Source organism: Diadema antillarum, unplaced genomic scaffold, assembly GCF_040938485.1.
Source record: "Diadema antillarum isolate AM-2024a unplaced genomic scaffold, OU_Dant_1.0 seq00000861_RagTag, whole genome shotgun sequence".
Classification (NCBI taxonomy): Eukaryota; Metazoa; Echinodermata; class Echinoidea; order Diadematoida; family Diadematidae; genus Diadema; species Diadema antillarum.
Genome location: NW_027271731.1, coordinates 218,450 through 328,377, shown reverse-complemented (window position 1 = coordinate 328,377; position 109,928 = coordinate 218,450). Strand labels below are relative to the sequence as shown.

General features: G+C 39.3%; 3 protein-coding genes and 1 pseudogene across 3 annotated transcripts; 2 read left to right on the top strand and 2 right to left on the bottom strand.

Annotated features, from left to right (window-relative positions):
- Window positions 1–4,152: 4,152 nt before the first annotated feature.
- LOC139740552 (threonine synthase-like 2) lies at window positions 4,153–34,109 on the top strand. The gene is made up of 8 exons (XM_071651140.1): window positions 4,153–4,445; window positions 18,735–18,929; window positions 24,604–24,750; window positions 25,230–25,448; window positions 26,642–26,787; window positions 31,956–32,081; window positions 33,205–33,335; window positions 33,836–34,109. The coding sequence occupies exons 1-8, from the start codon at window positions 4,217–4,219 to the stop codon at window positions 34,107–34,109; spliced, it is 1,467 nt and encodes a 488-aa protein (XP_071507241.1). The 5' UTR covers window positions 4,153–4,216.
- A 4,805-nt stretch (window positions 34,110–38,914) lies between these two features.
- LOC139740551 (uncharacterized) lies at window positions 38,915–49,688 on the bottom strand (annotated as a pseudogene).
- Window positions 49,689–53,807: 4,119 nt separating this feature from the next.
- Window positions 53,808–60,963, bottom strand: LOC139740550 (uncharacterized). Its single transcript, XM_071651139.1, has 7 exons — window positions 60,892–60,963; window positions 57,735–57,795; window positions 56,719–56,772; window positions 55,868–55,989; window positions 54,969–55,061; window positions 54,432–54,503; window positions 53,808–53,897 (listed from the first exon to the last, which is right to left on the bottom strand). Exons 1-7 carry the CDS (start codon window positions 60,961–60,963, stop codon window positions 53,808–53,810), a joined length of 564 nt encoding a protein of 187 aa, XP_071507240.1.
- Window positions 60,964–80,813: 19,850 nt separating this feature from the next.
- LOC139740576 (uncharacterized) lies at window positions 80,814–88,728 on the top strand. Its single transcript, XM_071651163.1, has 5 exons — window positions 80,814–81,528; window positions 85,076–85,272; window positions 86,755–86,838; window positions 87,549–87,625; window positions 88,513–88,728. Exons 1-5 carry the CDS (start codon window positions 80,814–80,816, stop codon window positions 88,559–88,561), a joined length of 1,122 nt encoding a protein of 373 aa, XP_071507264.1. The 3' UTR covers window positions 88,562–88,728.
- Window positions 88,729–109,928: the final 21,200 nt, after the last annotated feature.

Below are 109,928 nucleotides of genomic sequence, written 5' to 3'. Positions count from 1 at the left end.
GTGGAGTTTTATTCACAAAAATTTTATAGACCCATTTTAAAAGCACTTTCACTAAAACTTGTGCCCTTATACAATATACAGTATTACAGCAGTTTGTCTTTTTGCATCATGTTCAGATTACAGGATGTGATTCAATGCCACATGATAAAAAGAGCTTGAATAGTTTTCAATGAGAACATTGAAAGTGAAGGTATTTTTACCATTGTAAAGCTGCCCCCACCCTAAGTTTCCAATGTTCTCAGGTAAGAGTCTGCAAGAATGCATGGAAGGTGAACTTGCAATACTCAAATGAGCGCGAGACCCCAGGTCTCTTGTTTAATTTGCATCAGTATATATTTTGATGTACTGAGGTTGGCAGCCATCTTGTGAGGGGAAGCAGAAATTGTATGACTAGCTTCAGCTCAACTGCCAAAAAGGGCTAGCAGAAATTATGAATAAGTGATGTGTCATCACATTAGCCTGATAAGCGACAGACATCAGAACTAAGAAGTATGAAATTTAAGGTGACTTAGTGTCAAAAGGAGGAATATAGTATGTATTTGTTCAAAGGTGATAAGTTTGACATTTTATATACCGCATTCACAAAGTCAGAGAATGCCTGAACTTTAAACTCCTCATCTATTTTGTCTTCGATGTATAAAGATTGCCAAAAAAATTGTGTGTTATTGGTGTCACTGCAGTTCACAAATTTGTAATACAGGGGAAACTCGGTATAACGAACACTGCTATAACGAGATATCGGTTATAACAAGGAAATTTTCTCGGTCCCAAATTTCCTTCCACACAAGTGTATGTAAAATGCTACTCTTATAGCGAGATCGGCTATAACGAAATAACTGCTATAACGAGATAAATTTTGTGACTTCCAAACAAAGAAAAACATAGTAAATCAAACCTGCTATAGCGAGGTAAAGCAAAATGCCTTCGGTAAAGCTTTACTTCGCCTGTGCTATCATCTTCCGAGATTGTAAAGCTTGATGCGCCAAAAACTGTCTTGTACACACACAATCATTTTCTTCAGTGCACCAACTAGCACTGCATGTTGTACGTGTGAAGTGTGTGTGTGCACGCACACTGATACATGCAGAAAATGTGGTGGGACGGCCATATTATGTATACATGACATCATCATGACGTTTAGCAGGTGTGAGGCAATCTGATGCTGTGATTGGCCTTCTACTTAGGGAATTCCCCGTCTTCGCACACACGCAGTCATAATGTACATACAGAATGTGTCACATACACACACAGCATTGTGCAGACCATATTCAAGCTTTCCACACAGCACACACCCATACAATATAACCACATACCAATCCACAGACGATCTTGATACAATCGCAAGCTATATAAATTTACAAATTCAAACATCTACAATTAATAAGAAATACATTCTTGATATTGGATTTCCTTGGCGAAAAGCATCTTCTTACCCATAAAGGTGAGTAATTCCCTCACACGCAATATCAAGTTATCAGTATTGATTGAAATATGATGGGTAGTCCCACATGTGCAAATTAATGTCTTTATTTTATGCCTTCTTTTATGCCTACTGATATAACGAGATATCGGCTATAACGAGGAAAATGACTCGGTCCCGACCATCTCGTTATATCGAGTTTCCACTGTATTAATGATATGTCAAAAAAGAGTACATTTAATCAAGTGCAATGACTCCAGTACTATATGATGAATCCAAAAGGATTTTGCTTAAAATAAGGAATGCTTCCTATACTGCCATGGCATGGGCTAGAACCCAAGGACTAATATATTGCTCCCTAAAGTGTACGAGGCAATAGTCCTACTACATGAGATTCACTGTTGAGTTTTATGTCTAATTTTTTTTCACATGTTAGTAATATTACATACATTCCCCATCAGGGTAAGGTCTGTTCATGTAACTGTGACAAAATCAGTTGCAACATGAATCAAGTAATGAGTATTATTTGTTTTTTCAAGGTGATACTGCTGCCACTATTTTCCAAACCCACGTGTAGGTTTAGAATCAATTATGCATGAGCTGTCATCTTGTTCAGAATTCTTACAGTTCCCCTACTCATCAATATGGTATATTTGTGTGTGTATGTGTGTGTGTGTGTGTGTGTGTGCATGTGTGTTTAATGTGTAATAGAATATGGATAAACTTATTCAATGAATGTAATGTCTTTATTTGAAATCTGATACCTTATCTGAGTTCTTTAGCAGAATTGATCCAATGTGAGATGTTTGGAAGAATGCATTGCCTTGCCATATCAACATGAATAAAACCTTCTAATTATCAAATTATCATACATGATGCAACTTCTCTGGGTGTGTATTTCAAAACTTTGAAGTATATATGCACATTTTCTAAGTGCCTTCAAACACTGCCTAGTAGGAAGCACTTTGCCTTAAATCCCTATACACATATAACATGGATGTCGCCCAAAGAATGGCCAGTGCAGATATTTCTGGCTTTGCTGTGGAGAAATTATTCACACAGCACAGTATACTTGTGCCGGTCCCAGCAGTGTTTTCGTCTTTACCTCCATGTTATAAGATTCCAACACCAACACAATTTCCAGGAGAATAACTTTTGGCTAAAGAAACTTTGACTTGAAAAGCATGTTTAAAAAGCATGTGTGGAGGTGTTGCAGCCGAGTGGATCGATAAGAGCGCCCATCTGAACATTCCCACATCCAAATCAGGGAGATTCCACACAGCAATCAGGGAGATAATTGTCTGTGTGTTAGATGCATTTCAATGGGCGAAAATGACTCCCAAATCAGGGAGATTTTAATATTCTCTTATTCAGATATGAACAGATTTTGACATTTTCAGGAAGACTCCTGCAGTATCAGGTAGATTTGATATGAATGACATGAGCGTGGTTTGGGTTCATGGGTTCAAGCCCTGTGAAGCCCTACACGTTTGCCCTTCAGCAAGACACTTTCTCCACATAATTGCTGCTCTCCACCCAGGAGTATAAATGGGTAGCCAATAGGATGTGCGTGTCCACAAGATGGCGACTAGCTGGAATGTTCCCAGGGAGTGGAGAGTGGTTGGAAATAATCTAGGCCTATCCAGTGACCAGTATCCAATGGCCTTAAGCACTCTACAGAGTGGATTTGGCGCAAAATAAGTCATATATATCATTATTATTATTATCTATGATCATTATTATACATACGTAAGATCATTGAATTGTGTTAACAAAAAGAAGTAAGTGTTTAACGTGAAGAACCATGTGATGGAAGACAAAACACACTCACACAAAACCATATGAAACTGATGCCAACTTGATTTCTTCTTGAGCTACATACACAAACAAGAATATCAACTAAATGGGGATTAGATCATCGGTTTCTTTGGGTTTTTTTTTAGTGTGGGAAAAAACGAGGATAAAAAGCAAAAAAAAAAAGTTCATATCTATATGATTCGAATATTGATGGTGTTGTTTCCGTTTACATGTATTTTCCTCTCTCTCTCTCTCTCTCTCTCTCTCTCTCTTATTTCCATTACACATCGGATTCCTCTACTTTGTCAAAGGAACTGTCTCCGTGTTCCTGTCAGTTCTAACTGATGATAGGCCCTACTGGTTGGAAGCTCTCATTTGCCAAACTTGTTCTTAGCTTATTCAGAAGAATTTAGTCACTTGTACAGCAAAAGCAACATGATGATGGGGACAAGTGGTCTTCCTGTAAAGTTACATTATACAGTGGAAACTCAGTATAATGACCATCAGAAAATAAAAAGGAATTGCCTTAAAAATGCGATGAAACCTTTTTTCATACATCATTCCACTAACCAATGCCATTTTTATGACAAAAATGTGTTTCATTCTGTAAAAACCTGACACAAATAAAGTTGGGTCGAGTTGTCCAATTGCAATTGACCCTGGACAACTCGACCTGGTCGAGCTGTCCAGGGGTAGGGACGAGACGCGTCGGGTTATCCCGCGGTCGAGTTGTCCAACCCCCTCCATACCCATTTCCAAAGAGATTATTCGCAGCCGCGCACTACACTAGTCCGTAGTGTAGTGCACGTGTACACTCACTTCAGCTATGCATGCAAAACACAGACGTAGCGTCTGCTGTAACAGAGTAGCATAGCGGATACAAATTAAGAACAGGGGTTGAACACCCTCGTGAAAGCTCAGATAAAAAGTCACTGTATGCCGATCGATTCAGAAGCGATTTTTAAGTCTGGCTGGTAGTACATCGTAGACCCAGCCACCATGAAATACGTAGGGACAAGAACTGATAAGTTCGGTAAATTCTCTTTCGAAGAGGCGATATTTATGCCGGGCTATCTGCCGGACGGTGGCTTGCTCATCCCCGAAGAAGTCCCGCAAGTCTCGCGGAGCACGCTGCTAGAATGGTTCAAGCTTTCGTATCCCGAATTGTGCAAAAGGATCTTCCCTTTGTTTGTGGGCGAGGATGAGATACCATTGGCAGACTTGGAGGGTAATGGAACATTATCTATATCTATACTGTTATTGTCTGCTTTTTCTCATGTTGTTGATAGGACAGATAGAATGGAGTTGATCCCCATTTTCGTTGGGTTTCAACGATATGATGGTGATGATGATGATGATGATGCCGATGATGATGATGATGATGATATTAATACAGTGGTGGATCCAGGAGTTAGAGGGGGGTGCACCGGGCACGTGCCCCCTCTTTATTTTTTGTTATTAAAACAAAAGAAATAAAAAGGAAAAAGTGAAATGAAACCTGGAAGTAGCACCAGAATTATTTCTTGTGCCCGCCCCTTCACAGAATTCCTGGATCCCGCCCCTGTTTTGTCAAGTGTGCTGCATTAATGACAACAATGTGAATTACAGACATACAGTCAGACATGATGCTGTGTACTTATAAATGCATGTATGATTAATGGTTAATTTATTGTCAGTACTGTGCTCCTCAATACGTAGCATGTATCTAGAGTCTATATATGCAAATTCCTAGCTATGCCTATAAATAGTTTTGAAACAGTATGGTTTCCACATCTATACTGTACATCTAGCAATGTTTGCTCCACTGTAGACACCTCTGACCTAGGTGAATTGATTATAAGTGTGCATGTTATTCTGATGTTGTTTCCACATGTCAACAAATCTTGTAGAAAATACAGGTAGGCCCTATACCCTGTCCATGGCCATGCACATCAATTTGTTGATACTGTATTCAAGTTATTTGTAAATGCAGTTCAAGTGAGTGAATGTTGTATATTGTTAGTTTGTTTCCCAATGTCATAAAGTAAAATCTAACGTCCAAATTAAGGATGTGTTTGCAGGGTTCTTGTTAATTTTTTGACAGCAGGTAATTAGTCATTCACAGGCGGTTACCAAATTGGCCGGGGGTCCAGCTGAAGCTGAAAGGAAAAGAGCATTCTGGAGGGCCATTAGTGGCTTAAAATGACACCAGAATTACACACTCTACAGACTGTGAGAAATACAAAAATACACAAGTTTAAAAGGAGAACTGAAGGCAAAAAATTCTACAATCTCCAATGACCATGTCATGATGTGCATGCTATATCCTTCCTACTGCTTTAGAATTCTAACTAGTCTATACAGTACTTTCATAATATGAACATATAGGGATATTTTCAAACTGTGCAAAATGGAACATAAATCTGAATACTGTAATATATAACTACACAATCCAGACTTATATTCAGAATATATACTGGAAAAAAAAATTAACATGAAATTGACATTTGTTTTTGTCCGCGCAGCCAGGGCTCGACACTAAGTCGGGCCACCAAAAAAAAAAAAAAATCGGATGTTTGTCTATACTTTTGGGAATGAATAGCGGTCAGTCGACTCCGTAAGATGCTAAAATAAATGTCAGATGTTGCTTTTAATTTTGGAAATGAATAATTGTAATAATCGACTCCGTAAGATACTAAAATAAATGTTGGATGTTTGCTTATACTTTTGGAAATGAATAACGGTAAGATTCAGCTACGTAGGGTGGTAAAATTAATGTCAGATATTTTATTTTGCGTTCGGAAATGAAGAAGGATAACATTCGGCTCCGGAAGATGCTGAAATGAATGTCGAATGTTTGCTTTGACGTTCGGAAATGAATTATAATAATTATATTCAACTCCGTACGATGATGAAATAAATGTCGGATGTTTGCTTTTACTTTCGAAAGTAAATAGAAATAACATTCGGCTCCGGAAGATGCTAAAATAAATGTCAGATGATTGCTTTTACGTTCGGAAGTGAATAGCAGTCATATTCTACTCCATACAATGCTAGAATAACTGTAGGATGTTTGCTTTTAGATTTCGAAATGAATAACAGTAACATTTTACTGCGTTCGATGGTAAAATTAGTGTTTGATGTTTGCTTAGTATTCAACTCCGTACGATGATAAGATAAATGCCGGATGTTTGCTTTTACGTTCGAAAGTATAGCTATGGTGGATGCTAAAATACATGTCGAATGATTCCTTGACGTTCGGAAATGAATAACAATATTAAATATTCAACTCCGTACGATGATAAAATAAATGTCTAATATTTGCTTTTATGTTCGAAAGTAAATAGCAATAACATTCAGCTCTGGAAGATGCTAAATTTAATATCGAATGTTTGCTTTGGCGTTCTGAAATGAATAACAATAGTATACAACTCCGCACGATGATGAAATAAATGTCTAATATTTGCTTTTATGTTCGAAAGTAAATAGCAATAACATTCAGCTCTGGAAGATGCTAAATTTAATGTTGAATGTTTGCTTTGGCGTTCGGAAATGAATAACAATAGTATACAACTCCGTACACAATGATAAAACGAGATATGAAACTCGTCACGCTGACGAGTTAGGTGATACGCTTGGGGTCATCAGGTGTCGGTCATCTGTGATCGACAAAGAAAAGAATGTGATATAGGCACCTTGAAGTTATATTGAGCGTGCATGCAAAACCGTTTCTCTAACCACTCGGCCACGGGACATCCCCGGAAATGGTAAGGCAAAAAAGAAATGTATGGATATTACAGGGGAAAAAGTCAATGCCCACTCAACAATCGTGGCCGCGTGAACATGTATTGCATTGCTAGACGGAAATGCGGCCTTGTAACAACTGATGTCGCTATGCCATTTCTGGCAACTTGGGAAAAATACGCGCCGTAGACATAAAGCCTATAATCGGCTGGTTTTGATACCTTGTCTTTAATCACAATTTTCAGTGTGATGACGTCATCAAAGTACAAAACAATGACATGGTCTTGAAAGACAAATGTTCAAAGTACAACACCTCCGTCGTCGTCATTACATACTATGATCGGTTAGACAAAGTGAGCCTGCAAAATTTTGCAGCAGTCGAAGCAATGTGGTTTCCAACACAAAAAAGAGGGATATGGTGTGTGTCTGTGTGTGTGTATAGGTGCGTTTATATACGAACGTGATTTCTACATGGACGAATATGTAATACAAAATTGAAGAAAAAAAGTAAAATAGCTAAGTATTTTGTTTCGTGATCTTGTGGGGTTCGAACCCGCAACCTCACGTCTCTGAGACGTCGCCTTTAACCACTCGGCCATACGTCTCGGCGAGAAATTATGAGGAACGTAAACTTATGTATGTGAAAGCTGAATGGGGAATCGTTTTGTCCACATTCCATTCTCATTTTCAGTTTTAAACTGCAAATTGTCAATCTGATGATGAGATTTCAAAAAATAAAATGCATGATTACTGAAGCTTATTGTCTCAGCTACATCATACTTAAGTTTCAGAGGAAATGAAGCAGAATCAGCTGAGATAAAGGTGCTTAAACGTTGTCAAGTCAATGCATGGTTTTAAAAAAGATCCCCTCCCATAGACATAACACGTAAACTTGTCCGATTTTGCGTCTTTACCTTTAATCACAATTTAAAGTATGATGACGTCATTAAATTTCAAAACCATGACATGGACCTGAAAGGCAAATGTTCAAAGTACAACATATCTGAATTTGGGATAATATTGAGCTTAAACAACAGAGATACGAGCAAATGAATGTCAGAAACAGTACCTCAAAAAAATTAATTCCACTTTTTTGATTTCAGATGATGATATGATGACGTCATAATGTAATTATGGAAATATTAATACTTGAAACGTTATTTCCAATTCATATGTTTTTGTAATATGCAATAAAAACATAGGGTAACCAGACGTTTTAAAGAGCTATGGCGAAATAAACAAAGACATGTTTTTCGCTATATTTGCACAAAGACGCGCACACGAAATTTCAACTTTGACGCCAACGCATTCCTTTGTTATAGGTCAAAATTGATCGGAAATCAATGGATATTGTTACTTAATGTATCAGGAATCCAAATCTGTCAAAAAATGTGCATTTTCAGTTTGCTTACGCGCACTACGCGCGAAAATGTGCGGACGGACGCGAACGCGCGAAACGCTTAAAATTGTCTGAAACTTCGAGATTTCCCATTGGTAAGTTGTTTTGAGCCTTTTAAAAGTTTGACGCGCGCGTACGCGCGCGTAATAATGTCTTAGGTAATTAGCATTAAAATGTATGATAGAGCGTGACCTGAACTTAATGTCCGCCGAAAATGATACAGACATGACCTTTAGATATGAAGTTATGATCGATCATGTAACATGGTCCGAAAATCACAAAATGGCGCCTAGATGACGTCATAGATATGTTACTGTCATGAAAACCTTATTGTGGCTAGATTTTGTCATGAGACATGTTCCCTGAAAATGTCATGTTATTCCGTAATGTCATTCTTGAGATATTGATGACACAAAATTGTCCAGAAAGAAAGAAGAATAAAAAGAAACGAGATATGAAACTCGTCACGCTGACGAGTTAGGTGATACGCTTGGGGTCATCAGGTGTCGGTCATCTGTGATCGACAAAGAAAAGAATGTGATATAGGCACCTTGAAGTTATATTGAGCGTGCATGCAAAACCGTTTCTCTAACCACTCGGCCACGGGACATCCCCGGAAATGGTAAGGGAAAAAAGAAATGTATAGATATTACAGGGGGAAAAGTCAATGCCCACTCAACAATCGTGGCCGCGTGAACATGTATTGCATTGCTAGACGGAAATGCGGCCTTGTAACGACTGATGTCGCTATGCCATTTCTGGCAACTTGGGAAAAATACGCGCCGTAGACATAAAGCCTATAATCGGCTGGTTTTGATACCTTGCCTTTAATCACAATTTTCAATGTGATGACGTCATCAAAGTACAAAACATTGACATGGTCTTGAAAGACAATTGTTCAAAGTACAACACCTCAGTCGTCGTCATTACATACTATGATCGGTTTGACAAAGTCAGCCTGCAAAATTTTGCAGCAGTCGAAGCAATGTGGTCTCCAACACAAAAAAGAGGGATATGGTGTGTGTCTGTGTGTCTGTGTGTGTGTATAGGTGCGTTTATATACGAACGTGATTTCTACATGGACGAATATGTAATACAAAATTGAAAAAAAAAGTAAAATAGCTAAGTATTTTGTTTCGTGATCTTGTGGGGTTCGAACCCGCAACTTCACGTCTCTGAGACGTCGCCTTTAACCACTCGGCCATACGTCTCGGCGAGAAAATATGAGGAACGTAAACTTATGTATGTGAAAGCTGAATCGGGAATCGTTTTGTCCACATTCCATTCTCATTTTCAGTTTTAAACTGCAAAATTGTCAACCTGATGATGAGATTTCAAAAAATAAAATGCATGATTACTGAAGCTTATTGTCTCAGCTACAACATACTTAAGTTTCAGAGGAAATGAAGCAAAATCAGCTGAGATAAATGTGCTTAAACGTTGTCAAGTCAATGCATGGTTTAAAAAAAATCACCTCCCATAGACATTACACGTAAACTTGTCCGATTTTGCATCTTTACCTTTAATCACAATTTAAGGTATGATGACGTCATCAAATTTCAAAACCATGACTTGGACTTGAAAGGCAATTGTTCAAAGTACAACATATCTGAATTTGGGATAATATTGAGCTTAAACAACAGAGATACGAGCAAATGAATGTCAGAAACAGTACCTCAAAAAAATTAATTCCACTTTTTTGATTTCAGATGATGATATGATGACGTCATAATGTAATTATGGAAATATTAATACTTGAAACGTTATTTCCAATTCATATGTTTTTGTAATATGCAATAAAAACATAGGGTAACCAGACGTTTTAAAGAGCTATGGCGAAATAAACAAAGACATGTTTTTCGCTATATTTGCACAAAGACGCGCACACGAAATTTCAACTTTGACGCCAACGCATTCCTTTGTTATAGGTCAAAATTGATCGGAAATCAATGGATATTGTTACTTAATGTATCAGGAATCCAAATCTGTCAAAAAATGTGCATTTTCAGTTTGCTTACGCGCACTACGCGCGAAAATGTGCGGACGGACGCGAACGCGCGAAACGCTTAAAATTGTCTGAAACTTCGAGATTTCCCATTGGTAAGTTGTTTTGAGCCTTTTAAAAGTTTGACGCGCGCGTACGCGCGCGTAATAATGTCTTAGGTAATTAGCATTAAAATGTATGATAGAGCGTGACCTGAACTTAATGTCCGCCGAAAATGATACAGAAATGACCTTTAGATATGAAGTTATGATCGATCATGTAACATGGTCCGAAAATCACAAAATGGCGCCTAGATGACGTCATAGATATGTTACTGTCATGAAAACCTTATTGTGGCTAGATTTTGTCATGAGACATGTTCCCTGAAAATGTCATGTTATTCCGTAATGTCATTCTTGAGATATTGATGACACAAAATTGTCCAGAAAGAAAGAAGAATAAAAAGAAACGAGATATGAAACTCGTCACGCTGACGAGTTAGGTGATACGCTTGGGGTCATCAGGTGTCGGTCATCTGTGATCGACAAAGAAAAGAATGTGATATAGGCACCTTGAAGTTATATTGAGCGTGCATGCAAAACCGTTTCTCTAACCACTCGGCCACGGGACATCCCCGGAAATGGTAAGGCAAAAAAGAAATGTATAGATATTACAGGGGAAAAAGTCAATGCCCACTCAACAATCGTGGCCGCGTGAACATGTATTGCATTGCTAGACGGAAATGCGGCCTTGTAACGACTGATGTCGCTATGCCATTTCTGGCAACTTGGGAAAAATACGCGCCGTAGACATAAAGCCTATAATCGGCTGGTTTTGATACCTTGCCTTTAATCACAATTTTCAGTGTGATGACGTCATCAAAGTACAGAACAATGACATGGTCTTGAAAGACAATTGTTCAAAGTACAACACCTCCGTCGTCATTACATACTATGATCGGTTTGACAAAGTCAGCCTGCAAAATTTTGCAGCAGTCGAAGCAATGTGGTCTCCAACACAAAAAAGAGGGATATGGTGTGTGTCTGTGTGTCTGTGTGTGTGTATAGGTGCGTTTATATACGAACGTGATTTCTACATGGACGAATATGTAATACAAAATTGAAGAAAAAAAGTAAAATAGCTAAGTATTTTGTTTCGTGATCTTGTGGGGTTCGAACCCGCAACCTCACGTCTCTGAGACGTCGCCTTTAACCACTCGGCCATACGTCTCGGCGAGAAAATATGAGGAACGTAAACTTATGTATGTGAAAGCTGAATCGGGAATCGTTTTGTCCACATTCCATTCTCATTTTCAGTTTTAAACTGCAAAATTGTCAACCTGATGATGAGATTTCAAAAAATAAAATGCATGATTACTGAAGCTTATTGTCTCAGCTACAACATACTTAAGTTTCAGAGGAAATGGAGCAAAATCAGCTGAGATAAAGGTGCTTAAACGTTGTCAAGTCAATGCATGGTTTTAAAAAAAATCACCTCCCATAGACATAACACGTAAACTTGTCCGATTTTGCATCTTTACCTTTAATCACAATTTAAGGTATGATGACGTCATCAAATTTCAAAACCATGACTTGGACTTAAAAGGCAAATGTTCAAAGTACAACATATCTGAATTTGGGATAATATTGAGCTTAAACAACAGAGATACGAGCAAATGAATGTCAGAAACAGTACCTCAAAAAATTAATTCCACTTTTTTGATTTCAGATGATGATATGATGACGTCATAATGTATTTAGGGAAATATTGATACTTGAAACGTTATTTTCAATTCATATGCTTTTGTAATATGCAATAAAAACATAGGGTCACCTGACGTTTTAAAGAGCTATGGCGAAATAAACAAAGACATGTTTTTCGCTATATTTCCACATAGACGCGCACACGAAATTTCAACTTTGACGCCAACGCATTCCTTTGTTATAGGTCAAAATTGATCGGAAATCAATGGATATTGTTACTTAATGTATCAGGAATCCAAATCTGTCAAAAAATGTGCATTTTCATGTTGCTTACGCGCACTGCGCGCGGAAATGCGCGGACGGACGCGAACGCGCGGAACGCTTAAAATTGTCTGAAACTTCGAGATTTCCCATTGGGAAGTCGTTTTAAGCATTTAAAAACTTTGACGCGCGCTAATGCGCGCGTAATGATGTCCTAGGTAATTAGCATTAAAAAGTAAGATAGAGTGTGACCTGAACTTTATGTCCAACGAAAATGATACAGAAATGACCTTTAGTTATGAAGTTATGATCGATCATGTAACATGGTCCGAAAATCACAAAATGGCGCCTAGATGACGTCATAGATATGTAACTGTCATGAAAACCTTATTGTGGCTAGATATTGTCATGAGACATGTTGACTGAAAATGTCATGTTATTCCGTCATGTCAATGTTGAGATATTCACGACACAAAATGTGCCAGAAAGAAAGAAGAATAAAAAGAAAGAAAGGAAGATTTTGACAAACACAATAGGTGATACGCTAAAAGCGTATCACCTAATAAAGAGAGATTTTGACAATCACAATAGGTGATACGCTGATAGCGTATCACCTAATAAATGCCGGATGTTTGCCTTTACGTTCGAAAGTAAATAGCAATAACGTTCAGCTACGGAAGATGCAAAAATAATGTCGAATGATCCCTTGACGTTCGGAAATGGATAACAATAAGGCCAAGTAAAAAAAGAAACCAGTTTCTCGTCCTCGCGCGCATCGATTTTGGCCGCCGCATCGATTTTTTTACTATTTACTATTTTCAAAATGGCGCTGAAAATACCAAGAAATTCATAATTCTCGTCCCAGCCCGCTCCCCGCCCGCATCGATTTTCAGTTGCCGCATCGACTTTTTTGATATTTACTATTTTTTCGGCCGCCGAAAAAAAATCGACAATTCACCTATCAATCGTGATGTCTCATTTCTAAGGTACGCCTTGCGTCCTCTACTTAGCTGTAGTACAGCTGGCGCTGTAGCTTCTGCAGTGCGTATGTAATAACGCATGCATTTCACACTGCGAGCTCGGCAAGAAGGAATGACCCACAAAGCAGTCGAACTGTAGTTGGATGCTATGGGCCTGGGCGCGGGCGGGCCTGGGCTGTGAAGTACAGCGCACTCGGTACGTCGTGAACGCGATAGCGGCAACATTTTTGCGAACAATCGCTGATATTCCACGCATATTTCGCGTCGCATTGTTCGTATTTTTCCCCGTTTCTCATATTTTAAGCGGATGAATTGTACTGTACAAATGCTTGTGAGGATTGTATCGAGTTTGTATACATTTTCATGTCATTGTGACCTATGTGCATGTGTATGCAGTGTCGGAAGGTACGGTGCCAGCGCAGTGGCCGTGCCGCACCGTATACTGTATTGGCAAAGTGTGCGTGTCTACGTCTGTAGCTGTCAAGTTTTTCCAGGGTCCCCATCCCCTGGTCTGTCAGCTGTCTGCACATTCGAATGTGTAGAGGCCCGTACACTCTGTTCTGTAACGTTGCATCTGACGGCGATGTATTGTTCTATTTTTAAGAGAAAATGAATGCGCTTTTCCAGCAAATGTAGAATTATTAAATGGGTGTATCTACAAAATAAATAACTTTTCCACGGATTCTGGCTTGTCTCGTATTTCTGCGGGATACTTTTCTTTACGACGTATATTCACGGACACGGCCGTGAGTCGTAACATTTGTAGTGTGGTATACAGGGCAGGGGAAGCTCGGTATAACGAACACTGCTATAACGAGATATCGGTTATTCCGAGGAAATTTTCCCGGTCCCAAATTTCCTTCCACACAAGTCCATATAAAATGCTACTCTTATAGCGAGATCGGCTATAACGAAATAACTGCTATAACGAGAAAAATTTTGTGATTTCCAAACAAAGAAAAACATAGCCAATCAAACCTGATATAGCGAGGTAAAGCAAAATGTCTTCGGGTAAAGCTTACTAGTAACTTCGCCTGTGCTATCACGGTCCGAGATTGTAAAGCTCGATGCGCCAAAAACTGTCTTGTACACACACATTTTCTTCAGTTCACTCTACAGCTAGCACCGCATGTTGTACCTTGTACGTGTATGTGTGTGTGTGTGCGCGCGCACTGATACATGCAGAAAATGTGGTGGGACGGCCGTATACATGGCATCATCATGACGTTTAGCAAGTGTGAGGCAATCTGATGCTGTGATTGGTTTTCTACGTAGGGAATTCCCCATCTACACACACACACACACACATGCAGTCATAATGTACATACAGAATGTGTCACACACACACATACAGAATGTGTCACACACACACACACACAGCATTGTGCAGACCATATTCAAGCTTTCCACACACAACACCCATACCATAACCACATACCAATCCACAGACGATCTTCACACAATCGCAAGCTATGTAGATTTACAAATTCAAACATCTGTTCTACAATTAATAAGAAAAACATTCTTGATATCGGATTTCATTGGCGAAAAAACATCTTCTTACCCATAAAGGTGAGTAATTACCTCACACACATTACCAAGTTATCAGTATTGATTGAAAGATGATGGGTAGTCCCACGTGTGCAAATTAATGTCTTTATGTTATGCCTTCTTTTATGCCTACTGGTATAACGAGATATCGGCTATAATAACGAGGAAAACGACTCGGTCCCGACCATCTCGTTATATCGAGTTTCCACTGTACAATCATCATCCAAATGATGAGTGATTATCAAATGTCTTTTTAGAACATGAAGAAACATCTTTAAATGTTTAATGCTATAATGCCATAAATCAGTATCATTTTGACATCCATCTGCAATTGTACAAGCCAGTTTCCAGTTGAATGTGCTACAATTGTACTGTGAAGAAATGCATATACATACCAGCTGTGTGGACACAAAAAGTCACAAACACCAATAATAAATAAAGCAGTGTTTTGAATATCATGCAATTTATTTCAGTCGTACGTTTGTTGAAAGACATGTTTTATACCTGTTTCAATTAATAGCACAATACATCAGAATTGCAAGTACACTGATATCAGAAATGCCATTACAACACTAAATACCAGTATTAAGATGGTCATTTTCCCTTGACATCTGTAGTGGAAAGAAAAAGCAAATGTATTTCTGCATGCATGAAGTTTCATTTCAAGTATGGTACATCTATTTGTTTGAAAATGCACAGAGTGCAGGCAAGACATACACTTGGGACCTGGTCTCTCATTCCACAGCTACCAGAGTGATATTTCATTTCATAGATTGGATATAGAAAATAGTAAAACCCTCTCTCGTTACCTTTCTCAGAATTACCGGACGAGAAACACATATTACTTTCATTTTGACAATCCTCGAAAAAATAGTAAGATATCAAATAGTAAGGACCTCCCTCATCGCCTTGCTCAAAAAACCCGGACGAGAAACTACTTTCTTTTTTTTACTTGGCCTAATATTCAACTCCGTAAGATGATAAAATAAATGTCCGATGTTTGCTTTTATGTTCGAAAGTAAATAGCAATACCATTCAGCTCCGAAAGATGCTAAGATTAATGTCGAATGCTTGTTTTGGCGTTCGGAAATAAATAGCAACAGTAACTCACAACTCCGTACGATGATAAAATTAATGCCGGATGTTTGCTTTTACGTTCGAAAGTAAATAGCAATAACATTTAGCTCCGGAAGATGCTAAAATAAAATTAATGTCGAATGGTCCCTTTGGCGTTCGGAAATGAATAACAATAATATTCAACTCCGTACGATGATTAAATAAATGTCGGATGTTTGCTTTTTCTTTCGAAAGTAAAAAGCAATAACGTTCGGCTCCGGAGGATGCTAAAATAAATGTCGGGTATTTGCTTTTACATTTTGAAATGAATAACAGTAACATTCAGCTGCGTTTGATGGTAAAGTAAGTGCCTGATGTCTGCCTTGACGTTCAAAAATGAAAAACAGTAAATTCGGCTCCGTATAGATGCTTAATTGTCAGATGATTCATTTCACTTTCGGAAGTGGACAGCAGTAATTTTCGGCTCCGTATATACGATAATGAAATAAATGTCGGATGTTTGCTTTTGAATTTGGAAATGAATAACGGTAATATTCTGCTCCGTACGATGCTAAAATAAATAACAGATTGATGCTTTTACATTTGGAAATGATTAACGGTATCAATCGGCTCAGTTAGATACTAAAATAAATAGCGGATGTTTGCTTTCACATTCGGAAATGAATAAGGAAAACATAGAGCTCCGCAAGATGCTAAAATGAATATCACGCACGCGTATCTCGCGAAAAACAAAATCGAATGATTTTATCAATAAATTAGTAGGAACATCGGAAGGTATTTCTGTGTCCTCCTATCGCGTGGTTTAGGAGAAAACATGAACTACTCTGCAAAACGGGAACGAGACATGGATAGCGTTAATTTGGTTATCGATGTTCCGTTTGTCGCGTGTTTGAAAGCGGCAAGTCAAGAAATGGAACCTCGCGAAAAGGAAATGGAATGACTATGATTATGTTATGTGGTAAAGAAGAAAATTGGGAGGAACAGTACTCGGTTATTCTTCACAGATATGGAAAAGCGGTAAAGAAGGATAACGGCGGGACTGAAACATGTTTGTTTCTGAGTCTTCCCGCTTCAGATAGTATAACGCTCGTTGCATGCCAGCTCGTATTCTCATGGTCGGACATCCGGGTATTTTGCGTGTCACGGGGTCATGGATAGCAGTGGAGTGAAAACAAACAGTCGCGTGAGCCTGGAGTGGTAACGCTGTACGTGTTTTCTGCCGGGGCGCCCCGCGAGCATAGCGCTAGCGCAAGCTGTACTACTGTAGCTGTGCGGGCGGCAGGATTAGGCCCTAGGCCTACCCTAAATTAGGCCCTACCCTAACCTACTACAGTACTAACGTTAGGCCTATAGACCTACCTGAAGTTTCTATGAGGGTACTAAGTATGCGTAGATATCGGGGTAGGGCCTACTCAAAGAGGTTCTACCGCACATCTGGCCATTTTGTCGGGTCGTTGATCCAGAGTCCTGCCGCGATTTCATACGGGCACAGGTCCAGTCCGACTGCCTTCAACTTGGCAAAATACCGGGACTGATCGATCGACAGGATCCAGATTATTAGAATATTGCTGGTAAGACATGATGCGTGTATCTCATGAATGATGGCACAAATGACAAAATGAATAATGAAAAACAGTCCCCATGTCTGCGTAGAGTTGCACACATAAATTATACGCGTCGCGTCGCACATGCACAGCATGCAGTACGCGCATTATGCAGGCTTAGCGCATGCAAGCTGTTTGTTTTCACTCCAGTCAACCGGAAGTGACGTGTAGCCGACCGCAAGAATACGAGTACGTACCAAGTACGTACCGACTCACGTACATCGAGCGGGCACAGTAGTGTCAGTGTGCACTGCGCGCGCGTGCAGTTTCGAATGGAAACTATTTTTTCTTTATTTTTGTTATTTTAATATATTTTTTTCTTGTTTTTTTTTTTTATTTTTCAATGAGGCGACAGGCGGTAACGATCGGCGTTACAGCCGGTAAAAATAACCGGTTACCGGCTATTAGTTAGAGGGGTGCTGGCATGCAAAAAAAAAAAAAATAAGTCAGGAGCAAACTTGGGACATTTTTCTGTAACAATATAATTTCAACAACAACAAAAACAACTACAACAGCGACAACAACATGGCAGCAATAACAACAAAACAAAAACCTCTGCTATGGCCAAAGGCCGTGTTAAAGGGCTCTTCCCAGTAGAATGAGCACACTGTCTTGGAACAATGACAAGAAGAGCCAGTATGGTGTTCTGCTGAGTTCTCCAGTCCGATGGACAGGAGCATGACACATAAACTTGACACATACTGTAAAAGTGGAAATTTTCGTGGTATTGAAATTTTCGTGGTATTGAAATTTTCGCGCATTTCGTGCAACCAAAGACAAGGGTGAAAAAAACAGCACGCCCCCCCCCCCCTTAAAGGCATAATTTACCATTTGCAAGAAACAAAAACCCAGCAATCATGCTTTAAAATAGTTCTAGGATATGAGTTATAGGGAAAGAAACAACCACTGTGAAAATTTGAATCTGTATAATCGATGTTAGGTATTGTTGAATACATAAAATGTGAACAATAGTTGTAATAACAATGTTTCCTGACTAAACCGTCAACAGTCATGGTTTAATGAGAAAAATACTGAAAAAAAAACTCCTTATATTTTAGACTTGATTGCAAAAATTTTTTACGGTATATACATGTAGGATGTTTTGTGATACAACAGACCTATACATATGCATCAAATGGGATATCTTGAACATTTTTTAAATCACTGCTCGCAAAGGTACACGAGACCTTTAATGAGGCCCCTGATATTATCAGCCACCGTACATTTTATTACAGATATAGTGGATCGAGCCATGGCCAAGCTGAAGATCCCGGAGGTCCTCCGCGTGGCGAAACTCTCCAACAATCTCAACATCATGGAGCTCTTCCACACCAAAACGCTCTCCTTCAAAGACCTGTCCATGGTGTCACTGGCCCAGTTCATGCAGTACTTCTTGGCAAAGAGAAAGAAGAATATCATCCTCATTGTTGGTGAATATTAATGTTCACATTTTGAGTTACTTTGTCATACTTATTTTAGTTGTTATTGTAAACATTCAGTACCTGGTACACTGATTATCATTGTCATTATGTTCAATGATTTGACTATTGATTAATTGGATACCGGTACTGTATTATTATTATCATTATTATTATTATCATTATTATTATTATTATTATTATTATTATTATTATTATTATTGTATTATTGTTGTCATTGTTGTTGTTGTTGTTGTTGTTGTTGTTATCATTATTATTATCATCATCATCATCATCATCATCATATATTTGACCAGGTAAAGACCATATACATATCCTTATTATGATAGTCAAACAATAGGACATACAGTGAAAACGAAATGCACATGGCAGTAGTAAAAATACTGTATAATATGAACAAAAACATGTAGGACCTATAAATTATGTGCTAGTATTGGCTGCCAGGGTAGTCCACATCCTGGACTGCTCGTAGCGTGCCCGCGTACGGGTGAGCCGAAATTTGTATATTTCCGCGTCATCATCACGTTTTGTTCTTATCCTTTTTTTTTTTGATAGATTTTGACAAGCAAGCGCAGGGAGCGAGCAGACAATATTTGTATTTCAGCTTACAAAACATGGAATTCTTGTCATTTTTGCTTATTTAATCTTACAATTCTAATCAAGATATAGTGACGGCCGTATAGATAACGATTTACACCAACAAACTGAGGATTTGAAAAAAATACTCTAAATTAGTACGCGCGAGTGAGCCGAAATTTGTATATTTCCGCGTCATCATTACGTTTTGTTCTTATCTTTTTTATTTGTTTTTTGCACCCCCCCCCCCCCCCGTATGTTCGAAACCGTTGGCGAACTCTTTTGATCCAATCGGCGGTCGCTTCAGAACGAAAGAAATTGCAGCCGTTGCTCCGTGTAACATTTTGCCTTCTAACAGTGGCATGTGTGAACACAATATACATTGTCATTTTGTCCGCTTCATCATCGCGTTTTGTTCTTATCTTCTTTTTTTATATGAATTTTGGCGAGCGAGCGCAGATAGCGAGCCGAAAATTGTATTTCAGCTTACAAAACATGGAATTCTTGTGTGAACACAATAAACATTGTCATTTTGTCCACGTCATCATCATGTTTTATTTTTATCTTGTTTGATTTGGTTTTGTGCCCCCCCCCCCCCCCCCCCCCCCCCGGTCCGGGCGAGTTTTTTTTTTTCTTTTTTTTTTCTTTTTTTTTTCTTCTTCTTTTTCTTTTTTTTCCCGTTTTTTGTCCCCGCCGAACGAGTTCGAGCAGGGGACTATGAAACGGGCTCCGTACGTGTGTGTGTCCGTCCGTCCGTCCGTCCGTCCGTCCGTCCGTCCGTGTGTCTGTGTGTGCGTCCGTGTGTGATCAAATTTTTTCAATTTGCTACTTCTCTGTCATTTATGAGCCAATTTTGATTCTGTTTGCTTTATATGATAGCACTACATGGGAGCTTTGAAACTTCTACACAGAATTTCAGTCGTGACCTTTGACCTTGACCTTTGACCTATATTGTACATTTTGCTACAAAATGCTACTCCTTTGCCATTTCTAACCCGATTTCGATTCCGTTTGCTTTATATGATGGCACTAGGTGAGGGCTTCAAAACTTCTACACAGAATTTTGACCTTTGACTTCTTTGACCTTTGACCTTGATTTTTGACCTATATTGTACATTTTGCTACAAAATGCTACTCCTTCGCCATTTCTAACCCGATTTCGATTCCGTTTGCTTTATGTGATGGCACTAGGTGAGGGCTTCAAAACTTCTACACAGAATTTTGACCTTTGCCTTCTTTGACCTTTGACCTTGATTTTTGACCTATATTGTACATTTTGCTACAAAATGCTACTCCTTCGCCATTTCTAACCCGATTTTGATTCCGTTTGCTTTATGTGATGGCACTAGGTGAGGGCTTCAAAACTTCTACACAGAATTTTGACCTTTGCCTTCTTTGACCTTTGACCTTGATTTTTTACCTGTATTGTACATTGGCTACAAAATGCTACTCCTTCGCCATTTCTAACCCGATTTCGATTCCGTTTGCTTTATGTGATGGCACTAGGTGAGGGCTTCAAAACTTTACACAGAATTTTGACCTTTGCCTTCTTTGAACTTTGACCTTGATTTTTGACCTGTATTGTACATTGGCTATAAAATGCTACTCCTTCGCCATTTCTAACCTGATTTTGATTCCGTTTGCTTTATGTGATGGCACTAGGTGAGGGCTTCAAAACTTTTACACAGAATTTTGACCTTTGACCTTGATTTTTTACCTATATTGCACATTTTGCTACAAAATGCTACTTCCGGCGGGGACATATATTACGCACCGCGTAATTTCTACTTTTCCTTGTTTCGTTTTTGGCACCCCCAAGGAGTGGCGCCCGGGGCACGTGCCACCCTTGCCGCCCCCCCCCCCCCCCCCCCCCCCGAGATACGCCACTGGGTGTAGCAATGCACCTCAGTCCAGCAGAAAAGGCCATTGTAACACAATAGGCATGAGGGGACGAGGTAGTCTCTATTCATTGACAGTTGAAAAATGTATAAAATAAAGATAATTCACAAAAGGAGGTATCAACCCGTTCCTCTGAGAGCCTCCAATGCCCCCAACAAGATTTTTTTCTTCGTTTTTTTTTTGCCTGTCGACAGACTCTTTTGTTATACACAATATGAGGCTCCTTAATGGGGTCAATGAACTTTTTAATCTACTGAGTTCAGCCTTGATTGCTATAGATACATCTTCCTACAAGTTTTATAGCCAAATAAGCGTGAACTTCATCAGAAAAAAAAAAAGTAAATGGTACTGAGATACAGCAGTCTCATACAGAAAGAGAGATGCTCATTGGAGAAACTCTAATCTTTCTGTCAAAGCCATATTATCTTGGCAGTATAACACAAATAGATATGAATTCAGGCCATGAATGCAGGTAGTACGCTTGTCTTTATTTTGGGAACCTGGTATACCAGGTTCCCATAAGGAACGGATTAAGAGGCGTTGTGTGAAAATAAAATATGAGACAAAATTAGTACTATATGCCTCTTATGGAAGATGGGAGGTAGAAATGTTGGTGTTTTTTTTTTCTTGATAATTTTTTTTACACACTCCTATGGGAGCTGCTTTTTCATTCCTACTTATGAGCCAATTAAATCATCCCTATTTTTTAGTAAGAGAGGTTGGGAGTTCTTCATGAGGTCAAATGGTACCAAGTCTTCTCCTCTAGAACTTCTATCTGCTGGTTCGGACTGTGTTAGGACGGGTACCTGGAGATTCAGTACCTGGTACCTGCCCTGTAGAATCATTTCACCGATCACTTTTATTGTCCCCGCCGAACGAGTTCGAGCAGGGGACTATGACGGGCTCCGTACGTGTGTGTGTCCGGGTGTCCGTGTGTGTGTCCGTCTGTCCGTGTGTGTGTGCGTCCGTGTGTGATCAAAATGTTCAATTTGCTACTTCTCTGAGCCAATTTTGATTCTGTTTGCTTTATATGATAGCATTACATGGGAGCTTTGAAACTTCTACACAGAATTTCAGTTGTGACCTTTGACCTTGACCTTTGACCAATATTGTACATTTTGCTTCAAAATGCTACTCCGTCGCCATTTCTAACCCGATTTCGATTCCATTTGCTTTATGTGATGGCACTAGGTGAGGGCTTCAAAGCTTCTACACAGAATTTTGACCTTGCGATTTGACTTCTTTGACCTTTGATCTTGATTTTTGACCAATATTGTACATTGGCTACAAAATGCTACTCCTTCGCCATTTCTAACCCGATTTCGATTCCGTTTGCTTTATGTGATGGCACTAGGTGAGGGCTTCAAAACTTCTACACAGAATTTTGACCTTTGACTTCTTTGACCTTTGACCTTGATTTTTGACCTGTATTGTACATTTTGCTACAAAATGCTACTCCTTTGCCATTTCTAACCCGATTTCGATTCCGTTTGCTTTATGTGATGGCACTAGGTGAGGGCTTCAAAACTTCTACACAGAATTTCGACCTTTGACTTCTTTGACCTTTGTCCTTGATTTTTGACCTATATTGTACATTGGCTACAAAATGCTACTCCTTCGCCATTTCTAACCCGATTTCGATTCCATTTGCTTTATGTGATGACACTAGGTGAGGGCTTCAAAACTTGTACACAGAATTTTGACCTTTGACTTCTTTGACCTTTGACCTTGATTTTTGACCTGTATTGTACATTTTGCTACAAAATGCTACTCCCTTGCCATTTCTAACCCGATTTCGATTCCGTTTGCTTTATGTGATGGCACTATAGGTGAGGGCTTCAAAACTTCTACACAGAATTTTGACCTTTGACTTCTTTGACCGTTGACCTTGATTTTTGACCTATATTGTACATTGGCTACACTGCTAATGCTACTCCGCCATTTCTTACCCGATTTCGATTCCGTTTGCTTTATGTGATGGCACTAGGTGAGGGCTTCAAAGCTTCTACACAGAATTTTGACCTTGCGATTTGACTTCTTTGACCTTTGACCTTGATATTTTACCTATATTCTACATTTTGCTACAAAATGCTACTTCCGCGGGGACATATATTACGCACCGCGTAATTTCTACTTTTCCTGGTCTTATTTCCTTTTCTTTCGCCACATCACTCTAGTTTGGTCCCAGTAGCTCCCGCCCCCCCCCCCCACTTCACTAATTCTGCTGCTATTCTTTCACACCTTTTTATACCCATCATCACTGTTTTGTTCCTGATAGTGTTTGATGTTGCCTCCCCATCCAGCTTTATCCTTTGCAGGTTGCCCACCCTTGAGCTTAGGGATCATCACTGGTCGAACAAAACTATTCCTTTGTGTTTGCTCACTTCCAGATAGTGCATGTCATGTTGTTACTGTCTATATTTCAGTTTTTATGTTTGTCAGGTTGCCCTTGCCAAAGACTCTGCTAGGATAGGAAGCTCAGGCTCCATTTCACTCATTTTTTCTCCACTGCTTTGCTTTTATTGGATAAGCATTTTTCAGCGCACCATTTTATTTTTCTTCATAGAATTGTATGTAAAGAATGAGCAGAGAGAGAGGAATCACTACCACTGAATTCTTCATGTTGACTTGAAATCACAAATTATCTTGTAGTTGCATAATACACTTGTTAATCTAAATGAAGAACATGTTGAATACTGCTACCAGGTTGAGTAATACACACACACACACACACATACACTTACACCATACACTCTCTGAAACAATTTGAAGACAGTGATTAATTTTGTTTTCAGAGGTCCAATAAACCAGCTTCAAGATTATAAAGCAACAATGTCTGATAATCTCTCATATACTATTGATGTTCCTGAATGTAATTCTCAAACTAGATGATCAAAATATCATTCTGCAACCACGGAGCTACTACCTAGCTCTATGCTGCAACAATGCAATCAAATGATCCTTTACGTGATGCCATGTACTCTGTCTTTGTTGAAATCATTACATTTTGGGAGTGTCTCATACTTTATAAGTCTCAATTAGAATGCCCTTTTACAATACTTTATTTTGGTTTTGTTGACTATATATTTCAATATTTTTTGTGTGTTGTGTTAGATGTGGAAGTATGTCTGGTCCTGTGACTGAGACTAAATGAGAATATTCCTGTAACATTTTGTCTCTATTTTTGCAGGAACATCGGGTGATACTGGTAGTGCAGCCATAGAAGCTGTGAGAGGTCTCGACCACATAGACCTGGTCCTTCTTGTTCCCGAGTGTGCGAGGCTCCAGAAGCTCTCCATGTTCACCGCCATTGACAAGAACATCCATGTTTTCTCAGGTGAAGAGCAAAGACGAGTGGACGTCATCATCACAGCCATTTTTTCTTGCGTCATTTTATGTAAAATAATGAATGATTATTAGTAAATAATTTGAATGACTATTATCTAAAAGGGATTGGGCTCTTTCTTGCAGCCATTTGTAAGCTCCTTATTTTTTATCAAATTTCAACTAGAAATACGTTTTGTAGCACAGTGATGAAATTACTAGCTTATAGAAACGATACTGATAGACTTGGCCTAATGGAAATAATACATTTCTAGATATTTTTCGAAAAGTTTGTGGAATGCCTGCAGCACCTTTATTATATTTTGCTCTATAATTTAATGAAATTGTAGACTTGCTGAGCTGTACATTATTATGACTGTGAGTCTTGTGTTATAACATGCTTTCCTGGCAAGATGGCCACATTACTGGGATATCTCTAATCTACAAAGCAAGTGCTCATGCAAAAATCTGTCAACTCTAATCAAACTTTAGTTGATGGGACATGCGACGACAACGACGTGGTTATCAAGCTCGTGTGCACTGATGTTTCCTTCAGGGACCGACATAACCTGGGAACGCTGAACTCCATCAACTGGGGTCGGGTCATGGGTCATATCAGCCACTTCTTCTTTGGGTATTTCAATGTTTGCACATCATGTGACAGAGAGGTCGAAGTTGTGATTCCGACAGGAGGTGGGGGAAACATGACAGGTAAGTGGAAATTTACGGAATTCATTGTAAGAGATCTTAGAGTGTTCAAGGTTGTCATTCTGTTGGCAGTAGCTACTGTATATATAAGCTGTGATTTTCACGAGGGTTTAATTTTCGCGTATTTTGTGAATCACTGTTGGATCGCGCATTTAAAGGGGGTGTACAGTCTGGTCGAGGTGAAGATTTAGCTTTAACGTTTTGTGAGATATTCAGAAACCACTCTATGAGATGTCAAAGAGCGTGCAGTTCTAAGGAGTATCAAAAGTTTATTCAATGAAAATCGGTTTTGAAATGGCTGAGATATCCAAAAACAAGGTGAAACAAAGAGATACTAATAAAGTTGGGGCATGTCGCCTTTTATTACTAGCACTTTTTTGGATATCTCAGCCATTTGAAAACCAATTTTCATCAAATGAATGTTGAATCCTTCTTAAAATTACATGCTCTTTCATATTTCATAAGAGGCTTTTCATTATCTCACTTAGGAATGTTCAAAACATGAATCCCTACCTCAACCAGTACTGTACAGTCCCTTTAACAACATGCAAAAATATTGTTGTGAGCTAGGCTACTAGTAAATGTATGTAGAGCCTCACTGTCAATTGGCGAAAACAAAATCTCGCGGAAATGTCCTGTGACCTGCTCATTCGTGAAAATATCTGTACACGAAAAAAACAGCTTATACAGTATACTGTGTATCTTATGTATGAGAGGTACAAATAGGTTTTATGAAACCTATTTATTTCCTCTCATTAGCAGTTACATAACTGTAATCTCTCATGTCCAAGAGAATTGTGTAACTTGATATTTTGCTTGCTAGTGAGCTTGTCAATTTTTACCCTGCTCTTTTATGTTTGTACATGTATTTTTCTTGAAGTGCCATGAGCACTGAAAGGTGTACCTGTACCTGTGTTTGCTGTATAGGTAGCCACTATTATTATGATATTGTGCAAGGCACTTTATCCCCACTGAATAAAATAATGAGCTTGAAATGAACTTGATATACTATCCAGGATATCACAAAATATGCATTTTCTGTTAACAGATAATGTGCAATCGGTGAACCATTTAGCTTTGTCTGTGCACGAATATAACTTGTGCTATTGTTCAAGTTCTGATGCTTGGCATTTCATGGACCAAATCTAAGTGCTCACAACCTGTATGTCTCATTTGCATGTACTTTAATCCTTTAGCTGCTAGCATTGCTAAGCATATGGGTCTGCCTCTGAAGATTGTGTGTGCCGTCAACAGCAATGACATCGTGCACAGAACGCTGAACAACAATGACTACTCCATGGGCAAGGTCGTCCAGACTCTCTCACCTGCCATTGACATCCAGGTAAAGTTCATTAACCCACCCACAGCCACCTCTCAATTTTGCCATTGACATTACAAGTATATGCAAAGAACTTGCCAGTAAAAATGACAGGGTGAAAGTTGTCCTTGTACTTCCACATTGATGCCATCATGTTTCATTCCTGTCCGTCTATCCAGCTTTTTATGCCTCCGCCACGAAGTGGTGCCGGAGGCATTATGTTTTCGGGTTGTCCGTCCGTTCGTACGTACGTCCGTCCGCTTTCGTTTACGCGATAACTTGAGTAATATTTACTGGAATTTTACCAAACTTGATCCAAGTATGAAGTATGATGGGGCAATTACTTTATTAGATTTTGGTTGAATTCGGTTAAAGGTCAAAGGTCAAGGTCAAATCATGACATTGTATTCGTTTACGCGATAACTCAAGACTGGATGGAGCAAATTCCACCAAACTTTGTTGGAGGATGATGTATGATAGGATGATTACTTGATTAGTTTTTCAGTGAAATTGGACAGAGGTCAAAGGTCAAAGATCAAGGTCAAATCCTAAAATTTATCTGTTTACGTGATAACTCAAAACTGGATGAAGCAGCTTTCACCAAACTTGGTCCAAGGATGATGTATGATGGGACAATTAGTTGAGTAGATTTTAGTGACATTGGCAAGAGGTCAAAGGTCAAAAGGTCAAGGTCAAGGTCAAATGCTACAAATGTTGCAATTTCCCCCGTATCTATGCAATGCCCAAAGGTATTTTCTTGACTAAACTTGGTGTGGACATGTACTACTGCGTAAAGATTCTCCAGAGAGAGTTTCATGTCATAAGGTCAAAGGTCAAAAGGTCAAAGTAGTTAGGTGAAAATGTTGCAATATCACTTTTCTCGCAAATGGTTCAATGTATCTTCGTGAAACTTGGTACATACGCATGTACTGTCTGGCAGGGATTATCTAGGGAATTTAGGGGTCGTGGGTCAATAGTCAGGGGTCAAAGGTCAAGGTCAACTCCTCAAAATTTTACTATTTCCCTCATAGTATATGCAATGCTTGCATTATTAGTTTCAAAACTTAATACATGCATTACCTAATGGAGATTCTCCGGGAAATTTCGAGCCAGAAGGTCAAAGGTCAAAGATTAAGGGTCAAAGGCAAGGTTTCAATATCCCCCCCCCCAAAAAAAAAAAAAAAAAAAAATCTATTTTGTACCATCATCACACTCTTTCCTCATACCTTGGAAATTACTCAATGCATAAACTTCCCCAAAATTCCCCAAATATGTGTACCTGCACTCTTAGAAAATTATAGCAAACCCAGTTCAAGACATTTCTGACAAACCTGTCATTTCAATATTTTGCCAGTTTTGTGAAACTGTCATGGATTACACATTGTGAAGACATTGTACTATATGCCTATTGGGAGAATCATGCATTATGGCGGAGGCATCAGTCGCCATAGCGACATTTCTAGTTTTTTTTTGTTTTTTTTTTATCAATGTGAAATTTCAGTTGGAGTCATGCCCTTTTTCATCAGAGTTGTGCTATGCTAAATGGATGAAGTATGACAGGGCAAATTAGTGGTTGAAAAAAAGAAAGGAGAAACAAGTCAACAATCGTTAGCATCAAAGTTCAAGGTCAAATGTGAAATTTGCATTTTTGTGGGGCAGTTACATGTATATTTATACACATACATGAGTCCATCAGCCTAATACACTATGTTCTGGAAATAGCCTACCCATTGTCCATTATGTCTAGGATTATGTAATCTACCTATTAGTGCGTATGGTTCTGTGTAATATCTAGGATAATTACCCCTTTAAAAAGAGTTTCTTATCAACAACTCGTCCGTAATTGCAACTACACAACATAAATTGCCATTGACGATCAAAGTCCACTGTCCATTTCCATTCAGTGTATAGACTGGACTAGATTACAACTTGTTATGTAATGACACACATTAATGTCAGTGTGCCACTTCAATACACATCAGAGATAACTCAATAGACAGCAGCCGAATTCCATGCTGAATTCTGAAATCCCCATAGACTTTAGTACACAGGCTACCGGGTTCTTGTATGGAATGGGTTGATATGATTACTGTAAAAGCTGAAAATTTTGCCAGCATGATACTTCACAAGGAGCCAAGATTCGCAAAAGTAAAATGCACGCGAAAGTTTTTGTCTACACAATGCATTGAATGCCAGTTTGATCATACACCATAGGCCTACAAGACTGTACTACTACACATGCTAGTAGGGTGCAATCACTTTTTTAAGACGTTTGTTTAGTAGAGCACATTCGGTTCTGTTGTGTGTTTTTTATTCAGCAGTGTGTGTTCAACAAATAGCTGTATTAGTATATGTAGTACAGATAGTATACTGAAATACTCTTAAATTTTTTCATGGTCTGCAATTCGCACGAGTTTCATACCATGAATGTTTCTGGGGGGCAATTCATGAAGCGTTTTGGTTGGATATTTTTCTGACAAACTGTTACAAGCTACTGAAATCATTGCATCTGATTCTATGGCTGAGAGCAAATTTGTCTGACAACTTTGTCGGACAAAATGCTTCATGAAATGCCCCCCCCCCCCCCCCCCCCCCCGTTTTACAGTATTCTAGCAGTCTAGCAGGTTAGAATACCAAAAGACAGTACATGTATTAAAGATGATATTATTCATGAACTACGGTACCCAAGCTCCCATCAAATAAATAAAGGGTGTACGTGCAATGGCTTGAATGAGGCTTTTATTTTGACTCTCCTCTCCACCCGTTGGAACTTTGTTTATGAATGCAGAACACTACACATCAATCACATGATGCATTAGAAAGATTCCATGTGATTCGTTTCACCAGGGAGGTTCCTCCCTGGTTTCACTGCTTGTCCCAGATTTCTGTGTGCAGTAGCCATTCAATAGTGAATCATATGTCTGTACATGTTGGCTCCGTTAGTGACACAATGCAGCTAGATATGGGAGATGATTCCCTTGACAGAATCGTATCTGAAATATGAGCTTTGAAATATTATTCCAGAGCAGTCATTAATTATCTTTGTTTACTCAAATCTCCCTATTTTTGGAGTTTTTGCTTTTTTCACATTTCCTGTTGTATTTAAGAGTGCAGCTAGATTCTCACAGGATTTTTTTTTTCCCGTGACTTAAATGCAACATGATGGAAATTAAAAAGATATTTTCTGACAGAAACAGTTGAGCAGTTTAAGTTCAGGGATTCATTCATACATACATACATTCATTCATTCATTCTTCATTCATTCATTCATTCATTCATTCATTAGGGATTCATTCATACATACATTCATTCATTCATTCATTCATTCGTTCATTCATCTCTATTGATCTATGATTGGACATAGAGATTTTTTTTCCATTGACACCTGTACAGCAATCATGACAATACAAACTTTCAGGTAGTTGTTTTCAATTGTGTATTTATTATGCCTCCGCCACGAAGTGGTGCCGGAGGCATTATGTTTTCGGGTTGTCCGTCCGTCTGTACGTACGTCCGTACGTACGTCTGTACGTCCGTCCACTTTCGTTTACGCGATAACTTGAGTATTAGTGACTTGAATTCTACCAAACTTGGTCCAAGTATAAAGTATGATGGGGCAATTAGTTGATTAGATTTTGGATGAAATCCGCCGAAGGTCAAAGGTCAAGGTCAAATCATGAAATTGTATCCGTTTACGCGATAACTCAAGACTGGATCAAGCAAATTTCACCAAACTTTGTCGGAGATGATGTATGATGGGACAATTACTTGATTAGTTTTTTAGTGAAATCGGACTGAGGTCAAAGGTCAAAGATCAAGGTCAAATCCTGAAATTTATCTGTTTACGTGATAACTCAAAACTGGATGAAGCAGCTTTCACCAAACTTGGTCCAAGGATGATGTATGATGGGTTAATTAGTTGAGTAGATTTTAGTGACATTGGCAAGAGGTCAAATGTCAAAAGGTTAAGGTCAAATGCTTAAAATGTTGCTATTTCCCCAATATCTATGCAGTGCCCTGAGGTATTTTCTTGAAACTTGGTGTAGCCATGTACTACTGCGTAAAGATTCTCCAGAGAGTTTCATGTCTTAAGGTCAAAGGTCAAAAGGTCAAAGGTTAGGTGAAAATATTGTAATATCACTTTTCTCACAAATGATTCAATGTATCTTCATGGAACTTGGTACATAGACGCATGTACTGACTGGCAGAGATTATCTAGGGAATTTAGGGGTCATAGGTCAATAGTCATGGGGTCAAAGGTCAAGGTCAACTCCTCAATATTTTACTATTTCCCTCATACACTAGTATATGAAATGCTTGCATTATTAGTTTTCAAACTTAATATATACATGCATTACTTAATGGAGATTCTCCTGGAAATTTCCAGCCAGAATGTCAAAGGTCAAAGGTTAGGGTCAAAGGCCAGGTTTCAATGCCCCCCCCCCCAAAAAAAAAAAAAAAAAAACTATTTTGTACTGTAATTACACTCTTTCTTCATACCTTGGAAATTACTCAATGCATAAACTTATAAAAGGGTCCGTCAGAATTCAAGTGGAAATTCTCAATTCCCCAAATATGTGTACCTGCACTCTTCGACAATTATAGCAAACCCAGTTCAAGGAAAGTGAACATTCAAGTCATTTCTGACAAACCTGTCATATCAATATTTTGCCAGTTATGTCAAACTGTCATGGATCACACATTGTGAAGACATTGTACTATACGCCTTTTGGGAGAATCATGCATTATGGCGGAGGCATCAGTTGCCATAGCGACATTTCTAGTTTGCTTTTTGCATTAACAAGTACGTGACTTCTGTCCACCTCATATTGTTTGTGCTGAATTTCAACCCATTTCTGATCTCAACTGTGTGTGAGATCACTGAATTGTCACCTGTAGAGAGTGTGGTGTAAGAATAAAGCTATATCTAAAAAGAGCTGAACTTCTTCCATTCCACTGAATCTAGTGTATTTCCCAAATTTCAGTGTTCAAGATTAAAGTTTGAATCTATGTATGGCAGCAAGCAAACATTACAGAGAAATTTACTCGTGAGAATTTATCAGATGTTAAACCCTATGAGATTTATTTTCAGTATTATTACAGTCCAATCCTGCCATCAAATAAAAATATATTTGTTTTGCCCACATCGTGTTGCAATAGCTGTGCCAACATTTTCATTTTGCACTTTGCAGCTACCGTACAACTGGGAGAGAGTATTGTGGCTCTATTCAGGCGGAGATGTGAACCACGTAAATGATGTCATGAAGAGGTTTGAAGATGAAGGACACTCATCTATAGACACCAAGCTCTGGAAAAAGGTAGGCATGGTCTTTGCGGGGCAATGCATAATTGGCTTCTCTTTTCTTAACTTTTAACCTACATGAAACAAAACATTCCCATTTAGAAACAAAAACACAATAATATTATCAATGGTTTCATAACAGATTTGATATGATGATATATTTGACAGGATTTAGTATGAGAACAACAAAGGCTGTTCTCAGTCAACTGATCTAAATCTTTCTGAAATGTAAGGGTTGAAACATCCCCATTTAGAAATGAAAACACAATTATCAATTGTTTCATGATAGATTTGATACGATGATATTTTTGGCTTCATTTATTATGAGTTCACCTAACACTTCTGTAAGTCAACTGGTCTAAATCTTTCTAAAATGTAGAGGTTTCTCAATTGCCCTGGACCCTACCTTGATAAATGAATTACAGTCAGCTCTCCTAGAGGGTCAGTGCTAGCTTGTTAGGTATGATGGCTTTAGCATTTAAGGTGATTCTGTATTCAGTGTGCGACATAAATATTGTGCCCAGTTCACAATAAAAGTCCTTTTGAGTGGTAGTTGTGAAGGAAATAGGAATGCTAAACAGTTCATTCATTTCTGAATAAAAGTATGTATATCTGTTGCGTATTTGAGAATAAATTGTTTGTAAGGATCAGCGTTTCAGAAGTATATGGCTGTTGCTATTGTGAAACCATGCTGGTGCATAAATATTACAGGATTTGGATCACAAAGGTTTCCTTGCAGACTAGGTGTTGGAATAAAAAAAAAAGTACGGTGGGGTGTTTTTGAAATGTATATCTCTGATGAATGCAAGAGAATATTAAGTAGAGGGATGAAGGTAGAGGTTTGAATTTTCTTCAGTTTGTCTCCCTCTAACAAATGAAATTTGTAAGATTGCAACTGCTGATCTGTAATTTAACAAACCTGTCGGAAAAAAATATCTATATCTCTAATGTTGTAATGAGCTGATGCTGTGGATCATGGACATCAATTCACCCATTGTGAGCTTTGAGTGCCAATTTGCACCGAAAACCACATAGCATTGTACACACTCTCCAAAGTCCCCGGCCCAGAGAGAGTTAAGCAGAAGAGGCTGCACGACATAATTTACACACTTTCTCTGTATGTGATTTCCTCTCCTAAGATAAGAGAGACGATGAGTTCGTATGCTGTGGACGACTCCGTGGTCCTGTCCACCATGCAGCGATGCTGGAAAGAGGACGCCTACTCACTCTGTCCACACTCGGCTGTCGCTGTTTCTTACTACTTCAACAGGTACAAATTTCAATACTATAGTTTTCAAAGTTCATTCATATATGATTGCTAGAAGCATTAGAAATATAATGTTTAGACTCGTTTTGCAGTTTCATTTTCGTAGAGTATTTGTATCAATGTAATTCTTATACAAGTGACTTAAATCGAAGACATCCCTTTCTAGTGTGTCTCTTTATGTACATTACAAGAAAATGCAACTTATGCACTTCTTTGCTTTCACCCTGTTAACTCATTAACTTAATTCAATTAACTGCTCAATGAAATGAAGACAAATAATGCTGTCTTTGTGAAAGATTGAAGAGGATGGAAACAAAAATCACGACACAAGAAAGCACATATACACTGTACTTTACACTGTCATTTGCTAATCTTTGTAGTAGTGCACTTGTATTGTAGAATCAATCTGTACTGGTGCTGGGAACTTTGAAATATTAAAGTATTTTCCTCTTTGATGCAAATGTATATGCTATTTTTTCTCTTCTCTTTTTCTGAAACACTAGACTTTCCAACCCCAGAGCAGACCTTCCACCCATCTCGCTTTGTGTGGCAACGGCCTCTCCTGCGAAGTTTCCCGAAGCAATGGGGGCGGCACACCTAGCGACAGTGCCATCAGAGGAGGTAGACCGGTGGCTTTCGCTCCCAACCAGAGTCTCCAGGATGGACAAGGGTGAGGACTTGCACAAGGTCCTCAGAGATCGAGTCATCGCCATAACAACCGCAAGGGAGGCGGGCAACCGTGGCGACCTGTATGAGGGAGGTGTTATCCCTTTATGATTCCAGATTACTTATGGTGTTCACATTTTGTCTTAACCTGTCTTGATGCCTAGATGACATGATTGAAGACTCAAGTCAGCAAATTATACATCTGTTCTTCAATGAGAAATTAAGTAAAAAATTATGTTAGCCACATCAGTAAAATATTTTTATGTGGATGAAGTTTTCTAGAAATTCCATATGACTTTCATAGAGAAGATGTGATCATTCTTTATCACGGGAATATCTAAAGTTGTTATGTAGTGTGAAGAGTTTATTATGATAAATGCCTTGTGGAGTTTTATTCACAAAAATTTTATAGACCCATTTTAAAAGCACTTTCACTAAAACTTGTACTCTTATACAATATACAATATTATAGCAATGTGTCTTTTTGCATCATGTTCAGATTACAGGATGTGATTCAATGCCACATGATAAAAAGAGCTTGAATAGTTTTCAATAAGAACATTGAAAGTGAAGGTATTTTTACCATTGTAATGGAATATGCAAATGGACACCATGCCCCCCCCCCCCCCCAGCTCTCAAAGCTGCACCCGCCCTAAGTTTCCAATGTTCTCAGGTAAGAGACTGCAGGAATGCATGGAAGGTGAACTTGCAATACTCAAGTGAGCGCGAGACCCCAGGTCTCTTGTTTAATTTGCTTCAGTATATATTTTGATGTACTGAGGTTGGCAGCCATCTTGTGAGGGGAAGCAGAAATTGTATGACCAGCTTCAGCTCAACTGCAGAGACTCCAACCCAAAGCACCTTCTGATCTGGAGCTTCTGCCGCCTGAAACCCCTAGCAAACGGGAGATTCCAAGTTGATGTGGGCGAAGCGCCAAATTCCCAGGGTTCTAGATGCTCTCTGGTGCTATCTAAGGCTTATTTTTTCAACATACGGTAGCAATAAGTAAGAAATCCTTTCCAACGGGAGACACAGAGCCAGGGCGGGAGAACGGGAGATTTTGCAAAAATGGGTTTTCGGCGGGAGATCTCCCGTCGAAAACGGGAGAGTTGGAGTCTCTGCAACTGCTAGAAAGGGCTAGCAGAAATTATGAATAAGTGATGTGTCATCACATTAGCCTGATAGGCCACAGACATCAGAACTAAGAAATGTGAAATTAAGGTGACTTGGTGACGAAAGGAGGAATTCAGTACATGTATTTGTTAAAAGATTATATGTTCTACATTTTATATACCTCATTTAGGAATTTTACAGTCAGAGAATATCTTAACTTTATACTCATTTATTTGGAACCGTCTGATTATTGTTTTGAATGCCTCATCTCCCACAGTTTTAACTTCTTAAGTTTATTATATAATACCATATTATGTATAAAACTGTGTATGATCTCCTTTATAGTTGCTGGTCTCTCATATCAACTGTGAAGGAGGGCCAATTATACATCACTGGAAAGCTTACAATGATAATGACATCAAAGAGTCAGTGTTCTGAAACTTAATCAGACTTTTGCTGCAGCCTTTCCACTTGGACTATCATGAACTACCTCAGACAATTTGTCTTCAGTGTGTAAGGATTGCCAAAAAACAAAAACAAAAAACAAATTGTGTGTTAATGGTGTCACTGCAGTTCACAAATTTGTATATTTATGATATGTCAGAATAAAGTACATTTGATTAAGTGCAATGACTCCAGTACTATATGATGAATCCAAAGGATTTTACTTAAAATAATGAATGCTTCTTATACTGCCATGGCATGGGCTGGAACCCAAGAACCAATATATTGCTCCCTAAAGTGTACTAGGCAATATACCTTCTACATGAGATTCACAGTTGAATTTTATGTCTATTTTTTTTTTACATGTTAGTAATATTACATACATTCCTCATCAGGGTAAGGTCTGTTCATGTAACTTCAACGAAATCGGTTGTAACATGAATGAAGTGTTGAGCATTATGTGTTTCTCAAGGTGATACTGCTGCCACAACTGTATTTTCAAAATTCACATGAAGAGATCAGTTATGCACGAGTTGTCACCTTGTTCAGAATTCTTGCAGTTCCCCCATTTATCAGTATGGTGTATGTATGTGTGTGTGTGTGTGTGTATGTGTGTGTGCGTGCATGCATGTGTGTGTAATATATGTAATAGCATAGGGATAAACGTATTCAGTGAATGTCATATGTTCATTCTAAATCTGGTACCTTATCAGAGTTCTTCAGCAGAATTGATTCAGTGGGAGTAGTAGAGCAGATAAGCCGACTAATTGTGCAAAATTTGACTAAAGCATGAAACTTTCTCATTTATAGTACATGTCATACGATTCATTTTAAGATCGGGAGGTAAGTCTCATTTGACCTCTGATGACCTCCAGAGGTCAATGAACTTTTAATATCAGAATATTGATGTTTGGCATCTTTGGATAGTGATAAACACAGTTTGATGTACTAAACGAGATTATTCTGTTACAATGGATTGTCTTCATATTCCACAAAGCATTGGTAACTATCAACAGGTCCTACCTTTGACCTCTGAGGACCAGGAAAGGTCAATGACCTCAAAATGTCAAAATATTGATATTTGTTGTCATGGGTAACAATAAACTGCTGAATAATGTACCGGTACTAACATTCATTTGTGCTAAAATTGAATTGGTTTTATATTCCACAGAGCATTTGGAATTATCAAGTTTTCACCTTTGACCTCTGAGTATCACTAAAGGTCAGTGACCTCAAAATACAACAATATTCATTTTGATATATAGGGCCTGTGATCATGATGTTATGGGTAACAATTAACTTGCAAAATGTACTCAGCATTCATTTGTGCCACAGTTGAACTTGCTACATATCTCACCGAGCATCTGCAAAGATTAAAAAGTTCTAACCTTTGACCTCTGGAGGCCATGAGAGGTCAGTGACCTCAAAATTTGGAAATCGATATTTGATAGAAAGTTGATGGTTGACCACACAATTACATACTACAATAAAAGTGTCTAAGTAGTAATTCCATGAAACACCGTGTACTGTCCTCATGTATCCAACTTTGGCATCTGAGGGCAATGCAAGGGCAATGACCTTAAAAATTTAATATGCAAATAATAATGTTTGGCTTACTGGATTAATGTTCAATGGTAGGCCTAAGTGCAGCTGTTCTTGGCTTAATTTATGTTATTACCCTTAATTTATGTTATTATTGATGCGTCTGCAAATCTCACGTACCGAGTTGCAATTCATAGTATATGCAGATGTCAAGCTCATGTGAGAGGCCAGTAACTCCAGAAATGAAATCTAATGCTATAAGTAGCATCAAGGTTACAATCAGGTTATTGCGTTATCCAGAAGAGCTTATATGAAATTGTGCCTTAAGATGATTTGTGCAATTGTCCAATTTTCATTGATCAAGGTCTTTACACTTACACATGCCCACGGAGATGTTCATGACCTCAGGCAAATGTGGAGTATTAGCAGACACACACACAAAGGTATCGTCCATATTGATGGTTAAATGTCTAGGTGTCTGCTTGCATCTAACAGTCCCCTGAACATGCACATAATTCAGTGCACTTGAGTGCAGCCTTGGTACACTTGCAGCGGCCTGTACATCCCTTCTTGCAGTTGCAGTGGATCAGTTTGTGGCAAGATTTTGATGCCTCTGGCAGAGTTGTCCAAAGAGGCTGCCATCCAGAGGTGTGCCTTGTCCAGCCCCATTCAGATGGGCTTGGTAGGTCAGGATTCAGGATCAGAGTCTGGTTCCAGCAGTTTGCTTGCAGACATGCGCGTTTGATGTGCTGCCGAAGTGCAGCCTGCGTTGGTGGAATGTTATTTAGAGCCCTCAACTTCTGTGCGAAGAGATGCTTCCTGGCATCGTTTACTTCCAATAGATTGCTGGTGCGGTCATAAATCAGCGCAACAAAGCGCTCAAGCAGTGACATGGACTCTCCACTGACATCACATGGCATACATAAGAGTTCCTCAAAAGCATCTGTCACCTCTGGGAAAACTTTCCATGTCTCCCATGCAGTCTTCCCTCTGCCAACAAAAGAAGACACCGTGTCACACCCGGTGAGAGCATGGAATATGGGGAGAGTAGCACATTGTCTTGGACTCATGGAGGCAACCAGTTCATGTACGGGTATGTAACTAAAGCTGGATCCAGCACCCAAAGCTACCCATAGTTCGTCAGGAGTAATGTTGTTGAAAGAACTTACTGCTAGCACCACAACATCGGTGTCCACAGTGCGTATTGTCAGTTTCTTGAGTCCCTTATGTACGGCATCTGCCACATGTACAAGCATGCGTGTGTCTGCCTCCTCGTGTGAACATGGGGCGAGGCTGGTCAAATCGGAATCAGTAGGGGAGCAGAAAACCCCACTTCCACATGTAGCGTACATCTTCTTGCCATCAGCCACTGGAAGACCAACTGCCTCTCGTGCGAGTAAGCTGAAGAGTTCAGTTTTGTTCTCGTCTACACGAAGGAAACCCCTCCAGTTCTTTGGCATGGCAGTAGAGGGAAGCACTCTCCTTCTAGTGCCCCTTCCCCTCTTTTCTCTCGTTGTACTTTTCAGGCTGTTGGGAATATACACATCCCAAACGATGTCCAGCCTTTTCACCTTCATCAGTTGACTGGAAATGTATGCTCCAAAGACGGTGCTCGCATAGTCTTTAAAGGTCTTTGCTGAGCATTTGCACAACAGCTGCACCATCAACAACTGTAGCATCAACCGTAGGTGCACACTTGGTCTCAGCGAGGTCCGATGTTAAGCAATGCAGTAAATCTGCTTTTGCCCCAAGGTGCATTTTTTTCTCCCGTTGATAACGAAGGTGGGGCTGCCTGGTTCTCGTGGCGGAAGAACTGGTCAAGGTCCCCATCCCTGGACTGACATGAGATGTATAACCTTGATAAAGAGATTGCAATCACTCTTCACTGCTGCGAGCTGCATCTGCTGCTTTGATTGTGTCCTGACATGTGGCCGACTGAAGAGTGGCAACTTGTTCTTCTTTAGCGTGTCTGTCACTGGTGTCGTGCAAAGTTCAAGCCTTTCTTCAACAAACTTTGTATACTGCTCATGACCAAGAGATTCGATCTCTTTCACAGTTTCTGAAACTGCAGATTCCATAATGTCTCTCGTGTCAAGAACCAACAGATCTTGAGTGTCCTCTAAGAATGGGTTCCCCATATCTTGAAACACTGCTGTAAGTGCTCTGATATCCTTCATGAAAGCCGCCTGCACTCCAGGTTTCTGGTCATGGTGAAAATTCTCAGTGTCGTGAGCACTCTCATCTCCTCTTATTGTCGTCTGCTCTTCAAATTCTGCGGTGATCCTTGCTACTTCAGGACCTGCCACCATCCAGCGTCTGAGTGTCCCAGGGTTTCCTGTTAGTCCAATAGCACCACCACATCCTTTGATCACAGCATTTGTTCTGTTTGTGACATTGGTCAATTGCCATGGCAGAAAACTTGTTGGTGGTCTTGTGTACCACAAACTTCCCAGCCTTGAATTCTGCCAGGACATCTGGGTGCTTGTCTACGAGGTTCATCATATCACGGATGTGCACAGAAAGCCACCTGGAATACTTCGTGTGATCTAAGGCAAACATCCAGGGCATAATCTGCGTCAGGGATTGCATATAGAGCTCAAAGTTCCCTTCACGAAGTGATCGGATGTACACCAGAAAGAGAATCTCCAATGACAGGGTCTTAAAGGGTGTGTACAGTTCTGGTCGAGGTGAGGATGTAGCTTTTAACCTTTTGCGAGATATTCAGAAACCACTCTATGAGCTGTCAAAGAGCATGCCGTTCTAAGGGGTATCAAAAGTTTATTCGATGAAAAGCGGTTTTGAAATGGCCGAGATATTATTATTATTATTATTATTATTATTACTATTATTTATAGTGCGCTTTTCCCACAAGGCCCAAAGCGCTTACAATCAATTCAAAACATGTACGACAGTATGTATAATTGGATAAATGTTATATATACAGCTACGAACTAGTTGCTACTGAAAAGATGTGTTTTCAAGGCTTTTTTGAACACACTGACTGATGGAGACTGTCTAACGGTAAGTGGTAAATTGTTCCAGTGCTTTGAAGCAGACACAGTAAATGTCCTATCACCGGCTAAGGTGCGAGTAACAGAGTATGTGAGACGAAGCGGATCACTAGATGACCTCAAATTTCTAGTAGGTGTATATAAAGTCAAACAGGCGTCTAAATATTTCGGAGCTTGATCGTTAAGGATTTTATAAACAAACAAAACTAATTTGAAAATTATCCGTTGCTTCAAAGGAAGCCAGTGCAACGACTTCAGAAGTGGCTGAGATGGGTAGTCCCTAGAAACCTGAAACACTAATCGGGCTGCCCAATTTTGAAGTCGCTGCACACGATCCAGTTGAGTTGAAGGAATGGAAGAGAGAAGCCCGTTACAATAATCTATACGGGATAGAACTAAAGAACGCACTGCGTTATGACATGCAGATTGATCAATAAATCTCCTAATCCTAGCAATATTTCTTAAATAAAACGTAACAGTACTACAAATTTGAGAAATATGTTGAGACATTGACATTCGACAATCAAAAATAACACCAAGATTTCTTATTGTTTCTGAGGGGCTAATTAGTGTGCAACCAACATTGAGCTGAATGTTTGAAAGACCGCGCAGATTGTGGGCTGAAGCTGCTACAAAAAACTCAGTCTTCGAATCATTCAGTTTCAACTTATTTGCTACCATCCATTTCTTAATATCTAAAATACACATTTCAAGTTTAGTGATGGCATTAAAAGAAGCTCCTGGAGTCTTCGGGTCATAAGAAATATATAACTGTATATCATCAGCATAAAAATGATAATTAACATCATAATGTTGGGCTATCTCGCCAACTGGAAGAGTATAAATTGAGTATCCTATGGGTCCTACTATTGATCCCTGGGGAAGTCCAAACTCTAACACAGTGGGGTTTGACAAATTACCGGCAATGTCAACCCGAGAAGACCATCCCAAAAGGTATGACTGAAACCAGGACAAAACTGTTGACCTAACACCTGTTCGTTTATATAAACGGGAAAGAAAAATTTGATGATCAATCGTGTCAAATGCGGCTGACAGATCTAAAAGAACAGCAAAAACAACCTTGTTTGAATCAATGGCAAACATAATATCATTTTTCACTTTTACTAAAGCTGACTCAGTACTGTGCAGAGACCTGTAAGCAGATTGAAAAGAATCAAAAAGATTGTTAGACTCAATGTGATGAACTAACTGTTTACAAACTGCTTTCTCAATAAGTTTACCTAGAAATGTTAAATTTGACACTGGTCTATAATTCTTAAATTCGTTTTGGTCCAGGCTGGGTTTCTTCAAAAGTGGTTTTACTATTGCCGAGTGTGCTCCTTTGGGAAAAACACCTGTGGAAAGAGATTGATTGACTATGTTTGTAAGCAATGGTAATACATGATTGAGGTTCTCTTTCAGGAGCCATGTTGGAATGGGATCAAGTTGACAAGATTTAGTAGCAGATGACATAATGATTCTGGATAAATCTGATTGTGTAAGCAACTGAAAATTATCAAAAAGAGGAATATTTACGTTTACAGTATCACAAAATTGGTTTACAGTGATTCTGTTGCACGCATCTACTTCATCTCTAATTTTTCTTATCTTTCCGACAAAAAACAAAGAAAATTGATTCGCTAATATGGATGCAGAATCATACAAGGGGAGATAACTTGCTTTCTTATTCAAAAGTGAGTGGATAATGCGATATACCTCCTTGACAGTGCATGAACTCAACTTGTCTTTCAAAAATTTCTCTTTAGAGACATTAATAACCCGACATACATCTTTATTTGCTGCAATGAACAGTTTACGATCTGAATCAAGTCTTGTTTTCCGCCATTTTCGTTCTGCTTTACGACGAAGTTGGCGAGCTACAAGTGTGGACTCATTAAACCAAGGCATACGTGATTTCAAAGGGCGAGATTTTGTCTCAGATGGAGCATAGGTATCGAGTACCTTAGTAACTCCAGAAACATACCAATCAAACAAGCTATCTAATCCTGCGGGTTGAGACGACACTAATTCCTGCAAAGCATTAGCAAATTGAACTTTATCAATTTTGCGATAATTGCGTAATGAAGAAGTAATAGAAATTAACTCTGATTTCTGTTTAGCCAGTGAGAAACGGATCATATGATGATCAGAGATACATGTTTCAAATATATTACAATCTGATATTACTAAATCATCTCGGGTAAAAACTAAATCTAAGGTGTGACCCAGATTATGAGTTGGACCTTGGACGTGTTGGATAAGCCCAGCAGATGCTGTACTATTATTCATATGAAGCACATCGCTTTTAGACATGTCTTCCCAATGGATATTAAAGTCTCCTAATAACACCAATTTCCCCGGATACAAGGATATCTCACTTACAAATTCATCAAATTCGTTCAGAAACTTAGAAGATGTGAGTCTATTTACTGAAGAGGGTGGTGGTCTATACACAATGAAAAAATTGACCGAACATGACAAATCAGTAATGTGTGCCCACTCAAAAGTGGAAAAAGACAGAACAGAATTTTTCATCATCAACTTAAGAGTAGACTTGTACAATACACCAATTCCACCCCCACGTGTACTTGTATTTCGTGGTGAATTTATAAAAGAATACCCTCTAGGAGTCAACTCCCCAATTATCACATCATCCTGGGGGTTAAGCCACGTTTCTGTGATAAACATGATATCGAAGTCATGTTCGTGAACATATTCAGCAATGCATATTGTTTTGTTTCTAACAGAATGTACATTCCATAAACAGACATTACAATTGGACTCTACAAAAGAGTTACTTAAATTTGGCACGACTTTAAGATTGTCGACGTTCATCCCTCTCAGTTTCTTGTAGGTCAGTTTCCTACATGATGAGGTGATCACTGGTATATGTGACAATGAAGGGGCACTTAGTATTGTGCCCACTCGTGTCCGTGTCTTAACATTCTTCCGACGTCCCCATCTCTTCCCTCGAAGATGTGTCTGAACACCTAGCTCTTTGATTCTTCTCCATACATTCTCATTGAGCATGCCCCTGTTCTTGCCTGTTCTATGAAGAAAATTGGGCAAATCATTAGTCACTGTCTCCAGACTCAAATGTCTCCATGCAGGGTTGCACAGCAGTAGAATCTCCCTGTTGTATACAATGCGTTCCCAAGTACCAAGTCTATTGTAGGATGTAGAATGTATCGGAGTGCGACAGCTCAAGTGAGAATACTCAGCTGTTGGTCCTGGGTTAGGGGCGACATCTCCGGCTTTCAGTAAATTGAGCTGAAATGTTGCAGAGGAATTCCTGTAGTATGGCAGCCGGTATTTAAAGTATTTACAATGAAGAAAGGGCTCTCTATTCCCTGAATACCCTTGTACACGTACATGATAGTTTGTGGTTGAGACTTGACAAACAGATACAATGTGAATGATGAGCCAAAGTCTCAATAGATCCATTATACTACCAGAGTAACAATGACTTAGAGTATGGCGGGCACTCTGTTAGAGTTGAGCGAACATGAATAAGGCGCAGATGAAAGTGAAGTGCATAGTCACTGTGTACACAAAATGGTTTACAAATTCAGTGTAGCTCGAATCAGAACTTGTAAGAAAATAATGCATAAAATATCTCACCAAATACAGCAAAATACAGTTCCAGATTTGGCCACCTGTATCCATGTACGTTACAAAATAGGATGATACAATCGAAAATCCAATATTTCACAGAAATACAGTGAAAATAACACAAAATGTCAGAGCACAAAATAAGAGCATGTCAACCACGCAGGGCGACTTACAAAAGAGATATCCAAAAACAAGGTGAAACAAAGAGATCCTAATAAAGTTGGGGCATGTCGCCTTTTATTATTAGCACTTTTTTTGATATCTCAGCCATTTAAAAGCCAATTTTTATCAAATAAACGTTGAATCCTTCTTAAAATTACATGCTCTTTCATATTTCATAAGAGGCTTTTCATTATTTCATTTAGTAATGTTCAAAACATGAATCCCTACCTCAACCAGTACTGTACAGTCCCTTTAAGCCAGTAGTCAAAATGCACACTGGCCTTTGCCCGCCTTCTGCACCACTCCTCAAAGACCTCTTCATCTGGCTGAGTGTTGTTGGCACTGTCTTGTGTGCAGTCTTTGCTGTACGCCTGCTGGAGTAGTGTGTGGAGAGTCGCAGCTGTGACTTGGTGTGCATGGCGGGTCTTGGTAACATGACTGGCTCGGACAAAGGAATCTGCTGTCCCAGAGCTGGCAATGTTGGCTTGTACCAGGGCATTCGTCCAACCACTATCTTCAAGCCTGTCACCAAGCAGCTGCAAAAAGAAATGACCAAAAAAAAAATGACACAGTTATGATGAATGATGTTAAAATTGCATTGTAAGTGCCCTTCCTGACACAATGTAATGTAAAACTACGCATGCTATTTCACTTTCATTGATGAAAATTGTGGTATAACTACTGCATGAGTACCAGAATATCTTAATATGTACTCAGCTGCTACTTTATGTCACGGAACATACCTTCAACACACCCATCTCGATATGAAGACCGCCAAACATGATCACAAAGTGATCCTCCCCATGTGTGGCTGGCCAGGTCCACTGAATTTCCTTGGCAAGGGCGAAGAGTGGCTGATCTGAAGCAAGAACAGGAACTTGTCCAGGGTTCAGGTGCTGAATTGCTGCTTTGACAATGGTCATTGAATGCTTTATCATTGCCACAGAATGAGCGCTGTCTACAAACAGAGGCAAAAGTGCATTGATTGCAGCAGGTGGGATCAATGCTTTTTGGAAAGAAGCATGGTAGGCAGACCATGATACCCATTCATCTATGGATTGCTTCTCTAGAGCTGTCTCCACAGTCCTCGGCCATCTATACCAGGGTACTCTTCTTGCACTGCAGCGTCAACAGCCATGAGGTCAGGAGGTTTTGCAGGACCTTGAATCGGAGGTGCAGTGAAGTGGTGTGTCTTCATGGCAGCAGGTGGTACACTTGTGTACTCTAACGGCAGAGGAGTTATAGACTTGGCAGAAGGTACGTCTTGCCCGATCACCACTACACCACGGTCGAGGCCATCATTTGTGTTCGATGGATGCTGCATAAGGGATATACTTGTACCATGGAAAGAATCCTTGGCTGTTGCAGAGGTAGGGTTATGGTCAATATTATCAACAGTCCCAGTAGTGAAGAGTCGCTTTCGCAGCTTGGGTGGGCATACAACTTCTTCCATGTCAAAGCGCTTGCAGACAGTGGCGTATCTAGGGGAAACGGCGCCCGGGGCAAGCGCGAAAATTGCGCCCCTAATTTCTGAAAAAGTGTTCAACCCCAACCCCATCCCGGTAGGGACTTTAAACAAAGTCTACATGATATGCTTTTTTCAAGCACTTAAAAGGGGTCTTTTTGAGGGTGATTCAAATGTAGCGAATTTTGATAAATTTTGACGAGCGAGCGCAGCGAGCGAGCCGAAAATTTTTGTATTTCAGCTTACAAAACATGGAATTCTTGCCATTTTTTGCTTATCAAATCTTACAATTCTAATCAAGATATAGTGACGGCCTTATAGATAACGATTTATACCAACAAACTGAGGACTTTAAAAAATACTCTAAATTAGTGCGCGCGAGTGAGCCGAAGTTTGTATATTTCTGCGTCATCATCACGTTTTGTTCTTATCTCTCTTTTTTTATAATAATATATATAAATTTTGGCGAGCGAGCGCAGCGAGCGAGCCGAAAATTTTTGTATTTCAGCTTACAAAACATGGAATTTTTGTCATTTTTTGCTTATTAAATCTTACAATTCTAATCAAGATATAGTGACGGCCTTATAGATAACGATTTATACCAACAAACTGAGGACTTTTAAAAAATACTCTAAATTAGTGCGCGCGAGTGAGCCGAAATTTGTATATTTCTGCGTCATCATCACGTTTTCTTATCTCTCTTTTATATATATATATATATATATATATATATATAAATTTTGGCGAGCGCAGCGAGCGAGCCGAAAATTTTTGTATTTCAGCTTACAAAACATGGAATTCTTGTCATTTTTTGCTTATTAAATCTTAAATTCTAATCAAGATATAGTGACGGCCTTATAGATAACAATTTATACCAACAAACTGAGGACTTTAAAAAAATACTCTGAATTAGTGCGCGCGAGTGAGCCGAAATTTGTATATTTCTGCGTCATCATCACGTTTTGTTCTTATCCCTCTTTTTTTATAATAATATATATAAATTTTGGCGAGCGAGCTGTATTTCAGCTTACAAAACATGGAATTCTTGTCATTTTTTGCTTATTAAATCTTACAATTCTAATCAAGATATAGTGACGACCTTATAGATAACGATTTATACCAACAAAGTGAAGCCGAAATTTGTATATTTCCACGTCATCATTACGTTTTGTTCTTATCTTTTTTGATTTTTTTGCGCCCCCCCCCCCCGTATGTTCGAAACCGTTAGCGTCCTCTTTTGATCCAATCGGCGATCGCCTTCAGAACGAAAGAAATTGCAGCCGCTGCTCAGTGAAACATTTTGCCTGCTAAATATTAGATGACATGTGTGAACACAATAGACATTGTCATTTTGTCCGCGTCGTCACGTTTTGTTTTTACCTTGTTTGATTTGGTTTTCTGCCCCCCCCCCCATCATTCTCCCTCCCCCCCCCCCCTTTCCGGGCGAGTTTTTTTTTTCTTCTTCTTCTTCTTCTTCTTCGTTTTTTTTTTTCTTCTTCTTCTTCGTTTTTTTTTTCTCTTCTTTTCTTCGCTTTTTTTTCGTTTTTTGCGCCCCCAAGGAGTGGCGCCCGGGGCACGTGCCCCCCTTGCCCCCCCCCCTAGATACGCCACTGCTTGCAGACACCATTGGCAATGTCTGTTGTCAGCTGTAGTAATCTATCATAGGACACACACAGCCCAAGGTTGAACAATGTGTCAATCAGGCTTCGACTCCTAGTCACAGAGTTTATCTTGAGGGACAAGTAGAGCGGGAGTGGCGTTTCTCTCTCGCGGCCATGGCGAACTGAGGTCGATTCGGCATTCCGTGCATGCTTAACACTATTGAACACCAGCAGCTGTGATATTGTAAGAGCAGCAGTTGTGGTGCTCGGGCTGCTGAACTGAGTCTGGTGGTTGATGTTGGCCCCATCGAGGATCATGTTCACAAGAGCAATGAGGGAAGGTGACACAGAATCTTTTTGACAATCAGATTTGAATGCACCGTCAAAGGTAAACTTGGTCTCAAACATTTCTCTACGGACTACCTGTGCAGCTCTTGCAAGGTGTATGGCATCATTGTCACATCCACAGGCCTTTTTGAGCGCTGGACCTATGTCTCTCTCAAACAAAAGAAGTGTTTCTCTGCCATGAGGATGGGCTCTCAGGTCAGGAAGTGCAGAAAGGAGCCTGTCCTTCAGTCTAGTTGTGTGTACTCGGTTGTTCACAGTGGCACCAAGCTGCTCTAATCTCGTCTTGTATAGGTTGGCCAAGTCCGAGAGTCTGAATACTAGCATTGTCCCCATCTTCAAGAGTGTCTTCCATAAATACCACCAACTCAGCAAAGGCTATACCATGCAGTCGATCTGCATCCTCATCCTTGGGGGCGGCAGGTCTGACTTTGTTGTATAATGCACGAAGACAGTTGCGATGATATTTCGCTTCTATGGCAACCATGTCTCCCGCAGACAGCTTGGCAAGAAGTTCAGCATCCCCCAATTCAATGGCACATTTCCGAACGTTTTTGTTAATTTCTGTTGTAGCTGCATGGTGCAAGCCAGCATTGCCAGCTGGGTTATTACAAAAGAAACAGGTTCGGTCGACTGTAGAATCATTTGGGCTGCAGCTGATCGTGTGCGCACTGTTGGAGTACTGGTACAAGATTGTTGTTTTGAAGCTGATTCTGCTTTGCTCTGCTGAAGAAACATTTTTTTGTTCAATTTTAAGCGACTCTTTTGGTGCCACTGAGCACTGTGTCTCCTCAAAGTAGCTTCTACACCATCGCCATCATCCAGTCTGTTCAAGTGGAGGTCCATTGGCATGTGGCGGAGTCCTTTAAACTGGATGAGATCCTCCGTCAAGGATGCATAGCCAGCACCAATCGGTTTCATTGTAGATCGAAGTGGGCACTGCAAAGGTTCATCTGTGTCTGCTTGGCAAAGAATACACATTTTCCAGTTAGTTTGTGGGGGCAGTTTACATTCCTTGGCCATTGAAGGCTGGGTTGGGTCTATGATTGTATGACGCTTTGCCATGGTGATGATCAGGTCTCAGGTCTTAGATGATATATTTTTGTTCTGGCCATCAGACAATGATCTGCAACAAAAAGAACGAAAATTGTGTAAGTTTCAGCCACCACAGTTTGACCTCCAACTGTCCTCCTGACTATTATAAATCAATAACAGTGATAGCAATAATTACCACAACAATGATAGTATATAGATTATATTACACCAAATCCACTTTGTAGAGTGCTCAATGTGCGACAGAGCAAAATTAACATATTAAGATTACTCTTTTTTGGGGGAAAGAGTCTCAAGTCATAAAAGCTTTTAAGTCAATAGGAAGGCTATTGCAGAAATCGGGGCATGCATGAATAAAAATGGCATTTTCCCCATGATTCTTGACTTTATGAATAGCACGGGAAACATGAGATGATTTAAAAAGTCTTGTGGGAGTGTGACTTTAAATGAGAGAGGTATTAAAAAGAGGGCAGGACTATGGACAGCGACGTCGTTCAGGGTCTAATGATTGTCAAGATTTGGAACTTTTTCTTGCTTTTTTACCTAGCTGTCCATTTATTTCACACACAAAAAATGTGAACCGGCTTATTTGCTGAATTTCAATTCTGAAATGTAAAAACTCCCTCGCGTGAGTGGGGGATACATCATACCACCCCCTCCCTCGCTTGGTCCCTCTCAATAGAATTTATTAATTCACTTTAGGATAGACAAATTTCGGAATATTTCTACAAAAAGTGTACACCAGATCTGTCACTTCAGTTCCAACAAATTCAAGAGTTTCCTCAAGTGGAAGGATATATCCCCCTCCCAACAACAACAAAAAAGTGTGCCTCAGGTGATTGTATTTCAGCTTTAAAATTGCAAAAGGGCTGTTATGTCAAAAGAGGTATCACATTCGGACCCTTCCCTCAACATAATAAGAGCTGAGATACTGTGATTCAGTCGTTCACGTTTTAGTATAAAACTTATTTTCTTATTACGTATGTCATGATAGGCAAAGATCCATAATTTCACCAAAATGTGTGTACCAGATTGCTGAATTTTTAGTCTATACTGCAAAATCTTCCTAAGCTAGAGTGTGAGGGAAGTACCCCCTTCCCACACCTTTTTTTTTTCCTAGCTCCGTCTCTCCACTCAATAACAAATAATAGTTCAGCCCCTGTTGCCCCTCCCCTATCGTTAAAACAGATCGACGCCACTGACCATCAACACAATGAAAAGTGAGCAACACGTTTATTAAAAAAAAAAGAGAACACAATTGAGATCAACATTCTTACATCTTGATGATATTTACCTCTCATCCTATGAGGTCAGATGATTGCCAGTGTTCCACAGCAACGAGTAGACACTTTCACTGTAATACAAATGCATGGTTTAGTCATCATGTTAATCATTAGATATACCTTGATCTTTGGGATATAATATGTAATTAGTACAAACTTTGCTGTGACCAATATAAGATATCCTTGACAGAAATTACTCGAAGGATGACATAATTTATACAGCTTTTAATAGTTCGTGAATTCTGACCTAAAACCTGCAGTTTCTTGCTCGCTTCCGTTCAATACATTGTCGCGACAGAATACTAGTAGAGTAGGTCGACATCTACATGAGATGAACAATGCTGTTCACGTACGTATGTTGGTGTAGTCGCATCCATAGGTTTATGAGTTAGACCACCAAGTCAACAGCTTTAAATCAATTTCAATTAGTTCATATCAGCGAGTATCATACTCCATGAGTTATTTTTCACAGGAAAGTTTGCATCATGAAAATTGCGAATATAGTGATTGTTTTCCTTGTAATTAAGGCCACTATACTATTCAATCTTACATTTTTTCACAAGTTGTTTACTTTTTAATTAGTATAGATTTACGTAGGAGTTACTCTAGATCTAGATGCCATATTGATTATTTGTATCACGTATTTGATATGTAAGTAGAAACTATTCATTCAAATCATTTCTCATAGGGCTCAGATTAACTAGTGTATCAGAGACCATTATTTTCTTTTTTCAACCAAGATAAATTTGACCATACTTTCCTTCTAATAAGTGTCAGTGATGTCGGTTCGAAACAGAGAGCTCAGTTATGTGAACGTACATGAGATAACTAGCCTTCAGGCCCAACAGGTTATAAACCGCATTATACACAATCAGTGGATATAATTATCTCAATTGATGCATCAAACATCAAAGTCTTTATGTTTTGAAATGATTGACCTCAGTCCATAGAGATCAAAGTTGAATAAATATGGATGTTTACCTATATGGGTAGTTCATTTGATGAGTAGACACTAGACACTTTTTTAACAGTAATGCATGGCTTTACACATATTTTACCTAACTGGTAGCGGTATCAGAAACACTTGAAAAATAATGCATCAAAAACTGACATCTTACAGGGCCCTTTGTCAAAACCTATAACATTTATAATCATCAATATGTCGAGGAATGATAAGTTGTAGTGTTATGTAAATGTCAAGGTCCTTATAGAAAGGTAATGGAACAGACTAAAAACATGATTCAACTTACTGTGTGTCAGCTAATATGCAGACTGGAACACTGTGAAGCACTGAATCTGAGCTCTGCATAGGATGCACATGTACTGAACTTGAAGCCAATACCAGGGCAATGACATGGAAGTCTTTGGTTTTTCCCACTGTCAAGGTCACTTTCACATTATATGCATTCTGTGTAACATTTTAAGTCAATGGAATAAGTGGGGGGGGGGGGGTACTGTATAGGCCTACATAACCTCTAGCATTTCTATGTATAGGCCCCTGGACAATATTGTAGCATATATTCATTGTTTTTTCCATTTGAAACAGTTCACTGTATCAAAATTACAAATTCTTCTGGTTTTTAAGTTCATTGGCCTTTTGTTATATTGTAGGCAAGGGTGGAAACCTCAGTGTTGCCTGTTGATAGTAAACGATGCTCTGTGGAATATGAAGACAGTCATATTGTATAACAGGTGCATATTCAGAACATAATAATCTTACCTTTAAGTAATGACGTGCAATATCAGTATTCAATAAGTTTGAGGTCATTGACGTCATAGGGTCATCAGGGGTCAAAGGTTAAAATCTGTAACCACCAATGCTCGGTGGAATATGAAGACATATCATTGTTATACAAATGCTCATTTACTAAATCTTAACCATGTTTATCGTTACCAATCACACCAAATATCAGTTTTCTCATATATTTTGAGGTCATTGACTTTTCGTAGTCCTCAGGGGTCAAAGGTAAACCCTGTTGATAATTGCCAATGCTTTGTGGAATGTGAAGACAATCCATTGTATCAGAATAAGCTCGTTTAGGACATCGAAACTGTGTTTATCATTGTCCAAAGACGCCAAACATCAATATTCTGACACTTAAAGTTCATTGACCTCTGGAGGTCATCAGAGGTGAAATCAGACTTACCTCCCGATCTTAAAATGAATCTTATGGCATGTGCTACTACTTGTGAAAGTTTCATGCTTCAGTCAAATTTTGCACAATTCACCCAATTTTGAGAGCTTAACCGCTCTACTAGAGATATTTGGGAAAATGCATTGCCTTGCCTTTGATCAGCATGAATAAAACCTTCTAATGATCAAAATTATCAAACATTATGCTACTTCTCTTGGAGTGTGTATTTCAAAACTTTGAAGTATATAATATGTGTGTTTTGTAAGTGCCTTCAAACACTGCCTCAGTAGGAAGCACTTTGCCTTAAATCCCTATACACATATATCATGGATGTCGCCCAAAGAATGGCCAGTGCAGATATTTCTAGCTTTGCTGTGGAGAAATTATTCACAGCACAGCATACTTGCACCGGTCCCAGCAGTGATTTCGTCTTTACCTCCATGTTATAAGATTCCAATACCAACACAATTTCCAGGAGAATAACTTTTGGCTAAAGAAACTTTGACTTGAAAAGCATGTTTAAAAAGCATGTGTGGAGGTGTTGCGGCCGAGTGGATCGATAAGAGCGCCCATCTGAGCACATCCAAATCAGGGAGATTCCACACAGCAATCAGGGAGATAATTATCTGTGTGTTAGATGCATTTCAATGGGCGAAAATAATTCCCAAATCAGGGAGATTTTAATATTCTCTTATTCAGATATGAACAGATTTTGACATTTTCAGGGAGACTCCTGCAGTATCAGATAGATTTGATATGAATGACATGAGCGTGGTTTGGGTTCGTGGGTTCAAGCCCTGTGAAGCCCTACACGTTTGCTCTTCAGCAAGACACTTTGTCCACAAAATTGCTGCTCTCCACCCATGAGTATAAATGGGTAGCCAATATAGGATGTGCGTCGTCCACAGGATGGCGACTAGCTGGAATGTTCCCAGGGAGTGGAGAGTGGTTGGAAATAATCTAGGCCTATCCAGTGACCAGTATCCAGTGGCCTTAAGCACTCTTCAGAGTGGATTTGGCGCAAAAAAGTCATATATATCATTATTATTATTATCTATGATCATTACTAGTATTACATAGATGCCAAGTTCAAAAAATTTTTATGAGTGAGATTTTCATGACTGAGCATTTCAGCGCACACGCATGTGCATGAGCGAGGGAGCGAAACGTTATGAGCGAGGGGAGGGTGTGTGTCCACCCTCCCACGGTAGGGAACTTTTTCAATTTTTAGCTCTTAATGGTGCAAGCTGGTGCATACATAAGTGACTCTTTTTTACTTCTTTTGAACGACAAAAGGGAAATATGCCTTCAATTGCAACTCTCACTTTAAGCTATGCTCCCAATGCGTGAGAAAAATGGGTGTCATGCGTGAGATCGTGAGACAGACCCTAATGCTTGAGTCTCACTCACAATGCGTGAGACTTGGTAGCTCTGGTATTATACATACGTAAGATCATTGAATCGTGTTAACAAAAAGAAGTAGGTGTTTAACGTGAAGAACCATGTGATCGGAAGACAAAACACACTCACACAAAACCGTATGAAACTGATGCCAACTTTATTTTTTCTTGAGCTACATACACAAACAAGAATATCAACTAAATGGGGATTAGATCATCGGTTTCTTTGGGGGAGTTTTTAGTGTGGGAAAAAACGAGGATAAAAAGCAAAAAAAAACAAGTTCATATCTGTATGATTCAAATATTGATGGTGTTTTTACTATCGATTACATCGTTTTCTTTTACATGTATTTTCCTCTCTCTTATTTCCATTATACATCGGATTCCTCTATACTTTCTATTAAAAAGTTTGTTTCCTTTTAAAACTGTCTCCGTGTTCTCGTCAGTTGTAACTGGTATTGTAGGCCCTACTGGTTGGAAGCTCTCATTTGCCAAACTTGTTCTTAGCTTATTCAGAAGAATTTAGTCACTTGTACAGCAAAAACAACAGTATGGTGCGGACAAGTGGTCTTCCAATTATACAGTGTACATCATATCTATGACGATTTAGCCTAGTGAAAGAAAGAGGGGATGTTGGCTTGGGTCACGTGAGTCTCCGTGATCCTTGCTCTCGTTGTCGCTGTCTCTGTTGGATTTGCTGGAAGAGAGAAACCACGCACAGCACGCACGACAGCTGAAAAAAAAAAAGAATAAACAAACGTAAAAAGTACTGTCTTGTACGATCGCTGGTCATGGTACACTTTCCAGCATTCGCACCAAATCCGAGATTCCTCATACCTTTTTTTTTTAATGTATGATCCTGAAATGTGATTGATGCTAAAGCTATACTCGGTAGGCCTACATGTATTCACTCCGAGGGCGTAACTTTCACCATATCGATCTTGAAGAAAAATAAGTAATGTAAAGATACAATCGAGAGCACTCAACACGATTTCCCTTTTTTTAATGTCGAAATCACTTCGTCAAACTCTTTGAATCTGATTTGTACCAAATTGCTATCTGCATGGATCCCACGTACTTTCATGCCTGCATCACGTTGGCGAATATGGATGTAGTACAATTCAAATGCTATACAAGTGTTTGGCTACACAAACGGAGTATAGAGCGCAAAAAAAAACCCACATCGAAGGCAATTGTTTAATGAATCAATTCGTGTTGGCAAGAACGTCAGCCACAAACAAGTATACAAGGATGTAGTTGTACTTACATCAATGAGTGTTGAAGTGATGTGAAAGGCCAGAGGCAAGACCAGCGATATGCCCATAATAGACATCTGCAGCTGAAAAAAAACACACAAAACAAAACAAAAGCCAAAAAAAGAAAAATAAGTAAGGTGAAGAAGATTATTTTGCGCAAAAATAAGAAATACGGTATAAGATATTCATTCCTATATGATCAAATACTGTATAGATGAAATTTATTGCTTTCCTTCCCTGAAACATCCAGTAAAATCAAGATATGTCATACCCATGGAACAAACACATCATTTCCTCAACTCATCTATTGTTGTAAACATACATGTGAACTGATCTCTTTCGAATGAATACATGTACTTAAACATATTGCTATAATAATCAAACATATTTCTTATGTACGTTCTTGTGTGTATGTGTGTGTGTGTGTGTGTGTGTGTGTTTTACTGAACTACTCGATGCTGCCTAACAAGAACATGTCAAGCTTGTATAAAATTGGTGTCTTTCGTCATCAATTTAGCTTCACAACCAACGACGACGATTTTCCTTACCATTGCACCGAAGAGTTCGACGACGGTGATGAAGTGGAGAACGATAAGGCTGCATAGGACGATGAGGAACGGTAAGAGCAGGAAGCGGTATCTCTGCAGTCAGAAGAAAGAGACACACCTCTTTTGTTGAAAGAACGTTGTATCCAAACTACAATTACGTCCCCAGCATGATCACAATCACAACATCTCGTCAGCAATAGCAGATAAATCCTGATTCCGTGAAATTTGGGGTAATATTTAAGATGGATATTGCAGAGACGTATCCAGTTTGTTATGTTGTGTGTGTGTGTGTTTTTTGTTTGTTTGTTTGTTTGTTTTTGGGGTATGGGAAGTATATTTGCACCTGAGGTGGTCTTATTTTGGAGATGAATGGGGAATTTACCCCAAATAGATATTTCAATGAAGATCAATTTCACTATTGTGCACTACAACTTGAAATTCTTCTGCATTCACTGACTCAACATGTATACTTGAGATATATTCGCACTTGGGCCTCCTTTATTATTAAGACTTCTTCTGTTCTGAAATTACGCAGTTCTCATCTTTTTATTGCACGACCACTCTTTTGCGAAGGGGAAGTGAATGTTGCATGATTCTTTTCTACAGTTTTTTTTTTTCAATTCAATTCAATTCAAACCAATTTATTCATTTCATAAAATCACATTCAAAATATTTACAGAGATGTGTGAGTCAAAGGAGGAAATCACGCAAAAGCCTGAGGCTTGGAAATGGAGATTTCCTATACAAGTTTATCCTTTACAATACAGTTTACAAAACTGATGGTTATAAGTGTCCTTTTAGGGGTTGCAAAATAAAGAACAAAAGGAACCGAGGCGTATTCACACCTTGGTAAGATGTGAAAGACATGGACTTTTATAGGACACGAGGAGATGGTTTACCTTGCACGATGCGAAAACCAAAAGGATGGAGGAAAGCAGGAAAAGACCAAAGAAGACCAGGGCGAAGATTCTGCCATAATACTCGGTCCGCTGGGTGTCCTCAATCTCGCTGATGATATCTCCTGCAAGATAAAGAGTAAGTCAATATTGGCCAATGTGATATGTTTAAATAATATCATCACATCTTTCTCGTAGAATATTTTCCTCATCTTTTTGTCCATTGTGCTGATGCAGTGATCTATACACCTGTATCACCATTGCCAGTGATTACAGTTCCTTTGAGACAAGAAACGAACCGACTATACTGTAATAATTATAAACTCCTACTTTAATGACTGGAGATGCTTTATGCCTCAGTCACATAGACATCCCGGATCACCCCGGACCACCCCGGATCTGATCCGGGGAGAGATCCGTGTTGACGCCGGGAGGCCAACACGGCAACTTTTGGAGGTCAAAAACATCCGGCGTCATCTGGGGATTGGGCGTGTTGGCAGAGCAATCCGGGGTGGTCCGTGTGGCTGCCGCGTAGCTGCCGTGTTGATCCGTGTGGATGCTATGTTTGTCCGTGTAGACGCTGCGCTCTTCCGGCCTTATCCGTGTAGCTGCCGTGTTGATAACGTGTGTACAGTCATACCAAAATCCCGGATCTCTCCGGACGTCCCCGGATCTCCCCGGATCGCCGTGTAAATCCTTGAGCATCCGTGTTTATATGTGACTGGGGCATTAGCGGTTGGCAAAATATTAGTGGTGTTTAAATATTGTCAGTGTGATGGAGGAAGTTAAAAAAAAACGGCACTGAGAGAGGATTTAAATATGACCATATAAACAAGAATATTTATGATACACACCTAACTTGTAAAACTGCTTCACGGCGAAATGCGGCTGGATCTTTCCTCGTAGATCTTGAAGATGAAGAGACAAAATACATGACAATAAGCAAATGTTACAATCGTCACAAAATATGAAAACAGTTTATTGTTTTTAACAGGTTAATGAACTTATTCGTTGTTATTCTTGACTAGATTTTAAAGACACTATGAAATAAATCATTACCATGATTATAATTACTCGCTAATGTATAGATACGTACTGCATGCATATATCATCGTCAAAACCATGAATAACTTATACCCGAATAACTTTTATTTAGTATGTACCACTCTGAGTAACTTTAATCTAGTAATAATGTACCATCATAGGATAAAGAAGTCAGTCTATCGTCACACTGAAGGGATACAAGCAGTAATTTTGATTTGACTCGCTTTTGAACCGATGGTCATTAAGATTGTAAGTAGATCATCATCTTATGAAATCATAATTTTTATCACTTGGTGTACCAAATCATATAGGAGGGATCAGTCTTCCATTACATGGAAGGATAAGTAGATCTGAATTTTATATCTCAGACATCTTATTGCCATTGGTCACAAGGTTGATTTGTTTAGGGTGATCTCCCCATTATCTTTTTTCTTTCTTTCAAGGTCACAGTTTCTGAAACAAGAAGAATACCTTCATTTCACATGACTATGCTACACCACGTCGATTTTTTTTTTTTAAAGAAGTTATCTATTATACGCTTCACAGTAATAGTTGAGTTTATCCGATTGTTTAGGTATACCTTTGTTGGGAGAATGTTGTTGATTCAAAATGAATAATTTTACATTAAACTGATCTTGTAATTATTTTTTTCAGTGTGGCTCCCCGGAAATGTGCCGTGTGCTTACTGCTACAAAAGCACAGATTCGCTAATAAACATACAATTTCAACAATTTGTATTTATTCAAGCTTCTTTTTTTTTCTCTCTCTCTCTCTCTGAATGGATTTTCTGAAAGACCACTACCATTGACGGGCTGGTGAAACTCACCCCAGATTGAGTCGGCCTTGAACATGAGTGATGTATGGGCGATGATGATGACTGAATACAACTGGAATGGAAAGAAAATACAGACAAGGTATATGTAATGTAAGGATGAAGCATAATGGCAAATGGAATGTAAGGATGAAGCATAATGGCAAATGCATTTTGTAAACCTATATACGGTTTATAAAAGAGATACATTTAGTTACAAAGAAATGGCGCCGTCGGAAGAGTTTAATGATACGTAAACGAAACTCTTATCCCATATGTTCCGCGGGGAGTTTTCAAGACTTGTCATGGCTACATCGTTAAAGGAAAATTTGAATGGCTGGTCGATTTCGTGCTTTAAACGTGCGTGAGAAACAACAACAACAACAAAAGCAGAACAAAACAAAAAGTTCATCATGCTGTATGATTATACTTTCGAAAATTGGCTTGGCACCGTGTGAGGTCGGACACGTGTCGAACAAATCGTTTCAATAAACGCTTAATCATTTCAACAATCAACGCTCGCGATGATTTTTGTTAATCAGCGGAGCAGACACGCATATGGTGGAGTCATCGATTGGAAATCTCGTTAAAAGCAAACATGGAGCAAAGAATGATTGGTTGGCCATGCTTTGTTTTGATTTGTAGATACTGACGTGTCACGGACAGTGTGGTGACAGACTGTTTCAACTGTAGCATTCTTTGTGCAATGCGGCCATGTTACAGCGTGTTTATCACAACCCGATAAAAAAAAAACAATCATACATTTTTTTTTTAACAATACAAGTTGATTTTGAAATACAGACGTGGGGAGAAATCACACGTTATCTCTGAAACTTAAATCATTAAACATCATCTGAACGCCATGTAGGCTGTTCTGCTTGTTTTAGAAAAATCAAAATGTCTTTAGTTTCTTAGCCCCCCCCCCCCTTGAAAAAGAGGCTTTATCAGTATTTTGTCTTTGCAAATATTTGCGCTAATCATTTAAATCATAATATATATCAAATCAGCATGATGAAAGAGGCCAAGGAAGCAGAGAAAGGTGAGTATTATGACAATTGTGTCAAGAAGTATCAATACTCTCTGTCTTTATTTTGGGTGTCTAATTACTATTTTTGTGTATATGCAAGTAAAGTGCGCCTAAATAAATGTAAGGGTTAAAATGTTTGCAAAATACTGACACAAACTTAGATTAAAAACCGCTCAACCCATAAGAATTAGCTGAAGAAAACATTATTCCCTATAATGTATGAAAGTAATATGACATACTGTATAGTGAACGGTATGTTTCAGTCCTATCTGGTCTGCACTCCACACACACAATACACACACACAAATATATATATATATATATATATATATATATATATATATACATATATATATATATATATATATATATATGTATACATATAATTATATATTACAGCATGCCTTTAAAACAATGATCTGTATCATGATGAAGTTGAGCCATAACTACATACATACGAGTCTCAACATAAATGACGAGCGCCGAATGATTGAGCTCGTACACAAGGAGCACTTGCATCACCAGTTTAATCTGTCGATGGTAATAGTAGCTATCACCGATAATAATGCTAGTGTGAGTGGCTCATAGTCGCGACCTCATCCCAAATCAAAATCTCGTTGGCTTGTGTTTGAATACGGATATGTTAAGAAAGGGAAAAGAACACGTAATGACAGTTACGGATTGCCGTAAGTGCCTCACTCGATTTCATCGCCCCAATTCCTCGTCGGATATACGAAGGTATGCGCCCAAGCCCGCAAGGACAAGATTCTGCCCCCGAAATAACCCTTAGCTGTCTCCAGTAGATGATGACATAGTGTTTGAGATCTCACACTCCGTGCTCTATAAGATCTCTTATACGGAGTGGCAACCACTGCATTTAAACTTCATGCTGCAAAGATACTTAAAGTGACTGCATTGGATATACTAATCCAAACTCCGTTTGTGGAAATTATAACCACGTATATAATTCAGAATCTATATGGATTATATCAATAAAGAAACAAGTTAACCTAATTTATAACAGTCGAAGTTGTACAAAGTCGGATCGGCATTACAGAAATGATGGCATACGTTACGATGAATCATCTATAACGAACTATATAATTCAGGTACATTTCAACATTGATTTACCTCACTGTTTCGCTTAGATTAACTACGGACCAGTTAAAAGTTAGTCTGAAAAGAAAGAGTAATATTTTCATGTTGATATTTTTCTACTGTCATGTAATATATATATTGTGCGTTTATATTATTGATTATATGTTGAGATGGAGAAAAATAAAAATAAACTTGAAATGTGTTTTACACTTGATATTAACAAAGGTAACACATTGTTTTACACTTTGAGAATACATAATCTAGCAAGATAATCTTCGTAAGCTTTTTTTTTTTACATACACTATCATTAGGAAATTGTGACATGTTGACATCGTTAGCCCACTAATACATAGGCATATTCATAATGCAGAAATTGGCTAAGCTTCACAATTTTTCGCAACTTCCCAGATTTATATCCCATTTTCACTGTTTTGCTTATAAATTTTGACTCTTTCTTTTCAGTCTAACTTTTAACAGTTTCAGATAATTCTCCTTTAAAACCCGAGCACATTATTCATAGTATTCATTAAATTATATTGATTTTGTAATCATCGGATTGTCTTTACGATAATACGAGCGTAAATAATATTATGTATTATCACAGTCACGTTCATACTGTAAACTGATCATCTCTTTAAAACGTTAATAATACAGGGCAGCTGAATTATGATTTAACACCCTTTCTCCATACATTACAATTTACTGCAATGCACAAATGCCCATTAAGAAGAATAAAAAGTATACTATAGTATACGACACAACATGTAACATTCAGATCAGGCTAATACACAATGCACCCGAATGACCTCCGAAATAGGCAAACATAATCTAGCAAAACATTCACCTTTTCAAAGCGCTTGAGGGAAAGAAGAGAGAGAGAGAGAGTAGGGGTGTGTATGTGTGTGTGTGTGTGTGTGTGTGTGTGTGTGTGTGTGAAGGGGGAGCAGAAGAGCAAGGGAAGAAGAAAAGGAAGAGTGCACAACAGAAATAGAAACTGAAAAAGAAACGGAAAGAAAGAGCAAGTAGTTACGTAATGTCAATACTCACGATTCCGTAGATGCCAGTAACAATTGATCCTCTCCTCACGCTACAACAGCAGCACTGTTTGATAATCGCCATGGTAACCGAGTTCCACTCGAAACGAATAGAAGTTAGAACGCCGTAGATTTCTTTATAGATACAATCAGTTCCAAACGTTGTGTTCTGATTAATCTTTTAGCGCGTCTCTCTGATGGAGTAAGATAGCCACGAACGAAACGATGAAAAAGTTTCACCAAAATCCAACACCATTGGAAAGAATCCACTCCATCGTAACCATTTTGCAATTAGTGTTAGCTGTTTTAGAGACACATGAAAAGAATTGATAGTCAGCTTCAGATCCACAGACGTAACTCCAAAACTATCTTTCAGTTAATAGAGCAAACTTTTCAAAAAAAGAATTGATGTCATTTATTTCTCGGTTTGTTTTGTTTTTTTTTTTCAAAGAAACGCGATCAAAATTATGGTAGAGCGCAATGAACGTATAGCCCCACTCCTTTGCTACCAATCACGGGTGTGACTACACTTATTATGAGTGATGTTACTGAAGGTTCACAAGAAAGCTGCATAAACAGGCACACCATATACAGTAAATTGTAGGTCTACGTCCAGGTCCGTTGGTTTGTGTTATATAAATGTCCACCAACACTTCATGAAATTAACTTCACTTCGGAATCTCCCTGATGACGGTGACACGTGATACAGGCTGTCGTCACGTTTGAAGTTCATTGATGTGGACGCCCCGGGGCTACGAATGGGAGCGCTGATAGCTGATTACCGGCGCGCCACGAACTGACACTACTCATTCGTGATGCATCCAATGAGGGCTTCAGCAAAGGAGGGTGTGTAGTTTTTGTTTTGTTTCCTTGATGATGCTAACAGTCTATTAATATAAAAAGAAATGTTTTAGAGTTGTTAGAATAAACGAAATCTATTCCGATTTGTATTGCATGTACAGGCACTGATTAAAGACACAAAACATTGGAAAATAGGCGTATATACACTGGAAGAGATATACATTATCATTCATGACTTCTAGGGTCTGTGTTTTTTTTCTTTCTAGCTCTTCATCTATATCTATCTTCCTCTGTATCTAATACACACAAATACACACACATACACACATACACACTCACATACACACACACACACACACACTCTTCTTATACACCATGATATTACAGTGATCACACACAGACTGCTAATGTTTATTTTTCTACCCAATTGGGATACAGACCTTTGACGTTGAACTTTGACTATTCACCACCATTATGTCCATGCAAATATAGTTCTAGATTTATAATCTTCCCTGTCCACCAACTTACATCACCACTATGCTAAACAAAAAATATAGGTGAAGTAATGGCTCGATGAAATGATTTTCTTTTCTCTCCATTTTTTTTTTGTGCAAGAGGACTGCAAACTTTCACTTGACCATCGACCTCCCACCACTCTCGTTTCGTGTCAGTAACTGTCTATTCACTTTTACCCCATCAAACTTCTTGTAAGGTCATATATCGATAAGCAATATTCATATAAGTAACATTAAACCTATTTAACAAAAATATATATAGCAAAAATTGTGTGACCGTCGACCCAAAGGATATTATCGCTGAAGGTACATATAGGCCTAAAAACAAGCAGATTAACTGAAAATCCTACTTTTCTGCAGCACCGTACAGATCTCTCCTCCTCAAAACCTATCAGGTATTATACACTGCTGTAGGCTCTATAGCGCCCCCCCCCCCCCCCCCTTGACCCCACCAGGAGCAGTGAGACATGACTCGTTATCCCCCCCCCCCCCCTCCTCACTTGGTATTTGATTAAAGTAGAAAACACGTTTCCGCGTCCCCTGCATGCGACTGACTGCACATTGGTGTTGGTCACCATCACATATAATAATTATTATTCAACTATAAGTGAGGTGAATTAAATGTCATCAATTCACAAATTTCCCGTTGTTTTTGTACACAAAATAGACTATCACAAGTATCACATTCATAATCAAGCAACTGAAGTCCTTTATCCACCACCCACCCCCCCCCCCCACACACACACACACATAAACATCTTGTGTGAGGATAACAGGTCATGATGTGAATTAAAGACGCACGTTTTTCTTCTTGACTCCATTTCAATGTAATACAAAATTTAAAAGAAGCAATTACGTTAATAGGATAAGTGAATTAAACTACAGAAGGCTTGGTGATGAAATGGCTGTAGAAGGATCTAATACTTATAGCTTTAATCTATTGTAAAACGAAAAATCCGGTACTTTTTTCTATCAAAATGCTTTAACAATAATTAAAGGTCGACGTGGTCACTTATTATAAACGAACTGAAAATATGATATCATGAAAACATAAAAATAGCATGAAAAAGTTGATCCATGGCGTGTCAGGAGTCGCTACTGTTTTCACGTCGGCCTAATTGGGAGTGGGCACGACGCGCTCTTATGCACGATTTCCCATTAATTGGCTAAAAATTTACTCATTATTCAGTATTAGTATCAACCTAAGATTCGATTCGATTACCATTTGATTATAGACTATTCGATTGGTTGGAGTGGGTGACTGTCAAAAGTGAAAGGTTGATGACTGTGAGATCACCCTCGAACGATCCTCCATAGCATGGCACATGACTGCTATCAGGAATCTGACGCAGCCAATGAAAAAGGTTGACAGATTATTGGAAGGCTTGTGGAGCCGGGATTTGTGAAAACGCAGAGATTTGTAAAAACGTGTCACTGCATGGGATTTGTAAAAATGCCGGAAATGTAAAGTCGTCTCGCCCATGAGAAATGTAAAAATCTAAAAAATTGCATCGACGGGAAATGTAAAAACGTCTCGCCGACCAGACAGTTCATCCGAACATACATATTTATATTCATGATAAATAGTATATTCTTGTGCAGGCCTTGTTTAATCAGCTATCAGACACTCAGATTTTATCGAAACTCATCGGAACGCTGATTTTTTTTTTTCATCTTGGGGAGCAGATAGCCTCCGATGGTCAGTGGAAGCCGGGGCATAGCATTAAGCTTGAATCCAGCAGGGCCCTGTTTTATGAAGAGTTAAAATCGATTATAAAGTTGATTTCAACTGTAAGTCTATGGCAGACTGTGTGGTAAGGAAATTTAAAATCGATTTTATCTTTTGATAAAACGGGGCCCAGGTCGTATAGGGCTCTGCTGGCATTGACATCATCCTTGGTGCTGGGCCTCGATCCGATTTTTTCGAGTTTGTCAGATCAATTCATCGCAATTCATCGGAACGATGAACTGGGGATCAGACAGCGTTCCCACTATCGCGCGATCCGTTACGAACTCCACGATTAGTCATTGATCGTGGAAGTTTTGGACAATTTATCTGAAATTTTTAATGTTTGGATACGAGGTGCATGATGCTAGTCGAATGGAGTTGGTATACGCTTGGATGCGATATGGTCACGATTGGTCTATTCCAAGCAATATACGATCTGTCACTATCTGGTCTCCCGTTCAAATACGATCTGATAGGATTGACTCGATTGAGTGCACGATTGGCAGGTATACCGATCTAACGCAATCACTACGATCGGTGTCCCCAATCTGGTACGTGCAGCTGCGTTCTGATACGCTCTGATACGACTACCGCATAAACCAATGCGGTCTGTTGAGATAGGATACGATATATTTCACGATCGGGATAGAAGATGACACCATTTGAGCCGAATGGGAATATTATAGCCTGGCTGACCATAGACTTCATCGTTTCCTTAATTTCTGCAGAGTAATTACAATCCACAACCATTGATGATGGCAAGGGTTGACAGGTTGAGGATGATGACATCGTATACATCTGCAGTATCGCGAAATATCAAATTACGTTATCATCAGAGAGGAAGAAGGCGAGCAGCAACCACACTAGCCAGAAACTCATATAGTCCCTCCTCTGAATATTCTAAAGTAATTGACAGATTATTTAATCTCTGACACACTTAAAGGGACTGTACAGTACTGGTTGAGGTGGGGATTCATGTTTTGAACATTCCTATGTGAGATAATAAGAAACCTCTTAGAACATTCAACGCTTATTTGATGAAAATTGGTTTTCAAATGACTGAGATATCCAAAAAAGTGATAATAATAAAAGGCGACAGGCCACGCCTTTTATTAGGATCTCTTTGTTTCACCTTGTTTTTTGATATCTCAGCCATTTCAAAACCGATTTTCATCAAATAAACTTTTGATACCCCTTAGAATTGCATACTCTTTGACATCTCATAGAGTGGTTTCTGAATATCTCACAAAATGTTAAATGCTAAATCCTCACCTCGACCAGAACTGTACACACCCTTTAACCGCCCCCCCCCCCCCCCAAAAAAAAAAAACAACAACAACAACACCTCAAATACATTAAATCAGATCATTACCCCCTTTTACTCAGAAAAAAAGGGAAATATGTTCGCGCCTGCCTCTGAATTATTATGATGGAATGCATGGAATCCAAAAGGAGGGTGCATCTTTTTGTTGGATAACATTTACCTTCAATGTATAAGAACGTTGGCCGAATTGATAATATTGCTTGTGTGCTTAGTTTTATATTTACATGTATGGCTTTTTATTTCAAAATATATAGGTACCTATATACATGTATATCTTACACGGGAGGGTATTGGAATTTGAATTTGGTTTGGCTTGATTTCTTATTCTAGTCGATAATGTTTAACATAACTGGTTTGCACACAACAGAGAAGTAACTCCTCCCAATCACGTGCTACATTTACCCCCTCCACCCCTGAAAAAAAAAAAATCAGATTATTGACAGGGGTATTGCTAACAATAACTTCTGTGTGAAAATGAGAGTGATCTTAATAGTCATGCACGAGTGACCTATACAATGGTCACTTTTATATGGGGTGTGTGAAACATTCTGCTTCTGGTGAATGTTTCAGTGACGGTGTCATTTTATCATCTATTATGTCACCCCTCCCCCTTATGCAATATTAACAGTGCATTTTTGCATTTCTTGCTCCGTCTCTAAAGTGTGCATGCTCACTCAACCAAGACACAGATCTAAACCCCTTATGTTCACGCAACATAATTATGCTGTCAGATGTTGGTTACAATATCTGATGCCAATTCTTTCAATAAACTAAATGGATTTTACCGTTTATTTAGGTTTTGCTATAGCTATGTTCCTCTAAATTGTGCTCAGCCAACCATAGAAAAGTGGAAATTGTCAGGATAGGTGTGAGGGGTTCAAACGATGGATGATGAAACAACAACAGTTACAGCATGCACTCATACACAAGAAACAGAATGCTCCACAGCCCCCTCACCCCCCTCCCCCAAAAAATACTCTTTTTACTTTTAAAGAGTGTCCATTTGCCTTTGATATGCGCTGATTTAGGAAATCCTTATCATTTTTTATACTGACGTTAGTCAATACGTGCAGACATACCATCGCCAACTTCTGATTGTTTGTTTTTGTTTGTTTGTTAGAATATTTCTTTCTTTAAAAAGTTAAGATATTTTGATTAGTGGGAACTACTTTTTGTGTGTCTGTTTAATGGTAATATGTTAGCAATTAAATGATATGTATAACAGCAAATTATTATACATTAATCTCACGAAATGATAAACAATTTAATTATAGTAAACATCGGCCTATAAAACCTCAACATGTCAATAAAATGTCCATACAGTCATAAAAATACATAAATAATTTGGAGATGCAGGCTACCACCTTGCGGAATACAAAATACGTGTATAGTCCACGAGTAAAATAAGGGAAATGTGCAATACAAATAACAAGCTGTGCTTTCTCAAGGTCCCCCGCGCAACATTCCATGTAAATATCAACCTTGTTCAATTTTTTTTGTAATCATACTAAGCAATGTACTTGTCCCCACAAGGGGTTTGTGACACATGAGAATGGTGTGTGAAATAAATTGACTTGAATTAAATTGAATAAATGAGAGGAAGACAAGTGAAAAAGTTGATCCCGATCAACACAATTAAGAAGCACGATTAGATGAGAATTACATGGCTGCGTTTTGTTTCGATCCAAGACGATCTGATGCGATAGCAGTGATCACGATTGAAAATAAATCGTGTTTATCGTAGAAAATTTTTTAACAGTCCAAAATTTTTCTACGAATAACTCGATTGCCACGATTGACCTCAAGATGTGATACGATGTAATAAAATTACCACGATTGCTCCAAGATTGTTGTTGTTGTTTTTTGCATTTTTTTTTCTCTATGAGGGGACTGCATTCTACAAGCTCTGCTTTTTAGCAGTCCCCTCCATTTCCAGCAATATCGTTTATGCATTTACCACAGTGACGTAACAGTTATTCTTGTATCTCTGTTGATAATTTACCCATATTTTTCTTACAATGTTATTCTGTTCATCGCATTGTGGTACTGATTTCATGACGTCTGTGTATATGAGCGTTTCTTTGTATTTCTTATTTGTTTGTTGGAAGTGAAATAAATCAACTTGAATTAAGACCACGATTTTAATCGTGGAGCCAATAGGTCCGCGACGGCCGACGTCTGTCCGCGGTAGTCACAGTGGAAGGCTCAGGGTGACTACTGTATTTTGCCACAATTAGAAGGTCGCCCTCTACGTCAATGCCCTCCTCTACATCATCGTTACAATACAGTACGAGTACATTCTCGTGCAGTACGTACACATAAGTACGGTTAACGTGTACCGTACATGTGTTCAAGTGCGATATTCTCCTGTTTGCTAGCTTGGCTCGGATGTGTTTGACACCATAATGATTATGTAAACACATTAATTATGTCCAAAGAATAGTCAGAATTTTCTCATGGAGGTGTCGTAGACACCGCTTTCGTCATGAATGACGAGAATACTAGGTCCATGTCAGTATCGCGATTTCAAGAGTGACAAGACTGGTGAGTATCACTCAATCAGTGTGTCATCAGTACACAGTAGCTCGACATACACGGTACGAGATACGTGTATGTGTGTGTATTCAGCTTAATAAATGAAGTTATGTTCCCGTCACACGCGTACAGCTGTATGTGAGATGATAAATCGCATCTGATGCTGCTGCTGCTGCTGCTGCTGCTGATAATTCTTAAATTATGCAAATAATATTATGAAGTATGATTGGAATTCTATTAATACACAACGAAGTATAGTCTAGCTATAGTGAGGTGCCCGCACCTCGTCAGGGGCCCGAATACCGTCACCCCGCATAAAATTGTTTTATATTTAAGCGCACTAAACAAAGATTTATGCCCGGGACTGTGTTCAGTACGCTTGAAACTTGACAGGGTTACCACAACCAAGCAAATTGTGGGGAAAACCGAACAGTTTTTCGCGAAAATCTGAAATTTAATCAGAATACGTGTTTAAAGTATCACCTCTGTCCCCGCACGTGTATGTCTATGGGAGCATCACGATTACCTGCACACGTCTTTTACGTGATTTGTCTATGGGAGCGCGGGTGACGAGTTGCGGGCCCCTTCCTTAGCGTGCAACTTTTTTGCATCGTTCGCGTTTGACGACGATAGCAGCAAATTTTCGATATTGATCAGTGAACTTGTGATTCCATTGGAATTTTCAGCATTTTTCCTGTATGTTTGTTAGTTGGATTTCAAAGAATTTCAGTGGAGAAATGTGATTCAAATATGCGCAAACATTAACTATGACGAGGTGCGGGTCACCCAAGTATACAAGTAGAAGAGGGTTAGCATATTCCACATGTTCAGGCAGTGCATCACACAAAGGAAATTCAAAGTAGTTAAGATTCCAGTGTGTGGAGTGTGAGGTGTTCACGGCTATAAAGGAGAGGGTTTGTAAGGAGTGTTCATCTTTGTACCAGTAGACTGCACACGGTTACTGACTTATTCTTCCCAGGCAGATATAAGGTATTCTTTAAATTAAAGAAGATGCTCAAAGCATGAATGTCTTTATTTAAAGACAGACAAGATGTTTGTGGATTTTGAGATTTGAATATGGCAGTAATCGTGTTGAATATTAAGAGTAAAAAGGCTGTATACAGATTCATTCCTGCACATGCGGATGCATCCACCACAAGCAGTACAATAGGCACAGCACAATCAGTCATTGATACCAGGCACGCAAGGCACGCAAGGCACGTCAACTTCTATGAAACACGCGGGTGGGTGAAGGAATTGAAAACGGGTGGGACCCTCTTCTACTTGTACTTCGTTATTATTAATAGAATTCCAATTATACTTCATAATATTATTTGCATTTAAATTTAAGAATTCTATTACATAACACTCGTACAAGTATTCCGAGAGTTAGCATGTTCGAAGCAATTGACTGAAGTTGATGTGAATGGATAAGACGTCATAACACAGACGCAAGACACGCCAGCTGTCTGATTAGTATACCTGACTTTATTACAAAGATGCAGGACATTTTGTCCCTTGTAGTCTTTTGACTCAACATTATCCCAAATGATAATACAAAGGCAGTTATCATTAATATAATCTAGAATACATGCAAAGGAGTACTTCCTCTTTAAAATCATTTACTGGCGGTTCTAAAAAAAATTTGACATTTTGCCGCCAGAAAAACCACGACTGCCCTCCTTCTACTACCTTCTCCTCTTAACAGTCGGACCGCTAGAGACGGTCGTCATCACCGAGAATTACGCAGTAGAATTAAGGACAGCCGAATGATAAGAATCGTCAACAATTGGTTTATGATAAAAATCTCTGAATGTAGTCACGCGAGACCAATTAGCGATTGACATTATATCCTTTAGGGTCGCCCCGTGAGCATAGGCGGATGAGGCTGATGCGCTTCGGAAACTATGCGCTTGAAATACTGAGGTATCTATTCCTGACAATTTTAGGATATCTTTCATCCAACGTGCCAAAGTACAGGTGGTCACTCGAGTGTGTGGCCTCCTGTTGGAAACAAAAAGCCTAGTCTCATTGTTATGTTCACGGAGAGGGGCGGTACGTTTAGTGTACTCATTGAGGGTTCTTATCACACACATTTTTTTGTTTAGAGTGTATGACAAAAACTTGACCGATTGACTTTTCAGAGTATTCTTAACCGAAGTAGTTTTTAACAAATCTGTCATGTAAAAAGTAGCGTGATCTTCAGAAATGAAACATGAAAAAATATCGAGATGAGACAAAGTTTGTGACCTCTGGGCGGAAACGAGCGCCATCAAAGACACTAATTACTTACTCAATTGTAACAGGGACAAATCTTTATCATCTGGTAAACCAGCGATATAGTTTAGAACAATAGAAACGTCCCATGTGTTACAGTATTTCGGTTTGGGTGGATTTTGATTGAAAATGCCTATCATTAATCGAACAACATCGGGATGTTGGCCTATTGGCTGACCATTCATTCGTGGAATCGCAGATGATAAAGCAGATCTGTAGGAATTAAGGTTGGGTTTTCCATATCGGAGCTATGATGAGTGCTATTCGTGTGTTGTCCGTTTGTAGCTTGTTGAGAACTCTAGAAACGAGGCAAAATGGGGGGAAAATGTACGGAGTTAGACATTTCCATGAGATTGAAAAAGCATCGATAACTTTTGCATTTGGATCATATTTCCATGACGCATACGATGGCAGTTGCTTATTACTACCACACGCAAACAAATCAATGTCTGGGTCAAAGGTAGAGGCAACCATGCGAGAAAAGACATTTGGAGGCAAACTTAATTCTTTATTCATGTCCCTTCTGGACAAAACATCTGCTTCTTTGTTTGCTTCACCGGCAACATGAGATGCCGAAATCCAAATTCTTCTTTCTATACACCAAGACCAAATGCGGAATGCGATCTCATTAAGTTTCTGCACATTACCTCACATCTTATTAATGTAGGCCACTGACGTGGTATTGTCTGTTTGAATATGGATGTGTTTATTGCGGAACTCGCTACAAAGGGTAAGCAATGCTTGCTCTATCGCTAGAAGCTCAAGGGCATTAATATGCATGTACCTTAGCTCTGGGCGCCAGACGCCTTGAGAGAAAGAATTGTCATTATGACAAACGGCTCCCCAGCCTGTGTTACTAGCATCTGTTGACACTGTGATTGAGACCGGGGGTTCATGAATGGTTGTTGTAAAGTTCTCCGGTGATTGACGAAGCCACCATTCAATTTCCTCGCGTAACATTGTATTAAGAGAAACAGATGAACTATAATGGTCATTTGAATCGTAAAGAGCGTTTGTCTTTGCCCATTCGAGGGGTCTGAAGTGCATTTTCCCGTAGGGAAACGCTAAAAACGAAGAAATAATTGAACCAATAAAGCTGGCAAGGTTGCGAATTGAAACTCGATCAGATTTTAGTAATTCGTCACCCTTGAATTGAATTTTTTGGACTTTTTCTGTTGGCAACTGAAAAGACATTTTGCGGGTATCGATTTGGAACCCGAGAAAGAGCGCCGAATTCGTCGGCGTCATGACCGACTTTTCACAGTTTACAATAAGACCTAAATTAGACAAAAGATGGAAAACATAGTTTGTGTGCTCCATGCATTCTCGACGTGAGTGAGCAAGGATCAAAATATCGTCCAGGTAAATGATAATTCTAATTCCTCTGCTGCGAATAGCAGCAATCACAGGTTTCATTATTTAGGTAAAAAACGCGGGGCGCCGAACTGAGACCAAATGGAAGACATTGGAAGGAATAAAATTTTCCTTCCCAGAAAAAGGATAGATATCCCCAGTGCTCAGGATGAATTGGGACCGAAAAATATGCGTCCTTTAAATCGAGAGAAGTTAGGAAATCATTATGCTGAACCAAATCTTTAACAAACGTAATATTTTCCATTTTAAAATGGTCATATTTTACAAAAACGTTCAAGTTTTTGAGATTGATAATTGGTCTCAAATCTCCCGTTTTCTTCCGAATTGTGAAGATAGTGGAAACAAATTTGCAGTCTTCTCTTTGACTTTCTACTATTGCATTTTTTCCAGAAGCGTATTAATCTCGGTTGAAACAGCTTTCTTTTCGTCCGCACAAGGCGGTATATTATGTGGCATGGAAAATTGACAGGGTGTTCTTACAAAGTCAATTTTGTAACCGAAATAGCATTTAGAATCCATGTATCGGATGTTATGTGAGACCAATTATCCACAAAAAACTTGAGTCTCCCGGCTTGGGGAATTAACTCACTCTTAGTTTTTTGCATCAGGCTTGGCTGGGGTGTACAAGGCCCTATAGGGACGGGTGAAGGGTCGACCGTAGGCTGGGACCTGGGGACCAGCTGGTGGCGGCCGGGAAACGGTCGCTGGAGGCCTGGGTCGTCGAAAAACATCCCTTCGCCACGCGGCTTCGCGTTCATAGGGGCCGCCGTCTCTCTGACGGCGTTGCCGGTCGCGATAGGAAATTGGCTTGCCGGTCGCGATAGGAAATCGGCTTGCCGGGCGCTACCTTGCGACCCACGTTGAAAGCTTCCGAGACATTTTTTAACATCGTAGGCAGATTGCTCCCAAACAGGGAGTCCGTAATTGGCACAGTCTTTGCACACAGGCCCTGGTAACGGGGATTGAGGTGTTGTTTGATGTCCTCCCGACGTTTCATACTCGTCTGGTAGCTGGCATAGCCGGCTAGCGTAAGGCCATCGACGGCCAGCCGCTGTAGTTTCTCGATGTCCATGGTCTTTTTGCCTTTCTCGACTTCTTTGAGATATGCTAACATTTCCACAAATGGAAGCAGAGCTTTCACGATATTGAGTTGTAACTTTTGCGACTGGGCATCAGTGGCCCTTGCCCTTGGGGGAAGGGAGTTCCAGATCTCGTGGTCCACGCGCGGCACACAGGCTGCCGCGGCGTTGGCCGGAGGCTTGTATTTTTCTTGTGTCTTCTGTATAGCGTCTTTCTGAGGGAGTAGAGTTACCGCCTTGGTGACTCGATCCGCTAAACCGTCATATACAGGCGGAGATACCTTGTTGGCCTCCTCATAAATCGTATCCATGTCTGCCTCCCAAACATCAACCCCTCCTCCGGGGTTGGAAGCTAGAGTGGCTAGTGGGTCATACATCTGACCCGCGGGGGCCTCCGACTGGGAGATAAAATCACTCCCTGCGATGATACTCAAGAAATCGTCGTCAGCCTCGTGGTCCGGGCCGGGAGAAGATATTGGATACCGGGTGCTCGGTTCGTGGCCATGCTGCTGGCCTTGGACAGAGCCGGACTCTGCTAGGCGAGAAACTATCTCCGAGAGCCGCCTAATCTCCGCAGCCTGAGATGTTAGTTGGGTCTCTACGCCTTTCTTACTGGATTGCTGCTCGTCGCTCGACATTCCTGTTTTCACACTGCCGGTCACACATGAAAAAGATGAACACTCCTTACAAACCCTCTCCTTTATGGTCGTGAACACCTCACACTCCACACACTGGAATCTTAACTACTTTGAATTTCCTTTGTGCGATGCACTGCCTGAACATGTGGAATATGCTAACCCTCGGAATACTTGTACGAGTGTTATGTAATAGAATGATAATGATAATGAAGATGATGAAACATCATATTGGCCCGAATTCACGATGGTGGTACAAATGAAACCATTTGGTTTAAACCGTGGACAAAAATCATGGAGTGCCAAGTGTCGCACAGAATATTTCGTTACGAAATTGGACATTTCGTTGACAAAATGACCGTTTCGTTAACGAAATTATCATTTCGTGGAAGTGATGTTCATTTAGTTACAAAATGTTGTCATTTCGTTACAAAATAATCATTTCATCGACGAAATGACTGATTTCGTAATGAAATATTCTATGCGACACTTGGCACTCACTCCATGGTTTTTGTCCATGGTTTACAAACCATGTCCATGGTTTCATTTGTACCACCTTCGTGAATTCGGGCCTTAATATTAGAGTCTATTTGGCCAGATCTATACTACTGTATAGCCTAAACAAGGTAGATGTTCTTTTTTTGTGTGTGTGTGCATCATAATTAATTCTGTCTGAATTTTTGGTAACAGAAGTGTGAAGTGCCCCCTCCCCCGTCCTCGTCCGTACCTCCACCCCCACTCAGTTGCTCAGGTCCACCATACTCGACACAAATCCAATGCTTGTTCTAGATTCTGGGACACACCCCCTTTAATGTACTAGGAGTAGTACAAGCGAGTGTACTACCAAGACAGTACAAGTACCATGACCGGCCGTAGTAGCGAGGTGTGGCCTTACAAGGTAAATTCAAGGTAGAAATGGTTTAGGATTTTGACCCCCATCACAGGCTTTTGGAAGGGAAGCCGAAACCAGTTTCTACTCCTCATCATCACAGCTAGCCCCACCATGGTGACAGGTTTTTGGAAAGGAAGGTAGCATAGCAATAGCATTTTAGCATTTCACTGTTTTCAACAGCATGACGAGAATCATATAATTAACATTGTATGGCCATGCCCATGGATGCAGTGCATGTAGCAAAATGTCATGTGAAAAGAAGGCTAGGTCGGCACGTCTCATGCTTGGCATGTTTTGCAGCAAAACAGGGCAAACATCAAGCTGCCACACAACCTTATTTCACGATTTCTGGGGGTTTACAATGTACAATTGTACTTCGAAACTGTTAACCCTATTCGGGACCTCATTTCAGGATTGTTTGGGTAAGATTTGAAAACTAGTCTACCCATAGTTAAGGATATTTCAGGAGTTGTACTAACTGAACCCCTGTTATGAGTAAGTGTGGGTAATTTCGGTCTGGGGGTGGGGGGGGGGGGGGAGGTTTCGGCCACCTTGGCAACCTTTTGATCATATCTTCACTCACACAATCTGATTAGCAATCCTACATATCACATTCATGGCTATAGCTACTGGGGACCTAGCTTCAGAGATCTGGCATCATTTCCTATTTTCACTTTCAGAACTTAGAATTTGGAACTCGGGAAGTTGAGTTTGATTTTGCACTTCTTTATGCATGCAAATAAGAAGACAAGGCTTGCCTCTGAGATCGTCCTTGGTGGGGTATTCCTTAGGATTAAGGCAAAATTTCTTGTCAGCTAGAGCTCTAGGATACACATATACATGTATTCACTTCCTCACAACCATTGTGAAAATGACCATTTGATAGCTTTGTAGCGGAGATTTGAACATTCAACTCTCCCACAAGAGGGTGAGGGGAGAGTTGTCCGCCCCCTACATGAACAGTAAAGTTTTTATATCAATAATGATAACAAAAGACCTACATGGTTGTATGTTACATGTATGATCTAAGACATGATATGAAAGGAGACAGTGGTCATTGTCCCTTTAGCAACTGAAGATTCTGTACATAATGGTCTATGGTTTCCTGGAAGGTACAGTAATATTGCTCTCATTTCGACAACTTTCTATGAAATGATAGTCAAAGTACTCATTGCTTGTTTATTTTTGTGTATTATGCATGTATTATGTTTAGTTGAAAGCCTATAAATAGTCCAGGCTAGGCTCCATAGAAAGTGCACCTAACCTTGTTTTTTGATATATACAATATTTTTTGATGGTTTCTTGTCAATTCGAGGGTGCTGATTCCAAATCCGATTGATGCCACTCGCGTAACCTTGAGCATTTTCGGCAAAATGCAAAAATCCAAAATGGCCGCCAGATATGCTAATTTGGCCATGATAATCCCAGTTATGTCAATTTTATGACCAATTATTCCATTAAAGTTTTTTAAATTTTTGTTCCTTGAGTAATTCTACTTGCACTTGCAAGAAATTTTTCATTTGAAGAGGTACATTTAGTATTTTAAGCTTATTTTCAATCCAAAATGGCCGCCACTCCTATACTCGTGTACTATATGAATGGCAAAAATATGCATAGAAATAGAAGACGAATTTTCAGTCACATACCTACGCTTTTATCAAATTTTGCATGTGCCATGCAAATCTGATGAGTTCCACTAGCAAAACAAGCAAACAAACAAGCAAACAAACAGAAAATGCAGTGTTTTTAGGCTTATTATATTCTTCTTAATACAAAACTTCAAAATAGAAGCTACTCATATACCCCTGCACAATATGAACGGCAAAGTGTATATGGAAAAAAACATTTTTTTTTTCTGTCACTCAGGTACACTGTTTATCAATTTGTGTGCTGATTATAAATTAGAGGATTATTACTAACAAAAGCTGCTTTATTCTTTGATGCGAACATCCAGATTTGCTACCTCAATCCGTAAATCTGGAAAAACCCTCCAAAGTTTAAATTGACGCCAACATCAAGATCGTTTATCTGGAATTATTAGACATGAACAATTTGATACTTACTTGCCTTGAGATGTTCAACATCATAATATTCACGCTGGTTTACTGAATTAGAAGGCTGAATCCTAGATGATGACACAATGAAACTTCCAATTACCTGTCCTGTTCTACATTATCTAAAAACGATTTTATACAAGCTTTTCAGTCCCCTCACCCGAGAAAGAACATGAGGCAGGGGAAAGTGGAAAAAAGGGACCACCTCACTTCCTGTTGTCAAATCTCTGAAATGAACACAATGCCCAAAAGTTTTTCATATTAACCCAGATGAACTATATATGGTACATGAATTCTACCACCATTTTTTTTTCTGAGTGAATGTGTTTGCGTATATGATGTCAAGAGAGACTCTGAGATCTGTGCAGTGCTGCCTCATTCTGAAAGCAGTGTTATAGCAACTTCACACTGCTTGTCTTTAATCTTCAGCATTCAGAGACTCCAACTCTCCAGCTTTCGACGGGAGATCTTTCGCCCCCGTTTTGCAAAATCTCCCGCTCTCCCGCTTGAGATTTGATTTCTCCTGCCCTGGCTCTGTGTCTCCCACTTGAAATGATTTCTTACTTTGTGTGTTCGTATGTTGAAAAATAAGCCTTAGATAGCACAAGAGAACATTAAGAACCCTATTAGAGATTCCAGAGCTCAAGCGGGCCCTGGACCCCGCGGCCGCAGGGAACTTCGCGCACATCAAGTTGGACTCTCCCGTTTGCTAGGGGTTTCAGGCGGGAGAATCTCCAGATTAGAAGGTACTTGAGGTTGGAGTTTCTGAGTACTTGCAGATTCAGGATTGCTCTAGGTAACCAGACCAGCAGTGTTAGGACTCTGAATGATGGCCTCCTTAATGGTGGCTGTAAACTAACTCCACTATGCTCTTTTTACCATATACATGGTGACATAACATTCCCTTCACTTAGGAAGTTTCCAGATGATCTTGCCTTTGCGTCTCATAGAAAGTCATTGGATGGCATGAGCCGAGTACTGACCCATCTCAAGACAATAGAGGAGTTCTTCACGTTCTGGAGACTTTGCCCCAACCTTTATAAGATTATCATCCGACCCATGCCTTCCATCTTAGTAACCACCTTGCCAATGCTATGTTCAAGGTAACCCTCTGTGGCAAGCCTTCCAAGCATAGGCTAAGGAAGTCTACCCTCTTTCACTGGAACTCGATCACTCTCCCTCACGCTGGAAGGAAAGGATGGCAAGTGTCACCAGTGCTGTCAACGCATACCCTGACCTTCCAAACGCGATAGAATGGGGGCATTTTATGAAGCGTTTTGTCTGACAATTTGTCTGACAAATTTGCTCTCAGCCAATCAGATGCAATGATTTTAGTAGCTTATAACAGTTAGTCAAGAAGAAAAGATCTGACAAAACGCTTCATGAAATGCCCCCTTGAACAATCTGCCATCAATGCGTCTGAAATCCCACAAGCCTATAGATTTCCTTCCCGTAACTTGAAAGCTTTGACCCCAAAACCGGTTGGTGAAGATGCTGGTCTGATGTCATCTCTGACACCATCTAAGTTACCTGCAACACTGTCTCTGGCCTGGCAACAAAGCCATAGGGCTTCAACTGGTGGTGATCAAGCAAGTCTTCATGTCTTCATTCTGTTTCTATGGCAAATAATTGCCCTCTGACCCCTGAGGAAGTGCTGAACATCACTAGATGTGGTTGCAATTAAAGGAATTGCAGGACTAATATGCATCTTTAGCCTGAGAATTCTGCAAATTTGGGGCTGATGTCACCTGCTGCCAAACATCCAATTAAAGGGTTCTTTAAAGACAATAAAAATGACAGTTTTAGTTTTAAGACAAGACTGAATGAGATCATGATGTCAAAGTGTATAATATCATCAACACCTGGGAACTGTGAGAGAACTGAAAGACGTATCTCACATTGCTCCTTGGTTGATGTTTAATGAATAGTTTGTACGGTATTGCGTTTAGACAGTTTCGTTTATGCCTTCACAAGTTTTTGTCGTTGTTTTAATTCAAAAAGAAGATCAAGTTTGCTCTATAACATCAAGGCGGTACTTCTAGATTATATCATATCAAAGTGATGGAGGCTACGATCCATTTCAAACTCGTCGACCCCCCCCCCCCCCCCCCCCCAACTCCTTGCTGGAAAAAAATCTACAATGTAAAGGGTTTTTAGTTGTGTCATTAATGTCCGGTATGTTTTTGTCTGCAACTATGTATCTCTGCACTTCCTGTATATGATTTTTCTGTACTTTGTTAATATGGTTTTAGGGGAATGAATATTAGAAGCTTTGCTTTCTAGCTTCCCCTCCATTTTCAACATTATTTGATAAATACCATGCATCTAGGCTTCTTAATATGTTGTGTTAGAATTACATTTTTATATTCAACCTGCGTGTATAGAATATGATGGTATATTGATTTCTTGCGAGACGTTTGGTGAACTTATATTCGTTGTTGAGACAAAATGAAATAGACAAGAAATTGTGTTAAACATAGTGAGGTTTATGAATATTAAATACTCAAATATACATGTAGGCCCTCTATATTTTAAGTGACACCCAACATATTTGTATTACACATGCAACACTTTATGACAGCGTACAGTAGGTACGGGACTGGAAATACAGTAAATTTGTTCTACAGCTGTATATTCCCATGCATTATGTTTTGCCATTCATACAGTATAAAGAAGCATAGGAATGGCGGCCATTTTGAATAAAAAATGAGCTTTAAATACTAAATGAACCTATATGAAATGAAAATTCTCTTGCAAATGCAAATGGAGTAACTCTAGGAACAGAAATGTACAAAGTTTGGTGGAATAATTTGTCATATAATGCACATTATTATGTTTATCACGGCCGAATTAGCATATCTGGCGCCCATTTTGGATTTTTGCATTTTGCCGAAAATGCTCAAGGTTACGCGAGTGGCATCAATCGGATTTGGAATCAGCACCCTCGAATTGACAAGAAACCATCAAAAAACATTGTATATATCAAAAAACAAGGTTGGGTGCCTTCTAGCCTGGACTATAAAGACTTGACCAAGAGAATGGTGTATCATATAAAATAATTCTGGCATGCTTTTGTTGACCTTTGACCTCTTTCAAATTACAAGATTGTGTATTCTTTATGAAAAAAAAATAGTAAAGCATTTAAAACTTTAAAAAGAAAAAAAAACATGGACGGGCAGTTTCAGGCATTTTAGGGAGTAATATAGACAGGCGGTTTTGGGCATTTCACATACTAATTTAATGGGTTGATAAGGAACAGATCTAGAAAAGTTCAATGATTATGCACACGAGTCAGAGTATGAGAGATGTTAGAAAGAAGGAAAAAATAATGTGACTTTTGCTGTATTACACTTACAGTGTTAGAAACACAAGAAGGGAAGGTAAAAAAAAAAACTTTAAAGAAAAGATTTTGCAGGAAAAAAATAATTTTTTGGATAAATTAGGAAGGGAGGAATATTGATTGTTGATGTACAACCTTTTATAACAACTACAGCCATGGTCATGATGAAAGGCAATTTATCATATGTTTCCCGCTTTTTCTAAAGGAAATGAGCACTGCATATCCCATTAATGACATTTCATGTGCAAGACTATTTTCCCCGCACACTTTCTTTTGGTGACACAAAAATGGAGTTACTGCCCTTTTTAGTTTCATGTGTCTACAGGTTTAATTGTCTGTGCATTGATATTATACTAGAACCTATAAAATATGAAATTGTTTAAAACTTCTGACATAAATCACTTATTTCATTGCAGCTGTTCGACAAATTGCCCTACATTGATGTAAATACAGTAAGCACTGAATTGCTTGATCAGTGTTTTAGTAGTAGCCATGCTTATTTACGTCAATGTAGGGCAATTTGTCAATCAGTAGCAATGAAAACATCTCAACGGAAAAATTTCATGAATTTGAATTATAATCACTTATTTTTTGCCCCTTTCCTCTTTTTTAAAGGGTTGTCTAGCTTATTAATTCTACATGCGTATTGGCAGCTTTGCGTTTAGTCCCACGCGATGAATTGCATGTACGCAGTTGAAGCTAATGCACGATCTTTGCGTCCTTGCGTGAGATCTAGTCTCTTTATCAAATAACATTTGTAGATGTTTCATACTACTGCGTCAAATAGGAGGGATGAAAGTACACAATGGACTAAGACCTCGTTCTTTAAATAAAATGCAGTCACACACTGACACTGAGTGACCAATGCATAATCTGTAAGCACTGTCTTATCACTCATGGTAACATCTTGAGATATAAGATTTGATACGGTAGCTATTAAAGGTAAGTAGAATCACTGTTTGAGTGTTGTCCTCCATATCAGTGATTGTTTAGCTAATGATCAAACATTGTTATGGATGACTGACTGGTTATAGCCAAACATGAATGATGCACAACAGAAATAAACTAGTTCCTGATTGTCATGTCTGTCATATATTGTTTTTCAACACTATTTCGGCTCTACACAAATAAATGGCTAATGATGAGGTCAATAATACAGATCTTTTTTTTTATCTTTGCAGGTCAATTTTTTTTTGTTCTTGTTTGTTTACACTGCATAATCAATTAAATCTTCTTGATTTGTTTGTAGTTTTCATCCATTCCTTTCTTTCTCATTATAGTGTGTGAGTAGCAGAATTGATGTGGCCAGCAGCAGCAGCACGATGTACAGTCATGAAGATGGTGATTTTGGAGTGTCATCAAAGATAGATGAGTTGTGACATGGAGAACAGTGAGCTTGCAGAGCCCCTTCCAGCCAGAGGGGAGGCAGATGGTGGACAGAGCCCAGTGGAGACTCTGACCACGCCCAAAGCCAGATCCCAGAGGGATAGTGGGACCGGAGACGGCCTTCGGTCTGTGGAACCAAAGCAGGATGGGACTAATGACAGGAGTGAGTTGGGGGAGGCCATGAGCACTGCCAAGGGGCAGTCTGATTATGACCCGCTGGCAGAGGCAGCTATGAACATCTTGAGAACACAGAAACATCTTGATGAAGCAGATCGCGATGATGAAGACGATGCATTTCTAGACTACGGTGACAGTGATAGCCTAGGAAGCGAAAAACAACTCAAGCACATAGAATGTGCCATCGGCAGCGATGGTAAAGCTACTGACGATCTTTCAAAACATGTTGAGGAACTGCATATAGACATTCCCGAGCCTGTGGTCAAACTGAAGAGACGGTCGTCGTCGATTGCGGAACTTTCCGACGTCGAGGCAACAGGATGTGTGGAGCGTTTCTCCCCCCGAGAGGACCCAGTGGGGTCTGCTGGGGGCTCACTACCCTTTCATGGTACGCTGACCAGGGAAGGGGATATGGTATCGTATGTTGCTGATGATATCACAGAGAAAATCCGTCAGAGTGTGGGTTCCTCTCGCTCAACCTCAGGGGCTACATCTCCTGCTTACCCCACCACCAGTCTGATGCCGTCATGGGGTAGGTACCCCACCCCTGGTAAACCAACCCCGGGGAGCCACCTAACCACCCTTGGGGTCTTTCACAGGGTGCCGCAAAATAGCTCACAATACTCACAAGGAGAGGATGGAAGAAGGTGGATTAAAGTCATTTACCTTTATTATTTAGGGGAAGTTTCATAAAAAAAACTTGTGGCAGTGGGCTGCAACTGCAACTATCATATAAAGTAAAATTGAATTGCCCATCCTCCAAAGAATGACTTTCAGATTTTTGAGAAATGATAATGTGAGTGGACTCCACTTGTACAATTGGACAAGTGTGAGTATGATGCTAGAAACATCAAGTGAGTTTGAGGTTTGTGGCACCTTGGTGTTTGGGTTTACCTTGTGGTAAGATGTCCGATCCAAATTCATCCTAAATTATCAAAAGATACCCGTTTGCATTCAGTTCTGTTCCAAAACGTTCAAGTTTGGCTTTAGTGATTCATTGTCAAAATTGTCTAACACCACCTGCATATTTTTTTGCTCTCACTTTAGTTTATAGCCCATACATTCTGATTTTAGCATTCCAAATAATTTGCAAAAAGAAAAGAAAAAGATGATAGATACAAGTTGCCATCGTCCTGAGTACATTTTACGATGCACAAAAATGGACCATTTTCCTGTAAAGCGATTGAGATCAATAAAATCACTGGACATTTTACCACTGTGTTGGATACTGGCATGTGGGGTTAAGCATGAAACCCTTAGGTGACATGACATTAGGTGCATGGGATCCCCCCTCCCCCTGAACCATACCCACACTTCTTTTATTCTGGCTTCTTCTCTTATATTTCTGAGTACCTGTAATACTTCTAATTTGATTGGATGTATGTGCTACATATATAGCTTAATCTCTTATTTAAAATTGCATTCAAAAATGTCTGTGATTTACCCTCTCATGTGGTAAATATCACATGAAGTGGCTAATTTCCCCTTGATTTTCATCCAATTTTGAGGGGAAAAAAAACAACAACATACACACATGTATGAACACATTTTAAAAAGAGCCAGCCTACCAGATATGTGTCAATTCCGCTGAAGTGAAATAATTGTTGTCTGAAGTCTCAGTAAACACATTTTTTCAAACACGTTCTAAAAATTGCCATGACATTGTTTTCTTGATTTGTAAATATGATACATTGATTGGGGAAGGGGAAACAAATACATTTTATGTGACAATATTGAATTTGTACCTCATTTTATCAGAGGGCTTTTTAAAGAGAATGTCCATTTAAAGCATACATTCTTTGTAATAATGACATCAAGTTGCTCACCTAGTTCTCCAAGATTAACTTTTGAGCAAAATTCCACGCGGTGATCAATAACAAATGCCAGTTGCAACAAGGGAAGGACCTTCGTAATCGCTATATCCCAACATACAAATAAGTGATTTTACATCGTCAGTCTTCATTTTCAGCACAGTAACTGCAAAGGTAACACACACTTACTTCTAGACCCAAGACACCATCCTTCATGCTTTTATTGTTCTTGACCATAAGTTCAAATAGTATCATTTCCAGGGATTGCAAATGTCCTCAAACATGTTCTAAAATGTGATTACCATTGACTAAAATACCACATCATTTTAAGTAATCTGTTACATACTGCTCATCCCATGGTGTTCATCAAATTCAGTTTTTGTTCAACATCCGGTACAGAGTTCCTGTATCTTGTTCCATTAACAAGTATAATTTTTGTAATCATTGTCATGCCACCATATCAAAACTTGTTTTATGTATCTATTAAACATAGTTATTTAACAGTAACCACAAGAAACCATGTAGTACAGATCATAGTCCATGGCATGCTTTTGCTAGTAACAGCACTCATTTTGTTTTACGCACTTCAATCTTCCATAATTTCAGCCGTTTGGAAATGGTATCATTTTGCAGAAATACAACCTTAGGAAAAAGTAATGTAGTGGAAGCCATTTGGTAAGTTCCAAAATTTCTTGCTTGTGAAAGCTTGTAAAAACATTAGAGAAACAAGTGAAAATGTCTATGACTGAGCTAAAAACTGTCATAGTATGTAAAATCTTATTAGATTTTTTCAATGAGAGTAAACCGAAAGTTAGAAAACAATACTGTTTGAAGCTTTTTTGTGCAAGAAATATTGAAATGAGGTTGATAGTAGAATCAAAGTACAGCCCCTACAATTGTATGGACAAGAAAGCATTGTGTTATGTGTGTAAGCGGTCAAGGGCGATGCAAGTCACGCATGACCAAGATAGATTTATGCATGCATAATGTAGACCAAGCAAGAGCAAGTAAGAGCAAGGCGGATGTAGATTGACAGGATATGTATGCTCTGTCGAAAGCCGTATGGAATCGGTCTTTGCAACATTATGAATGAATTCCTGGGCATGTGATTTAGAGGCACACAGAGAGTATGTGTACTTCCTGTTTGAGCTAGGAGAAGGAAGTGATCAAACTGAAGACCTTTCTCTTGCGTACCCGACATAATGCAGCGTCCCCCATGTGAAGTGGGTCTCTAACTGAAAGTTTCACTTTAGTCTTCTGTCCTCTAACTCTTTCCTGGTATAAAAAGTCCATTTGGGGGAAGTCAATGAATGATAAAGTTCTATCTCTCTTTCTCATTCTCTCTTTCTCTTTTCCTCGTTTTCTTTTTCTCTCTTGATAGACGCGCATTCATTTCAACTAGAATCTGTTTTGAATGGAAGAGTAAAGGCAAGAGATCTGCAAAGGAATGCTATGACTGTTGAACTTGAACTTCTTATTACTTGCCACCAATGGACAACCTTCCAATTACAATGTACTTCATGTCAAATAGAATTGATTTCTTTTCTCCTTCAGGAAGTGTAAGAATGTGTCCTGAGGAGTTTACAATCTTAATTTAAGCAGTATCACGAAGAGGGTGTAAAGAGTTTCTGTCCATATGATTTTTTTTTTCAATGACATACAATGTTATAATTGTTTGAGCTAACTAAATGAAACGAAATGTTTATATCCATTTCACCAATTTGTTTCTGTTCTTCCTTTTCTCTTCTTTTTTAAAATTCAAATTTCATGGTTTTGTTGATTGATGCAAATTTATTTGTACTAAAATTTGAGTTCCTTTGCATGCTTGACAGCAGTATAGAGAATATTTATTTGCATTTTCACACTCTCAAACACTATTTTTGCTGGTATTGTAAAGCATCTAGTTTTAGACAAGTAAAATGGATAATAATATTTAAAATATGTACAGTGGTATATGCAGAAAACTATGATACAGCCATGTATATAATGAAGGAAAGACAGGCATACGGAAAAAATTCAATGTTTTGTCACAACGTACACATGGAACTTCTTGAGTTTAGATGTTATATAATTTGTTAAATGGTCTCTTAGCAATATGTGTGCTGTATTATTGCAAAACATCTGTGATGGACTGTTCGGACATAGAAATTTGGAGGGACACTTCCTTCAATCCAAGCAGGAAATCATGAGACATTTAGATGGACTCTTTATTTCTTTTGCATCACTTTGCTGAACATGCTCCACCACGTTCCACAATTATCTGTATAGCAACGACGCCGACCTCCTTGCCTTCGTCCTCATCGTCCACCACCGAGCTGGGATCTGGCGTGTCAGCGTCAGGGTCGTCGGCGAGCCTGATCCCACCCATCGATCCCTCGGCTATCCAAGACCTTGAGAAGCAGTGCAAGTTGGTGGCTGACAATCTGGACCTCATGCTGGGCCACCTCTCCAACAGTCTGCACAATGTAAATAGATACCTGGGTTTTGACTATAATGGAATTTGGCATGGGGGGGGGGGGGGGGGGGTGGGGAGGGAGAATGAGATGTGCTCATAAACATAGAATTTATAGCATTCAGGTGCAGACGACCTGCCTATCTCTGTGCGATATGTGTAGGTAAGGGGCGGAGGTTAATACACTGATTCAGATTATGTAAATAGTGTACAGGTGACTATCTCATTTGAATGTGTATGAGGAAGTCAACTATTAAAGAACAAATGGACTGCAGGGATATATTGTAGTTCAAACAGTTGGCTCATTAACTGCGACCTACACAGACCTTCCATGGCAATGTGGGAACAGTCACTGAAACAGAAGAGTGTTTGATGTGTAGGGATGCAGATTTCGAGAGATTGCATCTTTTAGATAAAAGGCAGGGATGTTGCATCATTAAGAATAAGATAGATATCTTTTGAAATTATTTGATGTGAATACCACATTGACATCTGTGGAGATACAGATAGGCTGCAAAGCTTTGCGGATAACGTATGCATTGAAAGTTTGACCTCTTATGTACCAGGCACTTTTTGATCGCTGAACTTACCCAGCCTTTTCATCAGCATTTAGTAATCCCACTAAACTTGATGGTGACCTGGACCCCGTTTACAGTGAGTGAAAAGGCCGGGCTTGGCGGCGGCCGAGCCCGGCCTTCATTTCACCGTAAACGCGCAAAAGACCAAATGTGGTATCAAAATTGGCTGCACATTTGGCCAAGCTCTGGAGGTAGTCTCAGCCGCGGCCAAGCCCGGCTTTTTCTCACTGTAAACGCAAACTGGGCCAAATGCGGAACCAAATTCAGTCTGGCTTCCAGACCCTCTGCCCGTACTATTTCGCTATTCAGGATATTAACGCCCTCAACGTCAAAAACTATTATAGTTTAAGGTGGTTTTATCCTGCTGAGGTCTTTGCCTTTGGCAAAGGCCTTGACTTCGTCACCGTGGAGTGCAGTTGGCAAAGGGTCTGGAAACCAGAATATACCACATTGCGACCGGCGCCCTCCCAATAATAGTGTTTATTTACAAGCAGAGCGCCACTATGACAAAATATTGAAAGGTTTGAATTAAAAGCCAGGGCCGAGCCGGACACTGTAAACGGACAAAATTGTGGGGCCGAGTACCACAATTGAGGCCGGGCTCGGCCGCGGCTCGGCCGTGGCTCGGCCCGGCCCTGCACTGTAAACGGGGTCTAAGTTGTAAAGTTAACAAGGCTAAAGTGACACAACTGGGAACAGGGGAATTAATATGTACTATAGCTTGTCTTTTCATTGACAAGTAGTTTCCCAGCATTTATGCAAATTGGCTTTGCCAAGTTGCAAACAATGCACAGTATGCATTCAAGAAGTGAGTTTGAATAATTCTGATCAGTCCTTACAGTGCATAGTGAGCAAGGGGAGAATGTTATCAGTTGCAATTGTTCCAGCCTGTTCCCCATTTTGTTCCCTGCATACAGATGTCGGCCATCACGGTGGGTCACATACAGACCTACAGGGATGCTGTGGAGAAGGCAGGCATTACAGTGGACCAGAGTGTGAAGGTAATGGCAGTATGTTTTCTTCTTCTCTTTCAACTTCAGAGACTTGATCCCCATCAAAGATATTGGGGAAGCTTGAAGCTTGATTGCGTGATAACAGAATGCCTGAATTACATTGGTGAAATCATTAGAACAATAGATCCAGAAAACTTTTGAGTGAGATTGGACAGGTGCTGTGAAGAAAGTTACGACAGTTTCAGTGTTTTTGAGTGGGGCTCTTGGGCATCTCGTGGGGAAATTTGAATAGCCATCTTTGTTTTGAGATCATGATGTTTCTTGCATGAAAATCCTCACTTTTATGCCGTCATTTTTTTTTTAAACCCTCCATTCGTGGTTTCTGTTTTTACACTCCTGCTTCAGTTGGTCCAGAAGATATTAAAAGCAAAATTCACTTTGCTGGATTTCATAGATATACTGCACTCAGGCATACGTACCTGCATACTTTGTCGTGATGTGCCATCACACAAATCAAAACTGGAAGTACAATGGAAGGAATATTCACAAGAACCAGTGATTTTAATGGTGTACCCACATGTGGTACCTGTATTTACATGAACTGTATTACTATTTCTATACTCCTGTTGATCAGTTAGAAATGTTGACATACATGTTTGTGTTGTTCCTTTAATGTGTCTGTGGGTCACTTCACATGAAGATCAATGACAAGAATAAATAATACATGTTTAATTTGTCCGCTTTGTCATCAACAACAGGCTATGTATGCACTTATGGCCAAGGTTGAGGAACTGAATTTTGCCATGCCAGTGGTCTACGATCTTGCCAAGCAAATGTATCCTTGTTTTGCGTCCTACTGTGTTATTTGTGTGCTATCTCGTCACATTCAAATTGCTTCACTTTCATCTCTTATAATCATCTATTAGTAATTACAAATCTAAACAAAGCAATGCAACAAATTCACATTGTGAGTACCTGATAGCAGGCTTGCCTGTGAGGTGCTACGGTGTGTGTATGTTCTTTTTCACTCCTATATGGTACATGCACACACAACACTAGATGAGCAACCTACAAAAGTAGTATAGACAAGTTCACTGTACTTTTAGCAGCCATGAAATAATGTGTGTCAGATGGCCATTAAAGGTATGGGTATAGTATTGGAGCTGAGGATTGGGCTTTTAACTTTTCGCGAGATACCACAAAACCACTTATGAAATATAGTACAGAGCATACCATTCTAAAGGTGGGTCCCACCTTTTATTGGGATCGCACTGTTTTGGATATCTCGGCCATTTCAAAAACAATTTTCATCAAATGTTGAATTCCTCTTTGAATTACATGCTCTTGCGCATGTCATAAGAGTTTTCTCGTTTTCTCACCAAAGAATGTGAGAAATCTGAAGTTAGGTTGGAACCAATTTATACGATCCTTTTAATATGATATCGTCAATTGTTCAGAAAATAAAATCTCTACAAGTTTCTGCCTTTATCTACGCCATTGGCTTGTGGCATACAGAATGCCCATGTTCCAATATTATCCTTTGTATAAATAAGCCTCACTGCATGTATCCGAGAAAAACGACTACCAGTAATTGTAGTTTGTTTTCTTGATCGCTCTCCCTCTCTCATACTTCTCTGTGGAAAAATTGTGTGCCATTTGATTGAGATTTGCAAAGTTCCTCCTCCTCCCCTACTAGATTTCCTTGACAGAAAACTGCTCCAGCAAATCCCTACATGCTCAACTGGATGAACTAGAGAGCCTGTGTAAATGAAAGCCAACCTATCAAGCTTTCTCCAGCTGTGCAGGGTCATTAAAGGTGCAATGTAGTCTCGGATGCCATGATTTTTTTACTTTCTCAGAATTGCCGACATGTCGTTCCAGGACTTTGATAGCATTCGTGTAATTTTCCACAGAAAAAGGAGTATTTTACTCGTAGTAAAAAATGGAGAAAACAAGATTGATATTTCAGTTAGGACTGTATTGAATGCAATGTGTATGCAAATGTCAGGACAATGATGTTGATTATTGTGTATATCATATTTGTTAATGTTTTTCTCTATCCCTATGTTCAATAATCTAGATCATACATTTTATTCCCTCTCATCTATCCTTTCAATACTGTGACAAGTGAAGTGTAAAATGGCAAAATGATTTTATGAACTGTGCAGGACGCTACAGGCTTTAAAACAAAGGGGGAAAAAGGTAGGTAAAGGAGAAACACAATCAGTAGTTGTGTCCTGGAGAGACCTGTTGTATTTGACTTTAGGACAAATCAAATAGAAAAATTACCAGTGATCAGTAGATGGCGACAAATTTCTGTGTTTTAAAGTCACTCTAAATAATTGTAACATTAAAATCTTAAAAAACGAGTGAATGTAAGATATTCAAGTCACACAAAATACACCAAATGTAAACTTTGCAAAGCCAGTCAAGGTAAGATATCCATCATTTTGAACAAACATTGTGAAAAGTAAACTGTTGATGCCCCCCCCCCCCCCCCCCCCCCCCCATATCAGTGCAATTAATAATACTCTAAAGTCAACATTCCTAGTGTTCATGAAATGTTTCCTGTACATGATAATGGTTTCCTTGCTGGTCCTTGCAATGATAAATGTGAGAATTTCTTTTTTGTTGTTTGTTTGTTTTTTTTTTTGGTTCTTTTTTTATTGTCTGTATTGAAAATGCATAGAAAAGTATGTGTAGTCAGTATCCGTATATTACATTGTAACTACAAATTTTTCCCATGATATCAACCAACATTCAAAATGGATAAAGTTATTGCAGAAAGTTTCAAACTTGATTTCACACACTCTTGGTTTGCACAGATAAATGGGTATGTTTTACTCTGTTTGTGTAATATCTATCTGGTGTTGGGTACATATATATGTTGTACGTAAGAAACTCATACAATTACATTTGCATGTATGCTGGCTCAATGATACAGACTCAAGTTTATGTGTGTGTGTGTCTGTGTGTATAACTATGCCACCTCCCCATCATGCATTACCAAGGAGGGTTAACACGTTTGTAACTGGAAAGCTGAAATACATAAAATGGGGTGAAGCATGCGTGCATAGTTCAAAATTTGTCGCACATTTGCTGGCGTCAGCTATCATTTTGACAATGGAGCAAACATTTGTATTCACTTTTGTTAGGGCTTTCTTTGCAAAATGGATCCTGTAGATATTTCACACATTCCCTATGTACGTAAAGTATGTGTAGCTGTATTCTGGAAAATAGGATTGGGAATGATTGTAGAGTAGAAACTAAAGTTACATCGGTTTTTTTTTTTTTTTAAATAAATGAAACTGAATATTGTTCAATTATTGTAGCATGTGGTTAAGGGTGGTAGGACATTGTTATCTCTGGTATGTAAAATTTGAGAATACACACGTACTGTAATACACATGCCTGGTTTTATGCAATACACAGCGACTATGAATTGACTGCAAAACAAATGCACAGCATTGGAGTCACAGATGTGATGTCTTATGTGCTCAGTTTTGTTTTGTTTTGTTTTTAATAGATAGGAGACGAGATATTCAAATGTACGTTGTGATTTGCTTTAAAAATAAACTTTCTTTTTTATGCCTCCGCCACGAAGTAGTGCCGGAGGCATTATTTCTTTTCTGCCACGCACATACATCCAACTTAATTTACATTTAAATTGTGCACATGTTTTGTGCAGCGGACCATGCAAAAATTAATGACTACTAGTATATTTAATATACCTGTAGTCCATTCAAATATATGCATATACATGGGGTATTAAGGTCTGTAGTGTTATGTCAGTGTAAGTTCAATTTGCTGAATCCACAGTCAATACAGTGGACTCTTGTGAAGAACATTGAAAGAAACTTTTGAAACTAAGAATGTAATTCTTCTTGCCCCAAAGAGCGAAGATTCAGTTATTTTATATTGCTTTACAAACCCTGATATAACAAAGATTTTCATATAACAAAGGAAGTGACTTCATTGGTCCAAAGAAGTTTGGTGTCATAATGAACATCCACTGTAGTATGGTGGAGCAGTTTGAATTTCATGAAAGTGTCATGTTGAAAGGGGAAGTAGTATGAGAGATATACACGTATATTAGTGCATGCTCTGACGTGGAAGCACAGACTCAACAACCGCAATACTTTATATTTTATGATTGCCATACAAAACAAAACAACTGTTAATAAATGTTGTCACTACAATGTACTACAATGTTAATGTTGTTGGTATTGTATTGACTGGTGCGCCATAGTTTTGTTAGCATGAAGATCCGTACATGAAATATGACCTGCCTACCAACTAGGTGCTGCAAAAAAATGGCTGACAGAGATGGAATTAAGACTGGTCAAAAGTGAGAAATTATATAAAGTCTGACTGTGTTCTTTTGTTCTTCTCATCCTTTTAATACTCATTTTTCATTACACTTTTTTTTTTCTTTTGGTAGTAGAGTATACATGATCTTTTCTTGCATTTTGCCATTTGGGAAAATTAGTTGGTTTCAGCGTTTTTGTTTGTGTTTATATTTCACATAAAGATATTCTCAGGTTTATTTTGTACAGACATTGCTTTCATGCCATGTTGAAGTCTTGCATATCAGATTCTTTGGGCTGTACTTGTGCAAGAATGCAACAATCATGTATATTCTGTTGGAAAATTGTGTTTTTTGATGGTGCTCATCTTATATGATTTACACAGACACTACTGTCTCTTTCATAGCAAAACTGGGGTTTTGGTGTTTGTTTTGTTTTGATTTGTTTTCTTTTGTTTTGTTTTGTTTTGTTTTGTTTTAGCATTAGACTACATAACTGCTTGTATCCTCAATCATTGTGGATTTAGATAAACATTGAGAGAGAGTGCTTCTGTTCTTGTGGAATTACTTTTGAATTACCTTTGAATATAGTGGCACTCATTTGAGAAACAACTCTGGGAGTCTGAAACAAGGCTATTCGGGTCAAAAGACTCCCTGTAGGATAGTCCCACAATACATCAAAGTCATGGCTCCCAAGGATTCGGTTTTATGTGACAGTAGACCCCTGTTGGGGAAAGCACATGGACAATACGTAAAGACCTTTCAAATAAGGATAAAAGGGATTCATAGAATTTGTGTCCTTTTCTTACTGCTTCTTTGGTAAGTGAATTAAGTTTTGGAATGCAAAATACAAATTTGTAGTTACAGTATGCTCTATTCTGAAATCAAATCCGATCTTAAAAAGTTTACACTGGACCAACTTTTTGTCAACTTTCAATCCAATGGTGTAATGCATGTCAATGTTATCTGTCACATTTGCTGTTAGTTTCCCCGACACCAAGAGCCTGTTCCTCATTTCAAAACCTGCATGGGAATACCCCAACTGTCTTCCACTTACATTTAGAAAATGATACGATGGAATACAGAACTTGTCATACATGTATTTCATTGATATGAATGATAGTATAGTTCCACCTGTATGTAGGACATACAATGTATCATAATCTAAGATTATAATATAAGGTTACAATGTAAGGTTACAATAAAAAGTGATATTTACCCTTCAGTAATTAGTGTCAGGATGATGCTCCTCTGAAACCCTGAAAGAGGGCTGCCACATTTCTGCAGTCGAGAGTGTTGGTATGTAGTTTACACAGGTACCACTGAAATTTGGTGGCTATAAATCCCATGTGTTAAGTGACAGTATGCATATTCCGATATTGATGAAGGCATTGTACCATATCGTGTTTTAGCTAACCATATTTGTTGGGTGTTCCAATTTTCCTAAGCTTCTACTGTATCTCATTGGATTTCTTGTAGCGATTTAAATGCTTGCATAAGTTTTTTTCCCAAAAAAACTTGCACAATATACCCATTTTCCGTGGCATGTTTGTAATGCACATGTATCACCATTTCAAGAGAGAGAGGTATCTGAAACTTTTTGAGTAAATTTTACAATTTGAATACTGTGGTGGTATCTTTGATGTGATCAAGTTTTTATTTCTTCCATGTAGCATGTCTCAAACAACAGTGTATTCCCCCTCTAGATCTATTCCCTTTCTTGTACAATATTACTTGAGATAACTGCCCCCATTTGCTACTCAATGTCTGGTATACAATTGTACAATATGCAAGCACATTGCCAGCAAGTGGACATGATATAATACAATGTATGTCATGTGTATATTGTGTACACACAGTAATATTTTTATGTTGCACACATCGTGTGTGAAGAATATTAAAAGATTCCTACCGATTGAAAAAACATTCAGTTTTTTTGCCTCCTTTTGCCAGTCATGTCAAAATGTGAATATGTAATGCTCTGCAGAATGTGTGTTTTCTGTAATGGTGGAACGTGTGTTTTCTGTAATGGTGGAACGTGTGTTTTCTGTAATGGTGGAACATGTGTTTTCTGGCATATGGATGATTGTACAAACCTTGTATGTGTGCAAGGGTATGAAAATGAAATATTTTCTTGTACACTAGTTATTGCGGATGGGAATGTATCCAAGAAATCCCAACTTCAAACCATTCACAGACATGCAAGTACAATTCCGGTCTCTTCATTTGTCATCTCAAGTCACGTGACTTTTACTTTATTGTCGATCTCCATCTTGCTGCTACATGTATATGTATTTCTTTAACACAGCTAGACGGGATACAATGCACACAGTACAGTATTACTATGTGAGGGCACACACCTGGTTTCGGTTTCCACTGCATTGTCATGTTCATTGATGTCTTCCACCTTGGACTATGGAACTACAGACCCTATACATTATGTTATACGTTCACTGCAACATACTTTCATAGTTTGCCACAGTTTAATAGAGCAGAGACGTCAAATATCCCGATGTTTTTAATGATTATGAAATAGATGTTCTTGGTGACAGAGTTTTACAAATGTACCGTTGCACTAGTACATACTAACATGACAATTGTACATTCTGCAGTTGCTATGGGCTTTCATGTCTCAATCTACAACACGGGATACTGATGAATAATTCATTTTTGTTACAGCCTACAATTGTATGTTATTTCTTTTGACATATACTTGCCAGTCAGCATTTCTCAAAATTCATACATTAAAGGTGAGGTTCATCTCACCCCTGTTCAATATAAAGGGTATCACTTGCATATTTAAGGTAATTCATGGTCATCAGCTCTAGGTTCCCAGCAGACAAAGTGCAAATGAAAATGCTTGAAGTGTCCTTTAAATGCTTATACCTTGTGAATTGCATTCCACATCTTGTGGCAAGTATTACAAAAAAACACATTGCTCAAATATCAACAAGACATTGTCTTTTTATTCAAATTAAATTGGTAGGACAATCCTCTTATGATCCAGTGATTACGTAAGACAACTAACTCAATTATTCTCTTTTTTTATTTGGTCTTATATAGTAGGACACAATACACAAAAACGAGACAAAAAAAAATGTTTAGATACTTCTCTTGACAGGACAGGAAGTACAAGGTAATACCATAGAGCTACTAGCTTCATGGTAATACAGTGCACTCCCATTTAACGAACATGGTCATAACGAAATTCTTGTTACAACAAAGTAAAAATTCAGGACCAAAACCTATCATCTATATATCTCTTTACATACACTTGTACTATACTGCTCGGTTGTAACAAAATTTCGATATAAAGAAAGAAAACTGCCAGTCCCAAGGATTACATTCTAATGGGAGTCACCTGTAAAAGGATCTTGACTGCAATACCCATTATCAACAAAAATACTCACCACCGTCTGGGCCCTACCATGCAATATACACAGGAAACAATATTGCTAATTCACAAAACATTTGGATGAAATGTTCCACCAGTATGTTGCAGCATGTCAAACCAAGGGCCACTTCTCCAACATTGTGCATCCTCTTTGCAGCAGCAGCTTTTAATTGTTTTATTTAACTAAGCCTTTCCACATTATTCCTGAACTGTTACAACATATTTTGTGTACAGAAAATTTCATAATGAGCAAGAAGTACATCAGTTGGCACAGCATACATATATCAAGTTTGAAAAGAATGATTGATGGAAAGACAATGTTAAGTTCACTTTAGAATACTTATGCATCTCAGTTGAGTGGCGAAAAAAAAAAATCCTGTTTTGGAGGAGGTGGATGAGTTATTAAATAGTGGAGAAAAAGGAAATGAGTTGTCAGATCCTAAATGTAGCAGTTAGTTTCATACCATTATAACACATGTACTGCTGTAGAGCAAGTGAAAAGAAGTGGGGTTTTTAATGGGAGGGGGTAGAAGGGAGCATGAGATCATTTGACAGCTTTGATAAGTAATACACTGTAAGTACTATATGAGACAATGTTAATACACTGTTACGGTATAACACACGTAATGTTGTAGACAAAGTGAAAAGAACCGAGTTTTTAATGGGAGGGGTATAACAGAGCATTTGATAGCTTTGACAAGTAGTACGTACTGTAAATGCAAAAATGTTTGCGGTACATTAATTTTTGCATATTTTGCGCTACTTCTGGCTAGCATGAATTCTAAAACCCACGAAAATATCTTCACAATTTTATCTGCAAATTTTGAATGGGCTGACAATTGCAGAGTGCGAATTCAAGAACCTGCGAATATGTTTTTGAGCCGCTCAGCGCGAAAAATTAATCACACAAAAATATAATGTTTACAGTACCATGTGAGACGTATAACGAGCATTAGATCATTTGATAGCTTTGACAAGTAATAAGTACCATATGAAACCATGTCAATTGAAACTCCTCACAAAGTGAATCTTGTAAAGTGAGGCAGTTACACTACATGTAACATCTGCAACAAAGGACAAGAATGGCATTAACATTAATTTTGGTTGGAACCCTGCATCTCTCTTCCTTAGAAAGTGATCAAAGTCTGACGGATACCCCCTGGAAATTTTTTGAGTTTTATGAGGGAATTGTAGAAAGAGAATGTACATTCCCTCCTCTCCCTCCAAAATTTTTCAAACTTGAGGTTAAGTTCTCCATAATCTTTCAAATTTCTAGCAGCAATATTTGATGCTTTGAAAAATGATGGCGCATGTGCAAAGTGGGTCTCTCAATGTATTCTCTTCCTACAACTCACTCGTAAAATAAAGATCAATTTTCAGACAGATAAGTTCTCATTGAATCTATATAGTAAAGTGGAAATTTTTGCGCATTTTGCGGAACCAGAAAATAGTGTAATAGTATAACCACACAAAATTTTTTGCTTGCTATACACTGTAGATGCCACTAATTAAAGTTTTGATTCCATGGAATTAAATACATGTCGAATTCCTCTTACCCGGCTGACCAAAAAACAAAAAATAAAATAAAATCACTTGAGCAAAAATATCTACTTTCACCATGTGTGACTTTTTTTTAATATTCAGAAATGTTGAACATAGATCCTGGCAGCTGATCACGAGGATTTTGTTTACACCGTGAGTCCATTTGCCTCTTGCACATTGAAAAGGGGGGGGGGGGGAGGTGGATAACACATGCTATTATTCTTGTAGACAATTTTCAGCCACATCAAGTATAAAAAAAAAAGAAGAAATGTGTGTACCTCGATAGGAATGCTACCTGAAAAGATTCCGTAACTTGTGAATGTACTTCATCGATACAAATATGAATTCCAGTCGTAGGTAAATGGTAACATTTGTCTTGAGTTGCCCTGAGGATACCAGTCATAGTGGTTGCTCCCATTCATTCTGTCCCAACAGCCTTGATACTGATAATCATTTGCACCAGGAAAGTGAATGCCACTGGTTGACTTACACCACTGCTGATCTGAGACATAATTAGGCGGGGAGGAAGAGTAGCATTGGTTGCCCTTTTGAGCTGGGTCACAGCTCTGCACATGGTAATTATGGCTAGAATACCATGGACTGGCAGAAAAGAAGTTGCCATAGTAATTATGATTATTGTTCACTCCATACGCTCCCCAAGAACCACCATGTTCGTAGTATTCATCAGAAGCACCATGTTGTCTAGTTTCCCCACCATGTGCACACTTCTTCCTTTGACGAATCTCTTCAAGCTTCCCTGTGCAATCCTCTTCTTCCTCATCATCCCATTCTTCGTCCACAAGATAGTCGGCATCTTCTATTTCATCCTCCCACTCATGCCCCACCTCATCTTCCACTCCTTCCTCACCACTGTCATCCTCCTCGTCTTCTGTGCCTTCAGAGTAGGAGCTGGAGTCATCACTATCGCTACCACTGCTGGAAGATTCCTCCTTCCCCATCTCAGAGCCACTGTCCCCTTCGGCATTCTGCCTTTCTGTTGTCTCCTTGATGAACCCTTTAAAGAGGGCCCATACAGGATCATCTGCTTCATCTCGCACATTGCCTTCTTTGTGGTCATCACTTCCTTGCTCACTGTCTATCTTTACTTGTTTCTGTACAGTCTTATCCTCATCTGAAGTACCCTTCTCTTTGGGAACTGCAGCTTCAGTGTCATTTTGTTCCTTTGTCCTATCAAAACAATTGTTTTGTTGTAACTGTTCCTGCATGCCACTGCCTTTGGTTGATCCACCTTTTGACTGTGACCCACAGGTAGTTTCATTCACAGCAGAGTTGAGCTCTTGATGAGACATGAGGACTCCAAGTGTACTCATGGCAAACACGTGTTCCTTAATTCTTTGCCTTCCTCTCTGTTTCCTATTTGGAGGTGGTCTACTATCCTTGGCATCTGATGGGACACTGTCTGATTTATCATCTATGGGATATCTTGGTTCATCTAACATCATCTTATGGGAATCATAAAACTTGGGTGAACAAACCCTATGATCTCCAAAAGCAGGAGCAGTTGATAAAGAGACAGAAGAGACTCCCTCCCACTGTTCAGATGACATGCTCATTCCCTCGTTACCCGATGAATCTGCTTTGGCATGGTTGAGCTCAGTCTCCCTACATTTTTCCGGAATACTGATGGTATTCTTCAGGGCTCTCTCATCATGGACTTCATCTTTTGCTGATTGTTCAGAACTTTGATGATTTTCTTTGGTCACCTTCAGCTGAGAAGCATTAGACAAACCTTCACTACTCTCAAGGCCACTCTTTCTACCATCAGCAATATACTTTGCAGTCTGTCCCTGCTCACTGGCGTGACTGTGTTGCATGTCACCAGAGAGTTCTCCTGGAGATCTGTGGTTAAGGTAGGCACTCCTAATCACTGTGTTGTATTGACGAATCTGTTGAAGTAATTTTGAAGGGGCTTGCGGATAGATGGTACTTCTGCCTGCCTCCTCAGCAGCTTCCTTTCCATTCATTGTCTCTTTTAGATTGTGTGGTATTGTTGAATTCCCTTTACAGTCTTTGGCGTTGGCATCAGGGTCAAAATGTGGCAAGTCGACTTCCCCTGAAGCTTTGTCCAAAGACTTAATTTCCAATTTACTACAGGCAGGCCTGTCATCAACAGCCTCAGGAACACTGGTCGTCTCGACACTGACTATTCTACTAGTATCATTGACATTCTGTAAATTTCTTGCATCTTTTTCCATGAAATCATCAAAGCTTTTCTTTGCCTGGTGCCATGTCTTTACCCTCCTGCTACCTGTCCTGATCTTTGACTGCTCCCAAGAAGGCAGACATAATCCTACAATCTCAGGGACATCCTCAAAACCAAATGGAAGGCTCTGCATTTCTTCATTGGCAGGAGAGCAGACTTGTGTGCGTGGCATCCATTTGTCTCCATTCGAAGCACATGGATCTGGTAGCGCTGCTTGCACGCCCACATCCACAGTTTCTGGACGCTGGTGTCTTTCCTGGACCATCATTTCTGGGGCATTTCTTATATTTTCCTTTGCATTCATCATGAGCTTCCTGTAACTCCTTCCATCAGCCATGTCTTCATCACCTCCTTTTAGAGTGCTCCTCTCTGATGATATACCTGTTGCACCATCATCAGGATCTGAGTTACTCTTGTCTCCTCTGAGGATGTGCTCCCCATTGGATACCACTCCTTCATTTCTCTTACTCAAAGGCACGAGGCCTGGCTTGGCAGTGTGCACCTGATGTGACGGGTCAGCTGGAAAGGGCTTCTCTAGATCATCCAGCCTGTCCTGATGACTACCACTAGGAGTCTGGCTTCTCAGATGCCTTGGCTCTGCAGTGGTGCCAGGGTTTGGTGGTGGAGTGTCAGAAGTAAGTCCACCTTGCAGCGCTCCTGGATCTTGTCTTAGCAAATCAGAGGGAACCGGATCTGAAGAAAAAGGATGTGATGCAAGAGCTATGTTTTTAAATACATGAGAAAATACCTTTCCTCTGCAAACAAAAAACAGCACAGAAATGAAAGTTAAAGAGGTTTACCATATCACACGATTCTGAATGCATTTGGGTGGGAATCAAAGAGTGACAGCAAAGCACTACTCGAGTCTGGTACGTGAGAAGTGTCTAAATAATTGTAGTAATGCAGAGTGTAGACAAACTTTGTACCCTTTTTGATCTGATCACTAACAAAATCAATCCATAGGGCATATTTTGATATACATGTACCTTACCAATAACAGTTAATCACATGCTGACAATATAAACAGGGAGAAAAAAAATAATCACATACTTTATTCTTAAAAAGGGTATGAATATGACAATCTACATCAGCATATCCTTAAGATAGTATGCCCCCCCCCCCAAAAAAAAAAAAGAGAAAGAAAGATTAAAAAGAAAAAATGAATTCAGGTATTGTTTAACCAACCTGGAAGCTCAATCATCTGCACATGACACTGATTCTGGATCTTCCTCAGGAGACGGATCTCCCGTCCCCGGCAAGCCAAACTGATGGCCGCACCATGGGTCCCAAAGCGCCCCGCCCGTCCAATACGATGGAGATAGGTCTTGGTGTCCTCCGGGATGTCCAGATTGATGATGAGGTTGACATTCTCCGCATCAATGCCCCTGGCAGTCTTTGGGGAATAGAAAGAGAGGAGAGTGCAATGGCTTATCACAGATGCTGTGAAAACAGCATGACTACAGCACTATAGTGAACACATTGTCATTACTGCTATTATCATCATAATCATTATTATCATTATTATAACCACCATTACAGTGGACTCTTTATCGATAAGAACAGCGATATAAGGAACCACGTTAAAACAAAGTAACATTTCTGGCATTAAATTCAAACCATTTTTAGTACTTTAGATAACTGTTTCCCAAACCCTGATTTAAGAACAAAACTAGAAATGTCGCTATGGCGACTGGTATGCCTCCGCCATAATGCATGATTCTCCTAATAGGTCTAGATAGTACATGTGGACAATGTGTGATTACATTTTCACAAAACTGGCAAAATATTGAAATGACAAGTTTGTCACAAATGTGTTGAATGTTCACCTTCCTTGACCTTGGTTTAATTGGATGAATAGGAGAGCATGTATTTGGGGATTTAAGGACTTTAACTTGACTTTGACCAATTCATACATTTATGCATTGAGTAATTTTCAGGGTACCGGTATGGAGAAAAAGTGCAATTTCTGTACTGAATAGTAAATTGTTACCATGTTCATCTGGCCTTTGACCCTAAAATTCATAAGATAATCACTTTCAGGTAGAACATGCATAAATATGCAGTAAGTTTCACGATAAATTGAGCCACTTCCGAGATATGGAGGAAAAAGTTAGTTCAGCACTTTCACTTGACCTTTGACCCTTTGACCTTTGAGGCAAAAAAAAAAAGAAAAAGAAAAAAAAACTCTCCACAGAATTTCTATTAGGTTACACATGCATATACCAAGTGTAAAAAAAAATAATCCTGCTGGCATTGCATGAACATGAGGGAAATAGTAAAATTTTGAAGTGTTGCACTTGACCTTTGACCCCATGAACCCTACATTCTCTAGATAATCACTGCCAGTCAGTATACTATGTTCCATGAAGATACCTTGAACAATTTTCCATTTTACAGAGAAAAAAAAGAAGTTTTTATACTTTTACTCGACCTTTTGACCTTTGACCTTTGACCTCATGACCCAAACTTTCACCAGAGAATCTAAATTGGGTAATACATGTATACATTAAGCTTCAAGAAAATATCTTCAGGAATTGCATAGATATGGTGGAAATAGTGAAATTTTATGTATTTGACCTTGACCTTTTGACCTTTGACCTTGAGCACGTGCACATAAAAGTTGATAGGCACAATTTCACCCCCTAATACACATACATGCCAAGTTTCATTAGGATACCTCAACAGGTTTTGATAGTTACCTTGTCCACAAAATTCATTACGGACGGACGGACGGAAGGACGGACGGACGGACAACCCGAAAACATAATGCCTCCGGCACCACTTCGTGGCGGAGGCATAAAAATTCACGTAATAAAATAATCCCTTTGCCCAAGGATATAACCAAAAGTAGATTCTTGGTCAAACAGTGATAACTGAGGTTGGCTCACAAATTCCAAATATTTAGTTTACCATTTTGACCATAATGAAATTACACCATCACTAGTGAAGTGCCAAATCAAACACACAATTTCTTCTCATTAGACAGTGCGTAAAGAATTGATCGCTTGAGCATTTCCAGTTCTACAGCACAATGTCAAATCAATAATATCACTGCCTGAGGCTTCTTTTTCGGGGGCCACGCATGGAAGTCTTACCAGATCAGTGGAAATGAGAATCCTGCACTGGAACTTCTTAAGCTTGGCCATAGCGCTGAGTCTCTGAGCTTGCTCCTGGTTGCCTGAGATGCACTCACTCGGCCAGCCCAGATCACACAAGATGTCACAAAGATTCTGGGCCCTGTGCATGTGGGCATCAGTAAACAAGAATCAGCCAATGATCTTCAGATCTACAGTAACTCACAAAATTATAGGTCTGTACACTCAACTGCCCTACTTTGGCAAAGGGAAGCAAGTGACATACCATCCGAATTTGAGTTATTGATGTTTTCATAATTCACATAATGAGCTCTTCTTCCAGGCCAAATTTCATGCAGAAACACTCATCCTACTAAGAAGATATGTTAGATAGGACATCATGATAGTCCGTTGACGTAAGTGTAAATGACAGACACATTTTGCTCTTTTACGAGAAATGTCACTTTTGTCACTTGCTTCCTTTTGCCAAAGTAGGGCTGACTGGCTTTGTCCTATCTGTTCTGCCAAAGACTGGCTATCTCAATCTGTCTTTTTCATTACGTTGGTTGAAATCAGGTTTCTTTACCATTTTCGTCACAAGTACTTGGTTAATTTTCACTTTATACAGTGGTAATCCTATTTTCATTTGAATCAGATCTAGTCACTAGCTTTGGGTCCAGGATTTCACATCCACGATTTATGTTTTCTTTCGAGTAATGAAATGATTTGATAGAAAAAGGTGATATTTTTCCACACTACAAGTGAGTGATATGCATTATCTGATGTGTTAAATGTAATGTGCCATTTTTTGAGAAGTCATGACGTGAGTTTGCGTTCACCTCACATATCATTGGCGTTACAAAAAAAAAATACAGAGTCTCACCTTATTTGAAGGTTGGAAAAGATCAGGCACTGGTTGAAAGAAACTTGAGCCAGTATCTTCAGCAGTTTCTCGACTTTGATTTCAAAGGCCTTGTTTGGGAGAGAGTGATCGGGCACCTCCACGTACAGCTGCTTTATGCCTACAAAGGGAAACGTCACATACAAGACAAAAAATTCACGGTTACTTTGAAAATCAGTGGAGAGTTTCACCGCGATTGTTGCAAAACTAGCTGGAAAATCTCCATATTGCATAAAAAACAGAAATTTACCAAAAACAGGTTTGCTGTCTGACATTCAGGCATTTACCTGAGGCCTGACATGGTGGACTGATGTGAGCTGTCAATTTCATGTCTGCCAGTTATCATCCAATTCTTGTCTGAGGACAATGGGTGCATTCGAACGTTCTCCTAAAGCGAACCGAACTGTACCGAACCCTCGCCAGAGGAGCACTCGAACGCTCCTAAAGTGCACCGTAATACTGAACACAGCCAAAAATGGACTACATCCCAATGTGCTCCAAAAAGGTACCAAAAGCGTACCAAACATTTGCAGAGTTCATTCTCTTTGTTTGGGACATCTGTAAGTGGTTTAAGCGCACAACGTGAATAACCCTGTTGCACTTCCTTCATAGTGTACATTTAGCTAGCTCAGTTACACATACAAGATCTTGCTGTACAGAATGCTTCTTGGCATTCCAATCTACTATGCAATCTCCAATTGCAAAGATCAATTACTTTTCATCATTTCAAGTCATTGCCATCATGGTTATTGCAATATAATTCAATATTCTACTTTATGGTAAGTCTGCAATTAATGCAGTTGGACACTGGTAAGAGAAAATTAGGATACTTAGGAGACTTTTTTATGCTCATTCAATCAGAGATTTAGTCAAGACAGAGCATAAAATCTAATGAAAAAGGATGCAATTTCCAAAGAAGAAAACATATCAATACTACTTGACCAACCTCTCAGAGCTAGATCCTTCGGATTCAGGCGGACAAATGTTGGGTCTCTCATGTACTTGGTCAGGTGTTTGGCAAGGTATTCTGGGTAGGTTGCAGACAGGGCAAGCATCTGTTTGTTTTCTGGGAGGTGGTTGTATACCCAGCTGTGGAAGGGTTCAAAGAAAAGCAGAATTACCATTCAATTATCATTTTTCAGCAGTGGTACTTTAATCTGAAAAAATAATCTAATCTTATTTTATACATACTACGAACGAAAGAAGAATCAGAAGGTTTCAATAACTTCTGGGCAGAGAAATCCCACAAAGTATTTATTTTATTATTATTACAATTATCATTACAATGTATTATTATTATTATTATTATTATTATTATTATTATTATGTACACATATAACTATATTACAGAAAGGCATTTAATTGACAAACAAAGGGCTCCATACTTTCTATCTATCTATTCTATCCACCAAAATCTGGTTTCATCATGACCCAGAACATTTATGCTGTCTTTATACTGTCTACAAAACTTTATCACATGTAGTTAACATTTAAGTAACTTACGTTTCACTGCATGGACTGTGCATAAGATACCGTACTCAATTCAAGATTTTGAAGTGAGCAGGCAACAAACACTTAAAAAAAAAAAAAAAAATTACACTTTTCCTTATGAGGTAAAGACACATGGTCCATCTGAATATATGGGATTAAAGCAAACTGTGGTTTGAAACCTCCATGAATACATGTACATACTTGACTTGCTCTTGAAAGGTGTCATCCAGAAGTTTATCGGCCTCGTCCAAGACAAAGAGTCTGATGCTCTCTGTTTTCAGCACATCATACTCAATAAGCTGCTTGATACGACCTACAAGTATAGAAGAAGGTGTGTGAAAAAGTCATCAAAGAATCGGCACAATCTAACCCCGTCAATGCAAAGTTGCATTTTTATCCATACTGACATCATGTACAGTCACTGTTGGTTGGCTGAACAATTGACTTTATACATTTTTGCTATACCTGTTCTCAACATCATACACAAATTAATTTGAACTGTAAAATACGGACTTGGGTCTAGTCTGAGGGTGAAAAGGTCGAAAAATCCAACTGGAAGCACATATGCTGGGATTCTGGTATCAAAAATTTCATGCTTAAAACGAATTTTGACACGTAATATCAGCAAGAGAACTTGCAGCAGTTGAATCTGTGGTGAGCTTACTGCAGTGTCATTCATTGTGTTGTGTACATTCCGGGACAAGGGTGGAACATCAAGTGTGTTTTTTTTTTCATGTTCCATTGGTAGTTTCAAGATTTGATTTCATGCAAGTTCAGCAACACAACTGTTTACAAGACATGTGGTATGATGGACAGGGTCGCAACATACCGTAGTCCAGCCCAGCTGCCAGTAGAGAAGCAAAGTAAATTCATTATTTTCAGATCATGCCAAAGTTCTTTATCTGACCTACTTGCCCAGTCACTTTCATTCAGTGTGAAGTTCACAGGAAGATGCAAATGTGGGGATGAATATCTGCAGAATCAGATGAACACCGGACATATGACACTGAGAAATTACGATTAATCTCATCAAACAGGTGGAGACTACCATCTTACAGAAAAGTAATTTCGAAACTATACCCCAAAAGAATATACATTTTATTTTTATATATATATATATATATAGCATGTAGTAAATACTTGTCCTCATCAAAAGCTAAGAATAGTAAGATTATGATATGGGATGAAAGTTAAGTTGCCCCAAATTGTCATGGGGTTATCATAAAGGCACATACTCAAATCTCAGTGCATTAAGCTTACAGTATGAATGTATAGCACTTTTTATACTGCAGATCACTAACTTTCCTACTCACTTTTTTTTTACAAAACATAGTCTTTACCTGGTGTCCCTACTGCGACGTGACACTTTTTGAGTTTCTGTCGGTCGGGTCCAAACAGGGTTCCCCCGATGAAGACATGGCAACGCAGCCCCTCCATCTCACACCCTATGGCCTCAATGTTCTCCTGGATCTGCACTGCAATCTCTCTTGTTGGGGCCAGGACCAGAACTTGAGTAACATTGCTTGTCAGGTCCACACTTTCCAGGGCAATGACAGTGAAGACACAAGTCTTTCCAGTGCCAGACTTGGCTTGAACAATCAAGTCTAGAGAAAGAGGTGAATTGAAAAACAAACAAAAACATGATGTAGAAGTTCTTCTCCTTTCTAACCATCAACTAACTTTTCTTCTTTATGAACCTGTAGCAGCTCAACTTTTCTCTGTTTCTCTCTCCTTCACAATCACTCTCTCTCTCCGCTCCGATTTCTCCGTCTTTCCCACTCTCTCTCTCCTCCTCTCTCCGTGGGTCATTTATCCTCCCCGCTGGTTCTCTTCAAAACAATTCTAAGGTAACTGCTTGTCAACACTGACCACTTGTTGCACTGTCTCATACCAGAGAGGTGAGTCACCTCCTGTACATGTATAAATACCGACTGCTCTTTGTGTAAAAAGGCAGAGTGTATCACAATTTCACCGTCGTCACATCAGTGACTGATCCATATCACCGCTAAATTGGTGACCCCGTGTTACGAACAACGCAGCAATCATGACGGAAACGACATCAACTCCAACTGCAACCACGCCCGAGCTTGCCTCAACAATGGCTGCCGACACTACTGCCTCTCTCCACCTTGAGATGGATATTCCTCATCTGACCTAACTCACCTAAGTCCATCTCCCCTTTCTCGGAGCCGATGTTCTGCATCACGGTAATCTACCTTTCGACATGCACCACTCAACTTTGCATCAACGGGATCGCTCCTTTTTCTCGTCACCGGCCCGCTGCCACATGCACTCGACCAGCCCGCGGCCACTCCCTCAATACATTCACCTAAAGGACTTTCCCTCGATCTCGTGCACACATTTCATCGACACACCTATTGACATTTCAACCACGCTTCTCTAGTCATGAGCTACTCCCCGACTCAACTGGTTCTCTGAACCATGTTACGCTTACTGCCGGGGAAATTCATCGCGCCCACGACGAACTGACATATATTACGACGATTTCGACCCCGCCACTTACACCGGCACTTACGCTCATCTTTTGCACGTCACAACGCAGTCGACGAGGACATCGCCCGCCACGCCAACAGCAATCATCTTCGAACATGCCATCGCAACGAGCAGGCTGCATGTTTTTGCCCGCCACGATGCCGCCCGGCCGCCGTCTACTTCACCCGCCGCACGCCTCGACCGTTCCTTCGGCAGGCACGCACGATCGACATCCACGACCGCCTAATCGCCGCACTGACACCGACACCTGCCAGCATCAACCCGCCTTCAACCGCACGACGCCATTCGAATCGCTCGAACTCTCGACACGATATGATACGAATTGCTCAACAGCTGTCGCTTCGACACGATATGACACACCGCGATACGAATCGCTCAACTCTCGCAACGCCACGATACGACTCGACATCGCCGACCGTTGCCGCATCGACCGCCACGAACTCTCGATCGCCCTCTGCCTAACTTTGGCTCGACCTCGAACACATCGCGCATCGGCTTCTACCAGCACGACTCGCTGCTGCCGCTGGCCATCTCGCGCTTGCCAACTATCAACACGACATCTCCAGGCAACTCACTGTCCTGTCGAGAGACCGTTGATGGCTGACAATCTGACATCAACATCGACCATCCGTTCAGCCCGACCGACTCGTCCACACCGCGTCCTATATTGGCTACAGTCAGTCTTCGTCAACTGCGATAGCCGGACTTTACCCGAGCACGTTATAATCGCAAGCGATAAAAAGACTCAGTCATATACAGGACATTCGTGTTGGACACTCATTTCACTGCGTGTTTCGTGATTACTTTATCATGTCTGTCAAGTAAGCATCACCTTGCATATTTCAATTGTACTCTGATCATGCTTTAATTCTCTTAATTTCTATGTTACCTTTCAATATGCGATAACACGGTTTATAAACACTGCCTGCAACGACACGCGTCAAACTGCCAGTGCTTATTTTTATATTGTCATTTTGAAACGAATAGCATGTAAATTGACGGAATTATTGTGTGGCCATGTCAGTACTTCATAAACATAATTACCAAATCCCATGCATTTTGATTGTACATGACGCATACAATTCGATAAGTTCATTGCTTTGAAACGACTCAGCGTGATTGACATTTGTTCCGTTCGCATTTCTCGAACCAAGTTCACTTTGGCATTGTCATGTATACGATTAAATGACATTTGTTCCGTTCGCATTTCTCGAACCAAGTTCACTTTGGCTTTGTCATGTATACGATTAAATAGCGCGTTTCATGCCTTACAACGGTTCACGAAATTTAACATGAACGAATGTTAGCATGTACGTTTTCCAAACCATTCTGTACATTTTGTAATTTCCATGTGTGCTCTAGCCTCGCTGCATACTTTTACATTCTCTGTCGTTCCCATCTCTCTCTTTCACCTTTTGAGACGCTCACTAGGGGGGAGCTACTGTAGCAGCTCAACTTTTCTCTGTTTCTCTCTCCTTCACAATCACTCTCTCTCTCCGCTCCGATTTCTCCGTCTTTCCCACTCTCTCTCTCCTCCTCTCTCCGTGGGTCATTTATCCTCCCCGCTGGTTCTCTTCAAAACAATTCTAAGGTAACTGCTTGTCAACACTGACCACTTGTTGCACTGTCTCATACCAGAGAGGTGAGTCACCTCCTGTACATGTATAAATACCAGTTGCTCTTTGTATGAAAATGCAGAGTGTATCACAATTTCACCGTCGCCACATCAGTGACTGGCTCCCACAACTCGATCTAATAAAACCATCTAATCTACCATGTACGCTCGGAGTGCTCGATGTCTTCATTTCCTATAGTGTATTTGACTTTAATTAGTGAGTAGGTGTTGCCACCATTATACAATCATCATCATACCACTCGCTAAAAACCAAACAGCAACCTTAACAACATGACATAGGCGGCGAACTCGAAATTGGGTCTTGTTTTGGGGAAGTTGAACAGCTACGACGAATATCCACTCACTCAAATTAAACACTACTACTTCAGCAATAAGGTAATTAATTAAGCGCACGCGTTTTTTTTCTTTTAATCACGCTCAATCAAGGGAAAACATAAAACATCGCAATTAGCGCATTTTCATGCTCACCTAAACCGCATCTACCAACGGGTATCGCCTTCAGTTGAATTGGAGATGGCTTCTCGAAGCCCACTGCCCGCAGCCCCGCTGTGACCGGTGCGGAGAGGAACATCGACGCGAAGTCAACGTTGATGTTTTCTGATGTCAAAACGTCGCTTGTTCTCTCTCTTTCTGCGATAACATGGGCTGTTCGTTGAGGTTTTACGGAAGCCATTGTGGCACCGGTATATCTTCATATGAATAGTATCTTTAAATGAAATTTGATGGAGAATCTTTCACATTATTCGACAATTTAACAGAAACTCTACAATTTCCGCCGATCCATACAACCGCACACACGTGAGTCACGAACTACACGAGTATGGAAAGCTATGGTTTGTTTACGATGGTACATGTACAACCAATAAGAATGCGCGTTCCATACATTCGTAACTTGTGCTTGCTGACGGAAATCTCGCTGGTATAGGCCCATAGTAGCTCCATGATAGGCCTACATAGAGGTACATCCGCCGGGGAAAAAACAATTTGGAGGAAAATACTTTCTCTTAAATAGCAATAATAATAATAAACAAATAAAAATAAAGACGCATTTTCATCCACACAGACACACACTTCTTCAACATGCACACAGTGGCGAACAAACTTAATCAAAATAACAGAGACTCCAACCCAAAGCACCTTCTGATCTGGAGATTCTCCCGCCTGAAACCCCTAGCAAACGGGATACTCGAAGTTGATGTGTGCGAAGCGCCAAGTTCCTAGGGTTCTTGATGCTCTCTGGTGCTATCTAAGGCTTATTTTTTCAACATACAATAGCAATAAGTAAGAAATCCTTTCCAACGGGAGACACAGAGCCAAGGCGGGAGAAATTACATCTCAAGCGGGAGAATGGGAGATTTTGCAAAAATGGGTTTTCGGCGGGAGATCTCCCGTCGAAAACGGGAGAGTTGGTCTAGTCTCTGAAATAAGAAAAAGTATTTTTAGTTATCAAGCAACAAGCTGATGATGATGATGACGATAATGATGATGATAATAATAATAATAATCATCATCATCATCATCATCATCATTGTCATCATCATGATAATGACAATGATCATAATGATACTAAAGTAATAGAGATAATAATTAATAAATATCTTTTTTTTTAATTATGCACCATAAGCATCACTAAAGTAATGGTGATTAGATGATGACTTGCACATTTTCTTCCCTTTGGAACTCGAAAAGTATATCAATACAAACCTTTGACATTTTAAAATCGGGATAACGCTTTGATACTGTAAAAATAAATAAATACATCAGCCTATCATTGCCGAATGGATTAAATTCTTAAACTAGCAACAACAACAACAACAACAAAGAAAAAAAAGATGTGATCAAGAGTTTGATCTAAAACGAGTTAATTCCATTCTTGTTAAGCTGAGATATTTGTCACATCAACGCTGCTATAAACAAAGAGGAAAACAATAAGAGCGGTATTATTTTTCAATCATAACACAAGCAAAAATAAGTTAAAAGAAGAAGAATCTCCTTGTTATGTTACATAATACTTTATGAGTTATCATGAATATTTTCTCTAATGATGAACTTATAC

Excerpts from the sequence above, each read along its gene's own strand:
- LOC139740552 (XM_071651140.1), top strand. The coding sequence starts at position 4,217 with ATGAAATACGTAGGGACAAGAACTGATAAGTTCGGTAAATTCTCTTTC. Across the intron at positions 26,788-31,955 it reads CACCTGCCATTGACATCCAG|CTACCGTACAACTGGGAGAG; the intron begins GTAAAGTTCATT and ends TGCACTTTGCAG. Across the intron at positions 32,082-33,204 it reads ACACCAAGCTCTGGAAAAAG|ATAAGAGAGACGATGAGTTC; the intron begins GTAGGCATGGTC and ends TCCTCTCCTAAG.
- LOC139740550 (XM_071651139.1), bottom strand. The coding sequence starts at position 60,963 with ATGGCGATTATCAAACAGTGCTGCTGTTGTAGCGTGAGGAGAGGATCA. Across the intron at positions 56,773-57,734 it reads CAAGGCCGACTCAATCTGGG|ATCTACGAGGAAAGATCCAG; the intron begins GTGAGTTTCACC and ends TTCATCTTCAAG. Across the intron at positions 55,990-56,718 it reads GAAGCAGTTTTACAAGTTAG|GAGATATCATCAGCGAGATT; the intron begins GTGTGTATCATA and ends TTTATCTTGCAG.
- LOC139740576 (XM_071651163.1), top strand. The coding sequence starts at position 80,814 with ATGGAGAACAGTGAGCTTGCAGAGCCCCTTCCAGCCAGAGGGGAGGCA. Across the intron at positions 85,273-86,754 it reads TCTCCAACAGTCTGCACAAT|ATGTCGGCCATCACGGTGGG; the intron begins GTAAATAGATAC and ends CCCTGCATACAG. Across the intron at positions 86,839-87,548 it reads CAGTGGACCAGAGTGTGAAG|GCTATGTATGCACTTATGGC; the intron begins GTAATGGCAGTA and ends CATCAACAACAG.